General features: G+C 45.8%; 1 protein-coding gene across 1 annotated transcript; it reads left to right on the top strand.

The window, feature by feature from the left end:
• Nucleotides 1-68,963: 68,963 nt before the first annotated feature.
• On the top strand, nucleotides 68,964-142,679 carry SLC45A4 (solute carrier family 45 member 4). Its single transcript, XM_068396524.1, has 8 exons — nucleotides 68,964-69,104; nucleotides 103,003-103,622; nucleotides 133,226-133,414; nucleotides 137,280-137,459; nucleotides 137,566-138,641; nucleotides 138,734-138,833; nucleotides 140,423-140,634; nucleotides 141,476-142,679. The coding sequence occupies exons 2-8, from the start codon at nucleotides 103,379-103,381 to the stop codon at nucleotides 141,836-141,838; spliced, it is 2,364 nt and encodes a 787-aa protein (XP_068252625.1). The 5' UTR covers nucleotides 68,964-69,104; nucleotides 103,003-103,378; the 3' UTR covers nucleotides 141,839-142,679.
• The last annotated feature ends 1,500 nt before the right edge of the window (nucleotides 142,680-144,179 follow it).

Raw genomic sequence — 144,179 nt, 5'->3', positions numbered from 1 at the left:
CTGCACAGAGGCATAGGTGTGCAGAGCCCCACGGAGCAAGAATGAGCGGCAATGAAGAGTGTGTGTTTGCAGTTATAATTGAGTGATGGAAAAACAGGGCAAGGAGCCTGGCAAAGAGAGCTGCAGGCAGGGAAGTCCTCTTATCTGTCACAGGCAGCAGGAACCTGCGGGCTGTTAAACACACCAGCAAATTCCTGCTATGTGATGCAAATAAGAGATCACCCAAATCCCAATCCAGCACCCACTAGCAGCCAGGAAGGATTTCACTGGAGGGTTCTGAGACTGTTCTGGGCTATTTCTGGAAGTCTTTCTCACTTGCAGGTCCAGCAGTGTGGTGCAGGTCGTGACTTTGCAAGTAAAAGCACTCTTCATCCCCTGCCCTGGGGTCTGGGAAAGCTGAGCACCCGGCTGAACGCCTAAGGACACGAAAACCCTGAGAAACATTGAAAACAAATGCACCATAAATCCAAAAGAGACAAGTCTGTGCAATGATGTGCTCATGCGTGTGTGCATGTGAAGAGAGAAAGAAACGCATCAACGTGGCTGGGGAGAGGATGTGCAGATCTCTACCATGAGGGTACAAACCCTGAAAAGACAGGGAGACAAGAGAGAGACCACAGGTACAGCAGGGAGGTGTGGGGTGAAAGTGAGAGGGAAACTGAGGCATGATCTCTGCATGCAGTTTATAGTGAGAGATGTCAGGAGCTTATCTACACCACACCCAAGAGTCACCCCAAGGGGTCTGTGGAGTTTCCCCTTTCTGTGAGCCATGTTTATGATGGGAGAACAGCTGGCAGCGTGGGCATGACCAGTCAACGTGAGCAGATCAAAAACACAAGACAACTTTTGCGGGATTAGCCATTTAATGCAAACCCAAAGGGGCAATGTGTGCCTGCAGCCCAGAAGGCCAACTGTATCCTGGGCTGCATCAAAAGCATCGTGGCCAGCAGGTCGAGGGAGGGGATTCTGCCCCTCTAGTCCGCTCTCGTGAGACCCCACCTGCTGTACTGCATCCAGCTCTGGGCCCCCCAACATAAGAAGGACATGGAGTTGTTGGAGTGAGTCCAGAGGAGGGCACGAAGATGATGAGCGGGCTGGAGCACCTCTGCTGTGAAGAGAGGCTGAGAGAGTTGGGCTTGTTCAGCCTGGAGAAGAGAAGGCTCTGGGGAGACCCTCTATCACCTTCCAGTACCTGAAGGGGCTACAGGGAAGTGGGAGAGGGAATTTTTACAAGGGCAAGGAGTGACAGGACGAGGGGGAATGGTTTTAAACTGAAAGAGGGGAGATTTAGATTAGATCTTAGGAAGAAATTCTGTCCTGTGAGGATGGTGAGACACTGGCCCAGGTTGCCCAGAGAAGCTGTGGCTGCCCCCTCCCTGGCAGTGTTCAAGGCCAGGTTGGATGAGGCTTTGAACAACCTGGTCTAGAGAAAGGTGTCCCTGCCCATGGCAGGGGGGTTGGCACTGGATGATCTTTAAGGTCCCTTCCAACCCAAACCATTCTATGATTCTATGATATATCTGTGTGGGGAAGGGCACAGGGCCATGGCCATGGCAGGCACACAGTGAGATGAAGGGCCCACGCTAGGCAGGCAGGTCATGCCTAAAGGCTTGATTTTATTTTTGAACTTCACTCCCAGCCCTCTCAGTCTGTTCAATTCCTCACGAGCTTTGCTCTGCCTTTATACTTGTGTTACAGCCATTCTCCTCTCATCCACCCTTACTCACACCAGTGCACACAGTATCAGTGAACTGCAATCCAGCCCTTCCTGCACAGAGGTGGGATCCTAAAGCTGGGATACTCCAGCAAGCCCAAGGCTGCTCTGCACCCATAAGTTCGATGTCATGTCGGCTGACATCAGCTTCATACAGAGCAACTGGCTGGGAATCCCCGGCCTTGGCTTCCTTCCCGCAGCAGCATCTGGCATGCCAGCAGCCACAGGGGAACTGTCACAGGAGTTGTCCCCCGGCATTCCCTTCCCAGGCTTTCAGGAGCAGCTCAGAGCAGCTCCATGCCAATTTTACTATGTTTAAGTAACCTTCCCAAGGCCACCTAGAAGACATTGCTCCATCCAGGTGGCTGGTATCCTTGGGTTGCAGGAATTTTTCCATTTTCCCGCATCTCTTTGCTTCCCACGGGAACAGAATGCCCGGATAATGAGACGCTGCATGGCATTGTTTGCTCACATGAGCAGTACTGTTACATATACTGTTCAGGGAGATTTTATAAACACACACAGCAGGTTTAAAGTTGGGTTTGTTTTTTTTATTTAAATTAAACACTTGCATATAACAAAATGCCAAACTTCTTGAAAACCAGCAATAAATCAGCAGACTTAAACCAGGTCAAGGAATCGTAATTTTGTTCCTTAGAAACTTTTTTTTTAGTTTTGCAACCTGGCACAGGGTGGGAAGAGGGAGGTTTGCTGAATTTCCCCAAGCGACTTCACTGACCCACCATTACCTCTGCATTGCACTGATGCAAGGTAGGGAAGATCTACTTTCACCATCCTTTTCTACAGCTTTTTCGGATACTCTGCAGCAGAATGATTTCAGCAAACAGCAAAGTCCGTGCCAGTGGTTTGAGAGCTCTGTTGCTGCCAGCCAAGCAAATGACCAAACCAACCACTGCCCTCTGCTGAACACAGCCCGAAATCCCTGTGGAGATCCCAAGGGTCCATAAAATTATGGTTGAAATTCTGTTTTGCTGGGACGATGGGGAAAACCCAAACTCCTCCTTATCTTAAGGCGTGAATTTCTCCTTCAGGTCAGCTGTCAAAATCCTGTATTTTGTGCCTTCCATGTCACATCCCTACTACACCATTGCATCTCTACAGTACATTTAAGTATGCATTGCCACACAAGGCTGCTATTTTGTGCTAACCATCGAGCACGCTTTGTATTTATGTCTGGCTGCTCCACCAGCCACCTTGGTTAAGGATTTTGGCAAATGTTTAAGAAAGAGAGTACAGTTTCTCATGAGAATTATCACAGGAATACATCCAAATAGGCAAAGACATGGCGAATGTATTACATTTGAAGGGAATCACCCACAGAAATCAATTTCTAAGGGACCTTGCGGAGTCTCCATCAGAAGAAAACAAGCCTCCTCAAAGGAACACCAACATCCAGCCATGGGCAGGAGGTGAAGCCTCTAGCTCCTGTTTGGTTGAAGGCCAGACTAGGTAATTACACATCTCCTTCAACTTCAGAATATTAATCGCTATCTTGACTAGCACAGTTTGGGCTTCTTAGTTTCCCTCACTGGGAGAGCCTGAGGAGCTTTGAGGACTACCTCATGCACACTTTGGTGTGCTGGGCCCCACAGAAATGCCTGGTGGGGTCTCCTGGCCCTGAGCTCCAGCCCACTGCTGCCAACAGACAGCAGATCTTGTGTGTGGCCCAGGACAGTAAGGATTTCTTGTCCGCCTCAGAGCTTGTCGTACACCTGTCCCCAAATCTCTGAGGGCCAGTCACCAGTGCCTGCAGTGTAGCCCCTACTCCAGGTCCTCTGGCCCTGGAGCTTCGCTCCCATGAGATGGCTGGAGGTGGGCCCTGGTGCTGCTTTTAGCTGCAGATGAACAAAAAACTGTGTCAGAGCTCACAACGAAGTATCTTTAGGGCAGCACCTGAGGAAGGAATTGATGTTGGCCCTTGTTTGGGAGCAGGAGCGGTGGCAGAGAGCTGCACGTCCTCCCGTGTGGCTCCTCAGCACCCTCGGTCAGGACCCCAAACACGGGCTGGATCATTCTCCCTCCTCATTCTCCTCAGCGCTTGCCTGAGCTTCAAGCTCAGATCTGTTGGAGCGAGGCCAGAGGAGGGCCACGAAGATGATCAGAGGGCTGGAGCACCTCTGCTGTGAAGACAGGCTGAGAGAGTTGGGGCTGTTCAGCCTGGAGAAGAGAAGGCTCCAGGGAGACCTTCTAGCAGCCTTCCAGTACCTGAAGGGGCTACAGGAAAGCGGGAGAGGGACTTTTTACAAGGGCATGTAGTGATAGGACGAGGGGGAATGGTTTTAAACTAAAAGAGGGGAGATTTAGATCAGATGTGAGGAATAAATTCTTTCCTGTGAGGGTGGTGAGACACTGGCCCAGGTTGCCCAGAGAAGCTGTGGCTGCCCCCTCCCTGGCAGTGTTCAAGGCCAGGTTGGATGGGGCTTGGAGCAACCTGGTCTAGTGGAAGGTGTCCCTGCCTGTGGCAGGGGGTTTGGAACTAGATGATCTTTAAGGTCCCTTCCAACCCAAACCATTCTGTGATTGTGTGATACGATTTCTGGCTCCGCCGCGGGGCCTCACTGGGTTGAAGGTGTAATGTGGGCGGCCACCCTGTGACCCGGGCGCCGCGGGTGAGGCTGAGGGGAGAAGGGAGAGAGGAGAAGGGAGAGACAGGGGAGAAGGGAGAGAGGGGAGAAGGGAGAGAGGAGATGGGAGGGGAGAGAGGGGCGAGGCGCTACCGCCCGCCATGGCCGCCCCGCGCACCGCGGCTGCCGCTAGATGGCGCTCCGGGAAAGGCTGATGGCCGCCATGACCCACCGGCTCGGGGCGGCGGGGCCGGTGGAGCTCAGCGTCCCCTCAGTGACAGGACCCCCGGCCCCTCGGTGGCGAGGCTCAGACCTCGTCCCCTCAGAGGCTGGACCCCCGCTCCGTGCCCTTCATGACAGGGCGCAGGGTATTGGAGCTTTTCGAGCGCTGCTCCAGCTGCTTGCGGCCTGGAGCGGGGCCGGGCAAGGCACTGACTGCCCTGGGCGAGGGGAACACCACCAGGACCATGGCCTTAGTAAAGGAGCTGGGCTCAGCAATGGAGGGAGCCCAAAGATTGCTCCAGGCACCCCCTCCTTCCCCTAGTCCATGAGGTGAGGAGAGGGGACAGAATCACAGAATCAACCTGATTGGAAGAGACCTCTGGGATCATCGAGTCCAACCGTTGCCCTGACACCACCATGTCAACTAGACCATGGCACTAAGTGCCATGTCCAGTCTTTTCTTAAACACATCCAGAGATGGTGACTCCACCACCTCCCTGGGCAGCCCATTGCAATGTCTAATGACCCTTTCTGAGAAGAAATGCTTCCTAATGTCCAACCTGAACCTCCCCTGGCGAAGCTTGAGGCCATGTCCTCTTGTCCTATCGCTAGTTGCCTGGGAGAAGAGACCGACTCCCACTCCACTATTCCTCTCTTTCGCCTAGTCTGGCACGTAACGTAGCTGAGGTTTGGCCCCATTCGCTCGGCTGCTCTGGGCACTGAGCTGCTCAAACGCTCCCAAAGCTGGCAGCAGCCAGGCACGGGACAAGGTCATGGCTGGAGATTGTCTTTGGATGGTGCTGTGCAGGGGCAGCTCCTCTAGCTAAGCATGGGGAAGGCAGTGTGCCCAGGTGGCCAAGAAGGCCAACAGCATCCTGGCTTGTATCAGAAATAGTGTGGCCAGCAGGACAAGGGCAGGGATCGTCCCCCTGTACTCGGCACTGGTGAGGTTGCACGTCAAATCCTGTGTTCATTTTTGGGCCTCTCACTGCAAGAAAGACATTGAGGTGCTGGAGCGAGTCCAAAGAAGGGCAACGAAGCTGGTGAAGGGTCTGGAGAACAAGTCTGATGAGGAGCGGCTGAGGGAACTGGGGTTGTTTAGTCTGGAGAAAAGGAGGCTGAGGGGAGAATTTATTGCTGTATACAACTACCTGAAAGGAGGCTGTAGCGAGGTGGCTGTTAGTCTCTTCTCCCAGGTATCAAGTGATAGGAGGGGAGGAAACAGCCTCAAGTTTTGCCAGGGGAGGTTTAGATTGGATATCAGGAACAATTTCTTCACTGAAAGGGTTGTCAAGAATTGGAACAGGCTGCCCAGGGAAGTGGTGGAGTCACCATCCCTGGAGGTATTTAAAAGATGAGTAGATGTGGTGCTTAGGGACATGGTTTAGTGGTGGGCTTGGTAGTGTTAGGTTATCAGTTGGACTTCATGATCTTAAAGGTCCTTTCCAACCAAAACGATTCTATGATTCTATATCAGCCTGCTATAGACCCTGATTGTCTTTGGGTGGTGCTGGCATCTTTACAAGAAGGGTTCCTCTGTTCTTGCCTTGGGATACTGTTGCAGAGATGACCCTGGGATACTCCTGGGATAACCTTTCCCACTACAAGTCCTTCCTCTCTACACTGTAGCCCAGTTCAGTCTAAATGGCCACTTTCATCCTGCAGTTACACTGCCTGTGTCTTGATTTATTTGCCAGGCTGTATTCAGTGTCCTAGTGTACTGGTCTGCAGCTCATCCACCCCAGGGACAACTGGTCCAAGCCCAGGCCTCCAAATGAACTGCAGTTAGTATCTGGCCTAGCTGAACTGCTGGATCCAGGACTTGGAAATGCTCTGGGTCAGTCATATCACAGACAGCATGTATGGGAATGCTTCAGCTCCAGTACAAACCTGCAGAGTTACACACTGCAATAGACTAACAGTTTCCTGTCAAACTGTGTTTTATTTGTCATCTTCTCGGATTGCTAGTAAATCAGAGTGGAAAAAAAAGCTATGACTTATCCCTTCCATTCTGAAACACAAAGTGCTCCTGGTTAGGCAATGCCTGCATCAGGAATTTCCTTTGGGTTACCAAGTCACTACGGAAGGAAAAGGTCCTGATGGAAATAAGTCACCACACATCAATCCTGTGAGCCACTTACTTTGGAGTGCAGAGCTCCAGACCAGACCACCATGGTCACCTTATGCGTTTTCCCCAGGCATTAGCTGCACGTCTGAAAGAGCCCCCAAGAAGCCCTGTTCAGAGTCTTGCTCGACCACCACCCTCCATGTGAATCCCAAGCACTTCGCAGTCAAGGAGATACTTGAAATACAAAGGACTTAAAAGGTTCCAAGGACAATGTGCCATTGCAAAAAGGCAGGAGACAGCAAGTGTGTTGCCAAGGTCATGAGTCCATGTCAAATGATGTCACCCACCCTCTGCATTACAGAGAAGGAAGGACCCAGCCCAGTTCCTCTCTGACGTTAGGTCTAACTCTGGGATAAATTTTGGGTGTGTGGGTGAGATGGGCACTCGAAACATTTCGTTCTCCTTCTAAAAGCACAAGTAGAGTGCTTGCCCCTCCACCTCTGCCTACAGGATGGCACCTCTCCTGTGCAATCCTTTCCTCAACTTTACCTGTTGCACACTGAAACAGTTTTGATGCCTTTCACAGAGTCACAGAATCAATCAGGTTGGAAGAGACCTCTGGGATCATCGAGTCCAACTGTTGCCCTGACACCACCATGTCAACTAGACCATGGCACTAAGTGCCATGTCCAGTCTTTTCTTAAACACATCCAGAGATGGTGACTCCACCACCTCGCTGGGCAGCCCATTGCAATGTCTAATGACCCTTTCTGAGAAGAAATGCTTCCTAATGTCCAACCTGAACCTCCCCTGGCGAAGCTTGAGGCTGTGTCCTCTTGTCCTATCGCTGGTTGCCCGGGAGAAGAGGCCAACTCCCACTTCACTACAACCTCCCTTCAGGTAGTTGTAGACTGCAATAAACCTTTCTTTGGAAAGGTTTCCTAAAATGTCTCTGAGACTTAGAAATACTATTCTCCTTCCCAAGCTGAAGATGCCCATGTCCAGTTGATTCCCATTTGATCCTCCATTAGTACTATCTTTTAACTTAAATACCTCTTTTGCCCCAACATATGTAACATAAATGCCTTTTTTTTGCCCCCAAACCTATTTTGCTTTGCTTACAAAGAGCATCTGTCAGCCTTGGTTGACTAAGTGATCCATGTGCCCTTCTCACAAAATACATCCCCCCTTTCTCTGACCATCCAAAGGACAGTCTGAACTCCCTGAGACGCTGCAGCTCTCTGGAGACCGACTTGTAACCCCCAATGCTTAATTCCTCCTTGGTTTTACTTAGACACAGAAACTTTAATGGCTCAAAACGCAGCAAGGGAGCCAATATTTCTATTATCTCCCTTCTATCCCTCATTGCACATACCTTTCTCCGTGACACATAGCTTGCTGCAAGGCCATGAGGCATCCATATGCTGGGAACATTTTTTGACGTTCCTTTCCTAATCCATTTGAACCCTAACAATTTGACAGGTCAGGCAGACCTAACAGGTTTTGCTACCAGCTGGCGGAGCAGAACGAATAGCTCATCCCCTTTTAAGCAAGACCCAAAGGACTAGGAGGCCATCACAGCCTCCAGCCCTGTGAAATGCACAATTCGATGATCCACTCGGGGACACAATCACCAGTAATCCTGGAGCCTTCCCTCTAATTCACACTCAAGCTGACAGGGCACGTAACCTGCCTGTGACTCATCTTGTTCTCGGGCAAACTGCCACAAGGGAAGAACATTCAAAATGGCCCACAATGACTCTCCACTGCTTCACTCCAAGCAAAACAGGAGAAGGAGCAGCAGCTGCAGAGCCTGTTTGAAAACACGGAGCCACGATGAAATGGTGACGCAGCAATTCGCACAAGCCCACAACAGAGCAAGGCTCTGACATAAGCAGCCTCTTTTACAACCCAGCCTACAGAGGCGGGAAGCTCGCCTGGCTGGTGGTTTGATGTGCTTCTGAGTGACAAGCCAATGCACCAAAATGTGGTGACGCATCACAGTCAGCAACAGTTGCGCGCAGCAGCCAGGCAGCTCCAGAAACTGCCCTCTTCCCCCTTTTCCCTTCTAACAAAGCAGTGCTGTATCCCATGGGCTGCTGCTATTTCAGAGGCAGGAGAGTCCCCAGCCTTGCAAATGAAATGTAGACTCCATGGAAGAAGCGCAGTTGAGTGACTACATCTGGCTAAATATACATATGCAGAAATGATACCACAGTGTGCAGAAATGAGCACACTTTAAATTCACTCCTTTGGGTAGCCCAGTTCAACTTGCAAAGACGTCTCTGCAGAGATGAGCTCCCCAATAACTGCTCTGTGCTACTTCTTTGTTACACATCACAGTCTTCTTTGCACTTTAGTTTAGTCTGGTTTTGGAAGTTCTGCAAACCCCAGCAGGAGGGATTAACCTGGCTAGTAGGGTGCTATCTACATTGTAGCTGGAGATTATTTCAACATAAGCATTGACTGCATCTACTCTTCCCTGCATTTGCTAACATAGGATCTACCTAATCCTCTTCCCAGTCATGCCCATCTGGTGAGCTGAGCCTAACCCTTTAGATCTGAGTTGATACCAAAGTCACAGTATGGGAGGACAGAGAGACATGTGTGGCAGGGCAAATACAGTTACACTCATCCGGGGCAGGAGTGTTAGGTAGACAGGGTGGTCCCCTGAGGCTATGGGTTTGTTGCCAAGTCTCAGGCCATAGCGGTTGACAAGAGAAGGAGAGTGCTAACAGCTCAGACAGCAATAGCGTAGGACATCCTAGCTCAGACTTTGTTCACTCTTAGCCCATCATTTGTACACACAGAAATGGGGTGGGAGGGGGTCCTCCTTGGCTCCCAGAGAAGGCAGCACCCAAGTCAACCTCATCAGCAGAGGATGACCCCAGCCAAAGACAAGGAAGAGGAAAAGGTACTAGTGGCTTTTGTGAAGAGGCCCAGGTGCATCCCAAATAATCTTAGAATCATAGAACCATAGAATGATTTGGGTTGGAAGGGACCTTAAAGATCACCTAGTTCCAACCCCCTGCCATGGGCAGGGACACCCTTTCCACTAGACCAGGTTGCTCAAAGCCTCATCCAACCTGGCCTTGAACACTACCAGCGAGGGGGCAGCCACAGCTTCTCTGGGCAACGTGGGCCAGTGTCTCACCATCCTCACAGTCAAGAATTTCTTCCTAAGATCTAATATAAATCTCCCCTCTTTCAGTTTAAAACCATTCCCCCTCATCCTGTCACTCCAGGCCCTTGTAAAAAGTCCCTCTCCAGCTTTCCTGCAGGCCCCTTTCAGGTACTGGAAGGTTCTAGAAGGTCTCCCCAGAGCCTTCTCTTCTCCAGGCTGAACAGCCTCAACTCTCTCAGCCTGTCTTCATAGCAGAGGTGCTCCAGCCATCTGACCATCTTCATGGCCCTCTTCTGGACATGCTCCAACAACTCCATGTCCTTCTTTTGTTCGGGGCCCCAGAGCTGGATGCAGCACTGCAGGTGGGGTCTCACGAGAGCGGAGCAGAGGGGCAGAATCCCCTCCCTCGACCTGCTGGCCACGATGCTTTTGATGCAGCCCAGGATATGGTTGGCCTTCTGGGCTGCAAGCGCACATTGCCAGCTCATGTTGAGCTTCTCAGCAACTATGACCCCCAAGTCCTTCTCCTCAGGGCTGTTCTCAATCCATTCTCTGCCCAGCCTGTATTTGTGCTTGGGATTGCCCCAACCCAAGTGCAGGACAGTACAGGAGCTGCATGTTGATGGTGCAGGAACCAGCAAAGCTTGGCTGTGTTGCATGTAGATCACTACCAAAACAGAGAACATGATGGATGTCTTCAGGAGGGCTATCAAGCACGTGAAGGGAAGCTCCAGTAAGATGAAAGGAGCTACTGTATTTTTTTAAGTGCAAATTACACCTCTGCTTGTACGTATAGATCAGATTTCCCATGGATTGGAAAGTTTGCATTCTCAGGAACATCCAATCAGATCTGTATCTCCATAAAAGCCTCATCTTCCTTAAACCAAACAAGTGCTTCATCATTTGAAGGAAGCCTTTTTGCTCTCAAGACACTAACTTCTCAGAAATCCCCCGAGCTGAGGCAATTTGCTTGGAGAGTTGACTCTTCTGCTGCAGTACAGGCAGCCACTGTGTTTCAGCTGACATTCTGGTCCTGTGAGAAGGCTCAAGTCTGCCCAAGGTTATAACCAATAAGTGAAATTAGCAGTGGCTTCATCTCAGTTAACCTCAAATTGCCTACATCTACACAGACGTGCCTTGAAGCAATTGAACTCGAGCTTCCTGCTTTCTGTTTCCACAGTAAATTGCTGAGGAGTGTTTCTGACAGCCTTTTAAAGTTCAAATGGTCAAAATATGTAGGTACGATATTTATAGACTACTAAGGCTATAGGAATAAAAATAAGAGTCTGCTACTTTGCCACAAAGCTCAGATTCAGTCTACGTTCAATCATGCTGTTTGCAAGCCCCTCCGCACACAGCACAAGACCTTATCTGTGCGTAGAGATTGTATTCACATGTGACATGTGGTCACTGTAGTGAAGCTTTACAATACTTGCAAATTGTCCCCTCCACCCGCACCATTCCCAGCATTTTGAGGCACAGAGGTCACTGGGGCTGCATTCCTGGATCTAGCTTCAGCCACTGAGTCCCATTGCCTTCCCCATTAGGAGAAACAGGCAGATGGAAAAATCAGTGGTGCTCTGGAGAACCTGGGAGTTTGGCTCCCAGCAACCAGGAGCAGGGCAGGAGCTGGCGATGCGGTGTGTTTATACAAACTTTGTTCCTGGGATTGTCCCACATTGCACCATGATGTTGAGGAGAGCCTGATGACCCATGTGGGCTGCTGTATCAGATCTCAAACACTGACATTTTCAAAGACCTTGAGTTTTATGCAGATCAACACAATGGTTGGTTGAACTTGATGATCTTAAAGGTCCTTTCCAACCAAAATAATTCTGTGATTCTAAGGTATTTTTTGGTGCTTGAGAGTGAGTTGGACTCTATGGGGAGCATACCCATTGCATTAGCAGGTGGAAACGCCACTCAAAGTTGCACAGCTTGACCCAGCAGTAGGTCTGCAGAGGCAGCTAAGACTAGCCAAAGCACAGAATAATTCTTGCTCTGTGCTGCAAAGGATGGAGGTCTGCTGAAGGTCACTCGATCACTAGAGTTTGCTCTGTGGACTTTTCCCTCATTAAAGCAAAACGAGGTCTCTAAGTGACTGCTTCCAGTGCTAATGACCATGAATTAAATCTTTGCCATTGTTGTCACTGTGGCTGTGACCAGTGTGCATTAGGAGCATCCCCTCTCAGGGGAAATGAGGAACGGAGTGAGAACCCATCCAGCAGGTCACCCATCCTTGTACTCATTACTTGACTATAATGAGGCCTTTTATGTTCCATAGGACATGAACCATTCTGTTATCATGAGCCATAAATCAGCTTGATCCAGCAATACAAACACTGGCCTGATGGTGTTTCTGGCATTGGATGCATTGGGGAGGGCAGATCATGCAAAGAAATGAATTAATGGTTAACGTTCAGGGGTTTTTTTTGTAAATAGCAATGTCAACAACTCTTTATTCTTGCAAAATATAGCTATGGGTGTATTATGGCTATATCTCTTTCCACAGTGCCCTAAAACGGGCAGCAATACTTTGCTGAGATGTGCAGATGTGCACAAGAAAACACACACAGAAAATCACAGACCTGTAATGCAGCCAGACAGGCACATGCCCTGTGCCCTCTCGTATCTCCAGGACTTTGCTTTGTTGTTCCATGTAACACTTGTTCTTCAGCCCATGAAGCTCTGCAGAAGGACAGCCTTGCTATCACCAGTGATGTGTTACAAAACTTTACAAAGTGGCAAGGCTCCTTGGGATCTGGTTAGAGGAACTCAGAGGCAGGCCAAAAGTGGAAGGTTGTTTACATGGAGAACAAGTTCTGCTGAGAGATACTAGTCTTCATTCTCCTCTTTTGGGGATAACACCCACTGCGCAAATTTGAGCAGTCCATAAAAGTAATACAAACTGAACAATGGTTGGAGGAGGTGGCAGAAATCTGGCTCAGAGGAGAGCACAGGCTGAGCTGTAGCAGATGTCTGCTCAGACACCAGCCAGACAAAATCCTCTTTTGTCTCTCCCCTTACAAAACAGCAGTCAGATCCACCTCAAGATCTTGTGGTGTTTGTGAAATACTGTGGGGTCTTGGCAAAAGACACAGTGAGATGCCTGGGATTTGCTTACCTGGTCCACGCATCTGGTGGTTGAACTGCATTTCTCAGGTCAAAAGGAGAGGCTAGGGTTTTTTTTTTTCTCAAGTGCACAAGGTCTGAAATCCCCAGTTCCCTTCATCATTTCTCTTTCTTTAGCACTTCAGAAAAATCCTCCTCTGTGCTGATTCTCATTTCCATCTGACAGACTTCACTCTTGGATCCAGGTGCTGTGTTGTGAATCAGGTACTGTCAAGGAGTAACAATCTGTCCCGTTAAAACAACGAGTCCCTTGCTTTTAAAGCAAGAATCATTGGTATTGATACATTTGTCAATAACAATATTACTGGCTGCTGGTCCCATCCCCCTTCAATCTGTCCCCTTCCCCACTGTTCTTCTGGACACACAGACACTTGCACATTGTAATGTAATGATGCTTTCCCATCTTCTAATAAATCCTCCCGCAGACAGTTAGTTACCCACATATATCATTGCAAGGTATGTTTTCTGCCTCTTTTTTCCTTTCACATCATTAAGATCTGGAACAATTTCTACATCCATCACTGCTGCTAAATTTCAGACCATCTTCCTCAGCTGTCTCTAGAGACCAGCGACTGCCACCAGCCCAGGCCCATTCCCTCAGCCTGCTGTATGGCCCCACAGCCAGGGGCAGTCCCTGTTGTTTCAAAGATGATTTCACAGCAGAGACAAAACAGGAGGATAGAAGAAAAGGACACACTCACAGAAACCTCCAGACACTCCTTTCTTTAACCTTCCCAGACCACAGCACTTATGACCAGCATAAGTGTCAGGCAGCGTCATCTGGAAGACATCTGTATTTCCAAGCCCTTCAGAAGCCCTCTGCAACATCTCCGCCTGGCTGAGCTCTCCCATCGCACCTTAGCCGGGCTACTCAGCACAGGGGAAATGCAAGTTTTGTGCCGTTACTCGTATAGGCTGCTTGTTTTACCCCTGCAAAATGAGCATGATCATGTCAGCTGAAATAATACCTGTAGGGTTTAAACCCCTGGTGCTACACCTCATGGAAACTCTGGGGCAGACTCTGACATGGTATAAATGGGTATAGCACCAGTAACGTTGTTTAAGCTCCTGTAAAGCAGGAAGGATCTGGATCCTTTGCCTCTGGTGCATCCCTGCATGTGTTGTGGCTTAATAAGCAATAGCTAAGAATAACATTTAGTCTCCCAGTCTGAGGGCTGTGCAGAATATCAAAGTATTTCACCAGGAGTGCGATAACAGGACTTCCTCTGTCCTTCACAGTCGTAAAAATGTCCTCACCTCCCACATCCAGGGAAACAGTGAAGTCACTTATCCTCTAAATTGTACTGAAGTCAACAGAAGCGGCAGAGTCCTTGTTTTACCTGATGTTCCACTTGAGAAGGAGCAATGCGAGAGAGCCTCTGTCATGGCAACTGCTCATCCCTAGCAGACGAGCTGTCTCCAGGCCTCTCCGATTACATCTTTGCCGTTATAATTCACATCCTGCACTTATTAGCGATAAGGTCAATAGGACCAAATACAATGGGAGCTGCTGAAAAACTCTGTTGTTGCACATGCTCCTGATGACACTCACTGTGCTACAGAAACCAAAAATAACTTCCTGGTCTCCCAGAGTGGCGTGGAAAATATTTCTCTGTATTTTCTGGGTTATGGATAACTTCTCTTCTTTAGGTTTATTGTGGCTATTTCTCCAGGAGAGCTGAACACAAATACCCCTTGGGGGCATGTGCCGTTTTCCTCTGCGCTCTGCAGAAGTGCTGTCACCCTGGAGATCTCCATGCCCTCCTTACAAAGGCAGAAAATCACTCTCCCCCGCTTTCTCTGGCTCCTACTTATGCATGCACAGTTTTAACTCAATATTTCTCCCTTCCTTTCTTTTTTTCCAACATCCTCAGCCTCACCATCTTACTATAGGGCTCCTAATACTTGTATGAGTGTGAGCTCTCAGTGCATGTCCATAGCAGAGAGCAGTAACATTGCTTGTGTTCTCTGTTGTTCCTCTAAATGAAGTACACACAACCCCTGTAAGTCCCAGAGGCTCTTTCCTACTTGTTTTTAGAGCAAGAGGAGAAAGTGCTCCAGGAGCTCCGTTTCTTCCCTAAGAGCAACCACTTCTGCAACCGCTAGATGCTAGCGTGCTAGACAGCATGACAGCAATGGGCCAGGAAAATGACTTCTGCTCAAGCGATCCAGATTTTTTTGTCTCTTCCTACCACTTTTCCCATATCTTCCCATGTTGTCTGTCACTGCCTTCACCTGTCTCTAGCTCTGAGTGGTGAATGCAGAGACTATCTGTCTCTATTGGTAGGGTCTGCTCTGCTTAAAAGCTCATGAATTGTCTTTGATGGTCTGCAAACTATTTGTTTTTGACATACAGTGGTAAACTCCAGAACCACAGTGAGTGTCAGAGGAGACAGGAATGAGAGTGAGCAAGAAGTGTATCCAGGGACCTTTGTGAAGGTCAAGTCCTGCAGATAAGACACCATATCATAAAAGCCATTAGCACAAATCATTTTTCTAGTGAGAATCCCTGTGCTGGTTTTGGCTGAGATGATAGAGTTAATTTTCTGCATAGTAGCTAGTATGGGTCTATGATTTGGATTTGTGATGAAAATAGTGTTGATAGTACAGAGATGTTTTTGTTACTGCTGAGCAGTGCTTACACAGAGTCAAGGCCTTTTCAGCTTCTCACTCCATCCCACCAGTGAGGAGGCTGGGGATGCACAAGAAGTTGGGAGGGGACACAGCTGGGACAGCTGACCCCAACTGACCAAAGGGATATTCCATACCATATGACATCATGCTCAGCATATAAGTCTGGGAGAAGAAGAAGGAAGGGGGGACGTTTGGAGTGATGGCATTTGTCTTCCCAAGTAACTATTACATGTGATGGAGCCCTGCTTTCCTGGAGATGGCTGAGCACCTGCCTGCCGATGGGAAGTAGTGAATGAATTCCTTGTTTTGCTTTGCTTGTGCACGCAGCTTTTGCTTTACCTGTTAAAGTCTTCATCTCAAACCACAAGTTTTCTCACTTTTACTCTTCCGATTCTCTCCCCCATCCCACTGGAGAGAGAAACAGAAGAGTAAAAGCAAGCAGCTGTGTGGTGCTTAGTTGCTGGCTGGGGTTGAACCACAACAATCCCAGTCCCTTTCCCTCCATGTATTTGAAAATACAACTCACACACATAAGGGGTGAACATAGAACCGCTATTGCAGTGACACCCAGAGACCTCAGAAGCCAGCAAGGCCCCATTGTGCTGTCGTACGGAGACACGTGGTAAATCCCTGAACCCAAGTAGGATAAACAGGCAGGGCAGAGAGGGCAGAGCAGGGACAGGCAAAATGTTCCCTTGTTGAGCAGGGGAAGAAGGGATTCAAAGCCCCTTCACTATAAATTTATTATTGCACTGGCCACAGAGAGGGATTCCTTTGCTGGGACTGATCAGTCTGGCTGACCCCCAACTCACAAAAAAGCACATGAACTTCTGTGGTTTTAAGTATGCTAAAGGCTTTGACTTTCCCTGATCCAGCTGCAAAAACCACCAACTTACTTGACAGCTACAGCTGTGGTATTGACTCATTGTCAGAGCAAACATCTGTGTCTCATCTAACATATGGTGCAGCACAAAAAAGGACCAAGTTATTCTGTAACGAAACCAACAATGACCTGCTGATCAGGCCAAGAAAAGGAAGGCTTCAAGCTGGTTTGCACTGCTCTGCTGTCTCTAGAGTACTATTAAAATGTGCAAGGATATGCAAGACCTGGAACAGGGATCACATGCCCTTTTCTGACCTCATATGCTGCATCCAAGTTAGAGATAATAAGCACTACAAGTTGTGAGCAGCCAGCTGCTTGGGAAGTAAGCTTGGATTCAGGAGGGAGGATTGAATCCTGCAGGGCAGGAGTAGGATCTCCTCTGAAAGGTAAAATTCCCAACAATCATTGTACCAAAATTTCAAGGAGTCCAGGAAGCTCTGCACACCTAATTCTGCCAGCAAGAATGTCTTCTACTTTTAACCTACCAGCAGAAATAGCAGCGACACATGTTGGATGTGTGGAGAATGGTGTGTTTGCTCTCTCAGATGGGGAAAGCAGGATGAACAGGCAGTTACCACAGACCGCTGAAGTCCTGCTCCATGTCCTTAGAGCTAAGTGACCACATGGGTCACACTAGGAAGGACTGTCTTCAAAAAGCCACTGGTGGTAGTGAGGACTCCATCTGCCCTGGGACACGGTTTGAACAATTGCACTGAGGGGTGCAATTCAGAAGGACCCTGTACACAGTCCAGCTGTTCCATGCTGGCCATGAACCTCCAGCCTCCAATATGGCTCCAGTCACACCAGCTTTGGGGGTGAGCCTGGAAACTGGACTCAGTTATGGCCCAGCTAACTGCAAAATGCCATGCTAGGGGACAGGTGAGCTACTGTGGAGTCTGGGAGCCTGGATATCATGCTAAACATGGTTATCTAGCCTTTGGGTACCTCTGGTCAGAGCCCTGGCTTTGAAGCAAGCAAGGAGGACAGCTGGGTTCAGGTCAACAATGTCACCAGAGTCAATGACTGGCATCTGTTAGGGAAAACTGAGCCCAGAAGTGTCCTGTTGTATTGTCACCAACATGTTATCTCCCAGGTCATGTCTAGCCCAACCTCCTGCTCAAACCAAGGTCTGCTATGGGACCCAGATTAGGTTGCTCAGGGCTTAACTCGTCCTGGTCTTAAAAACCTCAAAGGACAGAGACTGCACAACCTTGCCCTGTCCTGCCCATCCAGGCAAAGAGCTGATCTGGGGGTCCCACTGAACAAACCCCCACCTCCTTCCCCCATCAGCCCAGGTAATGAAGCCATGGTTAGCCCTACTCTGTTGAACATGGGAGCCACATCAACTGGATCTAAGCCTGTAACACCTCCAGGTCCAAGGAAGGCTGACATATCCCTGTGTACATAGGGAAAAGCTCCAGAGACATCAAACCATGCACAATGCTAAAAGTCCAGTGTTGAACTTGCCAAGAGTCCAGAGTTGTACTTGCTGCCTCTGCTCATTGCCAGCCTGTTCCCTGACTCACCAAGAGCTCTAACACCCTGCTTGGCTCCCTGCTTTTACAAGCAGAGGATCTACCTGCTCTTTGAGTCAGCCAGAGCCACAACACTGCAGAAGAAATGAAAGCTGCCATCCTATAGGATGTCACCTCTTGGTGGCTTGGCCTCATGATCCAGGCCTTGAGGGAAGAATAATGCAGGAGCAGAAACTCCTGCTTCAAAAGGTGCCTCCACACTGGCAGCAGAAGGATCTTGGTGGCAGTGAATCACTGCAACCTTCAAAGTGATCTGAGAAGCTGTCTCAGCTACTGCTGCTGGGAAAAGACAGCCTGGAGTAAAGGGAAACAACTTTCTCGTTGCAGTGTTGGAATCTGTGTAGGGCTGGACACTTCTGCTTTCACACACGAGTGTCACATGGTGGCTTGTGTCCTTCACTTGCAGGTCAACATGGATACACACAGGCAAAACATAGCCAAGGGTCTCCCTCAGGCAGTTGGATGGACACTGAGGGGGGAAGGAACATCTTTCCAGTGAACTGATTGATGTTCATTTCTCCAGCACTAGCAAGGCCCTATTTATGTGGGGTTCTCCAAGTGAGGAAAGCAGAAAGCTCCCCAGAGTGCTGGAGGTTGGGTTGAGTTTAGTATTGATACTCATGGCCCTGGGGAACCTAAGGACTTCCAAAAACCCAGCAGAGCATTTCAGCCTCGACTCCCAGCTGCTACTGCTGAAAACCTTGCTTTGGAGTCTTCAGCCTAGGATGTCCAAACGCCTAGCCACATGCACTGAAAGTATATTCTTAAAGTGGGAAAATGAGCCAAACATCTCAGATATCACCACGAACTCTCGAGTTCAATTTCAGATCCATTAAGGAGGGAAACAGTTCAGAAGAGTTATTCTTTGATCTAAATCAAATTTTGAGGGTTCTAATGCTCCTTTAACATCAAAATCAAGGTAAAAGAGCTTGAACAAAAAACAGAGGTCATGGAGAAATGTCCTTCCCTCCCTCCCTGCCACACAACTGCTGCCCAAAGTCTCACACAGCCTTCTTGGACCTTGCACCACTGTCTCTCCCAACACACAGCCTCTCACCTGCATCACTACAGACTCACATCCTTCCCCTCCTTAACTCCAACCCCCCATCTGCTGTCTGAATCAGCCACATAAAAGGGTATATGGTCTATGGCCACTTCTCACCCCCATGTGTTGCTTACCAATACCGACATGCAGCTGACTTCACATTAACTCCTCCTGTGGTCTTGTCCTCCATCCCAAGCCAGATCCTCTCCAAGCCTATGGCCTCCTACATTCTTCTCCTTCCTGCTCACCTCAAACCAAGACTCCAACCCTTAGCCTCTGCTCTCCACCTCCTTGACCCTGTTCTCCCTGAGTCCCTGTCCTCCTCAAGAGGTGTCTTCCCTTCATCCACCCCGTAAACCTCACCAGCTCCTTTTTCTCTCCCATGCCTTCTACATCCCCCATGGGCCAAACCATGGGTGTTTTAGAGCCAGCCCATCCCAGTGTAGGGAACCATTTGGTTTACTCCTGCTCTCTTACGGGATCAGATGTGACAGCAATGAACACCACAGAAAAGCTCTCACTAGAGGCAATATACGGAGATTGGACTTCAGATCTAATGACTGGGAACCATTTCAAGTGTTAATCATTCTTCTTTGTTGTTCTTTATCCAAGTTGAAGCTAAATCTTAATCTCCTTAATCCCACTATTTCCATGTGAAAGGTCTGTGGGCAATGTGGGAGATAAACTCATTTACTTCTCTTAGAAGTTATGTCAAGGAGCACAACGGGAAGATCACATAGGCAGGAATTTTTAGCTACAGTCCCCCAGGGTGTGAGAGCCGTGTTCTTTTATCAAACCTGATTAATTCTGCATCAGTTGGGCACATTACAGACACCATTTTCCTGAAGTCTACAGTGTATTCCGTGGGCCACAGCTGCTGCTTCTGCCACTACTTGCTATTTATGGAGCGATTGCATCTGACAAAGAGCAATGGGAGAGATTTCAGGAATGACTCAGAGGCAAAGGCAATTTCACATCTAATTTTATATCCAAGGACAGCTTTTCACTGGTTGCAGAAATATGAACGAATGAGGCTTATTCCTGCCCCAGTACCCTCTTGGGATCTTGTTGAATGTCACATCTTGATCCATGGGCACTCCATCACCCTCCAGCTTTTCTCTGCTCCAGGCACAAGGGACAATGACTATCAAGTCTTCATTGCATTTCTAGGGTTCCTCCCAGGTTGCCGACAGTGTGCTGGTTTGCATGTCCCCTTTTGTCTCCTGGAGGAGCTGCCACTGATGGGTCTTTCCATCCTGTCCTACCTTTGTGAGTCACCAGGATTTACTCACTGGCTTTTGTCTTCCAGCCTGGATGTCCTGAGACAGTGCACGTAGACGTGCTGAGATCTTGCTGATTTTCTCATCTAGGGGCCATTTACACTTGCCATTTGTGCAGCCCTTCTGCTGTTTATCCCTTCTGGTGCTTCTACACCAATCTTCATCCAGTCTCCATTCTTGCCAGTCTCAACATTTCCATTATAACTCCCCAACACACACAAAATCCCTTCTCCCGTTGACAGCATAACAACATCTTCAAAATGGGGAAAGGTGTTGCCACACAGGAATCTGCATACGCAGACAGCAGCTGAACCAACCTGGTCTGAACCTTGTTCCTTGTTCTTTCAGGCCCACAAAGAGCAAATCTAGGGCTAACACACACTCTTATGCCTCTCACCAACCAACTAAAATGTGGGAAAACACAGGGCAATGGCATTGCCTGGGAGCAGTGCTATTCAGCTACCTGGACAGGTGAAGATTTGCTGACTGCTTGATGGTAGCTTAGGAAGGCACATCCATAAATGCTCAGCAGCAAAGTACGTCCAAGACATTTCAAACACAGTCCCAGCCTCCTGTGGGAAATATTGCAGGATCAGCAAATTCAGGCCATTGCCCTTCAAATCCCTTCGCTAGGAACAGCTGTAAAGTTGTAGCCACTATGGTGTAATCAGCCAAGCGATATACCCTGAGCCAGAGTTATACATTCACATCAAGGTGTCCCTAGGGGATCGTTTCTCTTTGCTGGTAGTTCATTGGTGTGGATTTATCTCAGGGAGAGCTAAGACAACAGCAACCCTCCCTTCCTCCCCTCCAGCACCATTCAGCAGAGCACAAGCTCTCTCTGCCTCATCCTGGGGAGGTCTGTAACATGCTGTCTCCTCCTGCGGCCACATGCAGCCCTGGCATGGTATTATCTCTTCCACTCCACTAGCCTGTGTTCCCTTTGGAAACAAGTTTGGGTGTTTCACCACTAGAGATAGATGTTGTCCTCCTGTGTGCCACCTCGGAGGAGACAGCACATCCACCAGTTTCACAGCACGTAGCACCTCTGGTGCAACCTGCCAAGGTCAGCACGTGGAGCAGGGGCATGGTAAGAGCATGTTCAGGCTGGAGTGATGAATTAGCCGCAGTGAGCAACCAACCTGGCAATAACGAGTGCTCAAGCACCATCAGGGTAATGAGCATTGAGCCTGTTCCCCTTCACGTCTCGTCCTTCCTGCAGCGCTAGCCAAAGCCCATTCAGGAAGTAAAGCAGCAAGCGGCAGATGTCAGCAGAGTAGCCTGCAAGCTGCAATGTTGCCGCTTTTCTGATACAATCCCAGAGCTGGCAGAATCCCCAAACAATTAAAAATGGATCTTAAGTGCTCAGTTTCCAAAGCACCCAGGATATTAATTGCTGGTGCCTGAACACCAAGCAGGGTGGTATCTGGGTGCAGTAGTGACATGCCTGCACGTGCAGGACCCACCTGCTAATGGAGACCTAGAAAGCCCTCATCCTCCACTGTGGGAAAAGTTGCCCTGTTACCAGGTCCCTGCTAGCTCTCCACCTTTGTGTCTGCTTCTGAAAAACAATCATGGAATCATAGAATCCTTTTGGTTGGAAAGGACCTTTAAGATCATCAAGCCCAACTGTTAACCCAGCACTGCCAAGCCCACCACTAAACCATGTCCGTAAGCACCACATCTACTCATCTTCTAAATACCCCCAGGGATGGTGACTCCACCACTTCCCTGGACAGTCTGTTCTAATGCTTGATAACCCTTTCAGTGAAGAAATTTTTCCTGATATCCAATATAAACCTCCCCTGGCACAACTTGAGGCTGTTTCCCTCATCCTATCACTTGATACCTGGGAGAAGAGACCAACATCCACCTCGCTACAACCTCCTTTCAGGTAGTTGTAGAGAGCCATAAGGTCTCCCCTCAGCCTCCTTTTCTCCAGACTAAACAACCCCAGTTCCCTCAGCTGTTCCTCATCACACTTGTGATCTAGACCCTTCACCAGTTTTGTTGCCCTTCTCTGGACTCTCTCCAGCACCTCAGTGTCTTTCCTACCTCTCTTTCTATGTTCTGACCCAGGCTGAGCCTTTTCTTTGTGGCCTTTTGAAAGTAATGTGTCTCACAATGCCGAATCACTGCCCTCCAATTTCAGGAGGACTAATAGCAGAGATGATAATTAATATGATGGAGGAGTAACAGTAATTGCTAGTAGATATTAACGCCTATTTTTGCTGCCATTGTTATTAATATTAATAGTAGTATTAATTGTTGCTATTCCGCTGGCAATTAGAAGAGTAATAGTGTTACTGCTGTTATTATATGCTGTTGTCATTGACCTGTAACGCTGAAGCACCTCAGAGTGCTGGTCATGGGTGAGGACACCCCTGTTGTAGGCTTTCTATGAGCTGAGCCAGCCATGGTGGCCTGAGCCTCAAAGCACAAGCCAAGAGGCAGCTTGGGGAGATGCTGAAATTGAGATGAAGGAGGTGGGGACACAAGACGTCGGTGTCAGCACCCTGGCATGAGCGACCGGGTGCTAGCATGCAGTTCAGGGAGTCAGGAGATCCAGATGCATTCCCCGTCTCCACCACAACCCTCCCCCATGACCTCCAAGCAGGCATTTGGAAAGCCATCGGGGACAGGAGGCAGCTGCAGGTTGCAATGCTTAGTTGTAGATGTCTCCATGGGCGTTAGGTGCCTGATCTCACATTACAGCCACCAAGGAGCTAATCAGCACTGTCAGTGGAGACTAATAAGCAATTTAACTGACTGAAGGTACAGCTAACCTACTTGCCTAAACATAAGCATCACACATTATTTGAGACATTTGGATGTACCTCTGACTGAAACCCACTCAGTCGCTTCATGCCACAGTTCCCCATCACTGTGTCTAGTTGACACAGTGGTGTTAGGTCAAAGGTTGGACTCAACGATCCCAGAGGTCTCTTCCAACCTGATTGATTCTGTGATTCTGTGATCAGTTATATGGAGATATTATGGCTCACTCCTCTACAACTGTGTGTTTTGACATTGCATCCTCCATGACAAGAGGAGTCCAGAGCTCTGTGCTTGACTGATAGACACCAATTATATCACTAACAACATAAGAGTTTTGTTTTGTGGTAAAGCCATGATGCTCAGTGCCTGATTTAACTCACAGTGCTGGGCTCCTGTATGAATCTCATGTCTGGATGTAAGATCTCAAGATAAGCCAAACACTACATATATATTTTGCATATGTTTGCATACTTCAACCCATCCTGGAAGCCTACATCATCTGTGGATGAGAAGACAGTCCAGCTCCATGTGCTGACCACATCTCCAACAGTAATTCACCACCTACCAGTCAGGAACTTTGCAGAAACCAGTGTTGGTGCTGCAGGCCACCCTCTGCTCTCCAGGAGTGACACATGAGAAAAGGGACTCCTTGTCCTCCCCCCAGGTATGCAGCAGGTTGTACTAGAGACCTCCCAGGGTCCACTCCAACCTGAATTATCCTCATAGGCTCCTGCAACAAAGCATGGATGCCCCCATGTGAACATTGTGCCCACTGGTGTAGCCTCATGTCAGGAAGGGCACTTTAACGGGAAGGTTTTTGTTGATTCCAGAATAAAAGCATTTGCGCCATTTGTCCTTTGCTCACATCTCCTCTGTGCCAGGAGGCCTTGGGGACCTCTGCCCTGAGAGCAAAGCCCAGGTTGGCCTGGGCAGACCTGGCTCTGGAAAGCCTGCCGAAGTAAGGTGGCTGGGGCACACCATCACCTCAGTCCAACTCTGGGCAACAACACAGCAGGGCCAGAGCATTATCTTTGGCCCCTTTCCAGCAGGTGACTGACCTTCCTGCTTCTGAACAGGGCTTTTGCCAACAAAACACACGATCAGTATTTATTTGTGAGCCAGGCAGGTAATAGCAGCTGACCCACTGCTATTACAGTCACCTTTCCTTCATGAGGGTGACGACTTTCAGCCCTGGACTGTGGCTACACAACCAGTCTGGCTCCTCAGCCCACATTGCTTTGACTTTTTCTGCATCTAGGTCCTCCATTCACCATACCTCATAAGATGACTTCCCTTTGCCCAGCTGGTCTGCCCACACCACAGACAGACACATCTTTCCACAGGACCATAAGTGGTGTTTGAGAGGTATAAAAAACGTTGGTGATACTTGTTAGATGGAGTCCGTGATTTCCCCCTCTTGACCCAGGGCCAAGGGAAGGACTCTTTATTACTCAACACCCTGTTTAGTCATTTACATCAGGGCAAAGTCAAGGTGGGACAGACACCGTGTTCCCAGGACCTCAGTGCCTGGGGAGGTGTCACACTGCTGGGACTCCCAGCCTGCCCATCCTGTCCCTGCAGCCCTGCACCGGGCTGACCTGGGGACTGACTCCCTGAAGGCTGGGTTATTTGGAGGGGCTTTCAAACTGCTGTTAAGTCCACATCCAGCCACAGATCTCCCAGGTAATGCCACTAAGTGCTTCACACTACGTGCCTACTTGACCCACACCCAGTTCCTTGCCCTCCCCACCCAAGGAGAAATTAACTTCTTCCCACCCACAGCAATACTCCCTGTCACACCCAGGGTGCCCCGGCCGTTACCTGGTGACCTGCTAACAAACACAATCTCTGTGCCACAATGCTGACACTCTCTCTGAGCCCCGAAAGGTGCCAGTGGGCATCCTGGTCCCTCCCCCGGGGTCAGAAGCACCTCTGCACTCCCCATCCCCAGTGCCATGCATTGGGAGTGTTCCCATATCTGGTGGGTGAGCCCCTGGCCTTGTGCTCTTAGGAGAGCTTTGCAGGAGGAGAGATAGTACCTGGTGTAACAAAGAGTTAGCGTGGTGTGCAGAGCAAACACCTGATGTGTCAGAGAGCTGATACAACATTAACTCATCAGTATTTTGTGCAGAAGCAAGAACCAGCAGCAAGGCTCGATCACAGAATCACAGAATCATAGAATGGTTGGGGTTGGAAGGGACCTCTGGAGATCATCTAGTCCAACCCCCTGCCAAAGCAGGGTCACCCAGAGCACATTGCACAGGGTCATGTCCAGGTGGGTTTTGAATATCTCCAGAGAAGGAGACTCCCCACCCTCCCTGGGCAGCCTGTTCCAGTGCTCCGGAACCCTCAAAGTCAAGATGTTTTTCCTCATATTGAGATGGAACTTCCCATATTTCAATTTGTGCCCATCACCCCTGGAAGAGATCTGGGGATCTCTTTGCAACATGTACTGTGGTGCTCTTGACACAGTTCAAGGAGCTCTGTGCGTGTCATTCACTGAATCGCCCGCTCACAGCCCCAGAGCCCCGAGCACTGCAAACACTGTGGGAACAAGAGCATCTGTAAGACGTAAACAGGACGACTAAGAGAAATGTGTGTGTCACCGATGGGAGGGCCTTGTTTCCAAAGTAACTGGGTGGATCTTCAAACCACTGAGAGCAGGATTGAGAAGGACATGAAGAGGTGACCTCGTTCTTCCCTCTGCCCCAAGGCAAGATCAGGCATGTCTGAACCAGTCCTGAGAGCTCTCAGTTTAACCTGCCCTTGGAACATCCAGGTCCACATTTGTTGCCCCCAGCTCTGCCAAGTCCCTGCCTCAGTTTCCCTAACTGTAAAAGGAGGAACGACCAGAACAAGTGGATCCATTGCTGGGTTATTGGAGAAAAAGAAGTGGGGAGGGGAGCCTTTGGCTGATGGTTGATGATTTGCAGACCTGGTGAAATGCAAGAAGCAAGCATGTAGTATTGTGTACGTATGGGTGTTTATGCCCACTGATGTGAGTTTGATACAGCTACAAAATGCTGTCAGTGTCTTACGCAAGATGGTCCAGGTGTGCATACATGTGCATGTTTGTTTTTTCTTGTGCTCCTCCAAGCATAAGATGGACATTTCCCTTGCAGAGAATTCCCAGTGCAGGGACTGTGACCAGATTTCCAGGGGATACCAGCTATCTCCTTGTAACTGTAGTTTGTAGCAAGCTTTGCTTTTTTATTCTATTGGGCATGGAAAAATGTGGGAATCACAGGGCTGCACTTCCTAAAAAAGGTAACGTTTGGTAGATTGGCCCAGCATCCTACTTCAGTAAGGACAGTGGCAAGAAGATTATTATTTGTGTCCGATACTGCATAAATCTGATGCTTGTGTGAGCACTTGATTGCATGTACACTCAAAAGCGTGTCTTAAAAAGTGTAACATTTTTATGGCACTAATTGTGATACCCTCAAGCTTTGAACACTACTGCTTTGGAAGACATCCTGAGCCTCCAAAGCTGGTTAACGTGGGCCCAGGTCTCTGGTCAAGACCAAACCAACAGTTTGCCTGAATCATAGGATCACAAAATGGTTTGGGTTGGAAGGGACCTTAAAGATCATCTAGTTCCAACCCTCCTGCCATGGGCAGGGACACCTTCCACTAGACCAGGTTGCTCAAAGCCTCACCCAACCTGGCCTTGAACACTGCCAGCGAGGGGGCAGCCACAGCTTCTCTGGGCAACCTGGGCCAGTGTCTCACCATCCTCACAGTCAAGAATTTCTTCCTAAGATCGCATCTAAGTCTTCCCTCTTTCAGTTTAAAACCATTCCCCCTCATCTGTCACTCCATGCCCTTGTAAAAAGTCCCTCTCCAGCTTCCCTGTAGGCCCCCTTCAGGTACTGGAAGGTGCTAGAAGGTCTCCCTGGAGCCTTCTCTTCTGCAGGCTGAACAGCCCCAACTCTCTCAGCCTCTCTTCGTAGGAGAGGTGGTCCAGCAACTGATCATCTCCGTGGCCCCCCTCTGGACTCACTCCAACAGCTCCATGTCCTTCTTGTGTTGGGGGCCCCAGAGTTGGACGCAGTACTGCAGGTGGGGTCTCATGAGAGTGGAGTAAAGGGGCAGAATCCCCTCCCTTGACCTGCTGGCCACGCTTCTTTTGATGCAGCCCAGGATACAGTTGGCCTTCTGAGCTGCAAGCGTACATTGCCGGCTCATGTTGACCTTCTCCTCAACCATCACCCCCAGGTCCTTCTCCTCAGGGCTGCTCTCAATCTATTCTCTGCCCAGCCTGTATTTGTGCTTGGGATTGCCCCGATCCACATGCAGGACCTTGCACTTGGCCTTGTTGAACTTCATGCGGTTTGCACAGGCCCAGCTCTCAGGCCTGTCAAGGTCCCTCTGGATGGCATCCCTTCCCTACAGCGTGTCGACCACACCGCACACCTTGGTGTCGTCAGCAAACTTGCTGAGGGCTCACTCAATCCCACTGTCCATGTCGCTGACAAAGATGTTAACAGGACCGGTCCCAATACTGACCCCTGAGGAACGCCACTCGTCACTGGTGTCCACTTGGACATCGAGCTGTTGACCATAACTCTTTGAGTGCGACCATCCAACCAATTCTTTATCCACCGAGTGGTCCATCTATCAAGTGCATGTCTCTCCAATTTTAAGACAAGGATGTTGTGTGGGACATTGTCAAAGGCTTTGCACAAGTCCAATACAAGAATCAATAATTCTCAGTCATGTGCAAAATCATGCCAGCAGTTTGGGCTTGAATATTCATATTGCATCAAGGCAGGCCTCAGACAGGCTGTGTGTGCAGTAGACATCTCAGAGACCCTCACAGATGTCTACCAGCCCCTCCTGACCACTGCAGAGAGACATTGCAGGATCTACCCAGGATCTACAGGTTCTCAGTGGGCTTCCCCAGTGCCCCGTATTAAACATTATGGCTTATCCCTGTGCAAGCAACCATTTACCTTTCTTCCCACAAGCACCATTTCCTACTCAGCCATGTGAGAAACAGGGAAATGAACACCATCTCTCCAGCAGGACCTGTCAGCTTGAGCCAGTGGCTCAACAACTATGTTAGATGTAAGTAAAAGCAAGAAGATAGCCTGTTTGGAGACAGGAGGTGGTGAAGGCTACAACACAGGCTGCGGTTCGTAGAGTCCTTTGGGTGCTGGGTCTCATTCAGAGGCACAAGGCTATTTCATCTGGCTGAAATCACTATCCGATGGGCTGCACCTCCACTGGAAAACATGGGGAGCCACAAAGAAAACGAGGCTGAAAACCAGGCTTTTAAGCCCAGATGCTCTCCTGCACTGTGATAAGCATTCAAACATACATCCCAGAAATCTCCAGTGACTCAAATTTGCCAAAGGAGCAGAGAAAAAAAGCAAAGACAAGTAGGATTATTTTCTCAACTTTGGACTATAGTTTTGGCACCTGCCAGAAGACCAGAGCAAACTTAGCTGAAGTTGGCTCGCTGTCCTATACCTTATTATGTTCCTCACTTAGCTCTTAAGTCACTGCTCCAGTCCTGTGCCATTAAATCATCTCACAGCCCTCCAGGGAACGGTTAAGATTCAGGATGGCCTCTCGGCTTTACTGTGCAATTTAGCTCTGTTTAATTCCCGTTAGCTGAGAAATATGCTGAAAATGTATCTAGGAGACCAGTGATCAGCAATACAGCTTCTATTCTTGACAGATGCACAAGCCCAACCTTCCATTGATAGTAATTGCTGAAAACTAGGACCTCAGGATTTATCCAAGGCTCTTAAGAGCTTGATATCTGCTGTTCTTCCGGCATGGAAATGCTAAGTTTAAATATAAAACCTGCCTTGAAAAGTTCTGTGCAATCCAATCAGCCAGTAAATTTCTTACAGATGATAGTGCACTGATCCTGGCATAATCCAATGTTTCATAAATGTCTTAAAAGATTAAGGCATCATTTTCTGCCCAAATGACAGAGGAGATTCACATCTCTGCAGAGCAAACACTGGCAACAGTCTTGCATAAGAGCCAGCAATATTACTAAAATTCTCTGTGCTTCTTTACAAGGGCAATTGCATAATCAGAAGCCTTCATCTATCAAAAGCGATCCTTTTCATTAAACGAGATGCTCTGGTGTGAGTGCACAAGCGCACATCAAATGGGAGGAAGGGAAGGTAGCTGGATTGCATCGCTTGACAGATCAGGAAAGAGGATTTTAACTGTTTAATGACTCGTCCCTGCTTGCTATTTTCTTTTGTTCCTTTCTAGCTCCAGTTCTGGGCACAAGCTGAAACATGGGAAGTTCCATCTCCATATGAGGAGGAACTTCTTTACTTTGAGGTTGCCAGAGCACTGGAACAGGCTGCCCAGGGAAGTTATGGAATCTTCTTCTCTGGAGATATTCAAAACCTTCCTGGACACGACCCTGTGCAACGTGCTCTGCATGACCCTGCTTTGGCAGGGCGTTGGACTAGATGATCTCCAGAGGTCCCTTCCAACCCCAACCATTCTGTGATTCTAAAAGTATGTTTGAAGGAGTGCACCAAGACCCTTTGACTCATGAGTCATGGTCCCCACTGTGCTTACAGAGTGGCACACACCCCATCCTCCTTTGTGAAAGACAAGGATTGTACCTGCAAAGGGGAAGGGGTCAGAGCGAGACTCTGGCTGAAACACCAGCGAGTGCCAAACTGCCAAAGAAACCTCACCTGATGCTTGCCAAAGCTTTGCAGAACTAAGACAACATCCTGCTCAGCCAAGCTCCCTTAGGGACTAGTAGTTCTGCTGCTCCCTCTTCCAGAGGGTCCTTTAGTTCCTAGTTTATCCTAAGCTGCAATGAGATTTGCAAATTAGGGCAATTATTGCCTGAATCTTAAGGTCACTGCAGACAGGAGTGGGTGTCTGCATGTGAGCTTGTCATCTAGATTCTGTAGCACCCATGGGGAGACATTGCCTAGGATGAGATGTCCTAGTCATTCCTGTTTCTCTCAGCTGACTGTGAAGGGTGAATTGGCCACAATCTGCAACATCCCAGCTACTTCTCTGCATCAGTTCTGCAAATAGATGCAGCAATGGGCACTGTTGGCACCACCTCCTGATCAGCAGAGAGCTACAGATAACAGCTGTCTCAGGAAAAATGACATCAAGAGCCATATACGTGTCCTGAAGGACCATGTCCACTTATAAAACCATCAAATACACTAATTAACCTGATACAAAAGATCTCTCCTATGTTGCTAACAAGCGCCTCTGGGAGAACCTGGGCTCTGAGACAGTTTGCTGCCTCACAGGAAAGCCATGGGATCTCCTGCCCTCACTGGGGCTGCCCCTTGAGTTGGTGGCTCAGATTAGGACACATACATTGTCCTCAAGGAAGATATGGCCAAATTGTGCAGGGGCCCTGAGCATACCCATCTGAGTTTGGAATGGGCCTCACATCTCTGTTCTAGAGCACAAGTTGTATGAGCAGCGGCTGAGGGAACTGGGGTTGTTTAGCTTGGAGGAAAGGAGGCTGAGGGGAGGACCCTATCACTCTCTACAGCTACCTGAAGGGAGGTTGTAGCAAGGTGGGTGTTGGCCTCTTCTCCCAGGTAACAAGCGATAGGATAAGAGGAAACGGCCTCAAGTTGCACCAGGGGAGGTTTAGATTGGATATCAGAAAAAATTTCTTCACAGAAAGGGTTATCAAACATTGGAACAGGCTGCCCAGGGCAGTGGTGGAGTCACCATCCCTGGAGTTATTTAAAAGGCTTGTAGATGTGGTGCTGAGGGACATGGTTTAGTGGTGGGCTTGGCAGTGCTGGGTTAACGGTTGGACTCGATGATCTTAAAGGTCCTTTCCAAACAAAATGATTCTATGATTCTTATTGCCTTTCATGGTGCACCTGCAAGGGGAAAATAAGGGACAGAAAGGACTGGATTGAACACATGCAATCTCCTCTAAGTCAGCTGAGCAAGGGATGTAATTCACTGAAGTGCCTTCCCTCAGCAGGAGAGACCTTCCTGACTGCTGCTAATGAAGTAGCAGGAAACAGTGTTTTCCTGCTCAGACCTGGCAAGCAAACAGCCCAGAGGGGGGATTTTTGGCAGAGTTCCTCTAAGAGAGCAGAAGGCAGCATGATAATTGGATGAAGGCAAATGGGAAGCAAAGAGAAGGCGGCCGCGACAGCAAGGTCACTAGGGAGGAGGAGGTCAGAGTCTGTGAGACAGCTCAGGACAGAGCTGTGAGCTGTAAAGGGAAGGGAAGCGTGCACAAGGAGCAAGAGATGGAGCAAGGAAGAAATGGGACAGGGAAGGAGGGGCAGGAGGGGGTTATCCCCAGAGAGTTCCCCCCAGGGTTAGAACTGGAAGAGTCCTGACATAAAACACAGCTGTGACCTGCTAATGTGTCTGGGCCTCCTAAAGGGACCATGTCCCCTACAGAGCAAAACCATGAAACCAGATGGATTTTGTTCAAATCTTTATTTCTGAAAAGATCCCACCTTATACTCAGGCTGATCCTCTTGTGATCTAAAAGTCCCATGTTCTCTTTCACTGCCATTTCTCTGGCTTCAATTCGGGCCCCTTAGGTTTCAAGGCTAAAACAATGCAATGTCCCCTCACCACAACCCATCCAACCTCAATACTTTCCTCCATCAAATAAATTCCTGCCTCTGAAGCTGCAGTTGTTTCTCATGAGTGGCAAAAGGAGTTGATAGAACCAGCACAGAGACACGTACCAAGGCTGGAGGATACTGCTATGGTCCTCCCTCCTATCACCAGTATAACCCAGGCCACAATGTAGTTTGTAGCAAGCTTTGCTTTTTTATTCTACTGAGGATGGAAAAGTGCAATGGCACCATTTTGGTGCTATATCAGCTCATCCAATCCAGGCCTTACAGAGTAGGGAACTACAAGCCCAAGAAGATACAGGAGAGGACCTAGCAGACCTGAGGACCTAGCAAACCCTTGCAAATCATTCACTGCAATGGACAAGCTGTCCTTGGAGAAGTGCAACAATGAAACCGGGTTTTTAGAGAGAGATTTTGGAGATTTTTGGAGACTTCAGCTCTGGAGTAATATGTAGTGTACTCATAACATTGAATTTCCATTAGTGGAGGCACTGAAACAGACTTTTCCTCTATGCAACAACCAGTATTTGCAAAAGTGGTAGGAATTTTGATATCTACAATCTTTGGCGCTTCACCAGACCCAGCTGAAAAGGGTAAAGGATTCAAAAGTACAGAAGAGTGAAGGGGAAAAAGCACATCAAGAGAAAGCAGGGCAGTATTAGCTTTTTATCTCTAGTATATCAGAAATCAACATCCTTGGCTATTGACCGTGATATTAATTAGCTATTGCAGGATCTGGCCTTGAAAAGCTCTGAAAAGATGGCTCGGTCATTTCAGAGGTTCAAGATGGTTTTGCCACTTCCAGTTAGTATTTCCAGGAAAAGCTGGGCACACGCTGAGAAGAGGAAAGTAAACACAAGGCGATTGTCTGATTAATTTTTGACATACGTTCACGCGGGCGGTTGTGAATAGACTCGTTGAAAGTATGTTTCAAAGCCAGGCACGAGATCGGTTGCAGCAAACAAAGTTTTTGTTGGAAAGCGTTAGCACTGGAACTAAATACCTGTTGTGCTCTGCCCACGGGAAGGCTGCAGCTTATCTCCCCAGCAGCGAGAAAGCAACCCAACCCTGCCAGCAAGACAGAAAACAGCAGCGGGGATTAATCAATAGCGCTCAAAGGAGAGAAAGTGCAGGAACAAGCTGTTAATACTGTACTCAGAGGACAGACCTGCTCTAGGAAGCCACTTTGAAATACTCTAGGATGAGATTGAAAAAAAGGGCTTTTAAGATCAATTAGTCTTTGCAAATGATCCCCTGTGATCAAGTTGCCATGGGTCCCGGGGAGATAACGTAGAGGTTGTGGTGGGAACTGGGGCCACCACTCCATCCTCTGAGTCTCAGCAAGGTAAACTACTGGGACAGTAGAAATGTCAGAGCCTGCACCAGGCAGAAGAAAAAAATACAAGGAAAACTGCTGATGTTGCAGCCAAGGGGATTGAAAAGCTGAACGGATCTAAAGCAGGTCACTTCCACAGAGCTTGCAAACTGCCTTCGAATTATCTGGTCAAATGAGCGTTAGATAAGCAGAGAGGCTTTTGGGCCTTCAGGGGAATTCAGACAAGAGGGTTATTCAGCAGCTGGGTGATGACTAAAACTTTCTGAGGTAGGTGGGGGATAAATCACTGCTGCAAACCCAAGACTCAGCTGGGGCTGCGGGGCCAGCTGGGAGGGCATCTGAGGAAATCTGGGTGGCTGAGCTGGGGCAGGGGCAGGGTCTGTCCTGCCCAGCTACCACATGCCCGAGCTCTTTGACGAAGCTGTTTTCAAGAAGTTTTTTTTTGCTTGGGTTTGTTTTTCAGCCAGGTTTCCTAAGTGCCTAAGAAATCCCCTTACGCAATCACTGTGCGTGTCTGTAACTGTCCCCCTGCCCAACAATTTTTACCCCACCAACCCAGGGCTTTCAGAAGTCCAAATAAAGGTTTTTCCTACACATGCTGTGAAAATGGGTGGGTGAGGAGAGTGAGGTGCTTGGGATCAAAGGGTTTGAGCAAAGCGTGATGGGTCACAGTCCCTCTGTCCCCTCCATAACACCAGGGGAGAGAACCAGTCTCTGCAGAAAAGCTGGAGGATGCCCACCCTCAAACACACATCACATTGTGGAGATGGACAGGAGACGGAGAGCATTCCCATCTGGTGGGGACCACCTCTGCCTGCCTGCAGCCAGGGCTGGACCTGCTCTGAGACCCTGGTGAACACACTGAGGCTGTGCGCAGAGGAGGAACCTGGAGAGTACCACATCCGTGGTCTGGCACAGGACTATCAGAGGAGAGAGCATGGCTGGAGATGAAGAGGGCTGGGAGACAGGAGTCTGGCTTCTGCCAGTGCGTCACTGCAGAGCTGGGCAAGCTGCCTGTTCCCTTCTGCCTCTGGTTCTGGCAAAAGCTAGGATACAGCTCTGTCTCCACGTTGGGCTCTGAAATCCTCTGAAGGAGGCAGGGTATGTGCGTTGGCCATCACAAGCCTATCCTTGTGACCCTTGAAAAGGGAAAGTGCTCGCTTTCTCCTGCAGACAGCAGTTAGCAGGGCCATGTAAATCGGCTGCTGATGATTCAAAGAGTATCAATAAAGTTAATGAAGGACACTGAAGTCATTGCTTCCCCCTTATCTTTCCTTTCTTCTCCTTCCTGTGCTATCTGAGAACCACAGAATAATTTAGGTCAGAAAGGACCTCTGGGCCTCTCCAATCTGCTCTAAGAAGGGTTACCTTCAAAGTTTGATCAGGATCTTACCCAGATGACTTCTGAGCATCTCCAGGGGTGGAGATAGCACAGCCTCCCTGCACACCTGTCCCAGCACTTACCCATTCTCATAGTTTCCTTTGCTGTGCAGGGCACCATAACAGAAATGTTCAGACTGGTATGAATGGGGATGTTTTGTGTGGTCACACTAGAAGAAGCAAATGGCAAGGGAAGGGCTACACAAATGACACGTGCTGATGGCACCTAGTAGAACAAGTCAGCAAGATGTCAGCACATCTCCATGCACCATCTCAGGACACCCAGGATAGGAGACAAAGGCCAGTGAGTAAATCCTGGTGACTCATGGACATGGGACAGGATGGAGAGATTCAACAGATGGCATCCCTTGTCCTCCATGGCTTTGCAGGGAACCCTGGACAGATGGCTTGGATGCAAGTGGTTTAGTGCCAGACTGGTGGGTACACACTTATTGGTGCTTGTGGGCATGAAGGTCTGAATGCAATGAATGCCAGCAGGTTTTGTTTTGGTTTTGTTCTAAAATTTAACCAGCTCCTCCCCTACAAGGTCTAACATCATGCATTACTACATTGTCCCAACATCATTTCCTACAGCCACAACTTGTGTTTGTTGCCTCATCCTTTCACAACACACCTCGGAGAAGAGACTGACTGTCTTCGCTATAACCTCCCCTTAAGCAGCAGAAGACAGCAATTACATTCCCCTGAGCATCTTCTTTCCCAGGCTGGTCAAACCCATCTCCCTCAGCCTTTTCTCATATGTCTTGTGCTCTCCACTGGACCTGGTCCAGTCTGATGGTCTCTCCCTTGTACTGGGGGACCCAAAATCGAACACAGTGCTCCAAACAGAGGGGAATCATCACTTTCCTCAACCTCCTGACTACGCAAGGAACCTGCAAGGCACATACAGGAGGACACCAACTCCCATTAAATTCAGTGATAGGTGAATCAAAGTCATCTCAGAAGAACCTGATAGTCCTGCTCTCCCTCCCCGCACCATGTCTTCAGAAATCTCATCTGAGAACAAGCCGACTGATTAGGAGCAAACCTAAGAGAAATGAACAACAGAATGTTCCTGCCAGTTTGGAGGTGAAAGGGTGCTTTTAAATCATTTATAAAATATGGTTGTTTTTTTTCTTGCTCCCAAGCAGGAGCCCAGATCAGCTGTTAGTTATTTCCTCACCCTTTCAGCCTCCATTGGCAAAGTTATTCCCTGGCTGATTGAGCCTTCTTGTGGTCTAGAAGCGAGAGTAGGAGGCTGCCAAGACAGGATGTCTGGGTTCCCTTCTAAAGCCTGTCCCTGGCCTGCTCTGGGAAACACAGCTCAGCCCTGCTGCTCATGGACCACGTTGGCAGATGTCGAGGCTGAGTCTGCCCGAGCCGTGGTTTTATGCAGCATGCGTCACTGCAGCTGTGGTTTCCACTGCACTTACCATTATGGCACTGTAACGCTTCCTTGTCTGATGGAAGTGTCAGAAGATCAGTTGATGTTTGTTCAGGCGCTGGACAGATGCGTGGAGAGGGGAAAGATCCCCTGCCAGCTTCTTCCTTCTCACTGAGAAAATGTAATTCTCTCTCATGATGTTTTCCAAGCCCTGCCAGGGTCCCTGTGCTTGCCTTTGCCTCCTTCTCTCCAGTGGCCTTGCAGACCAGGTTCCAGAGCACAGCCTCTCCCCCCAGTACAGCAGGAACCTTCTCGTGGGAAAAATCAGGGCTCTTAAAAAGCCCTTCTTTCTCACACCTTGCTTTTGTGTTCCTGAGCTCCACTCTGGACAAGCTGAGAAACATCCTTGTCCCAGAAGCTGACTTGGCCATCAGCACTGGGGCATGAAAAGTGCTGCCCCCAGCTCTTGCTGCCTTCCCCCCAGCACTTGGGCTAAAGCAAGCAGCACAACGTCCCTTTGAGACAGTCTGAGGGGGGAACTGAAAGTGGTGACATGCCACCACAGACGTGACACACGCCACAGTGCCACCGCAACAGGCTGCCGCTCACTCTGTGCACGCTCTGCAAGGCACCAGCCTTTCTTCTGTGGGTGGTCAGCCAAGAGCTACACTAGTTCAAAAGCACAAAGCCAAGACTTACCTCTGGCAGGGACATCCCATTTGTTTCAGCTATGGTCCCACTGGGTTTTTTCATTCTCCACACTGAGGATTGCCTGGATTTGTGGAGCATCTCCTGATGCCCTAGAAGTCCAGTCTGAGGTGCCAGACAGTCTGCAGCTGGGCTGCTGTTGTCCCACGGGTCCCTTTTGCTGTCTGGGCACAGATCCAGGGTATAACACATGCACAGCTTGTAGGAAGTACCAGACAGACCAAGTGTGGCCAAGCTGGTCACTCATGTAGCCCCATGAGGCTGGGTATGTCAGGAGCTCTGGTTTTGTGGCCATGTCCTTTGCTAGGCAGACCTTCACTTCTCCCCACCATGTCCTCATCTTCTCCCCAGCTGACACCCCTTCATGTTTCTCTTTGCTCTAACCCTTTCTCTAGCCACAGCCTAAAGAGGGCACATGCTGCTCTTCTCTACACTGTCTCCCAAGAGACCTGTGGCCATTTTTCCAAGCCAACACCACCACGGTGGCAAACACTGTGGTTTTAATGAGCCCCATGGGCGACAGCAACTGTGAACGCCGAAAAGCAGCAGCCAAGCAGCACCACGGGTCTGCACAGCTGAACTACTATTTGAGGAATGAAGAAAGAAATCCCATTTTCTGTGACCCTGCATTTGGCCTGCTCCACTCCCTCTTCGCTGCCTGGAGCGTAGGCATTGCGATGGATTCATCCCCAGGAACGAGAGGCAGGTTAGCTCTGAACTAGCTCTGCTCTCTCACATAGCCTGGTGCCTGCAAAAATCCATATTGCTACCAGCTGAACCAGCTGATGCTGAGTGCTGAGCCCATCTCTGCAGCTCTTCTGGGTCACAGACCAGCACAGCTGTGGGCCAGGGGTGCCCCAAGAACAGAGCGGGAGCAGGGATACAAAACCAGCAGCATCGCTTCAGGAGAGCAACGCACATCTGCCTGCTTTGGGGAAAAGGGGATGAATAAATGCACTTGCTTCCAGCTAAAGGCTGACTTCAGTGAACAGCGTTTGACTTGATGCCAACCCCAGAACCAGCAGATGTTGAGGAAAAAAAAAAGTAACCCAATAACAAAAGCTCAAAGTGAAGCATTCCTGTAGTCCCAGGGGGAAGTTTCATGAGGCCTTGACCCACAGGACTTTTTTAAACCTTACCCTTTAACATAACCAAAAAGAGGGCAGCCAGGAGATAGGAATCTCAGCAGTTGAGGTGACCTTCATCCGGCCAATCTTTCAAACAGTCCTGAAACCCTTCCCACAAGGTAGCTTCTGGGATGACCCTGTTGTGAGCAGCGTCTCTCCATCCCGGAGCCTCTGCTGAGGCAAGGCTCCTGCCGTTGCCCAACTTCACAGCTTTGATAGAGCACAGCAGTATGAGGCATCAAGGAGAATCCATGCAGAATGCATCCACCTCTCATGAACAGAGAGCTGCCTCCCAGCGTCACGGCCCAAGCCCATCCACCAGGCACAGCAACACACCATGGTCACATCACTGAGTCAAGCAGTAAATCGGGCTCATGCTTTTAAGAGGAAAGGAGCTTCTGCAATGCACCATGGTGCCTGGCTACAGCTTACTAGTTAGCATGGGAGCGGTTGCCATGGCACTGTGGAGTAGGAATATTTCTGGGCTGATTAGGATTAAGCATCAGCTTTCCAAAGACCAGGCTCCCCTCAACAAGGACCTCTCTGGCGTTTCTGCCAGGCCCTGCTCTGCTTTGCCTGTGCACATCTGAGTGCCAAGGGAGCAGCTCAGGAAGGTGTCACAGAATCACAGAATGGTTGGGAGTGGAAGGGACCTCTGGAGATCATCTAGTTCAACCCCCTGCCAAAGTAGGGTCACCCAGAGCACGTTGCACAGGGTCACGTCCAGGCACGTTATGAATATCTCCAGAGAAGGAGACTCCACAACCTCCCTGGGCAGCCTGTTCTAGTGCTCTGTCACCCTCAAAGTCAAGAAGTTTTTCCTCATATTCAGGTGGAACTTTGTACCTGTTGCCCCTTGTCCTGTCATTTAGCACCACTGAGAAGAGTCTGGCCCCATCCTCTTGACACCCACTCATAAGGTATTTGTAAGCATTGATAAGATCCCCTCTCAGTCTTCTCTTCTCCAGGCTAAACAGACCCAGCTCTCTCAGCCTCTCCTTGTAAGAGAGATGCTCCAGTGCTCTGATCATCTCTGTACCCCTCTGCTGGACTCTCTCCAGTAGTTCCTTGTCTTTCTTGAACTGGGGGACCCAGAACTGCACACAGTTACTCCAGATGTGGCCTCACCAGGGCAGTGTAGAGGGCGAGGATAACCTCCCTTGATCTGCTGGCCGCACACTTCCCAATGCACCCCAGGTACCATTGGCCTTCTTGGCCCCAAGGGTCCAAATATCACAGGGGTGGGCTAAGTATAGGACCCCTGAAAGGTTTCTTGCAGGGAAACAGGTGTATTGCAGACTGAGACATTGCACATCTCCAGGTCTCCCTCCTTTCAAGCATCTCTTTTGCTCAGTGGTTTGTGGCCAGCTCAAAGTCACAATAAAGATGGCCCCCTCATCTCCATATCAAATTCTCCCCACATTTATTTCCATGTGAAGCAGAAATTTTGTAAGCAATGCTGCAGAGCGCCTCGCTCTCCATGTAATGGACCCACAAAGCTTTTCAAATGACTCTGGCTATGAAGGACCGGTGACCAGGTGCTGTTCCACAGAGTCACAGGGTTTAAGGCACATGGGATGTACAGTACTAAGCAATCTACCCTCTTGCAAAACTCAGCACTGACCACCTCTGTCAAGCCTGTAATTTCCTTGTGGGCAATGATTTTGCTGTGTCGATTTGGAGATTTCCAGCAATGGAGAACCTACTGTTCACCAGCTATCCCAGGTGGCTGGTCACAGTGGTTCACAGCCTCCACCAGTTAAAAACAGGAGGGCATCAGACTGAGTCTGGATGTATCTGGCCTCTGCCCCAGATAACTGGACGTGGCTTGGTTCTCTTAGTGTGGCTTGGAGTGTTGTTCACCCCTTTGCACCTCTTTGCATCAACCTCATCCAGGTCAGCTCCTTCGCTTCTGTACTTCATCACTGCTTTGGGCACAGCTGTGCCTGGTCATCCCCAGCGGCTAAGAAGAGCTGTGCTCTGTTCCCTGCTCTGATCCCCTTGATTTCCCTCAAGGCCATATGTTACACAAGATCTCAGATGTTCAAACAACAACAGAGCCAACCCAAGGCTGGGAAAGGCCAAACCAGCATCCTACCTCTGCCACTCAGGTTTCTCTGAAACAAATCATAGTGGGGGTGCAGGACAGACACACAGGTCCTGTGGATGCTAATATCTGGATGTATTTTTATTAGAACTCAACATCATGTGTTGTCATAGTCTCCCGCAACCCCCAGCACACACATTTTTGGTGATCCTGGTAGTGCCAACAGCCTGGGACCTCAGTTCCAGTCATCGCCCTTTCTTGCTGGCCCATGGGTAGAGGCAGGTAATCTGTCCCCCGAGCATCTCAGAGCATCTCATCCTTCCAGTGAGAGGCTGCTTGTAGCCTGGAGACAGACATTTGCATTGCATTCAGGTCCAGCGAGCAGCTTGTTCTCCCCAGGAGCATCAGGTCCCTGGGCACACTCTGGGCATCTGCAACTTCCTGTGCTGGAGGTGCATGGTTGGGGGGAAAGCCTGAATCTGACTTGTCCTCGAGTCCAAACCCCAGGCAAGCAGGTTGTTAAATCCCTGTGGTGATCCCCCACAAGGGCAAACAAATTCAAACTCCATTAAGAGCCTTTTCATGACCTCAGTGACCTACCAGTGACCTTACCCCCAGTTGCCATCTCACACACCTCCATGGCCATTTCATCTCTGCTCTGGTTCTCTCACCAATGCTATTTTCTGATGTAAGTCAAACTTCCTCCCCAGTATTCAGTGCCATCAGAGAAGCCGCTTTGCCTTTCAGACGCCAATTTCGTGGACGTCTTTGATATGGCAGCTCCTGCCAGGTGGGACACCGCAGGATCCCCAAGCAATGGAAGAGCCGCAGGGATGATCCACGTAATGCCTGAGCGGCAGCCGGTTCTCAAGAGGAGCAAGACAGGGAAAGCTCACGTGTGAGATCTGACTGGCTCATTAAAACCCCAGCTGGCTGGCACACACCCCAAGCCCAAAACACCCCAGGCCGCCCCCCTTCCACCCTCCTGATACCATCACACCCCTTTGCATTTAATTAAAAAAGGATTAAAGAAGGCTGTAAGGATGTGGGCGACGGCTGAGGTCAGGGGGTGCCTTGCAAACCTACACCAAGCCCCGCAGCTGGTGCTGGGACACTGGGCTGTCTGCTGGTGACACCAGCTTCTCCAAGACTAAGACAGGTCTAATCTGAGACCCAGGCAACTCATTTGAGCTGCTTGTCTCTTGTAGCGCTGGTCTGAAAGTAGAGCTGCAAGGCAAGGATGGGATCAGGGGTAGAGGAGCCTTCCGGGAAACAGTGCTGTTAAGTGAGCAAGCAATGGTTGTGGCATTCCTCTGAGGCCTCCGTGCTGTCCCACAAGCTTCCCAGGGCTTGTGTTTGGCTGTGTCTCCTTCCAGAGCTCACATCCTTGTCCCGTGCGAGCCACCTGCAACCATCCCAGCCCTGGCAGTGAGGTTCAGCTCAGGCAAGCAGCTCTGTCGCAACAGTGCAGACCGTTCCAGCCCGCTCCCCGTTTCCCAAAATATGAATGTTTCACCAGGGCAGAGCTCAGAGGTTTTTTCCAGCCAGGCAGATGTCACGCAGGTAGGTCCTTCTCAGATCCAGCCTCACAGAAAGCCCTGGGAACGTATCTGTGGATGAGGCACAGTGCCAAAGCGTCCCACATCTTACCTGGCTGGAGGAGCCATGGTCATAGATGGCTGGAAGTCACCTCCACACGGGAGTTAACCCTGGGATTAAAGCCTCAGTATCAGTGAGTTTCACCTTTCAGAGGGGACACTTATTCACAAGAAGGTGGAGAAAACCTTAGCTGACTCTGAGGCCATTCCTACCCTGTGCAGAGGTCTCCTTGAGCAGAGTCGGGGGCATACATGGGTAGCTTCCACATGGAGAGAAGCAGAGAGCAAAGCTCAGCAAGAAGGGTAGGGGCAAACAGAGGGACTGTGAAAGCCGGAATTTGCCAGCACAGAAACGAGGGCATGGGTGTGAAACCCACCCCTGGGTGATGGGACACACTCTGTGGTGGCAGAAGAAGAGATGTCTCAGGCTGGTGGATGGACTGCACCAATGTTCCTGTTGGGAGCCCTTGGCCTCTCAGCTTGTATCGCTGCACAGAGAACTGACCTGCAGGACACAAACTGGTCCCTCAGCAGCAGCTTAACGGCTCACTCAAGCCTATAACATGGGCCCAGTTCCTGCAGAGAGGACAGGTGAGTCCATGGCATGTAAGTGCTCCCCATTTTACCCAAATCAGTCTTATATCCCCTAAAGCATTTCAGTTCAGCCCCAAACCCACCTCTTTCAGAGTGACTTGGCCATAACAAGCCTGAAGAGAGCAAAGAAGTTCCTCTTGGACTTTTTATCTCTTTCTGTTATGAATTCATTGCCTTCCCCTTCTCCTCTTGCCTCCATAGCCTAAGAGAGACCTGCTCCCCTCCCCGCAGGCTGCTCTGCACAAGATCTGACCTCTCTTTTGGGTATTTTTAAATGCTCCCAGTCCCAGAGGCCTCAGCAATTGCTGCTGTCCCCTAACCAACCCATCGTCCTGTCACCCAGCCCAGGAAAGTTTTCTCCCTCCTTACCTTGCACTTGCCAGAGATGATAGGCTGATTCATCCACTATCTGCCCCAGGCAACCCACGCAGCCACTGATGATTGAGTTACTTAACAATTAAACAGAACCTTAAATCTTTGCAGCACTTAACATGTATTGACTAATTAATCCAAGCACCTATCTGAGGTAGGTTAGTTCAGTCTTGCATGTAGCTTCCAAACATGCCCATGGCTGCCTCGCAGGTAAAAGGCAAAGGCAGTTTTGCAGAGGTGATAGGAAGTCCACCATCGCCATTGCCCACACCTCCAAGGGACTCATGCAGCACTGCCCCTCTGCGTCGTAGGACCCGCTGGTTGTGGAGTCTCCTCCTCTTGAGACATTCAAAACCCGCCTGGATGCGTTCCTGTGTGACAAGATCTAGGTAATCCTGCTCCGGCAGGGGGATTGGACTAGATGATCTTTCGAGGTCCCTTCCAATCCCTAACATTCTGTGATTCTGTGACTTCAGAGGTCATTTGGGTCAGGGGACCATATCCCTAGCCCAGGACTCCTGCAAAGCTTAGAATCATAGAATCATTTTGATTGGAAAAGATCTTTAAGATCATCAAGTTCAACTGTTAACCGAGCACTGCCAAGCCCACCACTAAACCATGTCCCTCAGCACCACATCTACTAGTCTTTTAAATACCTCCAGGGATGGTGACTCCACAACTTCCCTGGGCAGCCTGTTCCAATGCTTGACAATCCTTTCAGTTGGCCTTGAATGGGCTTTTCTCCTGCATCTTCTCTGGTCCTACGTGGTTGCTTCATTCCCTGGCTCTCCCTCCTCTCCCACCACCAGCGGGGCACCCTGCACGTCCAACAGCTGAAGCCAACTTGCTTGGACAAGCAATGAGCTGCCTGAGGCTCTGCCAGACCTCGAACACAGGTGGGGAAGCCCTTCCCCTGGGGTCCCGCTGGTAGCCAGCCACGAGTCCTGCTGATGCAGGAGAACAAACCTGACCTTCAGGATGGTGATGGGAGAGAACAACACGCTGCCCCACTGTGTCCTGATGCAAGAGTGACCCAGGGGGAGCCAGGCTTTTCCCGCAGCCTGCCGTATCAAGCCTATTCGCAGGGCCTGTCTCAGCCACATCAAAACCCACGTCTCAGTCTCAGCTGTAAGCGGGGATCGTGCCAGGCGTGGGAGGCAGGGAACCCGCCCCCCACGTGGATGAGCTGCACAGGAGCTGTGTGCACATGAACTGCCTGGGGAGATGCAGGGATGTACCCAAGATTACGCAGAGAGTCCGTGGCAGAAGTCAGTACCTAGGTGGGTCCCAGGCCTGGGATTCAGGAGAGGGAAAGGGAGGAGGTTTGCCATAGCTAAAGCTATGGGTAGAGACTTGGAGAGCTGAGCTGGGTTCCCAACCCCATGAGTCTTGGGGCCTGATCCCAAGCAAATCATCTAACTTTTCCCTTTTTATCCACCCAAGCAGTGACTTTTCACCCAGCCAAGACTAAAGGAAAATGCCACGTCCTTGTGCCACACAGGTTCCCAACTGTTAGCTGAGGCCAAGGCAGCCATTAAAACTCCTGGCCATGCCATGGTCCTCTGGCACCACAGAGTACAGGATCCCCCCAGCACAAGGACAGAGACCCCAGGGGTACATGATGATATTTAACTCCCTGCCACCAAAAAGGTTTCAGCCCATCTGAGTCCTCCGAGCAGCTCATGCCCTTTCCCTGCCTCCCTATCACCCCAGGGCTTCAGCGCAGTGACAACCCCCCTCCTCCTCAAGAAGCAGGTGATGAGGCTTGAGAAATGCTTGATGGGAAGGACCTGGCAGCAGAAAGGCACTCTGTCGACCTGGGGAGTCGCAAAGCAGCCAGCCAGAAGAGAGCTTAATCTGAACAACCTTGCCCAGAAAAGCCAGGACCAGCAGAGTCAGGATCTGCTCAAACCATGTGGTGTCTGTAACAGCAAGGCACCAGCTGGAGTCAAAAAGCATCAGCGTGCATGTTGTAAAGGCATCTCTGCTGCTCGGGATGGTACTCTTCGTGTGCCCTCCATCTCGTGCTGCTGAGGACGGGGTTCCTGCCGACCCTGTGGAGATACCATTTGCTTGCTTTTTAACAGGCATCTAACACCACAAAGGGGGAAACTTCCCCTCCCTGTGAAACCCACCCCAGAAAATCCTGAGGTTGTAAAGCAGAGGAACTTGTAGACCAACACTTTACCTCTGGGTCATAAACCATCACAGGTATTAGGAAGGAATTTTTATATTTTGTTTCCTTGCCTGAATACGTGCTGATCTCATTCATCTTGGGAAAAGCACGGGCTGTTCTCATCCAGGCTATACCTGGCAAGCTGCATACGCTGTGACAGAGGGAGCGAACTTCCGAGCAAGCTCTGCAGTGGCTGCTGACGGGCTGCGTGTGGTTTATTTCTCGAGCGAGAGGCCGGCTTCTTCACCTGGCATTCTTGAGAGAGATGAAGGGTAAGTCAGCAAATCAGCTTCATGCACTGCAAACATCCTCTGCTTTCAGCCATGGCAGAATTAGCTCAGGTCAGGATTTGCTGGTAGCTGGGTGAGAAATGTCTGCAGGGCTTTCTCCCCCCCCAACACACCTCCCCTGGAAGGAGAAAGCGAATGTTTTTAACGTGCTGCGCAGAGGCAGGTTGCAGGAGCTGTGGTACCCGGCACGGCTCAGCAAGCACTGCCGGGGAAATCAACGGGGAACGTTCCTGATGCTATTTTAAACATTGGCAGAAAACGCTAGCTAGCAACACCGAATTCAACGGGGCTGCTCGGAGCCACGAGCAGCGACAGCGGCACGAGCTGCCCACCCGAATACCGGGGACCCCCCACGCGTGGGCTGCTCGCTCGGTCACTCCGTTCGTTGATGTATTTGCTACCGACAGCGTCGCTTCGACATGTCAGCTGGTGAGCCGGCCCCTGGATGCCTCGGTGTCACGCAGGCACCTCCGTTTGAGCCCCGGGGAGAGTGGCTTAGATCCACTGGCCGTGGTTTGGAGTGAATCGCAGCTCAGGTGTCTCAAAGGGATCCGCGCTGCCGCAACGTGAGTGCCCCGCGCCCGCCAGCGCGGGTGGAAGGTGCATGTCTTGTCTCCAAGGGGGGATGCAGCTCTTGCCTGGGGGCTGCCGAAAGACACCCCCATGCTGCTGGCTCGCTCTGGAGCCTCTTGCCTTGCTCGCCCTGGAGATGATGGAAAGAGGGCATGTTGCGGGGTTGCTGGTGGGTGCTGCTAAAGGCAGGATGTGAGATTAAAGGCGATAGCTGAGAATAAAGATACTGCAGCAACTTCTAGCTTAAGAATAATGAATATTGCAGGTCTGGCTACTGCAGGAAATGTTCCCTTTGTCAGTCGTGCTGTTTGGAGCGAGAAGAGCAATTACGCGGATGCTGCTGCGGCTCGTTTTGGTCGGGTTAATTTGGGAAGAGGATGTTTGCTGGCAGCTAAAGGAGGCAGCCTGGGAGAGTGGTTAAGAGGCAGAATTACCAGACCTGGCTGGTGTTTGGAAATAGTATGATAATCTCAAGGCAGGGGAACGTGGTGTGGTATGATTTACCTTCTGAGATGGTCAGGAGGGGAGAGACCTTAGCTTAGAGGGCTCCTTTTGTATTAATTTAAAAAAAAAAATATATATTTTCAAAGACAGAGCCTGTTTTGCAAAGCCCAGACACGACAATGATGGGCATTGCTGAAACCAGCTGTCTTGCCTGCTATCTGAATGCCAGGCCTTTCCAGAAACGCTGTGTGTGCAAGCAAAACAGCTCAGTCGCAGGGGAGTTTTTTAACACCTTGGTTTCATGTGTGGGTGCATATGTATGTCTGTGTTCGGGGGGAGGAGGCGTGAACTGCTCCTTGTACCCCAAGTCTGACTTTGCAGCCACGGTGTTGCTGTGGCTGTGACGATGGGTATTACGCAGGGCTGTGCTTTTAATAGGAGAGCCCGGCTGGGTTTAACGTGATGATCATTCCTGTTGCTTTTCAGTGCTCACCGTCTCAGGCAACTCATTGATTTTTAGTGCTTGTTTCTCAAAAGCTGGTGTCAAATGCCCAGTGCTACCACGGGACCTCCTGCGTGGATGCAGCAAGGGCGTGAGGTCTGAGCTGATACGCAGCTCCAGCTGGGGTGACGTAGCACAGATGCCAAGGAGGGCAAGTTGGTGGTGTTGATTTGGACAGACTGGAGATCAGAAAGGAAGGAAAACAGCAGCGAATCCTTCCGGAGAGGAGGTGACCGGGGATCAAAAGGGAGAGATGGCATTTGTGTGTGCTGGGATGGTTCCTGGGACGTGGAGGGGGCAAGAGGTATATAAGTACCTCTTTCGGCACTGGTGAGGCCACATCTTGAATACTGTGTTCAGTTTTGGGCCCCTCACTACAAGAAACACATCAAGGTGCTGGAGAGAGTCCAAAGAAGGGCAACAAAGCTGGTGAAGGGTCTGGAGAACAAGTCCGATGAGGAGTGGCTGAGGGAACTGTTTAGTCTGGAGAAAAAGAGGCTGAGGGGAGACCTTATTGCTGTCTACAACTACCTGAAAGGAGGTTGTAGCGAGGCAGGTGTTGGTCTCTTCTCCCAGGTAACAAGTGATAAGCCGAGAGGAAACAGCCTCAAGTTGTGCCAGGGAGGTTTAGATTAAGTATCAGGAACAATTTCTTCATGGAAGGGGTTGTCAAGCATTGGAACAGTGATGGAGTCACCATCCCTGGAGGTATTTAAAAGGCATGTAGATGTGGTGCTGAGGGACATGGTTTAGTGGCGGGCTTGGCAGTGCTGGGTTAACGGTTGGACTCGATGATCTTAAAGGTCCTTTCCAACCAAAATGATTCTGTGATTCTGTGATTCTAAGTATACACACACGGGCATGTGACTGCAGGGACTGCTCCCCACGCTAACTCATCACTGTCTGCTCACCAGCGACCGCACAAAGCCACAAATGAGCAATTTCACACGCTTGCAAGAAAAGGGACTTTTGCTCGTTCCCTACTTTATTAAACTTCACATTGCAAACTCTGCTTTAGCTCTTCTTCCAGAAGGAGAAGAGCAGCAGCTGTGAAGGCTGTTTTTTTAAAAGCAGTAGTACAAGGAACCTAAAGGACAACCTGCCTCCTGCATAACTTTACTCTGTTCTAAATTCCCAGTTGCTGCTTCAGGACTGCTGATAACCAAACGATTCAGCAGTGTAAGGGCACTTCTTCTGCAGAAGTAGCAGTCTGCCATGGATTGCTACTTCATTTTCTTTCAGTACAGTTTTTGCTCTAAATTTATAGTCTGTATCATTTTGCTTAACGCTGTTGAGGACAAAGGGCCCTCTGTACTGAGCAACCATATTAAAACACGCCTATTAACCCTCACCCTGTGAAACCACAGGGGCTGTGCTGCAGGCTTTGGTGGCAGTTGTGTTGATGTTTCTAGTCTCGAAGATTACAGGAACCGAGCATAGAACAACGTCGTCATTGTCGGAAAGGCTGGAGGTCTGGTGGTAGGAGGTGGTGCATAAGGAAAGGCTTGCAGATCTCTGGCTTGCAGGAGATCATCCAGTTGCGTTCTCCTAAGGTGGTAAAGGAGACTGAGGGCTGTCCCTCCACAGCTTGTTGATAGTTTGTCAAGCAAGGGTTGGAAGGAGGATCCAGCTAACAACTGAGCATTCATGTCATTTCTTTCCTCCAGCACCTAACGCTGATTCATAATCTGGATCTCCAGGTATCCCTTCATCTATCTCTGAAGCATGGTCACTGCTTCACCTGGCAGGGGTTGGAAACCTAGTTATGATCTGCTGTTGAAGGGGGTGTAGCATTTTAGCCTCCCCACCTTCCCACCACGGAGGGACTAAGCACTGCTAACAAACTGACCTTGGCTGAGCTGCTCTCCTAGGCTGACAACCACAGTGTGCCTCTCTGCCATGAAGTCATGGGTCAGTGCAAGCAGCTCTGAGAAGATGGATCCAGACCCAAAACTAGATGAGAGCAAAGATCTCCAACATCCCAGAGCAAGAGGGTTTAGATCACATGCAAAGCAAACACCCTGCTAGTGGCTGCACACATACGCTGAAGCAACCACGTAGCCCACAGCTCCAATACAAAAACACTGACCTGAACAGCAGCCAGATCATTTTTTATGAGAATGCACCGTTCTTGAGCAATTTTTCCAGCACATCCCACGCAAACAGGTTTTCCTTGAACACAGCAGCATCTACCATCTCATGCCAGCTTTTTTTTTTTTCTAATTGGAAGGGGTGAGAGGGCTCTCACGTATCACTTAGTGTGTATATGCTGGTGAGCAGAAAGTCTGAGGACCAAAATCCAGCAGTAAACCAGTGCAAGTTTCACTGACCCCATTTCATGTGACCTGTTCTGCCAAAGTCAGACAAGATCTCACCTTTCTGCAGAAGTCTGAGGCCTTTGGCTTGGCATGTATACGCCGGTCTAATAACATGTCGTTCCTCTTCTCACCACCGCAACATCCTTCCCAGGAAGGGCACATTGACTCTTCCCAGTTTACCTGTAGTGGGTTGCACTGCAGAAGTGGCATCGATCCTCCAACACTGGCACTAGCTATACGTGTCCATGATATTTTGCTAAATTAGCTAAATTCTGGGTGGTAAAAAAGGGAAGTGGAGGGAAAATGGATGGTGTGTGTGAAGTCATGGGTAAAGCTGACATCCCACACGTTTCTGGCCCGACGTAGCCTGTGTCCTCTCTGACCTGAAGTTTGAGATACTGTGAAAACAAGGAATTTTTAAGCCCTTATTTGGCCCAGTTTATCAACTTCTACTGCACAACTGTACCTCAGGGTAGCCAAGATCACAGAATCACAGAATCGCTGGGGTTGGAAGGGACCTCTGGAGATCATCTAGTCCAACCCCCTGATAAAGCAGGGTCACCCAGAGCACATTGCATGGGATCGCATCCAGGCAGGTTTTGAACATCTCCAGAGAAGGAGACTCCAGACCCTCCCTGGGCAGCCTGTGCCAGTGCTCTGGCACCCTCATAGTAAAGAAGTTTTTCCTCATATTCAGATGGAACTTCACATGTTTCAGTTTGTGCCCATTGCCTCTTGTCCTGTCATTGGGCACCACTGAGAAGAGTCTGGCCCCATCCTCTTGACAGCCGCCCCTAAGGTATTTATAAGCATTGTGTCACAGTTTAAAGCTGGGCTAGCTATTAACCAGGTGGCAGATGCTCTCTGTTAACCCTCTCCCCCCCTAAGGGAAAGGGAAAAGGGAGAGAGACTTATGGGTTGGAAAGTTAAAACAGTTTTAATAAACTATAATAATGAAAAAGAGTATAATAACAATAATAATAGAAATAACCAAATATATACAAAAATGTACAAAACCAAGATCAAGAGCTTGGAAATCCTCCTCAGGCAGAGTTGCTCCCCCCAGTACAGGCAGAGGGGAAAAGGCAGTACCTCCGCCTAGCACAGGCAGAGGGGAAAATGTAGTAGCTCTCCCCAGCACGGGCAGAGGGGAAAATGCAGTAGCTCCCCCCAGCACGGGCAGAGGGGAAAATGCAGTAGCTCCCCCCAGCACGGGCAGAGGGGAAAATGCAATAGCTCTCCCTGCCATCACACCTGCAGGCTTTTAACTGGAAAATTGGCAAAGCTGGTACCAATCAGTGGGAGACAGGAGGGCCCCTCCCTCCTGGGCCCCACCTCCAGGAGGCAGTGGGTTAGTGATAAATAGGAAAGTGAGAATGACGTGTGTGGGATGGAATACCTCGTTGGTCAATCTTGGGTCACCTGCCCTGTCTGCTCCCCCCTGCAGCTGCGACCCCCCTTTGGCTCTTCACTCGTAAGCAGTGAGGAATTTAGCAGTGACCTTGGTTTCTCTAAGGCTAATTGGCCTGGTTTGGGCCAAACCAGGACACATTGATATGATCCCCCCTCAGTCTTCTCTTCTGGACACCATTGGCCTTCTTGGCCCCCAGGGCATATTGTTGACTCATGGTGAACTTGCTGATGTGTCACCAGATGATACATTAATTGTACTTCTTGGTTAGTGGTGAGTGATGGACACGTACTATTTGTTCCTAATTAAGAGACCAAAATGGCCCAAGACATTGACAACTGCTAATGTATTCGGCAGTTCTTGTCTGAACATCCTGGGCATCTGAATGTCCCCCTCAGTGAGCTGCATTAGGCTGCAGAGCAGCCTGCTGTCAGGAAGCTTTGGCAGTAACGGCGGAGAGGCTGGGTGCTCTTGGCATCCATTTTGACAAGTCTATTGTGCAGATGGGTTCTCAGAGCCGCGCTGGGTACCAAGGAGAACAGTGGCCTCTTCTGTGACTGGGCAAGAGCTGTGGCTCTCTACACGTTGTGCAGTATCCGCTTCAGCCTCCGGTGCAAAGCCCAGTGACCAACGGAGCCAGGACCACGTTGCCTCTTTGTATGAAGTCTGGGCAGACACATCCAGGTCACTCGCTCCAGACAGCATTCACGACCGGCGTTTTTGCCATCTTGTTGCCCAGAGGGGAGCTCAGAGCCTTGGCAGGAGCCTTGCCTCTGTCTCCAGGGTCTCTGGGCTGCGCTGCCTTCTGGAGCATGGCCGGAGCGTGTGGCAGCTCAGGCACTTGGGAAGAGGCCACCATGTCCTGCTTGGATGTGACATGCCTCACACCACAGTGCCTTTTGGGTTCATTTAGGCACACAGCTCATTCTTCACTGGCTGAAGGGAGGTCCAAGAACAGGATTTAGCTGTAGCTCACCCTCCCCTTCCTTCTCCTCCTCAATCCTGTAGGAGGAATAAATGCAAAAGAGAATGAAGGTCATCCATGGCCAAGGCAAATCCACGCTAACCTCTCTCTGGAGCCTTGGTGGGGTCCAGCATTCAAGCTCTGGGAAGTCTTGGGAAAAGGATAATTGAGCAGGAAAGGCCAGATTTTGGTAGCTGTGAAAAGGAAAGGCACGCTTTACCCATGCCATAGAGGGAAAGGTGAGGGTTTCCCACTGCTCCCAGGCTTTGGACACTAAGGTACACGGGTTGGCAGTCTGGAAGACGAAAGACTGTGCCACACTCCTTGTCAGGCTAACAGGGAGGGACCGCACTGGAGAAAACACAATGGCTCAAGGATGACTTTCACACTCATGGGGCAGCTCACTTCTGTGCATACCCCTCCTGTGCTTGCTCCCATGGCATTTTTAGTAGATGCCTTTGTATGAATTTGAGAGGGAAAGAAAATCTGTCTGATAGTCCATTCTTCTAGCAGATCTTCCCTTTTGTTTCTGAGGCCAGTTGACCATCTCAAAAAAGATCTTTCTCTGCCATCCCAGAGAGAGAACTGAAAGTGCAGGACCAGCTGTAAAAGATGAACATGCTGCAAGCAAACCCGACACTCTCTGCAACATCCGAGAGACAGGAAACTTCATTTGCTTTGTTTCTACACAACTGATCAATTGAAACCAATCAATGAAACACCGCAGGTTGGTGTGTTCCTGCCTCCACCCTGCGGGCTCGTGGTGCCACCTGATCTGAACAGCCGGTGGGAGGTAGCACACAGGCTAACACAAACACACTCTCCTCCAGTGAGATCCCAAGACCTACTGCAGACTTGTTTTGGCTCTCAGCAAGGAAAGGCCAGTTCAAAGCAATCATCCTGGCTGACGGGACATTCCATGGACATCTAACTATTATCTAAAGCTCAGCCTGGTTAAAATAGAGTTTGATATCCCTTTCCTCCTAAGCCTTTTCCCTAAATCTTCTAACAACACAGTGGACACCACAATGCAGACACAGCTCCAGGCTGCCACCTCACACCTCTCATTCCAGGTCCATGCATTTGGGCTGCAGCTAAACCTTGTGGATTTTTTCAAGCCCAGCTTCTCCAGCCCTGCAGATAAATATCCCGCGTACCTCTTCCTTCCTCTGTTACTGAAGAACCTTCCATGGGCTCTGATCATGCTTCACTCTTACCCATTCAGGATACTACCGTGGAGATTTTTCTCCTAACCTCTCTCTTTTGTCTTGCTTCCCAGTCTGTATCCCTCCACTGGCTCCTCTCTTCACGTAACATCAAACTCAGGTCTTCACTCTCAAAGCCCTGTGACTTCTCTGACTATGGCCATTCCCAACAACAACCAGCCCATGATGGCAACCTCTGTGTCCAATCTCCTTGTACCTTCTACCACGTGTCTTTGTAAGGGCTCCTCAGAAGCATCCACAAATCAACCCCATGACAGCCCCTCCCAGTCCCTGATAGAAACTCATCTTTGCCCCCAGTACAATGCTCAGGTTGCCACACAACACACTGGCAAACATCGCTTTCATTCTCTGTGTTCCCCTGTTTGGCTGAGCCCACCCATTCTCCTATGTCTCAATCTTGGAACGGTAAACGTGAGGGTTTGTTGCATAGCACACCTTAGCCCAGCTGCAGCTCCTCGTCCTATGGCAACAGAACCCAGGAATAATAATAGCAAGGTGGTGACTCATTAAAACCAATAACCTCAATAATTAGGCTTACTTACCTTTTCCAATTGTATAAACAACTGAAAAAAAAAAAGATCTCAAGCTTTTCCAATCTTTTTTACTTTTCCTGTTTCTCACACAGAAATCGTCAGTATTGGGCACTTGTCTCAGTCAAATTTCCTCTCTACACAACAGTAGTTTCATAGAGTGAGGTGAAATGTTTGCTTTGCCCATATTCTGTTAGTACTAAAGACTCCCCAGCACCTCTTTGCTTCTGAGCAAGGAGGAGCCCAGCTGCAGCCCTGCCTTGGTGCTGACACTGTTCCAGCTGCCATCGCTATAGGAAAAAAAAACCACAAAGGCAGAACTGTCCAAGCTTCGAGTTCCTGAAAAATCTGTTTAAATCAGCAAGGATAGAGTCTGGATGCAAATTTCTCTCCAGATCTGATGCTCAGTGGGTGCATCTCTGCCATCCACCACTGCAGTCAGCTGCTGCTCGTTGAAGTTGAACCCTCTTCTCTGCTATCCCTGCTACATGCCTCTCTGTAAATAACACTTCCCTGCCCATTGCCTCTTGTCAGAGGCAGAGACAGAGGCATGGACCAAGACAAGAGCCCATGGGATTAAGAGAGGGTGTTGCTCAATTGGGGAAGAGTTTGAAAGAGGCCCAGTGGAAAAGGACCTGGGGGTGTTCTGTGATTCTGTGTTGATCGATAACCGGCCGAACATGAGCCAGCAGTGTGCCCAGGTGGCCAAGAAAGCCACCAGCATCCTGGCTTGTATCAGAAACAGTGTGGCCAGCAGGACTAGGGAAGTGATCATCCCTTTGTACTCGGCACTGGTGAGTCCTCACCTTGAATACTGTGTTCAGTTCTGAGCCCCTCACTACAAGAGAGACATTGAGGTGCTGGAGTGAGTCCAGAGAAGGGCAATGAAGCTGGTGAAGGGTCTAGAGGGTATGTCCTATGAGGAGTAGTTGAGGGAACTGGGATTGTTTAGCCTGGAGAAAAGGAGACTCAGGGGAGACCTTATGGCTGTCTACAACTACCTGAAAGGAGGTTGTAGCAAGGTGAGAGTCAGGCTCTTCTCCCAGGCAACTAGCGACAGGACTAAAGGACGTAGCCTCAAGCTGTGCCAGGGGAGGTTCAGGTTAGATATTGGGAAAAATTTCTTCACAGAAAGGGTTATTAGGCATTGGAATGGGCTACCCAGGGAGGTGGTGGAGTCTCCATCCCTGGAGATGTTTAAGAAAAGACTGGATGTGGCATTTAGTGCCATGGTCTAGCTGACAGGGTGGTGTCAGTGCAATGGTTGGACTTGATGATCCCAGAGGTCTCTTCCAACCTGGCTGATTCTGTGATTCTGTGTTTGTAGGACAAGGAGCCATCAGAAGTAGGAGAGCACATGGGAGAAAGCACCTGGGGGACAGATGGGCACGTAGCCTGGGGGCAAGTGGGACAAAGAGACTGGGACAAGGTAGCTGGTGAGATAAGGAGGAGTCTTGATGGAAGAGGGTGAAACAGAGAAGACAAGGAGCCAGGGAGGAGGATATGAGAGAACTGGACTGAAAAGGGGACAAAGGGACCAAACTGGGAAGAGAGGTGGGCATCAGATCCTTAAGCAGAGCCTCCCGCTCCACTCCCCTTCTCTGTCGTTATCCCTGCACTTTGGGCACACCAGGACCTTGTGTTCGACTTTGTCTTTTTTTAATTGCAGAAGATCTCAGCACCCTGCAGCTCCCAGGCAGAATGGCAGCAGGAGTGGCCAGCCCCCCTGGAAATGGCTGCTTAGACTCCAGCAGGGCAAATGCCCTGATGCCAGCATTGGGGAAGCCTTAGTGTAGACAAGACCTCAAGAACTTGACCTCCAGGCTGTCAAACCTGCCCCATAGCCCTCACCCCCAAAAAAACCCCAATGAGTACAATAATATGGTGTTAAAAATGGAAAGTGCTTATGGAGAGAGATCAGCTTGTTTAGTTATGCAGTTTTATGTCTTGGAGTTCCTTTTGATGTAAAAGTGTGAAATTACACATTTATTGCAAGATTCAAATGTAGCCATGGCAACGTGATTATCAAGCAGTTGCATATGGAAGTGTAAATCCATACAGGTTTCTGGTTGGCGAGATTAAACTGCCAAGAGACAGGGCTCATTGTACACCAAGCCCAGGCCCTCCATGTCCAAAAGGAATCAGCTCTGGCTTCTGTGCCTGGGAAAATTTCATTTCTTTGCATCCAAATTGTCTCTATTCAACTGGGCTGACCACCAAGCAGATGCAGAAGGGCAGCTAAACAAGCTGGTACCCTCAGCAGAGATGCAGCATCGTGCACCTCCCTGCACACTGCTGCACGGTGCAACGCTGTCTTCAAGGCTGGTTTAGGCTGCACCTCAAATACTGTGTTCAGTTTTGGGCCCCTCACTACAGGAAAGACGTTGAGGTGCTGCAGCGAGTCCAGAGAAGGGCAACGAAGCTGGTGAAGGGTCTAGAGCACAAGTCTGATGAGGAGCAGCTGAGGGAACTGGGTTTGTTTAGTCTGGAGAAAAGGACGCTCAGGGGAGACCTTATTGCTGTCTACAAGTACCTGAAAGGAGGCTGTAGCGAGGTGGGTGTTGGTCTCTTCTCCCAGGCAACAAATGATAGAAAGAGAGGAAACAGCCTCAAGTTGTGCTAGGGGAGGTTTAGATTGAATATCAGGAAAAATTTCTTCACAGAAAGGGTTATCAAGCATTGGAACAGGCTGCCCAGGGAAGTGGTGGAGTCATCATCCCTGGAGGTATTTAAAAGCCATGTAGATGTGGTGCTTAGGGACATGGTTTATTGGTGGACTTGGTAGTGTTAGGTTAATGGTTGGACTCGATGATCCTAAAGGTCCTTTCCAACCAAAACAATTCTATGATTAAACAAAGTCCTTTGCTCAGCCTTGCAAGGGACAAGGAGAGTTCAGCCAGGAGCCGTGTCTCCGGAGAGTGGGTTTAAGTTACACTTGGAGCAATCGTCAGGCTGTATTCATAGATTTACCGTGGAAGAAAACAGGCTGGGCAGCCAATGGCACCGTGCTCAGAGCAGCCAGGGCATTCCCCCACCCACAGTGCACTCATGTAACAGCGATCTGGTGACATCCGAAGAGGGGACAAGCAAAGCTGGCATGCGTAGTGTCTGCAAGTAGGAAAAGGCTGCGCTCTTACAGCCTCAAAACCATGACCTTGCTGGCTATTCCTTGGAAACAGGGCCCGTCAGTTTTCCATAGCCACCAGTCACAGGCTGAGCCATGGGATTGCAGCCAAGGAAAGTCTGTCAGAGTCTTCTGCCTTCTCCCCTGGACATGAGGCAGGCTCCAAAACCTCACGTAGCAGTGTTTGCACCTAGACTGTGCTCAGCTCAGAGTCCTGTTGTGTCCGGGCTGAGGATATCATCAGGTGGACTGTGAAACAACCGCAAAGCTGTTATTAAAAGAAAAAGGAAAAAAAAAAAAAAGGAACATGCACCCCAGCACGGAAACAGGCCAGTGGGGAGGAAATAAAAGTTTCAAACAGACATGCAAAGTTTGGCTGAACGTGGCTGTAAATGAAAACAGAGTAGTGAAAGTGCACAAGTTCATCCGTGTTTTGCTTTTTTTTCCAGAGACTTGAGGTGACTCTTTCCCTGAGAAACACAAAAGTAAGGCACAGTCCTCCAGCAGGCACCCGAGAGGTATCACAGCCCTGAGGTTTGGGTACCTGAGGCAGGAGCCCTGGCAGCCCTCTGTAATCAGCAGAAAAGCAGTTTATCTCCACGACAACGTGGTGGGCAGCTGACGGACACCTAAAACATCTGGTGGCAATGCCCCCGAGCTGTCATACAGGAATCCACGGGATGGCTTCCTCGGCAGGATGTTCCTATAGTTAATTAACCTCTGATCTTTATTTCCAGTGGGAATATCTCTTGTTTCTTTCTTCAGCAAATAGCTCTTGGAGCACTTTCCCTAATACACTAGACATCCTGCTCAAGCCTGGCACCTTCTTCTGCCACAGGTATTTCTTGGGACCAATCAAATCCCTTTTAACCTTCCCTCCTGCAAGAAAAACATAAAGGAGCTCCACCATGCTCTTGTTTCTAAACCTTGCCAGTATGTGAAGTCCCAGATCAGCCATCCTCCTCAGTTTCTTTCTCTTCATTGTGAGGTTTTATAGCAGAACCTCTTTACTTTTTTTCAGAGACTATTTTAAATAGTAGCGTTTCACGGGAAATTTTTGGCTTGAATAAAATATAGGTTCTCGTCACTAAAGACAGCCCTGTCTCAGTAAACATGAGGCTTTTGATTTTAAAAGTGACAAATATTGTTTCTTAATTTAAAAAAAACATTAATTTATTAATTAGAAAATTAATAAAAACTATTGCTGTGCTAATTGCTATTACCCAAACAATTTTCACATCAGCTCCTGCCTGTGGCCACGCAGATATGGGTCGTTCTGCATACAGACTTGCCATTGCAGGCTGCAGCAGATTAAATATCTGATTTTCGGTTAGCCACGAATTATCACTAAAATAAAGGCACCACAGCCCTGCCGTTAACGCTGCCTGATGCAAAGCCCAGACTCCTGTTACATGGCAGTGCCAGTGTGTTGCCGAGCTGTCCAAACCATGATGCCGTGGCATCTGCTCCCCAAACTTGGTCTCTGCTACTTGTGAAAATGGACCAAACCCTTCTAAGAGGGGAGGCGAAGCTGCTGCCTGCATCTCCTCATTCCCCTCACTGCCCTTTGTAGTCCTTTGATCTCGGTAACTGGAGAATACTAACGGGAGCACTAGAGTCTGAAGTGGCTCAAAGCCATTTTCTTTATTGCTGGATTAGTGCTGGGAGGGTATGAAATCTGCCGGCACTCGGCTCGGAGCAAGTCAAGAGCTTTCTGCTTCTCGCAGACGTGAGTGTGCTAAGGACCGGCCTGCCTCGCTACAGCACAGCTAACTGCTTTTATGAATGGAGTTAAAAACAACAGATGCTGTGAAGCTGTTGCTAAGAAGTTTTTTTTTTCTGGTGTCCTGACTGCTCCGGCCAACATAAGCCACAGCACTGCCCTGAAATCAAGGAAGTGGGCAGGAAAAGAAAAGCACAGGTTCCCTATCTGTTCTCAGCCTGTATTTAGTTGAGCAATTATACAACTCCAGATCTGCGATTGTTCTTGGCAAGGTTTATTCACCTCATGGGAGACTTCTGGAATAACACCATGCTATTGTAGGGAGTGTCAATCACCAGGTGAACGTGCCCTCCAGATCTGATTTAAAAAAAAAAAAAAAATAGTAAGTAATTGTTTCTTTACAGTTTGGTCTTTGCCTTTTAATGACTCACATTTCTACCTTGTCAGCTTTCAACACAGGCCCTGCCCTCCCTCCCAGTACTACAATCCTCCCAGATCTCACCCACTGTGCCAGGTCACCCAGGGTGAAATCATGAAAGATGAGAATCCATTTTGCTGGCGCCCTGTCCAGGTGTTCTGTTTACGGGGGCTGCTTTTAGGGGCTGCAGAGACTACGGGCACGGCAGTCAGAAGGCATAAAAAAACGAGGTGCAAGCCTGCCTCTAATGCTTTCAAACAGAGGTCTGTCTGTGGGTCATTAGTTGGACAAATCCAGATGCATTTTCATGGAGACGGCAACAGACTCTGATCCCCGGCACTGCTCCTGTGCCAAGTGTCGCGTTCCTGTTCCAGGCTCCTGCGGTGCAAAAGTGGTCTTCAAAATCAAAATGGAGAAAGTGTAAACGTTCATAAAACTAATTCTTTAGTTTTAATCTCAGTGAAATATGCACCATTTTTAGAGGGATTTTTTTGTGTAACTTGTCCCCCTTCATTCCTCTCTGAAAAAATGGTTTCAACTTGAGGCAAGGAGCAATTACAGAAAATTTCAGGCTGAATGGTTAAAGCCAACTTGTAAAGTAACTGGAAACATGGTAGAAAGGAAAGTGTTTGGCAACGTGGGATGAAAGGTGCTATGTAAGTGGAGAATTCTTTTTTATTGCAAGCTCTCCTCTCTCTGATATGTTAATTGTTTTGCCTAATCCCTTGACAGTTCATTTATTTTTTTGTCCAATTGCAGGCTGTTGAGTGCAGATAAAATTTCAGGCTATTATGGGAACACCCTAGAAGTTTGTATAAAAGGAAACTCTCTGTTTCCTGTATCATCCTTCTGGGGATCTTGAAAGAGTTCACAAAAGCCACTTAAGCAAACTTTCCTTGCTGGATAACGGAAGGAAAGGAAACTGTGAACAAGCAAACAACACTCAATTCCATGAGACAAGAGATACTCAGAGGTCATTAGAGAGAAAGTAAAGTCAATGAATGCAACACACACACACACGCAGAGAAACTACCTTGTGCTCTAAAAATAATGAGAATTTCTGCACCTGCGCACTATTTCTGGTCTATAAAAAGGTAAACCATGCAAACCACCCCTGAGACAGGTGGTAGAATATCTGTCCCCGCGATGCGTGAAATCTTTTTGAAGTTTTTGGCGGTTCAAATATTTATCGTGGGCTGAGTTGGAAATGCTCATGGATCAGCTGAACAACTTCACTTTCTTCCTGTCATTAACAGCACGGTTGCCAGAGGTCTGCTCCAACCAGCTCTGTATTTTTTGTCACGTCTCTATTGAAAGCAAAGGTCTGAACAGCTGTAAGTGTTCCTGGGGCTGGCTTCAAGCGCAGAATTCAGACAGAATTCAGAGAGCTGGAGCAAAACACAGCATCAGGTGTGCAAATGCAGCCTCTGCCTCCAAGCCCTGGAAATATTGAGGACTCCAGTTTCTAGGCTTGTCCCTGTCTCTGAATTTCACACCAGTTTTCTAAGGATGTGAGGTAGGTCGAGCAGCATGCCCCCTTTCCTGACAACTTTTAAATGTCTTGGCTTCAGCTGCATTTCAGAAGGAGATCAAAATCACAGAGAGGATGAAATGCTGCAAGTTTTTTAAAATAAGTGCTTAGAGGAGGAGGTTTGCAAGTGGCTCACCTGGAATATGGATTTTGTGGTATTTGATATGAGTAAATCCACTCAGTAGAGAGACCTTGTATCTGCTTAAACCACAGGAAAACATCTGATTGAAGTTTGCAGTCAACAGCAAGGCATAGACCTGTAGGAAGAAATCATTTGGGGGAACACTTCATTAGCAGTAAGCAGAGCAGGGCAGGGGGAAAGGAGTGAAAAAGCAGCGGTACAGCAGCCATCTCTCATTCCTGGGAAGTGAAGTTCAAAGCAAGCCAGAAGGATGACATGAAGCTGACATCCCCTATGAAACACACTCACCCCTCTCAGAAGAGGAAGAGTTTCTGCAGCAGGGTGATTGAAGATCAATACGAAAGAACCAGGCCATCTGACAGGTCATTTTCAGGACTATCTATCAGGAGAAAACAATCTAAATTTCATCTCAGTTCAGTTCGGTGCTCCATAGTCCCTGAATACTGCTCTGAACTTCTCCAGCTACAGTCCAACCCCAGCCTCACCAGACCACACTGAGAGGTTGTGGGGAACAGTGTTGCTCATCAGGGGTCAAAAAATAAACCCTAAAGGCAACATCATGGGCTTGCTGGGCATCTCAGAAGGGAGGTGAAAGACAGAGTGAACTATGGAGCCAGCGCCAGCAGGTCTCCAGTTCGGGTCTGATAGATGATAAGAAAAAATGAGAGGTGGCTGGTGCCTGTTCTGTACCTGTTGTATTGTTAAAAAGAGGATTTCTGTCTCCAAGGGCACTGACTGGCAATTTTTGAAAGGCATTTAAGAAAATAACAATTGTGAAAACATTTTTTCTGGCAGAATCTGCAACATATGCTTCTGGTCTGATCAAAACCACTAACGGGGAAAAAAATCAGACCGAGGAAAATACATGAAACTTTTGCCAGCTGTAAAAAAAAAATATTTTGTTCAAATTTGGAGCAATCCATTCAGGCCAGTTCTCTTTTAATCGGGACTGGGGAGGGTCTTTTTTTGGCAGAAATACAACAGATTACTTGACAGGAAAAATCCAAACTCCTCAAAAACATTTCTCCTGGTCTCTTCTCAGAGTTATCTGCAGCAACAGTGTTTCCCTGGGGAACTTGTTAAGCCTCCCAAATAACCTCATTGCTAGGAACTTTCTCTCTCTCAGTTTATTAACTTCTTCATCTTAATCCGTAACCTCATCTGCTCTCGAGGTTGTAAATAATCTCCATTCAAATAGCCACCTTCTGAGGTTCTGTTGTCTTTCTGTGCTCTGGCCCAGGCGAGTGGTAAGACGTCCTTACGGAGAGCACCTGTCTGCACCCAGCAGAAATGCATCGCCAGTCCAGAGAAATGGGCTGAGACTCATTCAAGGAGAAAGGATCTTTATTCCTGTTCTGACATATTCAGAAAACATTCCCTGCTGTGTTTGATTCACTTATAATAGGAGAAAAAAAAAAACAGTAATACAAAACTTTTGGTCCTACCGATGCAGCCCTGGGTCTTCGAGGTACTTAAGTTAGGAGCTTTGTCACCAGGCACCCCTTATAAATAAGGAAAGCAGCTGCTGAACTGATAGGATTGTCCAAGAAGAGCAGCAGGAAAGCACATCTCTATTACCTTCCCGGTGTCTTTGCTGTTGGCACAGTGTTCACACACAGAGCTCTACAAAGGAGCAGTTGCCACCTCCGGGTCCCCCTCCCACAGGTTGTGTCGTAGCCCTGGGAAGTGTTTGAGGAAGATGATGAAATTGCTTGAGAAGGAACTCGAAAGTGCAGATGTTTTTATAGGGGTCAGAAGTGAGAACTAGAGGGTGGCTTACCCTGGGAGAGACAATATTATATGAAAGGGCCTGACCATTATCTGCCAGCCTCCACAAGCTGAAACAAGGTTTGGGACTGTCATATGAGTCAATGTGTGTGGTTTATGCAGCAGAAAACTATTCCTTTTTTTATAGAATCATAGAATAATTTTGGTTGGAAAGGACCTTTAAGATCAAGTCCAACCATTAACCTAACACTGCCAAGCCCACCACTAAACCATGTCCCTAAGCACCACATCTACACATCTTTTAAATACCTCCAGGGGTGGTGACTCCACCACTTCCCTGGGCAGCCTGTTCCAATGCTTGACAACCCTTTTGGTGAAAAATTTTTTCCTGATATCCAATCTAAACCTCCCCTGGCGAGTCCAAGGAAGGGTAACGAAGCTGGTGAAGGATCTAGAGTACAAGTCTCATGAGGAGTGACTGAGGGAACTGGGGTTGTTTAGTCTGGAGAAAAGGAGGCTGAGGGGAGACCTTATCACTCTCTACAACTACCTGAAAGGAGGTTGTAGCGAGGCGAGTGTTAGTCTCTTCTCCCAGGTAACAAGTGAGAGGATTATGTAGGGTTTACCACCAAATCATCTAGATGAACTGACTCATCCTGAGCGTGTACAATCAGCAGATGAAAATGAAAGGAACAGTCTCTCCTCTTGGGAGAAACTGGCTTTTAAATCATTTTAGCCATGAAGTGAAACTAGACTGCAAGAACAGCAGTGTGCAGTATCCACACTGTGCTTCAGGTAGAGGGACTTCCCCAAATAAAACACTGCATCAAAATTAATGACTGGGGTGATATTCAGTTCTAGGAAAAGGGAAAACTTGTTGAACACAACTGTTTTGAGTTAATTCCAAAACTCGTGAATTTGTCACTTTTCACCCAACTTTTAGGGGGGGAAGTGATTAAAATAACCCTAAAAAAAAATCTCAGTATTTTGCTGGGGATTTTAATTTCCACTCCAATCAACTTTGGACTTTGGAAATGCATTTTAGTTTTTCCTCAAAGTTTGAAATTACTTTCACATGAAACACTTTGGGGTCTGCAGTTGTGTGGTTGTGTTTGGAAATTCAAGCAATTACATAAAAAGTATTCACCTAATTCGTTTCAGTTTCTCGGTCACAACTACAACAACAGTCTGCTCGGGGTTATTCTTGAAACTTGGGTTGCTTAAGTCATTTAAATAGATTTCTATTTCAGAAACAAAACGAGAGCCAACAATTTCACAATTAAAACCTCGAGGGCTACAAAACTTGGCTTCACCTAAGACTCTTAACATTGTTTTTATTATCTTAATCACTAAGTTCTTTACATACTAATTTTCCATCCCATTGCCAACCAGTGCCAATCCAACTCACTTTTCCATCACCCAGGTGAGTGTTACTCATGTTTTCAGGGGAATGTAAAAAAACCCTGAATATAGTCAGCACAACAGCGTCTATTTTTGCGGCTGCTCGTGGACTTCTGCTAACACTGAGTCATCGCTGCAGAAGTCACTAGCTCAGGTGTAGCTCCTTCTGAGTTGTTTCCTAGGCTTTTCCAAAAATACAGACAACACTGCTGGGTTTTGCAGATGCAGTTCTCGTGACACAGGGCTAAACAATTTGCAATCCTGTCTATGCTGGGACCCAGAATATTGCAAACACCAATTAGGTATGTGACTGATTAGGCAAGATGAGATAAATCACAACACGTGGTTGTAACAGGCCTTAGCAGAGCAAAGAGTAAAGCGAGTCCTCCAGGAAGGCAATACAGGCTTCAGGTCCCACCTGGGTGATCAAAACAGACGTGCCCAATAGCACCTGCACAGCTTAAATCCAGCTGTAGCTAAAAGGCTGCAAAACAAGAAGGCAGCGTGAATAGGGATAAACGCTCAGTTAACCAAAAGTCACCTTTTAGTGTCTAGAGCTATAGACTAAGCATTTGTGTTGTGACCAGATAAAATACGATATATCATTCTGCACTGAACTAGACCAACTGGCTATCATCTATAAATTAATCCATGAAACGTTGTGTTGTTATGAGCAAGCATTAAGGAATGAAGATCTCTCAGGTGAAACTTGAGTAAAGTTGGCTTTCTAGCAGGCTGCAGGAGGCTGTACAGCCAGAAAAACAACTGGCCTTTTTTTCTGGATTCACCAGTGTAAACTGGCGATAATACTGGCCAGCTTTCACCAGGGTAAGGCTAATGTGATTGAAGTCACTCGAAAATCATCTCAGACTTAAAACAGCCTCCTGTATCTCAGGTGTTGGTTCAGGGTTTTGGTTCATTGCAAATACAATGTACTCGGCACTGGTGAGGCCACACCTCGAATACTGTGTTCAGTTTTGGGCCCCTCACTACAAGAAAGACATTGAGGTGCTGCAGCGAGTCTAGAGAAGGGCAACAAAGCTGGTGAAGGGTCTGGAGAACAAGTCTTATGAGGAGCGGCTGAGGGTACTGGGTTGTTTAGCCTGGAGAAAAGGAGGCTGAGGGGAGACCTTATTGCTGTATACAAATACCTGAAAGGAGGTTGTAGCGAGGAGGGTCTCTTCTCCCAAGTAACAAGCGATAGAACAAGAGGAAATGGCCTCAAGTTGCACCAGGGGAGGTTTAGATTGGATATCAGGAACAATTTCTTCACTGAAAGGATTATCAAGCATTGGAACAGGCTGCCCAGGGAAGTGGTGGAGTCACCATCCCTGAAGGAATTTAAAAGACGGGTAGATTTGGTGCTGAGGGACATGGTTTAGTGGTGGGCTTGGCAGTGCTGGTTAACGTTGGACTTGATGATCTTAAAGGTCCTTTCCAACAAAAACGATTCTATGATTCTATGAAAATGTACCCATTTTTCAGTTTGGCTTTGAGCAAAAATAGAGAGACCAAAGTACAAATATCCCTGTGCAGCAACGGAAACCTCATAAGCATCGTAGTCATGGTTTAATATGAGGCAGCTCGGAAGGAAAACTGACTAATCTCTGCTCATTGCCCAAGCAAAGAGAAACAGAAAGAGTAAATAGCACTAAAAAAGTGAGAGGTTCTGGTCTCTCTGTTGCAAGGGAAGAAGTGACTGAACTGAACAAGCCCTGCAGTTCTCAAATGCTGCCTAGCAGCATTTTAACTGCTCTCGGCGCTTCAGTGAGGACTGAAAGCCGCTGTTCTTGAAGGCCTGTCAAGTCATCCCTTGTCAACTATAAACAGCACTGGAGCTTAACTCCTCGCAGTTTTATTGTGAAGATAATTACAGACCACATAAATTCGAGAGGCAGGCTAATTTTTGCAGCTGTTAATACCACGTTTTAGCTGTGCAAACCAGGAAAATAATGATGGGAAACTCTCATTCTTCAAGGCATGAACTCACAATGAGACCTCACAAGTGGCAGCAGCAGCAGACACATCTTATAGCCTGTATCAACATCTTGCCAACATAACTGCTATCAGCTTGAGTCTCCACCATCAGCCGTTTGTTTTCCATATGGGGATGGCGTGGAAAGGTATAGCTACTGCTTTTACTCCAGGTTTCATCCCAGGGGAAAGGCAGAGACCCTACACCTGAACTGCCCTGTTGACATTGCTCTAGGGTGACATGAGCCAACCGGCTCCAGATGGGTAAACGTTGGGCAGGAAACAGGGCAAAGGACTGGGTCATGCTCTATATCTGCAGGTCCTGTCTGAAGCTATTTGGCTCTCAGAATTCAATTTTGGCTACCACAGGCAACCTGAATTGACCAGCAAATCTGCCTGTCTGGGTCCCAGTCACAAACTCACACGTAGTATCCTGCTGTCCATGGCTTGTCTGCATCCAGACAAAATATCTTCGGTTGGGTTGCGGAGAGTCTACAGCCCTCATCTGACAGGCAGAAACCAGAAGCATCCCAATGCTTTTAGGGGGAAAGGGAAAAAAAAGCATCAGGGGAAAAGGGCCATTTTACACAGCCATTAAAGTTCCAGCTTGATGACAGCATATATTGGGGGAGGGTGGGAAGAAGGATAAACAGCAGTTTCAAGCCCAGAGCATGGGTTTCCCATCAGATATTTCACTCTCTGTCAGAGATACCCTAGAGATAAGTTACACGCCAAATGTGTAAAAGTTGAGACTCATTTTTCATGTTCTGTTTACAAGTGTCCTGGCTTGGAGACTCACCTGGGCTTCTGGATGCTCAGATTTGCTTCAAGTCTGGCCTCAGGCTTCCCAAACCCATGGCCACTCCCCATTAGGAGACACCTCTATGAGTTGGCTCTGTCAAACGTCATTAAGTCTGAAAGCAAGTCAAAACAATCCTGTGGGTTTTTGTCCATCCAGATGAAGAATTACCTTTTTTTTTTTTTTTAAAGTCACAGCTTTCAAAGGATTTAGGAGCAGCAGCGGTCTCATGAGGTTTGGATAATCTAGGAATCCCTGTGTTTCATACAAAGCAATTCACACTAGATCTGAATGCTGGCAAACAGTCAGCTAAATCCATTATCGCATGATAATGCTCAAACATTTCATTAATTCCTCACCAGCTGTCCTCTGCTCCCTCACCCCTTTCATCATACAAACATTTCTTTAAGCGTCTGAGGGAGGAGAGAGGGAGGATCAGACGCAGCCTCGTAAAATTCCTTCACCCGCTTTGCCGGCGGCATGTTATTTCTTTTGACACGCATGTATCGGGGGTGTTGTTTGTTTGGCTTGGCTAGATGGTAAATTTTCATAACAATTTTGTAAGCCAAGTACCTGTGAAATGGAGTAGAGAGAACTCACAGCAGCTTGTTGATGGTCCTGCTGTCTGGTTAATTAACATATCTCATTAAATAGGGAAGACCCCTTGCTCTAATTTCTATGCCAAAACAGAGGGCAGGGCTTTTAGAGCAGGATATTGCTCTTCAGTGTTCAGAGGTCCCATAGATACATATATTTTTTTGAAGTCCTTGGGTGCTGCATGCAAATAAACCCGTGGAAGGACGGATAAGTGAGAGATCCGTACCTTGGGGGTTTCTCCAACTACACGACTCACAAAATGGAAACATGTATAATAAGAGTCATACAGAGATTTTAAGGTGACTTCTGGATGCTTTCTTTAGAGAAAGCTCCCGCTGAAGCGCCTCAACTCGCTACTCATTGCCTAGGGTCACACCGAGGAATGGCACTCACAAACACCACCCTGACCCACTAAAGGTAGACCCTCACAACCTCCAGGAAGGAGCGCATGTCTCCAACCTCGCTCTCAACCACAGTTTAGGGGTTTTTCTCCCAGCCCCACAAACATCAGCCCCTCTCCCGGGCAAACGTAGCACACGTCTGGACAACACATCAGTCTCTTGACTGACACTCACTTCTCTCCTGCCAAGACTTAAGGATGCGTTTATTTATTATGGGTTAAATATTTGGAGCTGAGTAAGAACCTCAGAGGGAAAAGGTGGGTCTGCTTCCTTGGATTATTTTTTTTCACCCCCTCACTCTCATTATAAAAAATCAGATTTTTTTGAACTAAAATGTTTGTTTTATGGAAAATTACCCTTTCTGACTGTAGACTCAGCTAAGGGCTGACAACAACTCTCAAGCAAAAATCACATGAGGAAATAGAATGGAGAAATATCTGGACACGTCTGGACATGTCTGGACATTGCTGGAAGGGGTCAAAAAAGTCAGGGCGAGGTGAGGATCGTGCTTCGCCACAACGGCAGGCAACAAAAGGACCAAAAAAAGTATTTTTTTCAGGTATTTTGAAGGGAAGTGCCAATATATCAGGTAGCCAAAGCTGCCACAAATTTATGGGTAACAAGAAGCACATTTTAGAAGTTGTAACTACACTCACATCTTGACAACCCTACGTAGTGATTTCAGTTGTGTTAGGGTCTCTCATAATTTCTACTAAAGCCTTTTCTCTTACCATGAGTCATTAGACTTTTCTACTACTATAAATATAGGTATATTTTGTTTCTTCTGTGGAATAAACTTTAATGTTCTGTTAAGCTCTACTACATACATTCAGTTATGAAATAATGGATGTTGTTTTACTGTCAAGAGTAGGTGTTACACTGGGCTGTCATCGGCTTTATCTTTACTACGTGGCTAATCAAGAGAATTATTTGGCCATATTTTTCCAAAAAGCTAACAATGTCGTTATTGATATTTATAAATATCAGTAGTATGTCAAAATAAACCATCATTCTTTGAACAGATTTTGGGAATCCTCACCAGAGGATGGTTAATTTAGGGAGTTGTGGATGATTGTGGTCATGCACGCTTTTCAGTCCTTGGTCTGAATCAGCCTAAAAATAAATACATATTGATAAGAGCATTCTAGAATAAAAGATTAATGTCATATTTTTTTTTGTTTGTTTTTTTAGGGCTTGCAATGACAGTGTTTTTGTTAGACTCAAGACTCATAATGCTTTTTAATAGTGCATAGATGTGTACAGTTCTTCCATTTTGCCTTCTGTGGTTTTCCTTTTTCTTAAGTCTGGTATGCTTCGTGGTTTATTTATTCATGAGCTGCAGAGAAAGAAGTTCCCAATAAAAAAAAAATTGTTTTGGAATATATACTTAACGGCATGTCAAGAAACAAAAAACAATTACACTTATGCAACATAACGTGCATTTTTACATGCCACTCACACGCTACTTTATGCATCCCCGGTTTATGTAAGTAATGAAAATTAAATATTACGCTACCCTGCCCAATGCAGTCAGCACAATTAAGGCTAGGAGACCTAAGTAATTGGGAATAAAAAACCACACGCCTGTGCTAAAAAATTATGGTCTTTTATGGCATGTTTGCAGGGGGTGTTTACAATGTGGCAGTACTATGGTTGCAATCAGGACTTAAGCGTTTTAATCTCCTGGAGGTTGCTATACGTTATCTATTGAGGGTTGTATACGTGACGAATGCTAATTGCGTGCTGAATGCTAATTGCACCCTTGCACAGAGCAGGCGATGGCTACCTGGAACAGCACACCCCATTAAAGCGCTAGGCTGGATGTGTGGAGAGGAGGTTCACGGCCTCCGCCAGGTGTGGCAAGGTGGGGAGGCAGGATGGCACCTTGCGTGTAGCCAAACCTGAGGAAAACGTGTTATTTTTCCTCACGATGAAGGAAAATTTTGACAATTTTGGGCTGATGTGTTTGCGGTAGGGAAGGGTGTCGACTCCAGCGCTTCCCAAGTCGTTAGTTTGGAGTTGCACTTGGCACAACTGTTGGGACAGGGCAGAGGGGCTCCGCGCCATGTCGCCACCGAGTTTCTGTGGAAAACGCGCTCTGCCTCGGTGGGGGCTGAGCGGGCGGGCGGCCCCCAACCGCCCTCAGGTCGCCGCTCTGCGACTTAACGGGCCAAGAACTCCCCTTCGGCCCCGGGACAGGTGCCGGCGGGCACCGCTCGTCCTTGGGCTCGTCCAAGGGCCCCTCCTTGTCCCCCCCCCCCCGGCAGCGGGAACGACCGTTACACCTGACCCGCCCGCGCTGCCGCCCGCCGCCGCTCCCCTCAGGTGGGCGCGCGCCCCCCGCCCCTGCGGGGAAGCCTCGGCGCCCCTGTAGCCCGCCCGCCTGTCGCCATAGCAACGCCCCCCGCCCGCGGCCACCTCCCCCCCCTCCCCCCTCTGGCCACGCCCCCTCGCTGCATATTCATGACCCCCGGCGCGGGGAGGGGGCGGAAGCGGAAGCGGGAGACGGTTTCCGAGGAGCCCGGTATAAAGCGGCCGCTGGTGCCTGGTGCTGCCGCCGCGCTCGTGCCGCCGTGAGGGAACGCGCCCCTCCCTCCTCCTTCCCCCCCACCCTCCCCGCCGGCTGCCGCGGCCGCCTCCCGGCACCGCCGCCTCCCCCGCCGCACGGAGCAGGTCCCGGGTGCAGGGGGAGACCCGGGGGCAGGTAAGGGGGGCGGCGGGCGAGGGGACTCGGGAGGGGCGGTTGGACCTCGGGGCGGGGGGTGGCTGAGCTGTGAGGAGGGGGGTGTGGGGTGAGGGAGAGGAGGAGGTGAAGGTGAGGAAGGGTTTGGGTGAGGGAGAGGAGGAGGTGAAGGTGAGGAAGGGCTTGGGGGGAGGGAGAGGAGGAGGAGGTGAAGGTGAGGAAGGGCTTGGGGGGAGGGAGAGGAGGAGGAGGTGAAGGTGAGGAAGGGCTTGGGGGGAGGGAGAGGAGGAGGAGGTGAAGGTGAGGAAGGGCTTGGGGGGAGGGAGAGGAGGAGGAGGTGAAGGTGAGGAAGGGCTTGGGGGGAGGGAGAGGAGGAGGAGGTGAAGGTGAGGAAGGGCTTGGGGGGAGGGAGAGGAGGAGGAGGTGAAGGTGAGGAAGGGCTTGGGGGGAGGGAGAGGAGGAGGAGGAGGTGAAGGTGAGGAAGGGCTTGGGGGGAGGGAGAGGAGGAGGAGGAGGTGAAGGTGAGGAAGGGCTTGGGGGGAGGGAGAGGAGGAGGAGGAGGAGGTGAAGGTGAGGAAGGGCTTGGGGGGAGGGAGAGGAGGAGGAGGAGGAGGTGAAGGTGAGGAAGGGCTTGGGGGGAGGGAGAGGAGGAGGAGGAGGAGGTGAAGGTGAGGAAGGGCTTGGGGGGGAGGGAGAGGAGGAGGAGGAGGAGGTGAAGGTGAGGAAGGGCTTGGGGGGAGGGAGAGGAGGAGGAGGAGGAGGTGAAGGTGAGGAAGGGCTTGGGGGGAGGGAGAGGAGGAGGAGGAGGAGGTGAAGGTGAGGAAGGGCTGGGGGGGAGGGAGAGGAGGAGGAGGAGGAGGTGAAGGTGAGGAAGGGCTTGGGGGGAGGGAGAGGAGGAGGAGGAGGAGGTGAAGGTGAGGAAGGGCTGGGGGGGAGGGAGAGGAGGAGGAGGAGGAGGTGAAGGTGAGGAAGGGCTTGGGGGGAGGGAGAGGAGGAGGAGGAGGAGGTGAAGGTGAGGAAGGGCTTGGGGGGAGGGAGAGGAGGAGGAGGAGGAGGTGAAGGTGAGGAAGGGCTTGGGGGGAGGGAGAGGAGGAGGAGGAGGTGAAGGTGAGGAAGGGCTTGGGGGGAGGGAGAGGAGGAGGAGGAGGTGAAGGTGAGGAAGGGCTTGGGGGGAGGGAGAGGAGGAGGAGGAGGTGAAGGTGAGGAAGGGCTTGGGGGGAGGGAGAGGAGGAGGAGGAGGTGAAGGTGAGGAAGGGCTTGGGGGGAGGGAGAGGAGGAGGAGGAGGTGAAGGTGAGGAAGGGCTTGGGGGGAGTGATGAGGGGCTGGTGAAGGTAAGGGAGACAAGGGGCTGTGGAAGTTGAGGAAGGGTTTGGGGTGAGGGAGAGAAGGGGCTGTGGAAGTTGAGAAAGGGTTTGGGGTGAGGGAGATGAGTTGAAGGTGTGGGAGAGGAGGGGCAGGTGAAGGTGGGGAAGTGTTTGGGGAGAGGGAGAGGAGGGGCTGGTGAAGGTGAAGTGTTTGGGGAGAGGGAGACAGGCTGATGAGGGTGAGGAAGGGTTTGGGGTGAGGGAGAGGAGTTGAAAGCGAGGAAGGGTTTGGGGGGAGTGTGATGAGGGGCTGGTGAGGGAGATGGGCTGGTGAGGAAGGGTTTGGGGTGAGGGAGATGAGTTGAAGGTGGGGGAGATGAGGGGCTGGTGAGGAAGGGTTTGGGGTGAGGGAGATGAGTTGAAGGTGGGGGAGATGAGGGGCTGGTGAGGAAGGGTTTGGGGTGGGGGAGATGAGGGGCTGGTGAGGAAGGGTTTGGGGTGAAGGAGATGAGGGGCTGGTGAGGAAGGGTTTGGGGTGAAGGAGATGAGGGGCTGGTGAGGAAGGGTTTGGGGTGAAGGAGATGAGGGGCTGGTGAGGAAGGGTTTGGGGTGAAGGAGATGAGGGGCTGGTGAGGAAGGGTTTGAAGAGTTGTGGGTGGGACTGAGGGTAAGGAGAGGCTGAGAAGACTTTGGGTGAAGGAGTTATGGTTCTGGAGAGGTGAAAAAGGGATGGGAAGCTTTGGGAGGAGGGAAATGTGAGGGTGCAGAGGGAGGAGAAAAGGGATGAGAAATGATGACAGTGAGATGAGGGAGATGCGGGGCTGCAGAGGTGGAAGTTGGAAAGGGTTGAGCTCTATGGTGAGTGATTGGGCTGAAGGAGATGTGGGGCTGCAGAGGTTGGGAAGGGATGAAGAATGAATGGTAGGATGAGTAAAGTGGGGTCAGAGAGGCTTGACTGGGGTGTCTGGGGCGGTAAGTCCTAATGAGGTAAAGATGGGATCAGAAAGTCCTAATGAGGTGAAGATGGGATCCCAACCCTTCACCTTTGGGATTATGTTGGGTGGTGAGTATTGTGGAAGAGGACTTGACAAAGGGACCACAGATGAAAATTAGTGTAGCTTTTCAGACTATTAAGCTTCACTAGTCTGCTATTTGAATAATTCCACACTTAACCTGTAACCTGATCTCAATGCTTTACCATAAAACAGTTGGGTCTCACCCCACCTAGTCTGATATGATGGTGAGTACTGGCAGAAGAAATTACTTAGCACTTAACTCTTAAATGTCCTGTGAAAGCTGCAGTTTTCCTTAAGATCATGTTATCAGTGATTTGAAGCTCTAAGATACCCTAATTCAGCACCTTTAGCAGGTGCAGAAACTGTGTTTGATGTTGAAAAATACTCTCCCTGTGGGGCAGTTCTCTGTTGTAGTGACTGGCCTCTGGTATTCTCTATGTATAGAGGAAAAAAACAAGGGGGGGGAAAACATCTAGCCAAGGCTCTGACTTCACCCTGGGTGTAGTGAGTGAATCAATGTTGCTAGAGCTTGGCTAACACAGCAAGTTACATATGGGAAAGGACAGGAAAGATGTTGCAGGATGTTGAATGTTGAACAGGGGAGGTGGTTTCTCCTTCGGGAAAGGAGACATATTATGAGAAGTGGACCTACAGGGATGGGCAGCGCTGTAAGTGCAGAGCACAGACAGGTAACTGCAGCATTATGAGGGTTCGTGACAAGAAATGGCACCGTCACAGCAAGTGTCCTTACTGCTCTGTAAAAACTGCTCCAGTAGGATCTGCATCGTGTTCCACTGCCTCTATCAGACAGTGCTACTAAAATATTTAAGGAAATATGGCTTGAGGTTAAAGAACGAACGAGCTGGTGAATACTTGGTTTCCCTCTAGAAGTCAGGCTTTTTCGTAAGTATCTGGCAGAAGTGGTTGCTGATGTGATTGCACTGACATAGCTTGCGTACACCTTCTTCCCCCACACCAGTATTGCAAAAGATAAGGTCCTCCTCGCTTGGTTTGTTTAATGATTATACTGGATTGATGAAATGTTTAACAGGCCTAATTTTTCCCTTCCTAAATAATGAAAGGGGCTTCAGATAAGAGATTAAGGTATTTAGTTGACACACTGGCTATTAATGCTTCCAGAGGTACTTTTTACTGTAAGTTTGACAACGTGACACTACCTTAAACTCAAACTGCATCCAGTAGTCCAAAGGCATCCAAAACCATCCATGAGTTCCCATGTCTGTCAAAGGTAGTGGCAGCTGCTGTCTTGGAAGTGAGAGCTTCATTCCTGTATTAATGAGATTAAATTGGGTATTTAAGGGTGTTTTCATGACAAAATAACAATTTCCATGATGTAATGGATGGGATCAGTGGAACAACTTCTATTTTAGTTAGCTGTTTGTAATATCAGAGGCCAGTTTACATGGGTTGGCTCATGCCTCTGAGCAAGTAAATGATAGCAGTTCTTGCACTCAATTATGTATGACTGAGGCATCTCCACCAAAATTGAAAACGTATGGTTCTATAGATAACCCTCTTGCATAATGTGTGTTAACTCCTGCAGGAACCTGCTGCTCTGGGGGTTTGAGAAAGGAACGAGCAGTATCTGCTGATGTGATCTTGTTTGGATGCTATGGGGACTGCTTGCAATTGAAAGCAGTCCTCTCCCTCAAAGCTGAAATGTCTTAGCAATTCAGTTTCTTTTAAATACACTTGTATTGTACTGCCTTAAGCTGACAAAGGAGGATGTCTTCTGCTGGAGGTGTCCTTCACTAGAGGTGAGGGGGTGGTTACACTGACATAGCTGGTGAACTTGCTGCTCCTTCTGTGTCATGTTACAACAAAATTCATTAAGTGCAACTTAGTTCATGTGCCTTTTGGGTGAGGCAATGCAAGTGCAATGTTTACGTGGCTTCCAATGAAGCATGGTGTAACTGACTGAAACAATACACAGGCTTGTCTGTCTAAATACATGTGGCCTAAACTTTTCAAACTGAAACAAGTGTGTAGCCTGTTTGAGGAGCTTTCTGAAGCAACTGCCTTCATCCTGCCATGTGGAAATACAGGCTCTGAGGAGCCTGGAGAAAGCAGGCTGAATTTGGACCCATCTCACAAGGCTGTGCCCTCAGAGGTTAATTACCTTTAAACTCAGTCCAGTCCTGGATTCACTGGCAGCTAGAAAGTTGGGTCTAGGTAATTTAATATTGCTCCATTTGTGTGTTAAGGCTGGAATGAGTGGACTCTGCCTCTATCCCTGTATAAACTTGTTTTAGAAATGATCCATCTAAAACCTATGAGAATACTACCATTGGATGGTACCTGCAGTGTGTTTCAGCAGTGAAACTGCATCTAACATTCAAAAAACCTTCTTGAAGTCAAAATGTGTTGCCAACTGAGTAGCTTAGAAAAGATGTGTAAGCTTTGGGAGATGTCTTATAAATGCCTAGGTGGGAAGCCAATGGCTGAAATGACCTACTAGCTGCTAGGTGATGCCTGCAGTTGTGAATACAGTTGCATGTGACACTTCTGTACTTCCAGCGGATGCTGATTTAAGCAATGAACAGTTTCTTTACATACTAGTGTTTGATCTTGTCTAGCTTCATCTGTAAAACCTGCCTGTGATGTACTGCAGTTGTTCTTAGATGAACACCTCATGACTTCAAGCTTCAATTCCTAGAGTAGGTAAGCCAGTTTCACCCATGGTATGTGGGCACCTCTCCTTGCGTGTTATCCAAAAGCAGTGAAATCCTTTCACACAGCCCATCACAGAAGCTGCAGCTGGCAGTCTGCACCTCTGCTGTTACTCCTAACAGTAGAAGCCACCCCAAAATACTTGCATCAAATGATTGAGCAGTGTGTGTTGAGCAACAGTGCACACGCGATGGTGTCATGCTTGAGATAAAAACAAGCTTCACTTGCTCTTCAGACCAACTTTAAGGTGACGGTTAGTGTGACAGCATGCTGAACAGAGCTACTCGAGTTGAAATGGGGCTTTCCAGTTGACCTGCCAGGAGAGCTGCTGTGGAAGTGATGAGGCTGGCATGTGATAGAGGGGGAACCTTTAGCAGCTTGAGAGTAACTGGGAACATGAAGAACTGTTTGTGCTGCACTTTAGTTTTGCAAGCGTCACTCCCATGACCTTTACCTGTAATACTTGCAGGATCCCACGCTGTGACCCGTTCCAGCTATAGGTGTAAGATTAATCAAAACTACACTGACAATGGCATAGCCTTGTGTTCAGTTGTTGCCATTAGCAAAGGCTTAACCGATCTGATAATTATTCCATTAGAGCTCCTGCTCCTTCCACTTGCAAGCACATTGTCAGCCTTACTAAACAGCTTCCATTCAACAGTGTGGTTAACTCGGGGAATACAGAATGCAATGATTGTCACTTGGCTTAATATACCAGCGCTAAACTGGTATGAATTCTTGAAACAATACTTTTCCTAAGCAGAGCATTACTCCTGCCTAGTAGCTGCTTTAACGAGTCCAATAAACTTTATAGGGGAGCTGTGTATTTAAGCTGCCATACGGAAGCAGAAAACACAAATGATTCTGGCAAATTCAGTTGCCAGAAAGCTGAAGCAGAATGCCTGCTGCCAGGGTGAGTGACACCATGTGTGTAGCTTGACAGATAGCTGGTGTTTCAGTGTGAGAGTCACCTTCCAGATGGGAGATCCTGGACAGCCCAGAAACCAAGCCTGGAAGCAGACACTGTTAAGCTGTGGAGCTCTGTGCTGTGAACTAAAGACTTTACGTGCACTCGGTAAGCTGCTGCTGGTCAGGTGACTGTTTTACAGTCAGCAGCTTATCAGTTACCCACACATCTTGCATTTGGGTCACAGCCCTACTCTGAGTAACCACCCAAAACTTCCACTAGTAAAGGATATTATATCTTCCAGCTGGGACTGTGAGAGTCTCTTGAATCCAAGCACGGAATAATTATTGCTATCCTCAATAAACTGGTTCTGCTTCTGTATCACAATTCACTCCTCCAAGTGGAATAAGATACTCTGCATGAAAAAGAGCTGAGTTCATACTATTAAATCTAGACCTCTGATACGGTTGCCGGAGACTGAATTTGCTTCAAGCTAAAAGCTGAACTTTAGGCATCTCAGCAATGGATTCAGAGCACTGCAGTGTCTGAGTCACTGAGAGGTTTGTGTGCTGTGAACTGCCATCTTAGGGAAACTGGCACACAGTAGCTTAACTAAAGCCCCTTAGTGCTGGTATTTCCAACAAGTGCTGTGAAGTCATTTAGACTGCAACTGGCATACTGCATTATAACAACTCGGGGGAAGCAGCCAGGTTTTCTCATCAAACTTGCTCTTGGCAAGGGGCTCTGGCAAGCATGAGGACACAAGGCTTTCAGTGGGTAGTGATTTGGTTTGGTTTAGGAGCTGCTTTGCACTTTGGTTTGGCTCTTGCTGGCACATAGTCTGCTAGAATGTGAATCTTGATATATAAGTGATGGGAAGTTGGTCTCCACAACATGGACAACTAATAAAACTCTTAAAACCCAGTTACAGCTGGGGAAGACCTGCTTCCCAGGACTCTTGTCTATGAAGGGTATAGGCTATTAAACTAGTCTCTTTAGCTTTAAGACAGCTGGCTGGCTTGACACTTTAGGCTTGACTAGCAGTGTTTTGCGGTGTTATATGAAGACTGACTAATCTGGGGGCCTGACATGCTCTGGGAGTGCGTTGAGACCTACTTTCCTTGCAAGATTGAAATTGTCAGTCAATAGCTGCTACTCATGTAGCAAGGCATAAAAGGGTAGGAGGTAAACAAAACTAAGCCCTAAGGAATAGACTGGAGATGCTTTTAAAAATCTTAGCAAGGTGTAAATAGCAGTAGGAAAGTATTACCAGTGACTTGTTTTGCTAAACTATATCTGAAGTGGATTTTATCAATGTTCTGGGGAGAACAAGACTGGTGCTCTTAGCAGAGCAGAGAGAGAACCTAGTTTCCTCATCTTGTTTTAAATGAGAGCTCTAATGTTTTTGTTACTGAAATTGAAACCCGTGTTATGCTGACCCTGCATATTTTCTGTCCTCTGCTGGCTGGCCTGGACTACTTCTGCATGCAGTATAGCTCATTTATTTTGGAGACTTGAAAACAAGCCATTATCACCCTTCGGTGCCAGATAAATAAATGATCTAACTGGGGGCTGAACTCAAAGTGCTCTTTTACAAAAGCACAACTGCATATCACGCTTATCGTCTTCATTCTGTCCTTGAATATATGATCAGTCTTCCTGGACCATGTTCAGAAACCAGTGGCTTAACCCAACGAGCGATGACTACAGAACAGTCAAGATTTTTGTGCCACTTAATTTCCTATCATCACTTAATATGCAGCAAGCAGTCTTCCAGAATACACTTAATCTGAGTGCTGTTTAACCTACAACTTGGTTATCAGTCATGTGGGAGTACAAATAGGAGGAACAGGAATCAACTATGAAAATAGTCTCGATGCTGGATCTTTGCTTCCAGGTAACAAGAGCTTCAGGGTTTTATAGTGGTGTTTTTTGTTGTTTTTTTTTTTTGTGGGGAGGGAGAAGGCATGCATGCAGGGTAAAAATACTTCTCTTTTACAAGGGGAATATCTGAACAAGTACACTGGCCTGTGCAGTCTGGCTCTGGCTACTCCCAGAGGAGTGATTTGACAGTCTGAACTATTGCTCCTTAGAGTAATGTGGCTGGCCAGCTAACTCCCAAGAGTTCAAAAAATAACCCAAAACAAATGCACAACTTGATTTAACACTAACATCCAGTGCACGTCCTGTTTGCTGTCTGAAATGTATCTGGGGGAATCAGCTCATGATGTGGGTTTGTTCTTCTTGGCTCTTGTTCTGCTCCTAACTTTGGTGTAGAACAGGAAAAGGCTTACACTTCTCAGTGCAGGAGTTACCCTGATTGTTTCCAACATCATAGCATTTGTGTGGCTCTGGGTGCTATTCACACTGGTTGTCACAGCCTAAAAGTCAAAACATTTAGCTCCTTCAGCTGAAAAGGGGAGTGACTTGACAGTTATCTGTACCCTTCGTGTTCCTACAGTTATTGCTGGCCTTACAGTTGGAGCTTTTTCTGCTGCTTTGCTTTCAAAACGCCTTTTGAATTCGTCATCTTCCAGGTATGGTCTGTTCAAAACTCTCAATATGCAGCTGCACAGTAGTAGATCTCAGTCTACTGGAGAAATGGCATTGAACCAGATAACACGTGTCCTCTTCTAGATGGTCACTCTGGGATAGTTTGTGTGATAATTCAGGAGATGCCATTTGAAAATAAGCCTTTTGACCCTATATACTAGTGGGATCTCTAATTTTCTTTGTATGCATATGAGCTGGATTGGAGTGCTAGATAAAAGTATATCTACCATGGTCTTTCAACTACGTAGTAGTTCCCAGTTAAGCTGTGTATAAAAGGGTTTGTGTTCCTATCCAGTGAATCTTGTCCTAGCATCTTCCATAGATGCCTATTCATCTAGTGGGCTTGATATTAAATTGTTAGTAAATCTTTTACTAGTTAGGAACAGTAGGATATATTTGTGAGCAAGTAATAGTCTTCGGTGTGATGACTTAAGATAGAGCCTTAGTACTTTGTCTCAGGGTATTCTTAGCTTGTTCATGGCTAGATCTAATTAATATCACTTTGTCTATGTGAAAACTAATGTCTCTCAGAGGTATTCAGTATAAACTTGACTCTGTGCTCAATAACTGCAAACTATTATGTTATCAGACTACAAACTTCCAGCTCATTCCAGCAGCCCAACACTGCCCAGTATTTCCCTGAGCTGCACTAGGCAGCTTTCTCTTCCTCATTAACTATGCTCCTAAATTAACGCTCTTTCCAAGAGATCAGTTCCAGTTCTGTGTTAAGGCTGGTTACTGAATAACTGGTTGTGATGAATGCCTAAATTTATCATTGGTGCAATAATAGCTACACTGTTCCCTGAACTTCAGCCTCCTTCAGAAGCTTTTGGTCAACAGACTCGCTGTCTGGGTGGCTTTGTAAGGAGGCTGTGTAGGTATTTCTAAATATCTCACTTGGAGGATCCTTCAGTGAACCTGACAACAAGTTCCCTTGATTGTGGATCACAACCTCATTCTGCCTACTTGGAATTTAATAATTGATGTGTCCTTGATGGCATTCCCCATCACGTTTTAGGGGCTTTTCCACTGACAAAGCCACAGGCTGGTAAGTGGCCCATGGTCAAACGTTCCTACTAGACAAAGCTTTAAGTCCCTACGTAGCAATTGCTGTATTAAGACAAAATATACACCACAGCTTAGAAAAGACAGATTCTTTAAGTAGGGAATAAGACTTCAGCATTACATGCAGAAATTGCTGCATTCCAAATGATTTGGAGAACTTGCCTCTAGGAAATGGGATAAGAAAGCTGCTGCACTTTGGTGCTTCAGGTATTCTCAGTACAATTGCTTTGTATTTGAAAAAAATAGTTGAACTAGAGAGATGTTCTAGGAGAGTTGTTGGTAATAGTTCCTCAAGCTTTGATACTAAGGGTATACTGCCTGATAAGGGCAGAGTCTAATGTTAATGGGGTTAAATACTTGTTTATAACATCTCTACCATGCAATATACTGTCCATCTTGCATCTAAATTAGTGTGGTCAGGGTGAAAGTACTGTGCAAATGAAAGCAATACTTTGTTTATCCCCAATAGGAGCATTCAGTTCACTAATATTGCATCTGCCTGTACCTTGGAAAATGAGTGGAAGCCTGCCAGTGGCAAATATTAAGTAAAAATGAATTCCTTGTTTTTGCTTCAATGACTGTCCAGCATCCTTTCTAATTCTTGCCTGGTGTGGTTATGCTAGTGCTGTTATAATGCTTCATTTTCTTGCTCACTGTTGACGTAGGGATTAAATAACTTCTTTAAATTGTCTGGGTAATAGTGATACCTTTTCAAATAATAAGAATACTGGCCAATCCTTGGCTTTCACTGAAGAAATTTTTAAAATATTGGAATAGATTGAGAACAAACCAGGAAGCCAAGGCTGGAAATATCTTGGCTCCATTGATAAAGCAAGCAAAAGCCCAGAACTTTCCTTCATTGCTTTGTTAGCCTCTCAGGACATAATGTAGCTCTGTAAGTTGTTTGATGTGAGCAGCTAAGACTAAAGCTACACAAATGTTTTTGCATCTGAAAGGGTATAGGCTTGTAATAGTGTTGTCATCCTTCCAACCTTGTAGGAGAGAATGAAAATATAGAAGGCTTACATGACCAATGAATACATCTCAAATTGTTTATATCTGGGCTTGTTGTTTAGTGGTAGATCTGCATTCCACAGACTTCTAAATAGAAGGTTAGGCACGGATTTAAACTGCAGATTGTGCAGGGAAAGCCTGAAAATCTGGGTAGCTTTTCTCATCAGTTAAGTGCACAGTTTCACTCACAGCATCTGTGGGGAGGATGTATCCAAAGTGACAGACAAGTGTCACTGTTCATGATCTAGCAGGATTTGGAGGATGGCTTTCAGTGTATAACTGCCAACACTTCTGAAATCACCTTAATCGCAGCAAATGGCAGTCACACCTGCTTCTCATGGTAGGAAGTGTTTAAAGAAAGTATGAGAAGGGACATAACATGTTCAGTTTATTTTCGGTCCAGCAAAGACTCTGGGATCAGGCCACTCAAGATCCTACCCAGATGGCTGGGTCTGTTACGCCATGTGTGTCCTAAAGTAAACTAGAGTCTGCTTTGATTGCATGATTTTCTTCAGTAGGCATTAACATTTCATACTGAACCTGGGAAACTTGTGTCTGTGCTAATTTCAGTTCCATGTTTTCAAGGCTGATAACACGTTATTTGCAGAGTTTTGCACTCCATGCCAGTGAAGGTTTAAGCCTGACTGAAGCTTATTTTTACAGGACAAGTATTCTTTCATCAGGGAAAATACAGGATATAGTTGCACATTTTATCGTCATCCTGTTTCTCCAGACTTCATGTATAATAAGGGGTGAGCAAGGGCATACTAAGTCCTCAAAGGAAGGTGAGCTGCGAAAGTTTTCCTAGCCAAAACTTTTTTGGGTTATCTGCAGTCAGTGCAAACTGCAGAGTGTGTAAGTAGGAAGAACTTTACAGACACCACATGAATTCTTTTCCTGCAGGATTTATTTTTTCCCAGTAAATCAGTAATTCGTTATCCCTTAACCATCTACCCCAATTAACTTAAACTCACTGCAACTTGATTGAAAACCAGAATGCGAGGTAAGGTAATAATGTGTCACATCATGGCTGTTTTAATGTGGAACTTAAATTTCTAAGTTGCATTATTTAAAAATAAAGGTTTAAAACAAAATGGAAGTGACCTTTTGAACAATGGCTGTTTTGCTATATGGTGATCTGTGCTTCTACAGGAGAAGTTCATGGGCCAAAAGTCTGCCCATTTATTTTGCAGAAATATTTTTATAGAAGAAATACATCAAACTTAGAAATTTGCTATGGAAGAACAAAAACTTAAAGTTCTTAGAGGATAATAAATACATTTCACTTAAATGAGGTAACAGGGATGTGGTGCCCCTGTTTTGTCTATTAAATCTTGACTGCTACACGAAGCAACATTAAGATATTTCAGGTCTTATTTAGGCTCTTAAAACCTGAAACATTTAAGTAGATGTTATCCTTAACTGCTCATTGCTTTAATCAAATTTTATTCTTCCCAAAAATCTGGCAGGTGATGTTTCAAACAGTAAACACTTTAGTTTATTGCATAAGCCGGTACTGTAATTGGAAAAGTAAAATGACTAAGCACAGCGTTCTCAGTAAAGCTGCCAAAAATAATGTACAGCCCAGAAGGGTGAGCTACACTTTTCATTAAAATAAGCTTCAACAACCATGAAATTTTTCACCCTAAGGGCTTCCTCACTCTGACAAGTGACTAAAATGTAAAATGTCAAATACCTCCATGTGTTGACCAGTAACTTGCATCAGCTTTAAGATCTTTGTTGGTCAAGTACTAAATGTACTTTCTTGTTTACATGCTACAAGAACAGCATGTTCCTCAGCTTCCTGTGCTGAAGGTGCAAAACTACACATGCAGCACACGTAAGTGTGCATTTGTGCTACTTGGCAGCAGGGCAATTGTGTGTCTGCTCACAACTGGAAGATGCAAGAATTGCAGGGAGCAACCTCAGCTTGTAGAGCCATGAGAAAGTTATCGATGAGTGTTGCAAGGAAGGAGTGAACCTGCTTTTTGTCTTTCTCATGATGGATAAGAACACTTCTGTTACTGACAGCATGTAGAGAATATGCTATAATCCTGGTTACAACTTGGGCCAATCATTACTTTTCTGATGGAGAGATCAGTTCATGTTGTCCTTTCAACAGCTTTTACATTTGAAGCCTACTGTCAAGCCTTTGTTTAAATAAGTAGAATCATCTCATGCCCTTCAGACTTATGTCTTCTGGCTCTTGTCCTTTCTATTATTTCCTCCCCTGGCTTTTTCTAGTTGGCTCAATCTGTTTACATACAGCATGCTTTGGTCACTGAAGTGTTCGGGTTGAATGTTGTGCTTGATGAGGAATCATTAGACATGTGAGGTGATCCTCACCTCTAGTGCAACAGTAGGACAAAAGTAAGAATATCTGCTTTCAACAGGATACTGACTTGGGTTCTGCTTCTCTGCTATAAGCCACAGGTCTTCCTGAAAAATGTGTAATCCCTTTTCTAGTTAACCTGCTAGCAGGAGCAGTGTTTGAATAAATATTTGCTGGGTTTTTAATTTTTATTTCATCGTCCTTTGCAGTCCTTACAGATCTCTGTTCAGTAAGCCCACGGTTCAATAAGCCACACGGTCTCCCACAGCATCCTCGCAGCTAAACTGAGGAAGTGTGGTCTGGATGATCGGGTAGTGAGGTGGATTGTGAACTGGCTGAAGGAAAGAAGCCAGAGAGTGGTGGTCAATGGGACAGAGTCCAGTTGGAGGCCTGTGTCTGGCGGAGTCCCTCAAGGGTTGGTACTGGGACCAGTACTATTCAATATACTCATTAATGACTTGGATGAGGGAATAGAGTGCACTGTCAGCAAGTTCGCTGATGACACAAAACTGGGAGGAGTGGCTGATGTGCCGGAAGGCTGCGCAGCCATTCAGAGAGACCTGGACAGGCTGGAGAGTTGGGCGGGGAGAAACTTAATGAAATATAACAAGGGCAAGTGTAGAGTCCTGCATCTGGGTAAGAACAACCCCATGTATGAGTACAAGTTGGGGGCAGACCTGTTGGAGAGCAGCGGAGGGGAAAGGGACCTGGGGCTCCTAGTGGACAGCAGGATGACCATGAGCCAGCAGTGTGCCCTTGTGGCCAAGAAGGCCAATGGCATCCTGGGGTGTATTAGAAGGGGTGTGGTTAGCAGGTCAAGAGAGGTTCTCCTCCCCCTCTACTCTGCCCTGGTGAGGCCGCATCTGGAATATTGTGTCCAGTTCTGGGCCCCTCAGTTCAAGAAGGACAGGGAACTGCTAGAGAGAGTCCAGCGCAGAGCCACGAAGATGATTAAGGGAGTGGAACATCTCCCTTATGAGGAGAGGCTGGGGGAGCTGGGTCTCTTTAGCTTAGAGAAGAGGAGACTGAGGGGTGACCTCATTAATGTTTATAAATATGTAAAGGGCAAGTGTCATGAGGATGGAGCCAGGCTCTTCTCAGTGACATCCCTTGACAGGACAAGGGGCAATGGGTGCAAGCTGGAACACAGGAGGTTCCACTTAAATTTGAGGAAAAACCTCTTTACGGTGAGGGTAACCGAACAGTGGAACAGGCTGCCCGGAGGGGTTGTGGAGTCTCCTTCTCTGGAGACATTCAAAACCCGCCTGGACGCGTTCCTGTTTGATATGGTCTAGGTAATCCTGCTCCGGCAGGGGATTGGACTAGATGATCTTTTGAGGTCCCTTCCAATCCCTAACATTCTGTGATTCTGTGATTCTGTGATTCTGTGATTCTGTGATTCTGTGATTCTGTGATTCTGTGATTCTGTGATTCTGTGATTCTGTGATTCTGTGATTCTGTGATTCTGTGATTCTGTGATTCTGTGATTCTGTGATTCTGTGATTCTGTGATTCTGTGATTCTGTGATTCTGTGATTCTGTGATTCTGTGATTCCTACTCTCAGTGCATGAGCTGATGATGCTTCTGAATCAACATTAGAAAGCTCCTGAAACCCTACTTACAAATACTATTTAGGAGTCAGCTACTCTTCGTAGCAAACATTGTGGAAGCTGTTGTAATGTTCCCTAAGTCCATCTGAGTGGCCTACCTGCTTCTGTGGTGGTTTCATCTAAGGTTGCCAGAGCCTTAATATAGGGATGCATAGCACCTACTACTGCTTACTAATAAGACCTGTGAAATCCTACGTACTGCTATTTTATTAAAACATCATGTGTTTCAGAGTAGGATTTTTCCTGGAAGACTTCTTGAGTGACAAAATTCAGGCAATTCCAGTTGTCTAAATTGATTCTGCAAGTCTCTAGCAGAAACCAGAGAAGGTCTATAACAAGCCATTCAATATGCCAAAGAGCTTGCAACAGCCTTATTAGAAATTCTAAGCAAAATTAATGTCACCACAGTCTGACCTGGCTAACTCTGCCAGTTGCTCAAAGCCTCATTCACCTGATATTTTTGATTTGCCTGCTCTTAACAGCCATACACTTTAAGCAGGTGTAACACTTCAAATACTCAGGACTAATATGTGTATCACTATATCAAGTTCACAACTTTTTGTCTGCTCTTCAAGGACTTAGCCAAGTGCATGGTAAAGTTGTTCCTTAACCTGAATGACAACTCTGTTAATTCCAACAAACTCTTACCTATAAACACTTTGCAAACAGTGAGGGAACCGGCCCAAAACAGTGAAATAATTCAGGGACAAATGTGCTATCCCTTATCGACTCTGTGTGTTATAAACGGATTTAGCTAGTTCTGATGTTAGAGAATGGAATCCTGTGAGTGTTAATATCTTCATGGGAACTGGGTTGGAAGCCAAGCCACTATCTTGTACCAGAATAAACTGATAAGAGAAAGTATTCAGTTCGAAGTAGAGCAGTTCTTTAAAGAAATAGCCTGGAGACCTGAAACTTTTGAAAAGATGAGGTTAGGTAATTTTATGCAGTATTCATTCAAGTACTTGACTTCGGTTTTGCAACTTCAACTCATCCCTTTGTTGTAGGAATTGTGACTGTCCTGTTTTCCCTCACAGATGTCTGTTATTTCCTCTGCACCACAGAAATAAAGCATCCCTTTCTGAAATTTATCTAGTCAAAAACACGTAACAGCTTCAACCAAGGTGTATGTGTGCTGACCTCGTACTTTATCTGACCTCTGCATGTGATTAGTGATGCTCCTTGCTTGGGTTGCTGCTGTGGGCAGTTGTCATCATCTCCTGGAAACTGAATACCAAGTCAGTTTTGAAAATGGAGAAATTAGTATATTATAGCAAGTAGAAGCCACCAAGAGTTGATCAGGAGTGACAGATCAGGGAGCTGGAAAGGTAACATCTAGAATACTGTAAGGTCAGGCTCAGCTTTCCAGAGGAGGAGTGAGAAGACTCTGTACCCATTATACTTTTAGGATCAGGGAACAGAAAGCAATGAAAGCGTAAAGCAAAGAGCTGAATGCCCTAGCCTGTTCTCAACAGCTTCTGCTGAACCACAACGAACATTAAATCAGAGCAAAGAGTAGAGGCTAAAAGTCTTGTACCAGTATTTATTCTACCATCCAAGCAGAGCAGCAAGAGGTGAAGCCAGACTGAATATGAGTGGAGCAAGATGAGGAAAAGTCAGTGGTGCAACCACAAACTTTAAGCAGCATAATAAAGGTGTGTGGATGACAGAATATGAATGGAGAGCTATTTAACTGTCTTCATGAAGCCCACACTATTGCTATGTGTTATTACTCACATTTGCTATGTGTTATTACTCAAGAATGGTCTAATAGTTTAGAGCAGGCTCCTGTCAAACTGTTGAGATGCATAAGCAGGTAGGTTCAGTGCATTAAAGGCAGCATTCATTGATCAGCTCTCAATTTGGTCAGTTCTTCTTCTGATATGTTCTGTGAACAGCCATATGGCCCCTGAGATAGGAGGTCCCTTAATGTTAGGTGCACATTAGACTAATCTTAAAGACTTCTCTGAGCAAGACATTGCTGTTGCTGTTTATCCTCAAATCAAGACTCAACAAATTTCACTTGCTGCTCTCCAAGCTGTAGTTGGTATGTGTTTTTAAAAATGTAAAGGAGATACTCAGAAGTCTTCATCTATATTCACTTGACCAGTTCTGAGGTCCTGAATTGAAGTTATAGCTGTTGTTTACATTGAAAGTATACTCAGACTATGGAGTCTCTTTTATTTTCCTTCCTGGGAAGATGGTTTACACTAACTGCATGTGTGTTTTGGTGCCTCTTTAAACAATAAAGGCACAAACCCAAACCTATTTTGTCAGGTGTTCAGGTTGCTGCTTCTTTTCCTATCTCCCAACTGAATTTCCCACTTGGCTTGAGACTTCAGGATCTCTCCAGGGTAATAGAATGAGAACAATTATTGCTTGTTCTCTACTGAGCGCGCTTCTAAGTAGAGGATCTGATGCCTTTCTGAGGGTATTAGATGCTTAGTAGGATAACTCAAGCTGTTGTGCTTGAGTATCATGCTATTCCGTGCACTGAAATTCTGGTGTTTCCCTCATTATCCTGCTCTTCTCATATGCTGCTTTCAGCGCCTGCAAGTAGTAAAGCAACTCTACCTACCTACAGAAATCCCTGTGATACTATCTGACCACAAATTCATTCTGCCTCTGAGAATGATCTCAAAAGGTGCTCTAGCTGGTATGCAATTAGCTGTGCATAAAGAAACAACCACTAGATTAGCTTTGTTTTCTAAACAATCAATCATGCTTGCATAGGCTGAACTTTTCACTACCTTGTTTATTATGCAGCAGCCCTGCATCTAGAGTATGACTCAAGTGCAATCACTTTGAATCTTTCAACTAAATTCATGTTGGATATGATTTGTTGACTTTTTAAGTAAAGAAACTCTCCTCCCACTAGAAAAAGCCTGCCTAGTCCGGTAGAAACTATTGCAAAATATTTTGTCCTTATGAACATTGAAAAGATGCTTTAGTGTGTAAGATTGATTCACTGAGGGTGTTTTAGGTCATTTAAGGCTGCATATCTGATAGTAACCTCCCACAGAAAATGCTTGTGAGAGACTAGATGCTTTTCAAACAGCATTTGCTCAGGGTTTTTTTTTGGGGGGGGGGGGGTGAGGGGGGTAATAGTTTGCAAGGCCAACCAATATTCAAGCTAGTTAAATATAGGTTAGCATCTCTATTGCCTGCCTGGCCTGGTTGTGGTAGCCCCTGCTGGCTTGTAACATAGTTATAGTGCAGCTGATGAAACCATTATGCTGATTCCTCTTAACCACTCTGGCCCTGGAAAATGTCTCTCTGGAGATTTAAAGGGGCACAAGATCGATGCTCTAGATCATATGATAATGCTTACAGTTGTGTGGATGAGATGTACCCAGAGTGTACCCTCAGCAAGTTTGCTGATGACCAAAAACTGGGAGGAGTGGCTGATACACCAGAAGGCTGTGCTGCCATTCAGCAAGACCTGGACAGCCTGGAGAGCTGGCAAAGAGGAACCTCATGAAGTTCAACAAAGGCAAGTGTAGGGTCCTGCATCTGGGGAGGAATAACCCCATGCACCAGTACAGGCTGGGGGTTGACCTGATGGAGAGCAGCTCTGCAGAGAAGGACCTGGGAGTCCTGGTGGACAAGAAGTTCCCCATGAGCCAGCAATGTGCCCTTGGGGCCAAGAAGGCCAATGATGTCCTGGGGTGCATTAGGAAGAATGTGGCCAGCAGGTCCAGGGAGGTTATCCTCCCCTCTACACAGCCCTAGTGAGGCCACATCTGGAGTAACTGTGTGCAGTTCTGGGCCCCCCTGTTCAAGAAAGACAAAGAATTACCGGAGAGAGTCCAGCGAAGGGATGCAGAGATGATCAGAGGACTGGAGCATCTCTCCTATGAGAAGAGGCTGAGGGAGCTGGGTCTGTTTAGCCTGGAGAAGAGAAGACTGAGGGGGGATCTTACCAATGCTTACAAATACCTTAGGGGCGGGTGTCAAGAGGATGGGGCCAGACTCTTCTCAGTGGTGCCCAGTGACAGGACAAGGGTCAATGGGCACAAACTGAAACATGGGAAGTTCCATTTGAATATGAGGAAAAACGTCTTGACTTTGAGGGTGCCAGAGCACTGGAACAGGCTGCCCAGGGAGGCTGTGGAGTCTCCTTATCTGGAGATATTCAAAACCTGCCTGGACACGACACGACCCTGTGCAATGTGCTCTGGGTGAACCTTCTTTGGCAGGGGGTTGGACTAGATGATCTCCAGAGGTCCCTTCCAACCCCAGCCGTTCTGTGATTCTGTGTGAGATCTGCCTCCATATCACTGTGCTTTGACCCTAAAGGATTTCTTATGTAAAACGTCCCTTGGAAGGACGGCAGCTGTATATTTTGCAGCAAGTGTACAAGAAAAGCTGATGGACTGACAAAGCCTGATCACATTGCCTGAACGTGACAGGACTAATATTAGACCGTGAGATGTGTTCACTTTCATTTTCACCTGCCAAAGGTGGCTGTCATTCGTAAGAACTGCTGTAGTGATTGCCCTGAGACGACAGCAGACTGTAAAAGCGCTTCAGCTTTGGTACGGAACTGCTGCAGGTCTCCTCCCGCAGTGGTGCAGATGTATGCTGTTGAAGTGGCATGGATGCTGGAGCCTGTGCATCCTATAAGAGGAGAGTGGCTGACAGTCATTCCCAAATTAGGTAAAAATGCCAAATTCTGACAAGCCTTTGCCAAGTGTTTCATAGTTCTACAAAGTCACGAATGGAAGAGGTCTGCGTCCTCAAAATATTTCCCCGCCAGCAGGTCTTTTATGTATCGAGTCCAACTGCCAAGCACTTGTAGCCTCTTATTATTTTAGTGTGCGTGTCAGTAAATATCTTATCCTGCCAGTTCTAACAGGGTTACAGCTTGGCAAAACACATTACTCAAATAGCATTCGTACATAGTCCAACATCAAAATATGTCCTGATCAAGCTGCTCTTGCATGTGACCACCAGCTTTCTACAGGGCTGCCTATAAACCAGCTGTCTAAATCATATTACATGTGCTAAAATTTTCTAAAACAGATGGGTTTGTAAATACGCTGTATTGGCCAAAGTGGTGTCTGCTCATTACCTGTATTTCTTTCTCTTAGAAGGTGTAAATTTTAAATGGTATGTTTCACCTACTTTGCTTATTGTGGAAGTTCTTACTATATTCTTCCTAAATGCTCTAGAAATGGTCTGAAATGAGTGTGGTGATGCAACCCTTCTAAGCACCGATGTAGCCATATTATTGGCCAAAGAGTATTTCTCTGGTATTCTTAAAATTTATTAATTTTATTAATTATTGGTGTTAAGAGGGGATTCTTAATTCTGGTTCTTTATCTTGTACCTTACTTAAAATATACGGGATATGCATCACTGCTAGGTCAGTTCAAATGTTTATTTAAATAATTGAGAAAGTAAATCAAATGGCTATACTTCATGGCAATGAATAGAAACATGTCTGTCATGCTGGTATTTCACAGAATCAATCAGGTTGGAAGAGACCTCAGGGATCATCGAGTCCAACTGTTGCCCTGACACCATCATGGCAACTAGACCATGGCACTAAGTGCCATGTCTAGTCTTTTCTTAAACACATCCAGAGATGGTGACTCCACCACCTCCCTGGGCAGCCCATTCCAATGTCTAATGACCCTTTCTGAAAAGAAATTCTTCCTAATGTCCAACCTGAACCTTCCCTGGCAAAGCTTGAGGCTGTGTCCTCTTGTCCTATCGCTAGTTGCCTGGGAGAAGAGGCCGACTCCCACTTCACCACAACCTCCCTTCAGGTAGTTGTAGACTGCAATAAGGTCACCTCTGAGCCTCCTCTTCTCCAGGCTAAACAACCCCAGCTCCATTTGGGATAGTCTGGAGCAGGGATCTGCTCAAGTGCTCTAGCTGTACATTTTACACAGTGTGCTTTCTCAAAGCTTGTTTGTCATCACTTGTGTTTCAAAAGGGAGGCACCGAAGATGTTTACCAGAGGTGCTGCACCCTAAAGCTGCTGCTCTAACCTATGGCTGTTTCCTCCATTCGCACCACCTAATGCATCGCAGGCTTGAGAAGCTGCTATTTTACTGCATGCTTTGCGGCGTGGTTGGATTAGAAGGAGGCAGGGCTCCTTGGGTGCCAGGGAGGAAGTAAGTAAGAAATAAAAGTTTAGAGATAAACATCTTTATTCCTTTCTTTCAATACCGTAGCAGTCAGCTCCATTTAACACCTCATCAGGGGATGTTAGAATATTTTGCTTGGCTCGGGTGGAGGGAAACTATGTGAAGCTGGAGTGGGGAAGAGGCGGAAGGGAAGGGATCCCTCCTTTACGCTGACAAGAGACAGTTTCCAGCAATCGTGCTGAATCAGTGCAGGCTCAGACTGCAGGTGAGGCTGTAAATGGTTGCTTACTACCAAGCTATCACAGTGGTGATGTACCAGTTGATCTGTGAGTCCACTCAAAGAAGGCAAGATGAGAATATTTAGTGCAAGATGATATAACCAGTTATATATAGTTGTTTACAAACCCTTCGGAGAATCTGAAATGTGAGAAACCCCCTTTTGGTTTTCCTCTGAGGGAGTAATTATTTCCTCAGAGTTAGTAAAACCCAGCCAAAACCTAACTTCTCCATCTTTGTCAGAGGGTGAACAAAATTCTATGGATGCTTTCAAAAGCTTACTTTAACAGAGTTTTCTGCGGTTCAATGATGGTAATGCATTTAGGGACTGGTAATTGGAGATAATTCCAATGAATTAGACTTTGCAGACGTTAGTGATATGCTAGAGGAAGTCAGCTTGTGAAGATCTATGCTGTGCTCTTCTTTTTGTCTTGATCTATTGAATAGCTTCTGTAATTGTCTAATACATATTCTGGCAGTATTTGGATTTCTTAAGCATTTACAGCCTGAAGAAACCAGCCTGAGAATTTTCAGAGCAATGAATATAATTAGTTCAAATGCCAATACATGAAAATGAAGTCTTGCGCTCTTCATCTTGGGTACGGTAACATCTGCAAGGACTACCTAACTTTGCACGTAAAGACTGAGTAATCGATCCTGGCTTGATTATTTTTTATGGATGAATATTCGTGCAAAACACTAGTCTCAAGTTATTATAGAAAGTATTGCTTGTTCTTGAGAGTAATTTGCAAATGGTTGCACTGGTGTACTTCATTTCCCATATAGTGCAATCAGGAGGACAGCCTTGGTGAAAGAACTTGCAAAAAAAATGCTAGTGGCAATGATGTACTGATACTTGGGATTATTCTTGCACCACCAGCCCCACTAGGTCAGATATTGTCCTTCCTTCTGCAGGAGCTAAGATTGTTCCAGTTAATCCACTTGGTAATGTATTAAAATGTTCCCTGATGATAGCCTTAATTTTATTTTCCTCTGTTGTCCCACTTCATTGAGACAGAGGGAATTAATCCATTTAATTCTGATGGGAGATAACTCTCATGTTCAACATGTTTTAAAAACTTGAGGATCTTTTAGTAGGGCATGCCTAAGCTGGGCTGTACTTAGCTGGTGCCAGACTGAAGTTTGCCTGTGCCTATCTGACTAAATCAGAGGATTTTCTTAGTGAAAGTTATTTGCAGCAGTGTCAGACAGTAACAGCATATTTGCACGCTGGCCTGAGTGATCTCCATCCCCATGAGTTTTCGAGTTCTATGTGCTTGTGTGGTGTCTAGATTGTTATTTTTTTGGTTTTGAAAGTACTTAGCTGTTAGTGCTTGCTGTCTTGCCCTTAACCTGTATCTAATTTTGGGGGTAGAACTTGCTACTTGGAGAGCCAGCTGTCACGAATAAGGCATGCCTGTGTCTTTGCTGTAGTGTGAAACTGCTTCTTAGTGCCTGTTTTGCCAGCATCACTGGTACTGTTACGTTTTCCACTAGCTGGAAAGTCTTCTCTTGCTATTTATGGCCATACCACCTTAGCTGTTTACTTGTTTAATGTATCTGTATTAATAAACATGAGGGTAACGGGAGCATATATGAAGTTTTTTACCTAGCAGTGGAACAAAAAATAACCTTAATCAGATAATGCTGCCTCCCTGGTTTAAGAAAATGAAGTGTTTCCTACTAAAGCAGCAGTAGCAGTGATTTAACAATGTCATCTGATCTAATATTAGTAACAGCCTGTGCCTTTAGGGAGCAGTATAATATCCAATCCACTGAATAAAGTCTGTCTCACATTAAATGCTGGATCCCTTTTAAAAAGATGGCTTCCCAGAATTGTTTCAGTAATTTCATAAAGAACCATGGTTTCCTACGTCTTTTTCCCAGTAATATAATCAGGCTGGGGATATTACATTGCCCCCCAAAATATAAAGAATGAGGAAATAGTGCTGTCTTACAAAGACATTCTCCCCGATGTCATGAGGACCTTCATCTCTCCACCTTACGTCTTGAGCTTTCTGTTCCTCCCGGCGCATCTGGGCAGGAAAAAGCCCATCAGGGGAGTTTGTCATACACAACATGCCATCTGTGACTGCATCGCCACGTCTTCCAGCATGAGCCAAAATCCTACTCTTGGTCATTTTCCAAGTAAGCTGGAAGGGAGTGGAAAAAGGGTCCCAAGAAAGCAAGGGGGCTTCTAGTCAAGGCCATGCTTTATGGAAAGAAGTAGGCAGGAGACCCTATGGAAGATTTAATATTGGCAGGGCTGGAGTTGGAAGCCTGTTTATGTCAGGTTTTAATAATTTCAGGAATTTTGTATACATACCAAGGAAAGGGTGCAACACGTCTTCATTAACCCTTTCAAAATGAAGCGGCACATACTCTTGCTCTTATATTTTGGAGAGGATTGTTGTTTGGATGTTTTTATGGATTTGTTGGGGCAGTTGAGGATGTCAGATGTTCAGCCTTAATAGCAGGAGAGCTGCCAGAATAATTTACTTCTCTTAGATGAGTATATTTTTCAAAAGTTATGCCCCAGCTTAAACAACAGCAAGGCAGAGGTTGTAAAAGACGTCGACTGGATTACAGTGTGTGAAGAGTCCTGAGGGCAGGCAAAAGTTTGCGTTGCAAGAAGTGGAAAAAATGCTGCTTCTCCATGTGAGGTGGATTGCTCCATATCGTCTGCATTCGTAACGTGCTGCAGAATGATTTCCCTACTCCCAGACCTTGCTTTGGTGGCCTAAATTGTGTAGTAGCCTCAAAAGCAGGTCACGATGCAAAAGCACTGGGCTGATTCCAGTGGCTGCTTTTTTTTTTCTTTTTTAAAATATCAAGTTTCTAGATGAACTTGTTAAAAATCTCATCTAAGCCTTCACTCAGTGTAAGTCGTAGGGTTGCTTAGGCATGGTATCCTTGTAGAACAAGCTGGTTTTATGCTGTTGTGTTTCAGTGCCTTTGATTATCTGAATGATGAATTAAATGTTAGGACATGTCAAATGTGGTTCTTTATTGCACCCAGTTAGCCTTAACCTTTTTCCTTTGGCAGGCTTTTAGTGGTTCAGAACAGGTTAGTCCAGTTTAATGTAAGACTATTTTAAAATTAGAGGTTAACTTTCCTCTCCGGATCTGGAGTAATGTTGCTCACATATAGGACTGTTGTTAAGTAATATGTGGTATAGTTGCATTTTTAAAAAAATTATTCCTGAACCAGTATATTTTTTCCCCTCTGATAGGGTTAATACAGTTCTGTTTTTAGAAAGCAGTAGCTAAAAATCTTTCTGTGTTTGCATTGAACTATGTGAGAAGTCTTAATGGGAATTTAAACAACTACCTGCCTGTAATTGCTGCCTTTTTGAACCAAAGGCCTCATGACTCACGTGATGGTGCTTCTAGAAAGTCACAAGATATTTTGAGTCTAAACTTTTATGAAGGAATAACATAATCTGACCACGGAAGGATAAAGTCCCTTTGCTAAACTTCAAGTAAAGTAGTTGCATGTATTTGTCCAGCTGGGCCAAAAACTCCAGGTATGTTTTCTAGATGCTTTTCTTCCTACTGCAGTGGCTGAACACTTGAGTCTTGATATGGGCCAAAGAAACTTCCCCTGTGGCCAGTTCTGTTACTATAAACAGCTGCTAATAATTAGCAACAGAGCTGCAAAACAACTGGGGAGAAAATAGCTGCCTGTTGGCTAAGCAAGTGGTATTCCTCCTTGCATCTGGCAAGTACGAGGAGGCAGAATACACGATAGTTCTCACAGCATGACTGGAGGTTGTTCTGCCTTCTGAAAAGGACACATCTTGAGCTGGGCAGGTGAGTCAGCTCTTTGACCTTGTATCCGCAAGGATCCACAGACAATTTATTTTTTCTAGGTGACCTGCACTTTCACACTGGCTTTGGGTATTGCTGCCCAGAGTAATACTTGTAGTTGCCCCTGTTCCTCCCTTCCCCCATTATGTTGGTATGGATCTGTGCAGCTGTGCAATCAGATAAAACCAACCTGAATTTATAAAGGATTTTTTTTTGTGGTTTTTATCAGCTTAGTTTTCAACCTAGATCAGTTACGCTGTCTAGTTCACTACTTAGACAATTATGTAGCTGTGCAGGAAGAGGTGGGAGTAAGGAACCTGGGGCAAAGAAAAGGAAGAACAGAGTGCTGCTTTTAGAGGAAGTACTTGTTTATGACAGTTTAAAACGATTGAGAAACCTGTAGTGTGAGCAGTCTGCTTCCTGTGCAAGCAACTGCTTGTAAAACAAGTGCTTAGAGATACTGTTTAGTGGTGGGCTTGGCAGTGCTGGGTTAATGGTTGGACTCGATCTTAAAGGTCCTTTCCAACTAAAACGATTCTATGATTCTAAAACTATCCTTGCGAGCAAAACAGGCTGTCCTAGCAAAAGTATAGTTTGCTGTCACCATTTCAAGCTGCGATCAGCTTTGTATTGCAGGGAGTATCTCTCTGGTTTCAGCTGCTGCTACCTCTGTGGTGGACGCTACTGTGCCTATGGCAGATCTGTAGAACAAACTTAATCATGGGGGAGTAATCTGTACAAAATTGGTTGGATCGGCATCTTACGGAATTGGTTTTAACATATGTTGAGAATCAACAAATTTTTGTGAGGTGGTGTAGCCACACTTGCAGAGGGATGAAGGTCAGCCTTGCCTTTAAGAGCTGCTCTTTCACAGCAACGTGCTATTTGTCTATTGGTGTGGTGGAGCACCAAAGGATTTGAACTCAAAACATTAGTAATTATCCTTGGACAAATGCCATTTTACTCTCAAAGGCACAAGTCCAAACGATGTATCATTTTGCAAGCCAGCCAGATGCTGAAGCAGAACCCAGCGTCCATTTTGCATTTAATTGTAGAAGGAATAATAAGGGATGTTTGTCTGCAATGTAGGGGTAAAAGTGTTCAGCCAAACATTGATTTAGTCTGAGGAAAAGCCACACAAACTCAGAATGACTTTCTTTCCAATGCTAATATTAAAACTATACTTAAATCAGTCTAGATAACTTTTCAAGAGGTGGTCAGATTACTTGAAAACCTTACCATAAACCAACTTGGCAGAGAAGTTAAGACTTCGACAAATAAATAGAATGACTGGGCAATTACAGACTTGCCAGCCTAACATGATTCACAGGTCAAACAGTGTGGTTACTAGCGTGTGTGTCTGTGGGATGTACTCACGGAAGCATTGAAGGAGAGTGAAGTGTAAGACACTGGGAGCAAAAAAGTCTTGTCCTATTAGACTGGCAGCTTCTGGACTCTTACACTTTTTTTCCAGTCAAACATTTGAATATTTCATTAAGTAGAAGTACACTTACCTTGGTTTTTTGTTGTTTATGGTTTTCTCGATGTGTCATGCAGAATGTCACATTAGGGTTTGTTAGGGATCCAGTGATGACAGTGACCAAAATCATTAAAGCCTAGTTAAATTCTGTAACAGTTGGTTCTTAGCTATTTTCCCTTAGTGGTAAACAATGAAAAGGCATCTGTATGCAATGATGGCTCAAGGTGTCTCTTCTTCCTTTCAGTGTCAAGAAGGTGGAATTCTTTTAAAGTGTAGAGTCTTTCTTTGAGCTAGAGTATTTCCTACATCACCAGAAAACAGTTCCTGTGGAGCAGAACTGAATGCAGCTCATCACTACTGTTCGAGGAGGCTTTGATCAATCTGTATACTTGCATGTAAAAGAAAGTAATGATAATGGAAGATGCAGATCTTGAAGACAAGAGATGGCTAGATAAGTGATTAGAAGTTAATGCAATAAACTTTAAAGACCAGGATGAGAGAAGGGGGTAGTTTGCCTCTGCTCAATCCCCCCCTTGTTCCCTTAGATAGTGTTTGGACAGAACTGTTTCCATCCTTTTCAGTTTGTTCATTCCAGTTTTTCTTAGGCGGTGCTTATTTTTCCCTTCAGGATTTAGGATCTTGTAACTAGTGCACACCTACCCTCTTGAAATGAATCATTTCTTACACCAATAAATATCTTAAGGATTGCCTAATAGCTTCAGAGGAAGAAAGCCCTCCTGAAGAGCTGAAATTTTCTCATGGAATCCAGTTGGGTACATTTAACTGTTATCTACTTGCTAGGCTTTATTACTGCTTAATAAAGTATGTGTGTGATTACCTGAAACTTGCTGCGTACTCCATAGCTTAATTAAAGTCATATGCTTGTTGACATAGTTGCATAAAGATGTAGTTGCTTGTGGAACGGTACATTCCCGTTCCTTGTTAGCAAGAGATATCTGGAAACATGCATTAAAAATAGTTCATTCTTAAAAGATTTGGGCAGGATCACTGTTAACCCCATTTATTTTGGGATTGATGGGTGTACTGCCAGTCTTCTGACCTCCAGGTGATGGTATCACAAATGCAAAAAAAACTGCTTGTCAACCTCTAAGTCCTAAACTTACAAAATGTGCTAAGAAGTGTGATACATGTCATTTGCCTGAGGCATTGTGTTGCATAAGTGTCTAAGGCTAAGTGTTGGGTCCTGCACTTGGGGCACAACAACCCCATGCACCACAACAGGATTGGGGAAGAGTGGCTGGAAAGGTGCCTGGTGGAAAAGGACCTGGGGGTGTTGGTTGACAGCCAGCTGGATACCAGCCAGCAGTGTGCCCAGGTGGCCAAGAAGGTCAACAGCATCCTGGCTTGTATCATCGATAGTGCAGCCAGCAGGGCAAGGGAAGTGACCGTCCCTCTGTAGTCGGCACTGGTGAGGCTACACCTTGAATACTGTGTCCACTTTGGGGCCCCTCACTACAAGAAAGACATCGAGGTGCTGGAGAGAGTCCAGAGAAGGGCAACAAAGCTGGTGAAGGGTCTGGAGAACAAGTCTGATGAGAAGCGGCTGAGGGAACTGGGGTTGTTTAGTCTAGAGAAAAGGAGGCTGAGGGGAGACCTTATTGCTCTCTACAAGTACCTGAAAGGAGGTTGTAGCGAGGAGGGTATTAGTCTCTTCTCCCAGGTAACAAGCGATAGAACAAGAGGAAACAGCCTCAAGTTGTGCCAGGGGAGGTTTAGATTGGATATCAGGGACAATTTCTTCATGGAAAGGGTTGTCAAGCATTGGAACAGTCTGCCCAGGGAGGTGGTGGAGCCACCATCCCTGGAGGTATTTAAAAGCCATGTAGATGTGGTGCTTAGGGACATGGGTTAGTGGTGGACTTGGTAGTGCTGGGTTAATGGTTGGACTGGATCTCAAAGGTCCTTTCCAACCAAAACGATTCTATGATTCTATAATAGTCTACCGTGAGCTGCTTTTGCACCTCTAGCATCTTAGTGCTTGCTAGGGAAAAGAAAACTGCTGAATCTTGTGGCTACAAATATGACCTATATTAACTCTTCTTCTTTGGAAAACTCTAAAGAAAGGCAGTAATTTTCCTCTGGTTCTTTGATGATTCATGTGCTTTGTCTGTGAACGCTACCTGTTTGAGGCACAGGATTATTGTGATATAGCCTTGTCAATCCTGTAATATTTTGTGCTTCACATAGTCATATTATGACTTATGCCTAGACGGTATTTAGTAAAAGTATAACAGATAAGATTACAAGCAATTTGAGCAGCTTTTATAAAATTTTAATTACAGATTACTTTTCAGAGTATATTACTTGACTGTTTTGTTGAAATATTAACTACCACTTTATAGGTTTTATCAGTGTTGCAATGTGGCCAAAGGTCAAAGTAAAACATGTGCTAGTACAATCAGTTCCCTCCTCCCATATACACTTTGCAAGATCAGGAATATTTCTGTCTCTAACCTCCTCTTCATACCCAACCTCTGTACAACGCCCGACATGAACCCTGTTCTGTGGCTCAAATTCTTCATTCTACTTCCTGATTCTTTGTTAGTCATGAAAATGCCTTTTAAAACTTCATGGAAAGTATAGTGAGAGTTCATGGCAGAATGGGGGATGTGGTCTCAACTTCTCATGTGCCAGTTTACATTTTTAAATTATTTTGTTTAGCTGCTACAGAATCACAGAATTGTCTTAGTTAGAAAGGACCTTTAAGATCATCGAGTCCAATCGTTAACCTAACACTACCAAGTCAACCACTACACCATGTCCCTAAGCACCACATCTACATGGCTTTTAAATACCTCCAGGGATGGTGACTCCACCACTTCCCTGGGCAGCCTGTTCCAGTGCTTGATAAATAACCCTTTCCATGAAGAAATTTTTCCTAATGTCCAATCTAAACCTCCCCTGGTGCAACTTGAGGCCATTTCCTCTCATCCTCTCACTTGTTACCTGGGAGAAGAGACCAACACCTGCCTCGCTACAACCTCCTTTCAGGTAGTTGTAGACAGCAATAAGGTCTCCCCTCAGCCGCCTTTTCTCTAGACTAAACAGCCCCAGTTCCCTCAGCCGCTCCTCCTAAGACTTGTTCTCCAGACCCTTCACCAGCTTTGTTGACCTTCTCTGGACTCTCTCCAGCACCTTGATGTCTTTCTTGTAGTGAGGGGCCCCAAAGTGGACACAGTATTCAAGGTGCAGCCTCACCAGTGCCGAGTACAGAGGGAGGGTCACTTCCCTTGCCCTGCTGGCCACACTAGTGCTGATACAAGCCAGGATGCTGGTGGCCTTCTTGGCCACCTGGGCACACTGCTGGCTCATATTCAGCCAACCATTGACCAACACCCCCAGGTCCTTTTCTGCCAGGCACCTTTCCAGCCACTGTTCCCCAATCCTGTAGCAGTGCATGGGGTTGTTGTGCCCCAAGTGCAGGACCTGATACTTGGCCTTGTTGAATCTCATACAGTTGGCCTCAGCCCATCAGTCCAGCCTGTCCAGATCCCTCTGCAGAGCCATCCTACCCTCCAGGAGATCAACACTCCCGCCCAACTTAGTGTCATCTGTGAGCTTACTGAGGGTGCACTTGATCCCCTAGTCCAGATCATCGATAAAGATATTAAAGAGAACGGGCCCCAACACTGAGCCTTGGGGAACACCACTTGTGACTGGCCGCCAGCTGGATTTAACTCCATTCACCACAACTCTTTGGGCCCGGCCATCCAGCCAGTTTTTTACCCAGCGAAGTGTACGCCCATCCAAGCCATGAGCAGCCAGTTTCTCCAGGAGAATGCTGTGGGAGACTGTGTCAAAGGCTTTACTAAAGTCCAGGTAGACAACATCCCCAGCCTTTCCCTCATCTAGTAAGCGGGTCATCTTGTCATAGAAGGAGATCAGGTTAGTCAAGCAGGACCTGCCTTTCATAAACCTGCCTTTCATCCTATGTGGCTGGACGGTCAGAAAGGTGCAGCTGGAAGGGAAGCTGTCTTTCTGAAACCTTTTGCCACCATGCCTCGCGACATCTGTTTGAGGAAGGGATGCCTGCTCTCTTAGTACCTAGGCTGCTTGAACGACAGCTAAAACGTGAGCCTAATTCATTACTTCTTAATGATAGTAATAAAGCTGGCCTATTTCTTAGGTGGACTCCATGCAATAAAGCCTTTGAACCGCATGAGTAAAAGTGGACCTCATTGTTAATTACCATGGATATTCAATACTACCATTTAAAAAAAATATTGTCAATTAAGGTTTGGTTCTACTAGCCAACAAAGATGAAAAAAAATATTTGTGCTACATGCAGACATGGGAGCCATGCCCTCTTTGGTATTTTAATCCAGCTTCTCTTTAGATGCCATTTACTTTGGAGTTCTTTGCTGCATAAAAGCTTTTGTAATACTCACTTCCAGCAGGTAAAGGAATTTGTCTCCCTTTTCGATAAGGAAGAATGCTTCTATTCAAACTTGCCAAATTCAAAATGAACTTGGAAAAAGCAGCAGCAGAATCTGGATTGATCTAAAATGAGTATGAACAGAACCTAGCAGGACTTAGGAAAGAACTGGAAGACCTTTCTGAGAGGGTCTTGTTATTCTCTGGCTCTTGTGTTAGACGTGCACTTGGAGTCAGATCAAAGTGCTGCAGGAAGACTAGCGTTACGCTTACCACAAAATTGGCATAATGGAACAGTAATTCTCTCTTCCTTTAGATAAAACCTGCCCATTGTGCCTCTTGTTTTTGCACTTGAATACTGTAATTGCTTTTTCTGGCGTGTTTGAAATAAACTGTTCTTCTTATCTGTGTCAATTACAGCTTCAAAGTCTACCCCCATCTATCATCCATTATTCCTGTCTCTTAAATTATGTGATCGCTCCCCATGATCTTCCACTTCAAGAATAACTTTTTCAGTCATCCCTTAAGAGTCTCACCCAAATGGGCTAAATCTCAAATACCCTCTTTTCACAGAATCACAGAATCAATCAGGTTGGAAGAGACTTCTGGGATCATCGAGTCCAACCATTGCCCTGACACCACCATGGCAACTAGACCATGGCACTAAGTGCCATGTCCAGTCTTTTCTTAAACACATCCAGAGATGGTGACTCCACCACCTCCCTGGGCAGCCCATTCCAATGTCTAATGACCCTTGCTGAGAAGAAATTCTTCCTAATGTCCAACCTGAACCTTCCCTGGTAAAGCTTGAGGCTATGTCCTCTTGTCCTATCGCTAGTTGCCTGGGAGAAGAGGCCGACTCCCACTTCACCACAACCTCCCTTCAGGTAGTTGTAGACTGCAATAAGGTCACCTCTGAGCCTCCTCTTCTCCAGGCTAAACAACCCCAGCTCCCTCAGCCACTCCTGTTAGGTCAGACCCTCCAGACCCTTCACCAGCTTCGTCGCCCTCCTCTGGACTCGCTCCAACACCTCAACATCTTTCCTGAAGTGGGGGGCTTTTGTCCTGCCTCTTTATCCTTTCCAGTGACAAACACTCCCAGCCTGGTGTCATCCTGCTTGCGTACGCAGGCTGCCCCAGCGCATCATAAAACATTGTGGTGTGATGAACTGCCTCCCTCCCCGTGCCTCATTCTGCTACCCTGTAATTGCACATTAAATGAGGTGTTTAGGGAAATTAAGTCCTTCATAGTGACAGGAGTGGAAATTAAACATAAGAAAAAGCTACAGACTTTAAAGCCATCTTGTACAGGAGTGTTATCCATGACCCTTAGTCTTTAATACAACACACATGTTCTGAGGGATTTCTGAGTAATAAGAGCTGATAAAGTAAACTTTTAAATTCTACTGAATGCAATTTTGCCTGAGTCTGCCAACAATTAAACATTTTATTACTAGTCTGCAATTAAAATAATTGCTTCTACTCTGGAACGTGTATTTTTTAGGTTTTACTCACCCAGAACTTGTGTTATGAAAAGTGGATGTGTGTTTTTCTAATCCACACAGTGCTTAACTTTATATTTATGATAAACTAATAGCCGTTCAAGGAGTGAGTTGAAACCTCAGACACTAAGGCTGGGGAAGAGAATCGCATCCCTTCCCTTCCTGATTAACTACTGGAAGGAGGCAAATAAAATCTGCCGCATGAGGGAGCTCAGCAAATCCAAACCCGGACTGGTGGAAAGAAAAACCTTTATAAAAACAAGGTGCTTATTAAGAGCTTGATGAAGTACCTGTCTGTGCCATAATTCAGTAACCCTAGGCACCACATCTCAACTCCTCCTGTTAATTCTGAGTGGGTGGAGAAATGCTTTCTTGAGTCCTTTTTGTTCTGAGAGATTTAATGCTTATAGATTAAAACTTGGAACTTAAAACTCAGCTTATAGTACTTGTGTTCCATAAGTTATTTTAACTTCTCTCATGTGATTTAAAGGTTTGACTAGCTCAAAAGCAAATTATGGTATTAAGTTGTTATTGAGGTGATCAAGTCTGAGAGCTCCAGTAATCTTGGGAGCACAGAATCAACCAGGTTGGAACAGACCTCTGGGATCATCAAGTCCAACTGTTGCCCTGACACCACCCTGTCAACTAGACCATGGCACTAAGTGCCATCTCCAGTCTTTGCTTAAACACATCCAGAGATGGTGACTCCACCACCTCCCTGGGCAGCCCCTTCCAATGTCTAATAACCCTTTCTGAAAAGAAATTCTTCCTACTGTCCAACCTGAACCTGAGCAGAAAAAGCCCAGACCAAAAAGAATGGAAGAACAAAACACACGCAGTAAACCCGCTGAGGGTGTATCTCAAGGAGGGTGTCAGCAGGAGGGAGTGCTCAAGATGCTGTTCCTGTGCTGCACTTTTAGTAGAACAGTGTGTCGAGTCACACTGAAACAGAGTTGGTGTTGTGATGTGCTTTAAATCCCAAACGTGTCATCTTAAGGCTCGTTTTTAGATTCACCGCTTAATGATCTGGTTTATGCTCTAGCCCACAAAGAGTGCTTAAACACGCTTTGATTGACATGGTACAGTATGTACCTGTGCTTAGGCTTTGTGGCACGAAAGACGGGGAAATACAGGAGAAGCTTGTCTTACCTGGTTGGATTATATTTTAATAATTTCAATGTATGGTGAAAGATATTGTACCGTTCTACCTTGACGGACTTCAGAAGCCTCGTAGGGTGTGGGAGTAAGATGCTCCGGTCTTGTGTGCAGAAAGTGAAGATGGATGCATATGCTGTGTATATCTTCATTAGCAGTTTAAATATTTAAATATCAATCCTCAATTATATTCCTAATGGCTTGATTTTGCTCATGTTTGCTTGAGGAGTATCTTTGTTACAAGATGGTGTGATGGTTACTGCAAAGTAACTGGCAACTTCCAAAAGTCTAACCGGAGATGTCTGTGTGGCCAGTGAGTACATGGTAATCGATGAATCATCTTCCTGGCATAGTGCTGGAATATCCTACGTTGTTCTGAAGTGGAACCTGCATTAAATTTCCCAGAATTTTAGCCTTGTGCTCACTGTTCTGTGGATCTCGGACAAATACGCTGATTTATTCTTCTGTGGCTTCATGTAGGACCACAAACTGGAGGAACTTATGAGTACAGTTAAGCATCATTTCAGTATGAGGAGTAACTGCATTTCAATGGAAAGTCCAGGGGTAGGAGGGAATGTGGAATAAAAGACCCTACACTAGGCAAGGACAATGGAAAGCCTTAAGCAGGAAATAGGGCATATGGTTAAGGGGGGGGCACAATATCCTGAAAAATGCTATTGAAATTTTTAAATGCTTGCTTTTTGTTGCAGATTAATCAGCCACTCGATGGGGATTAACAGTGGAGCACCTCTTTGTGTCGCCTTTCCACCTCTCTGTAGCAAGAATAACAACTTCAGTACTTCTTCAATAATAATTATGAAACTGGTATTAACTGAATGGCAATTATGGATTTTTAACTCTAACTCACAGTAAACCAGCAAGCCATATGTTGAAATTCCTACCAAATAGCTTTTCGTTCTTAATGTCTCATATCTATACAATAAGTTGCAAGATACCTGTTTGCGCAAGAGGAATATAAGCATTACTTGCCTGAGGAACAGAAGCTGAAAGAGAAGACACCCTAACTTGTTCGTGGAGTTATGGTAGTATTATTTATATAGATACAACAAATATATATATATTTTTATGGTAATGAAAATGGCTCCCCAGAATGCTGACTCGGAATCTATGCAAGTTCAAGATCTACCTGTGGCACAGCTTCAGAAACCAGAAAACAAGGAGAATGAAAGTAGGGAGGAGACCATTAGTGAAGGATCCATAGATCGGATACCGATACGCCTGTGGGTGATGCACGGTGCAGTAATGTTTGGCAGGGAATTTTGTTATGCCATGGAGACAGCTTTGGTAACACCCGTATTGCTGCAAATTGGTAAGTAGTTCTCATTTCTGTTAATTGAAACTTTATGTATCTTTTTTGCATTGATGGGAACTGGGGTCTGCCAACAAGGTAAAAAGGTTTTTGTTGTTTGGTTATTGGCTGTTCCACAGATTGAGTTGTGTGACCATGTTTAAGTGGGGAGGATTTCTATATGCATTCATCTTCTGTCTAATATTACTTCCCTCTGTAAAAATTTTAACCTGATTTGAAGTTTTGAGTTCCCATATAAAGCTAGCAACCTCAAAAGCTTCTAAAATTCTTTATTAAAAGTGTCCTAGAAACTAGAAACAACATTAGACTATAAAGGATTGCAATGAAGCTTTTTTTTATTTATGGAGAAATGCTTCAGGTTACAGTAGTTTAAACAGTCAGATAAATTGGCTTTTCCAACTACTAGTGAAATATTGCACTTATTTCAAACCACTGGTGAGTCTTGTTTTATGTGATTAATCTGTCTAGTTTATAACACGTGCATAATTGTGAATAAACCGTGATACCAATAGATTTAGATAATAATGGGGGGGTAATAGGGATTAAAATGGGAGTAGACAGTATTAAATTTCATGGTAAGTACTGTAATTAGGTTTCCAATTAACTGCTTACAGTATTAGCAATATCTGGCATTACCTTTATCAAATCCAGAAAATCATGTTCTCTGTCAGATATCAGAAAATATTACATGAAACTGAATGGAAGTACCAGACTGAGCACGCTTCCATAAGTGAATAAACCAAGGATGTGTGTGCACCGTGTAAGTGTGTATATAATATATGCACATTATATATTTGGTAATGTTTGCTTTGGCTTATACAAGTTGTGCCTTACAGCATGCTCAGCTGTGGCCAAACGGAAACACTCAACCAACTCTCTAAAATAAATTTCATTGAATAGAATTTACTACATTGTTTAAAAATTTCAAGGTTAGCAGCTCAAATAAAACGCCTGTATTTTTATATTTGGTGTGACAAAAGGGCATAAGAGATTGAACTTGTGAGCGTGCAATGTACAGATCCTGTTATGCAGTCTTCCTGCAGTTAAAACTGTGTTTTCATATGAAATTACTAGTTGGTTTGTTTTGAACCAACAGAGGGGTCAATAATCAGTGCAATTAGTGCACTGAGTGCAAAAGAGTGCCATGAGAGATGCTGATGGGTTATGCCTCGAGTTTTCCTGAAAATTTTCGTTTTCAGAGCTCATCAAATGTCCTTTTTGGATCTATTCATGGCATAGTTAAAATAGATTATAAGTATTACCCAAACAGGAGCTTTCTGATCAACCTGACCTGCTGAATAAAGCACATGCAATTCACCTAGGAATGTTTATAATGTCCATAACTTGTTTTGAGGTGTTGTCTTCTGGATAAATTGAGATTTAGAGACTTAATTCATTTGTACTAGCAGCTTTGGTTCAATTACTGTCTACCATGAATGCAAAAACTTACATGGAGAAGACCCCCAGTTTTGTACGAGACCTGTACTTTTTTGTTCGCTTACTTGTTTGCGCTGGCACTTGGATGTTTAAAATGTATATCTGGCTAAGCTGACTTTACCTTACTATAGACTAAGGTCAGACAGTATAAATAAACCTTCCTCTTAATTACTGACCAGTCTACTAGTTTATATTTCTTTTGTGCGCTCTTTGTGGCAGATCTGTTTCCTCCAGATAATTGAGAAATATCTCTTCCCTTCCTTCCCTAACCCCAGTGATCAAAATAACACTGGGGTTTGGGGGAAGGGTAGAAAAGAGCTCTCACTTGGAGAAAAGCTGGCACATCAACCAAGCGATGCAAAAGGCTGTGGGGATGTAATGATGGTGTTCCAGGCCATAGAGATAAGAAATGGAGGTAGCTGGTTACAAATGTTAGCATTTTGGGAACTAATTGAAGTCTTTAGTGCTCTGGCTCATGTTCCCTCAGCAGGGGAATAACAATGTTGGATTCACTGAAGGGTTAAGTTATTCACGGGTGACTTATCTAGCCTGTTTGGTAATTACCTCTTACATGGTTCTGTTTACCTTTATCAACCTCAACATCTGTCTGCCTCACCATATGCTATATTTATTCCTCACCGGAGGGGGTTACATATAGCTGTCGAACTGCTGTAATATTCCCTTTGCTTCTTGTTTTGGTAAAAGCAACATTCAGTTGTTTTCTGTGAGATTAAATTGGCTCGAGAAACTATTTTTGAGAAGTGGCACCTGGGGAAGTGTGGTGACTCAACCTACTAACGTTGCTTATAATAAATTGAAGAACCAGAAACCTTTTGGGTCTGCAGAAAAGACTCTTCCTTACAGATGTATGTTGAATATTAACAATGAAGCTTTACGGTGTGTGCTTGTGTTCTATATCTCAGAGAAAACTTTGGTCACTGAAATCATCTGAGATTCTTATCGGATACCACCATTAAAACCTTAGGCACGTTAGTATGATGGTGCACACTTTCTGCTTGCAGGTGTGTGGCTTTCCTAGCTGTTAGTGTACCCTGGATCAGAGGTGCAGTTATGGATGTGGCAGATGAACGACCTGTCCTATTTGTTCTGTAAGCCACGAGGTTTCAGCAACTGAAGGAGCCAGTCCTTTGGATAGTCCCTTTCCAATTCAACACTGGCTGAATTCTCGATGTGTTTAGATTTCCTGAAGTTTTGAATTCTTAACAAAAGAACTAAAGGCAGCAGTGAGAGCTGCTTGGGTTGATGGATACTGTGAATTGGAAAGGTCTGGAAGGGTCCAAGTTGCTGTATCCCTACTGAAATAAGTTCTGATTTGTGACTTTAATCTCTGTCTTTATTGCCATGCTTAGATTGGTGTTACGTTGCCTTGACAGAAATGCAGCTACAAATCTATAACAGCCTTGTAGTCATAACTGGGCTTTAGTAAGTTAGCAAAAAGAACAAGCCAAATAGATATTACGCATTTTTTTTTAATTCTAACTTGCTCTTTGATTTCTTACTATCTGCATCTTAAGAATTCAAAATGAAGCAGCTAATTTGTTTGGAAGAATTCAGAGGATATAAAAATGTGCCAAACATGAGAAGTGGCAGGCTGACTCCAGATGAAATTATATTAGTTGACACTTTTCACAAGTTTTGATCTCTAGAAATCTTCATCAACCTTTTTTAGAGACCCGATCAGTCAGCAGTTCCTCCCAGCCAGCGTTAAAACTCTACTAGAAAATAAACTGTCAGTGCCTTCAGCACTCTAGGTTTACTTGTTCATCAGTCCAAGGTTTTTGAGCAACTGATTTTATATTATTCTTGAGTATGTTCTGTGCATTAACACTATTGTTTGCTTCCCCTGTCACATTTCAGCCCCGTGTTATAAACTCCATAGGAGCAGGATGAGGTCTTTGTCTTCTGAAACATCTGGTACTTAATGCTGCTTATCTGTGAGAGGGAATTAAAATCCCTGCTATTGTTCATAAATGACAGTGTATTTTCTTCCTTCATTACACTTGGCTTCTAAGGATTAAATCTCTAAAGCTACTTCCTGTTCATAACAGTTCATAGAAAATTTGGATACATTTTAAAAATTATTTTGCAGAGGATTTTGAGTGAATAAAAGTGAGGAGAAACTGATGACTGGTATGGTATAAACTTAGAGAAACTGTTAGCTTTTTGAAGAAACATGTTTAATGAAATCACAATACGTGGCTTCTGTTAACAACACGTTAAACCATTATTAAATAACATAATTTGGTAATTTCAGATGATTTCAGTTGTAATTCAAGCACAATTTGGGTTGTAATGCAACCAGTAAATCCATTTTAGTTCTTCTGAAAGGTGGGATCCATGTGCCTGTTTCATTAGGACTACGGAAGAAAAAGATCTGTATTCTGTGACTGAGGGTGGCTGCTGCTTTCAGCATGAGAAACTTGCTGTCTGACGAATGACTAGGGGTAGCTGTAAACATGAAGTTTCACATTTTATATTTAATATGATAAAAGCTTTGCCAAGCCTTTACTGTTGCTTCAAAGGCTCTTTCTGATGCTATTGAGTGTTTTATGAATAATTAATAGGCACAGAAGTGACTGTCAGCACCAGAACTGTTCCTCGTTTGCCTGCATAAATTAAATATATTACACTAGTGCTTTTAAAAATAAACTATGTACATTTACATAAGGAAGAATAGGAACAGTTTACATGTGCTGCTTACCTTTATAATGTCGCTTAAATTTAGGGATGTTTCTCTGGTACCATATAGGAATAGCCTTGATTTTTATATATTTCGTATCTTAGTGCCTATCTGTGATAGCATTACTTTATTTTGCTGTGAGAGTTAATGGCCTCTTGTAGTAAACATTAGCTAGTCGAGCATTAGATATTGAAATTGATTGTTTTAAGCTTAACCCTGAGCATGGTGTTCCTTTTAGGCAATAACACTAAGAAATAACATTTCTGGAAACTGCTTATTTCAGTGCTAATTAATAGATTTTAATAAAGAGAAAGGCTGAGCTTAGCAGAGCAGAATAACATAAGTTATTTCTGTTTGGAAAAGAAATTATTTCTCTCATATGCTTTCGAATCAGCAAAATACTGTAATTGCTTATGTCTCACACAAGACATGAGATACATTTTCTATGTCTCATACATGTAGAAAAGCTCTTCGGGGGTTTGGGCTGTCATTTCTCAGTTAAAGCATTTAGATGGTGTCTTAGAGAAAAGAAAATATCTAACATTCAAAATTCTTCCAGCCTAAAGCTTAGCAGACCACATTTAAAGGGTCTTGAAATCTAGTTCATGTGAAATTGCCAGTATGGAAAAAGTGTGTTAAGCAATAATTCAAACTGCTGATCTTGAGAAATCTCAAAGTGGTGGCTGAGAAGTCGTTATGCTGAAGAGATTTAACGTTATGGAGTGAAATTTTAGTATGAAGTAGTGAATCTCCTCATTGAAATTTAGTGTTGATACCTGTCCAAGAAGAATGCATGTAGGTAAAGAGGAGATTATGGAGATGTATTTAGAAACCGAGCATGAAATGTTACAGATAAGTTAGCTTTTAGGTACGTTTCTTCAAAGGAATTAAGGTTTCAGTTGCTGACTCAATTCAGCGTGGAAGGGGATAGTCTTCCTAAGGCTAAGCCTGAGATCAAAGGAAATCTAAAAACCTTAAAGATCTGGTGGGGAGAAGGGAACAAAGGGATTGGATGAGCTTTTAGGGGCTGCCTATAATTCAAGTGAAAAAGGGCTGCCTGGCTGGAGGAACTCAGGCAGACAAGGAAGCTCTTCAACATAAAGCAGCACTGACTCTACTTCAGCTCAGCTCAAGTAGTTGAGTTTATTCCTCATCTCTGCCAGAGGTTACATTTATGTTAAGGTTCTATGTATTTATAACTGTCCTTCTACAAAGCTGCATCTTACCATTTGAGCTGTGACTTACCTGACCTTGTCTTACCAGGAAGAAACTGTTTGAGTTGCTGTAACCTGCTCTTTGATTCTCCAAGTTAAATTCTTATACAATCCAGCTGCATCTGGGTTCCCAGGCATAGCACCATTTGATGCTGAGAGTGAATTGCAGGATCCGAAATTTTCTCCTTGGAAGAGTTAATGGCTTGAGAGCTGACCTGTCCCAAGAGGGGACTGTAAGATGGCTAAGCTAAGGACAAGAATTGAATTTACAGTGGATCCAGAAAACCTAGAATCATAAACACTTAATTAAATACATTTTTCAGCCTTAGCTTTGAAGTTAGTCTTTAAGATCGTGTAAAGTTTGCATTCAGATCTCAAGTGGTGGAATGTATAAAACTGCAAATATAGCACCTGAGGCACATGTTAATTGCCCTATAAAACCTCCCCACGCATCATTTTTTACTTATTGTCTAATTTTATGCCCACCAAGGGGTTGTGTAAGACTAATTTTACTGTACTTTTTCTTAACCAACAAGCAAGTCAGTGAGGCTTTCGTATCATGTATCGCTAGTCTCTTACATAAAATATCTTTTGACCTCAAATCAACAGCAGCATGGTTTTTGAACACATGTAGTCTGTGGTGGAAGGTTTAGTTAAGGATACATTTAAGACACTTTTAAAAGAAAGGTGCCATGCAACTATTAAGATTTTTAATCCTGAGGGCAGTCGGAGCCCATGCTTTATTTTCATATCAAGGCAAACGCCACGCGGGCTGGCAGTTGTGCAATAACTGTTCCTTACGGAGCTTTTTTTATCTCAATGTTCTGTTTTTCTTTAAGTAACGCTGAATCTGGCCTTCAGAGGCACAGCTGATAACACATGGCAGATTTTTCAGCTGGGGTAACATGAGGATTCATGCTGGCTCTAGGATTGTACAGACTGTGTGACTTTGGGTGAATAGCCTTACTAGGAAAGGGAAGTTGAGTGCAAAGGAATTTGGAGGCTTCTCCCATAGCATGAAACGTTTCCTATTACTTAGCTGTAGGTAACGTTTTGTTCCCCTTTTTTTTTTTTTTGCTGAATAAGGTCTGTCAAAGAAGCTGCTTCTAAAATCAGTCTCGTACTTGCTCTGGTGCTGTTTTGTTCCCATTCCAAATCTTTAACAAAAGTCTGTGATCTTTTAATTGTGTACTGTGGGAATGTTAATACTTTTTTTTTCCCCTAGCATAGAGTGTTCGCAGTAAAAATTGCATATGAGAACACTGCTTTGCATCCTCAGAAGTTTTCCTTTTGAGAGCTTGTGTGATACAAGGTTAGTGTGAGTGACCATGTATGATACTGACAGGTCTGAGAACTGTGGACCGATAGAAAAAGCACACTGCAAGACAAAACAAACTGTATAAAAATGCGAACTGTCAGCCTTTCTATAAGGATGGAGGTTTAAAAGCAATTTTTAATTTTGTTGTCATCTGTTCTTCAAATCCATTTTTTTTTTTTCTGCAGAGATAGTCATTTTAGTCTGTGATTTGTGGAAAGAGCTTGAGGCCTCCGAAAATAATCCCTCCCTAAGAAGGAAATGGACATCTCTACCCTTATGTAGATGCTTCTTTCTACCAGTAAATCTTTCCTGTCCAGCATGCTGCCTCCTTTTTATCTTGAGTAGCCAAGATTTGAGAGGCTAAACTTTTTTGAATGACTTAGGAGTACTTTGACATCTCTGTTCCCTTCCTTTCCCAAATCTCTTGTTCTCTCCTGCCCCAAGGAGATCTAGTAAAGCAGCAGAAATAACGACCAGTTAATAACGCTGCTACAGGCTGATAGTGCTGAGCTGGTTGTGGGACTATATTTAACTATAAGCAGATGTTTTTTGTTGTTTTTAATTTGAATATCAGCCAACAGTTTTAAAATTTTCTTTCAGTCTATTGTAAATGTGCTTTTTACTTCTTTTTCACATTGGGTCACTGAATTGTCTTGCAATTCTTCCCATGTACACGTATTGGACCTGCCTTGTTGCTATAGCCAAGACAAGCCCATAGGTTTTCTTCTGCTTTCAAGGGCAGATCTGGAGTAGAAAGGGACACGCATAAGACTCAAGGAACTGCAGGATCACTGTATTTTTAGTGCTCCCTTATAAAGATTTCCAGTGGGTAGTGGGAAAAGATAGATCAAGTAGGAGGCAGACTTTGCCCTCCTGACAATGTGCGAAAATTGGGTGGTTTTAAACACGCACCTTTACGCAACCTCTTTCCTAGCCTAAACCCTTCCTCTTAATCTGCTTTCCACCCACATACGCTCTCAGCCAAATTTACAAAGCCCATATCTTTTTATACTTCTGTCTAAACACCCTCTAGGAGAGCAAGTTGTCAGGTGACCCTGAGAACATATGTGCACGCACAGCGGCCGTTGGAGTTTCAGTTTTCTGTTCAGAATTTGAGTTTGACCCTTACCTCTGACCGAGAGGTAATTTTGCCATAGTGATAACAGATGAAACACGATAGTGCTTCCATGCTCTTTATTACAAAGTAATTGCTACCAGGGCAATTTTCCAGCAGGTAATTGCTTGGTTTTTACTGTAAAAAGAAACCTTTCAGCTCTTTGGATGGGTTTCTGGTGGCGGAGACTTACAGATGCAGAACCGAGATTTGGGGTGCCCGGCTTTTGAAACTTGCAACGCCGAGGCTCAAATCGATGGGTTTCTATTGAATGTGGATTGTGAAACAGGTTATGAAAAGGGAATGGCTGAGAACTCCTTAATGAACAGGAGTCTTATTTTTCAAGGAAATAAAATTAAGGCCCCTTTTGAAATGAAAAGCACGTCAACAGGTTGTTGCCAAATCACGTAATGCTTTAATAAAGCTTGCTTCAAGAGGATTGTCAAAGCTGCAGCCCCTTAAGCTCTATTCTCCTCTGAGTCTCCTGTGTGCTTGTTGCAACAGTATTTCTGTTGTGATGCACCCTCTGGGACTCCATTTTAATCATCCTTTTTTAACCAAACAACAGTTGAGAAGGTTTCAGATATGTTTCCTGCAGGCTATTTTGCAAGAAATTATTGGAAAAGTTTTGAGCTGCTGATTCAGTTTGATGATAAAATTTAATACAAGTCCACTTACCAGGGAAAAAACCGGTCATAGCTTTTATTTACATTGGTTTGGATAAATCCCCAATAGCAAATGTCACTTCATAAACATATTCCTCCTTCTGAAGTCTTGAGTAACAGTGGGTACAAAGCAGCACAGATGCAGATTTTTCCATAAACAGATAAACCCAGCAATATACTGCATTAACATTTGGTGATCTTCAGTTGGAGCCTCATGGTGGATTTTTTTCAGTGTAGTAGATACAGAGCGAGTAAACTGAATATGACCTGTTTTTCTACAGCAATAAATTAGATTTAAAAGGGTTTCATCAGACAAGCATGCGTAACTTGGCCACAATCAGAATGACCTGAAAGCCTAAAGTCTGCAAAGAAGAATAGGATGAGTAGGTAGTGAAGGGGAGGGAAAGACTTGTAGCTGAGGGTAGTGATGGGCTGAAGTGTTGAGCAAGTACTGCTAGAGCTGGTAGGTGATTCCACTTGTGCTTTGAAACTGAGAAGAGACTCAAGTCCTTTATTGTCACTCCTCATTTGAGGAAAAACGTGTAATCCACGTTCCCAGTGCTGGGAAGGATGTCTAGCAAACAAGGTTTCCCCCTTCCAGTTGCTGTCTTGGGAAACTGTTCCGCTTTGTGTAAAACGGCGTAAAAGTTCATGAAGGCAGATCATCTAAATAACTCTGCTGTCACTGTTGCATCTGCTTCAGCTGTCCGTATTTAAATTGAATCTCTTTGTAAAGTAGGTGTTTTATGAAGTTGTTTCAGCCTTGAAACATCCCATATCCATGTGGCGTTCTGAAACGTGAAGATTGGATGCAAATACATTCTTGAGATGGGGTAAACAGAAGGATTTGAGTGTGAATTTCTATTATAACTTGGGGATGGTGTTATGCTGCTCTACATCAAGGTTAGTTGCTATCTCATGGGACTGTGAGGACAGAGCTGATGTTTTGCATAGACACAGGTACTGGGCAGCTGGACCCACTCAGACACTCCTGCACGTGACCCCACCAACATTTTGCATAGCAGCTGGAGGGAGACTTTGGAGAAAGATGAGTTTAGAGCTGGAGACCGGCGGTTGAATGCTGAAATCACAACTTCATCGTCTACCTCCAGATTACTAAGTAAAATGCATTTTAGTGAAGCAATCGTTCTGCAAATAGAGACTGAATTACCTGGAAGCCAGAACTGGGGCCATGTAACATCAAAACGTAGACCTTACTGTAATAGGCAGTCTTTAGAAACAGCTTCCACGCTCAACTCAAGAAGCCTTAACACACTTCCAGGGCGAGACTGCTTTTCCCCACAGCAATGCTCATAGAACGGTGAATGGAAAGGATCAGTCCCTACAGTGGCCTGGTTCTGTCCTCGGTATCAGTTTGGTCTTTGGCAAGTGTCCCACCATGAGGCAGGGCAATTTCTCTTCACATGCCGATAAATTTTGTATAGCTTCTGTTCAGATCATCTTAACCTTGAATTTCTGTCCTCATCTGGATCCCGATTTATGTTCTTTGGCTCAAGTGATAAGCTGAGCTGGATCATTTTCTACGTGTTCTCATGTATAGACTGTTTACAAACACGAACTTCCTCCTTTTATCACTTGTGCTGCTCTGTAAACAATGGCCTTTCAATAATTCAGTCTATCAGAAGTGAGCCGCCCCCCTTCCCCCCCTCAGGATAATTTGCAAATTCCAAAAATATCTGTCTCTAAATGAGCTCTTGATCTGGAAGTTTTTAATACCTCTTACAAACGTTGTATCTGGACGCTTCTGGAAATTAAAGCATTTATTTGGAGAATGGAGATCAGGTTCACACACTTCAGAGTTCATGTAGGTGGCAGGAAAATTAAAATTAAAAATTTTTTTGATGCTCTAGAAGAAATCTTCACAAATCTAAACCCAACAAAATGCCTCAGGTATTCAGATAAATGACTGTTTACCGGGGTAGATTCGTTGTAGTGGATACGGTTGCAGCATTCACTGCGTTTCCCTCGCCTGATTTGGAAAGTCAGGCATAGTGTCCTACCAAGCCAGACATTTTCTGGCAAGGAAGAGTCATTACTGGCATACCTGCTGTCTTACATGGACTACATCAGGTGACTTAAAAATGATTGTTTATCGTACTCTGATGTAAATTAGACAATTTATGTAGAGATGGGATGCCGCTGCAGCCTCGGAAACATCTGATTTGGTGTTTTGGTCCAAGCTACAACAGAAATGAAGAACAGATGCACTGTGCTCCACTCCTCCTTTCTCCCCTTGTCATTATTCTGTAAAACTTTACAAAAATAGGTTTCTGGTGTCAGTTTAGCAAATCTGTAGTGGTTCTGCATTATAGCCACCTTTCTAGAAAACCTGCTTACTCAAAGGGTTTGGGTTTTTTTTCACTAAGGGAATATATTCCTAATATTAATGCCTTTGCCACATAAATGGAATTAGGCTAAATGAGAGCAGAAGGAAAGCTTGTCATCTGACGTGAAAATTGACTTTAACATTTTTTTCTTTCCTTTTTGGTTCAACAAATAGCAGTGTGCAAGAAACACAGTCATCGCTAGCGACCTGCGGTGGGCACCAGTGTTGACACCCCTTCCCTGGTGATTTGCTGGGTCCCCCAGACACAGACATGCTGTGTAATGGTGGAGCAGCTGAAGAAGTGCGTGGGGGAGCTTTCAGGATATTTGGGGATGGAATGAGAAAATAAGATGATGTAATCATAATAAGCCAGTCTAGGGAAGTGATCGTCCCTCTGTACTCGACACTGGTGAGGCCGCACCTTGAATACTGTGTGCAGTTCTGGGCCCCACACTTCAAGAAAGATGTTGAGGTGTTGGAGCGAGTCCAGAGGAGGGCGACCAAGCTGGGGAAGAGTCTGGAGGGTCTGACCTATGAGGAGCGGCTGAGGGAGCTGGGGGTGTTTAGCCTGGAGGAAGAGAAGGCTCAGAGGTGACCTTATTGCAGTCTACAACTACCTGAAGGGAGGTTGTAGTGAAGTGGGAGTCGGCCTCTTCTCCCAGGCAACTAGCGATAGGACAAGAGGACACAGCCTCAAGGTTTACCAGGGGAGGTTCAGGTTGGACATTAGGAAGAATTTCTTCTCAGCAAGGGTCATTAGCCATTGGAAGGGGCTGCCCAGGGAGGTGGTGGAGTCACCATCTCTGGATGTGTTTAAGAGAAGACTGGACATGGCACTTAGTGCCATGGTCTAGTTGACACGGTGGTGTCAGGGCAATGGTTGGACTCGATGATCCCAGAGGTCTCTTCCAGCCTGATTGATTCTGTGATTCTGTAATCAGTTAAAAAGCTGAATGTGGCTCTTTCTCTGTAATTTAATTAAGGAGCAGTCTTAACAAGTGCTCCCTCCTTCTCTGAGGTAGTCAAAGTCATGGGTCATAAATATTGTAGCAGGGACTCCATCGGTTTGGACAGCAGTCAGCGTGTGCGAGAGGTTACGGAGATAAATGAAGGGGAAGGTTGTTTTTCTCCACTATGGCAAATGTGTTTAAAATAAGTTTTCAAATGTTTTTAAGATGTAACCTTCAGGAGAGAGGTTTGGTACAACTTTCTGTCAGATACAAAAGGATTGCAAATTCAATCTTGAAAACAATTTAGGTTTCAATCTTAAAAATTATTTATTTTGCTTTGTTGGATGACTGAATAATGCTGTATTGCTATCTACACCTGTGACTCTCATATGTAACTCGCTCCATTCTTTCATAAGGTCAAATGACAAGAAAAAGGTTACAAGCAGAGCAATGTGAAGTAAAACTGCTTTACACAGTATGCTAAAAATACTTGTCTGGTTGTTTGGAAAAGAGTTCTGTTCTACTTTGTCCCCATGAGGGCCTAATTCTCACAATTTGCACACTTGGAAAGGAAATGTTTGCTGCCTTACTTGCTGGTGTGCTCTGCTTGTTTAACATCAGATTTTATTGGTAAATTTATCCTTCCGTACATAGCCTCGCTGCTTGTGAAGCATAACACGTGCAAGTAAAGATTGCATATAAAAGCGTCTGTGCTGAGAAGTCTTTTTCATCTTGTGCGATTACATTTTATTCCAAACGATCAATTCCAGTTATTTGGTGCAAAGTGACCCCATGGATCTCACAACCCTTCATGTAGAAATGCAAGTAGTATAATTTTTGAACAGCTCAGTGAGGGTGGGGGACCCACTCCTCCGTGACACAGTAAGCTCGTTATTTGGGGTGCTGGCTGTGACTTGGGGGTTAAGGGCTGCTCTAGTTACCAGAATTTTCTGTGTGTGCAACTTTGTGGTATGACCCTGCAAGCTCAAAATACTAAGATAAAGATTTTTATATAGCTGGAGTTTAGAAGACTTTAATGTGAAAGCAGCTCTGCTTTTAAATCTCTCCAGTGTGCGTGTAGAACGTGTTTCATGTAAGTTAATGTTCAAGCCAAAACATACAACTTTATAGAAGAAGGTGTGTAGGAAAGTTTGAGGCAGGCTACATAAACACCAACACTGTCTTTTTTAATCAGGCCCTGGAATTTCATCTGAGAGGATGCTTTTCTATAGTGCTTTACCCACAAGGCAAGCAGCTGGTGTCATGAATAGCTATAGAAGACAACCACACACAGAATCACACAGAATCAACCAGGTTGGAAGAGACCTCTGGGATCATCGAGTCCAACCATTGCCCTGACACCACCACGTCAACTAGACCATGGCACTGAGTGCCATGTCCAGGCTTTTCTTAAACACATCCAGAGATGGTGACTCCACCACCTCCCTGGGGAGCCTGTTTCAATGTCTAATGACCCCTTCTGAGAAGAAATTCTTCGTAATGTCCAACCTGAACCTTCCCTGGCGAAGTCTGAGGCTGTGTCCTCTTGTCCTACCGCTAGTTGCCTGGGAGAAGAGGCCGACTCCCACTCCACTACAACCTCCCTTCAGGTGGTTGTAGACTGCAATAAGGTCACCTCTGAGCCTCCTCTTCTCCAGGCTAAACAACCCCAGCTCCCTCAGCTGCTGCTCGTAGGTCATACCACTTTTTTTTGGGTGGCGTGGGACCCTCAGGTGATTAAAATTCTCTGTATGATAGTCCTGTTACCAGCATTCGTATGTCTAGAGGTTGTTAAAACAACTGGTGAACTGCAGTGTTTTTCCTGGAGCAATGGTCTATGTGGAAAGCCCTGCCTGCAAACCACAACCTGCAGTTCATTTGCTGAAGCAAATAGGAAAAGCACTAATAGGATTTGGGTTTCGCTTGATATAGCCACATGAGGAATTAACCTCAATAAAGGCAACTGCGCAGAGGAATGCAGTTGCTCTATAGGAGCTTAGTATGGGTTATTTTAAAAATTCCTCTCATTTTTTTAAGTATACAATGAATAATGAGTTAGAAGAATCAGTGTGATTATTTATGTATAATTCAGCAACACTTTTAAAATAGAAAATAATTTACAAGTGAATGCAGTGTTATTGTTCTTTGCTGACTTTCAGCTGGTAGGGCTTCCCAGTAGCACAGTTGTGACAAAAATGATCACAGGCAGAGTGTTTGTTCCTATCATAAACAAACCTATAGTCCTAAAGGCTTTAGAAAGGCCTGAAGGTTGATTTTGCAGTGTAGTAACAATTAACAATACACTTTTTGTAAGCCTGTTATGGGAATGGTGGCTTTTTGGGAGGCTTTGAGTATTGAAAAGGGGAGTAAAGCACTTTGGGACTGCATGACATGAATGGCCTAAGGAGTATAGGTAGGATCAATTCAGCTTTTTTCCCCTCTAATTTGGGCATTTCTAGCTGGAAAAAATGCCATTTAGAATATGAAGTTTATATGAGGTACCTATAATGTTTATTAGCTCTTACATTTTTTCGTGTTAGATCAGCTAGGGTAATTATAGAAGGAGCTGCCTGCACCATTTACTGACCCTTAAAAGGACTATGCAAATGTGATCCCAGCTGAAATGTAAAGATCCACTGTCTGGTCAGTAATCCCTGGGCAGATGAAGGTTCTCAGGTGGTATCTGCAGGGTTACACAGGCCAAAAAACACCTTCTTGAGTTACTGTTTTCACATGGCTTCCAAGCACGTAGTCAAGCCTAAAAACTGGGGAAGAGGAGGATGATTTTTATCAATGGGCAAAATTTCTTCCCCGAAAGGGTTGTCAGGCATTGGAACAGGCTGCCCAGGGAAGTGGTGGAGTCACCGTGCCTGGAGGTATTTAAAAGACGAGTAGATGTTGTGCTTAGGGACCTGGTTTAGTGGTGGACTTGGTAGTGCTGGGTTAATGGTTGGACTCGATGATCTTAAAGGTCCTTTCCAACCAAAATGATTCTGTCATTCTAAGCTCCTTGTGTTTTGTGCTGTACACTTACTGGATTTTATAATACACGCAACATGAGGCTGGAAGTGAACTGTTTTCTTTGCTGCTTGCAATTCAAGGGCACGAATGTTGTGCTGACTGTACTCTGCTTGCTCAACAAAAAAAAAATACTTTTTTGGCTACCTTCAAGTCTGTTTGCCTTCCTTTTTCAAGTTCTGTTCCTGGATACACTCACCAGATGCCATGCTGGGCTAAGTTATACGCCAGTCACTTGTTTGGCAGTGTTGAACCAGATCCTTTGTGGTTTTCCTAGGGCTTGAGGGTTGGTGGGGTAGAACAGACGCATCAGGAGTAAACTTCTGCGGTTTAATGGGAGTTTAATATCTAGGTGATGCCTTCTAGCCTAGTGTTTCCTTTGCTAAAATGGTATTTTAAAAGTCTTCACCTTGAGTGAGTCTCATAAAATTTGGGATGTCGTAGCCATGCTCTTCATCTTGCCCTCGCTTAGTTATGGTCATCATGCTTCTACCTTCCCTTGAGGTCTGGTTGGAGCAGTGCAGAAAGGTCGCCAAAGCTTCCCTTAGGCACAAAATCCTTACAGCGCAGAGCAGCGCAGGACCAGAGCACCCAAGCAAGGGCTCAGGCTGCACCTACAGCTGCCTTGTGATGCTGCTGGGCAGCCCCTTCCCAGCTCTGAGCAGCCCCCTATTGAGTCAGTCCCCATTAAGCAAGTATGATTTTAATTGAGAACTTGTTCTTAAGAAGAACAGAAAAGTTGTTCGTTAACCAGATTTTTTTAGGGGGGTGGGAGAGGGTCAGTGCAGTCTGGGTTGGACACCCAGAGTTAACAGTTCAGGTGTGGCTCTACTTGGAGGGGAAAATAGGTGATAAGACCAGTTTTTGGTTAGGATTTGGTTCAGCAGTGTAAGTAGACGGTTATATTCCAGGGTATTAATACGTTAATCACCACGACAAAAGCTCCACTGTTGATTAACAGAACAGGCTTGCGAGTTGGTGCTGACAGATTTTCTATTGTATATGTCAGAGTCTCTTGAGTTTGGGAATTTTAAAGCGGGTTTGAGCCGAAGTGCCTTTGTTTATAAATTTGCCAATATTCTAGAAGTGGTGACGAAAAACCCTATTGAGCTTTGGATAAACTGGGATGCTGCGTATCTTCGGGCGACACATGTCACTGTAATTGATGTCTAATCTTGCAGCGAGCCGGAGCGGTGAAGTGCTGCAGCGTTACGTAAAGCGCGCGGAGTCGAAGTGGGGCATCACGTACCGCAGATGCATTTTAATTACACCCCGTAAAGGCGAGGGAAGGGTTAGCGTGGCAAAACAACGTATTGATTGCTGCGTTCGTGTATGTGTCTGCATACATCGAGACGCTTGTGTGTGATGGGAAATGGATGGTAGCGCCGTTGCGTGTGACCTTTGAGTCCTTCTGTATCTGCAGCTTGCTTTGCTGGCCTGCGACAGGAGACAGCATTTGCAGCCTGGGAATAAATACACCGCTGTGGTGAAGTTAGCCTTGGGTGGTTATACTGATATATATATATATATATATAGCTGAATACAACCTGCCTTTCTCTGGGACCGTGAAGGAAGTTCTCAGCTTTTTATTTGATGTAAACAGCTTTCTTATATCCCTGAAACTGCTCTTTGGTGGAGGTTAAAAGGAATTTTTTTTTATTACTGCTCGTTCAGCACACTGGAAGTTGCATCAGATTTAATCTATATTCAATTTCAGCTCGTTAAGCGCTGTGATGCAAATTTCTTGTTAATGTCAAAGTGATATATTTCTGAATATTGGCTAATAAGCGACAGAGGAAGAAAAGTTAAAAACAAGTTTCCCAAGAGCCAAAAAGGACAGCACAGCTAATCTAGAAAACTCCAGTGCGTCGGTTTCGGCAGTCGACAGGAGCTCTTGGCACTGTTGCGTTTTCTTGCCCTCTCTGGAGCTTAATTACCTGCTGCAGCGTGGAGAAAGCTTGTTTGGCACTCTGGGTGTTTGCGTATAAAAGGTTTAGTTTCTGGCTTAAGTAAACCTGGCACTTTTCACTGGTCTGAATGTACCCTGGTATAAATAAATACTGCAGTTTTGGTAAGGATGTAATTCTGTGCAACCTGTAGGAATTGCTAAACATTTTTACTGTAGTAAAAAAATCTAACAGCAGCAATTGGCTCTTTGGTCTTTCCCTGAGCAGGGCATGTCATATGCATTGCCTTTGATTCCTCCTCTTCAGCAGCAGCAGGAGTAGCTGTTATTGGCATATACGTCTGTTAGCGATTGCTTCATGTCTTGGGTAAGGAAGTAGAAAACTGGATTGTTATAAGGGCAGTAAGCTGGAAATAATCTTCGACCTGAATTACTATAGGTTACTCCTGTGGAAGTAGGTTAGTAGGAGGGTTAGAAACTTTAAAATAAATAATTAAAGCTTTAAAAGCTTTACTTGACAGCGTTTGTGGTCACGCTGAAAGGAAAACCATTTTTGCCTGCCTGCAGATCAGGGCATGTGGTCTTCCATGCCTCAGACTTCAGCTTTCTCAGGCTTTTGCTTCCCCTCTCCCCCTTCCACACGTACCTTTGGCTCACTTCTCTTGACATATGCTTCTCTTTCCTGACACAGCACCATAAAACTGGGTTATAAACTAGAAATTGTCAGGGAAGCCGCATAAACCTTTCTACAACTTTGGCAGAATGGCAGTACAGCAGCAGAGCTTAATGAAACACTGATGACTCCCACGGTTGCCAAATATGAGAAGGGGAGGACAGTTGTAGGAGGTTGAGAAGCAATAATTGAGCCGAGACAGAAAATGGGAAAACTGGATGATGAAATCCTTTAAGAGGCCTGTCACTTATTTCCTTAATTCCATTTCAAAAGCTCTTGCTGTACTGGAAGGCAGAATAGCTTTGCCAGAAGGGGATGTTACTCTTCTACAACTTAAAAACACCTCCAGGACTCTGTACGTGAAACACCGCACTGATGTTTCTGTACTGAAGCTGTTGAAGAGCAAGAGCATTGTTTTATTACCAGTTTAGTAGTTGTTCTTTCAAAATGGGTGGCTCTAGTCTAGTTGTAGGCATGGCGTGTAATAGTTGTGATAGTTTCCACATTTTTGGAAGTTGTTTCTGCTGTAGAAGTGTGACTTGTTTGCATCTGACTACGAAGGAAATTTAAAATTTGAAAAACAAGTTTTAAGGAAATGTTGGATAATTTTTCCAGTATCTCTAACCTAATTTCATCCTTTTAATATTCCTATTAATTATTTGTTCATATATCATAGAATCATAGAATGTTAGGGGTTGGAAGGGACCTCTGGAGATCATCAAGTCCAACCTCCCTGCCAGAGCAGGACCAATCTAGGGCAGGTTACACAGGAACACATCCAGATGGGGCTTGAAAGTCTCCAGAGAAGGAGACTCCACAACCTCTCTGGGGAGCCTGTTCCCGTGCTCTGTAACCCTTACGGTAAAGAAGTTCTTCCTCTTGTTGAGGTTGAACTTCCTGTGCTCTAGCTTGCATCCATATCTCAAATCTAGATCCAGCTTTCATATATACTCTTGTCCTTAAGACAGGGAGTGAGTAAAGCAGAAACGTAGGTGCATTTTAAAGGCATTAATCTGCTGTAAAAGTTCTGGATGCCACAGCGATGCAGGTAGCAGATCCCCATCCTGGAAGAGGAAGACAGACAGTGCTCCAGGCCTCTCCTCTGTGAGTGCCTCTTTGCTCCCATGGATTTTTTTAAGGCCAGATTGGATGAGGCTTTGAGCAACCTGGTCTAGTGGAAGGTGTCCCTGCCTGTGGCAGGGGGGTTGGAACTGGATGATCTTTGAGGTCCCTTCCAACCCAAACCATTCTGTGATTTTCCCCGGTGCATTCAGGGTGAGCTGCAGCTGACTTTTGCTGGTAGCTTTGGAAAGAATTTTCTGCATTTTGCCCTTGGGTATCAGTCCTTCGAAGTATTTTTATGTCCTTGTAATATTCCTATTAATTATTTGTTCTCTTGATTATCACTCCCCTCAGTGCTAATAACCCCATCCAAATGGAGGAATCGTGCTTTATCCCTCCCCTCTCCTGTCCCACAACTGGTTCCTCGTTTGCGCTGGAGAGGCAGCTCTGTCCTCGCGTTGTATCATCTGGAGCAGTAACAGACCAGTCGAGTGAGGCCGAGAGCCCAGCACTCCCAGCTGTTGTGCAAACATCCCTGCTGACAAGAGCTAAGCAGGAGGGGGAAGGTGAAAGACTTCTTGCAACTGGGTGATAGTTTGTGGTCCAGAAAAGTATGTTCAGATTGCAGAGTGCACGTACTCCTGCCTAGAAGATGTATATAACGTGCTGACAGCTTGGGAATGTTGCAGGCTAAGCAGAAGAGCTCTTATTTGACAGGCACAAGAAGAATTTCAGGATGTGAATTTTACCAGTGGGAAGATTTAAGCCAGTGTTGGTATTGCTCCTATTTTATGTGGTGTTTATTGCAATCGGTCATTTCTGAGACACTGAGCGAATAAAGATGCCCGACAACTTGATAGGCTATCATTTTATGTAGAGAGCTAGCTGCAATTAAAAACCTCGTGGTACCGATTTTGTTCTGAGTTCTTCCACCTGCGTGCTTGCAACCAAAAGGATCACACATACTGGTCAGTATAATTTTCCTCCAGTATTGTTCTGCAATTTGCAGCTTGTTAAGAGTGGCTTCTGAGCAAGCGCTTTGCTTGAGCAAAGTGTTGTCTTACCATAGAATCACAGAATGGTTTGGGTTGGAAGAGACCTTAAAGACCATCTAGTTCCAACCCCCTGCCATGGGCAGGGACACCTTCCACTAGACCAGGTTGCTCCAAGCCCCATCCAACCTGGCCTTGAACACTGCCAGGGAGGGGGCAGCCACAGCTTCTCTAGGCAACCTGGGCCAGTGTCTCACCACCCTCGCAGGAAAGAATTTCTTCCAAAGACCTAATCTAAATCTACTCTCTTTCAGTTTAAAACCGTTATCATACAGGCTGGGCAGGTGTAATTTGATAAAGAGCAAAATTTTCACATAAAAATGAAGTCTGACATTGGGCTTCATTTCTTCTCACACCAGCAGCCGTAAGATACTGAGCATCAGAGGCACAAACTAGAGGCTGTCTCTTCTCATATGATATCAGACTGTGATATCAAGTAGTGCTTAAAATTATTTCCTTCTTAAAAGCATGTACTCCCACATTTGGAAGCTGCTCAAATCATGGTAATGGGCACCAGGAGAAATTACTGTGCTTTTTCATATCCCTTCCTGGTTGGTCAGAGTTCCTATTTCAATCCAGAAAGTTAGAAGGTGGTTTCTCATGGGTGCAATAAACTCGACGTACAAGTGGTGGTTGTACTGCAAGAGTGCTCAGACCACCAGTCAAGTCTATTCCAGTGCTTTGGTTCAACATATATTGGCTCAGGTTTGGGTTTTTTGGCAGCTCAGAGTCCCACACGAGCTCTAAAGCCACTGGAAGTCCTAAAATCTGAGGGGAGATAGCAAGAAGCAAAAGGATTTGTGATTGAAGCTTCATGGTGATACAGTTGTCAAAACAGGCAAGCAGCTTGTTTGCAGTTTCTCTGGGGGACCCAAATGTGTGGCAACTGTAATTTTTTTTTAAGTATAAGGTAGTGGCTATTGGGGTGCATTTATTAAATGATTGCAGCTGCATTCTGAACTCCCTGTTCCTCATATAGACACTCCCAAGCTAAAATGCTCGAGTTTGCGGTGGTTTCTATGATTCTGTTGTAACAAGATGAAAAGCAGATACTGGGGTTCTAACTTTTTCACAGCTTTTTGACAGGTTTTGCTTGCTACGCTCCTTAAATATACAGCCTAAACAAAGCAGATTGTATAAGCAATGCATTTTAAACAGATCAGTGTAAAATATTTTCAGGCACTATTCTATACAGGGATGATATTTCAGAATACAAGGTATTTGCAGGGCATGACAGCTTCTTCTGTTAGCTCAGAAATTTGTATGGTGTTTACTTTAAGAGTTTAAACAAGTCTCTAGGTGATGATTTCTGACAAATGAAAATAGGAGCTTAGCATCCTATTCCCATATCAGATCTTATTGTTAAGCTTATAAAGAACTATTTTTCCCCCAACAGAACTTATCAAAAAAGAGGTTTTGAATAGAAACTGCTGCATGCGACTTAATCTTTCTTCCATGTAAGTCGTGACCTCACGCAGCCCTTAGACTGGTGGTGACACAGTGAGCATTTCCTGTGAACCGTGAGCACTGCTGGTCCCACTATTGTTGGGCACTTTTTTTTTGTCTGGGAAAAAACAAACCCTTATTTACTAGAAGCCAGTGTCCTGTTTGTTTGTAGCTGGCTGGGAAATGCCATATTACAAGGGTCTCAGTGGCAGTCGTCGCTGCTAACAGAAGCTGTTGTTGTGTTTTGCTCTTTTTCTCACTGATTTGTATGAGACTTCTGAGTCTGCCTTGTGACTTGCTCCAGATTCAGTTCACGGCACAAATACTAACCTTGTTTATCCAATATGTTTTTTCCTTCCTCGGTGTTTCCTCAGATTAGCTGTCAGTAAAAGGCTAAATAATAATTCTCCAGTTATTTGGAGAATGGATTGAGAGCAGCCCTGAGGAGAATGACTTGGGGGGTGATGGTTGACGAGAAGCTCACCTGCAGTGCTGCGTCCAGCTCTGGGGCCCCCAACATAAGAAGGACATGGAGTTGCTGGAGCAAGTCCAGAGGAGGGCCACAAAGATGGTCAGGGGGCTGGAGCACCTCTGCTATGAAGACAGGCTGAGAGAGTTGGGGCTGTTCAGCCTGGAGAAGAGAAGGCTCCAGGGAGACCTTCTAGCAGCCTTCCAGTACCTGAAGGGGCTACAGGAAAGTGGGAGAGGGACTTTTTACAAGGGCATGTAATGATAGGATGAGGGGGAATGGTTTTAAACTGAAAGAGGGGAGATTTAGATCAAATATTAAGAAGAAATTCTTGACTGTGAAGGTGGTGGAAGGAGGTTGTAGTGAGGAGGGTGTCAGTCTCTTCTCCCAGGTAACAAGCGATAGAACGAGAGGAAATGGCCTCAAGTTGCACCAGGGGAGGTTTAGATTGGATATCAGGAACAATTTCTTCACTGAAAGGGTGATCAATCATTGCAAGAGGCTGCCCAGGGAAGTGGTAGTGTCACCATCCCTGGAGGAATTTAAAAGATGGGTAGATGTGGTGCTTAGGGACATGGTTTAGTGGTGGACTTGGTAGTGCTGGGCTAACGTTAGACTTGATGATCTTAAAGGTCCTTTCCAACCAAGACAATTCTGTGGTGAGACACTGGCCCAGGTTGCCCAGAGAAGCTGTGGCTGCCCCCTCCCTGGCAGTGTTCAAGGCCAGATTGGATGGGGCTTGGAGCAGCCTGGTCTAGTGGAAGGTGTCCCTGCCCATGGCAGGGGGTTGGAACTAGATGGTCTTTAAGGTCTGTTCCAACCCAGACCCTTCTATGATTCTATGATTATTCCTCCCCCAAGAGGCCACCAGGTTACTTTTCCAAGTTGGCGGATGGTGGTTCACTGTTAAGAGCTGCTACCTGGCAAGGCAAGCATGGCAGTGGAAAATTACAGACAAAATAAAAGAACAGCATTAAGCTGCTAATGGGATGCAGCTGCTTTGGCCTTTGAGTCTGCACTTGAGTCTCAGCAGCCTTTGGTAAAGGCATTTGCTGCGTGATACTTCTCTTGGCCATATGAAATCAGTCCCAGCCTAGCTGTAGCCTGTTCCAGGTGGATATACCAGCTCTCAGCGGTTGGGATGTTTTACACTTGGCTGTAAGACGTTGTGGTGAGGCAGTCATAGGGACGACAAGCTTGCTGTGCGCTACTGCCTGGAAATCTAGTCAAAGCCGTCATCCGTACATCTGTTCTGCACATCAGAGACTGGATGCTGCAGGGCTGCTCGCCAGGCCCATCACCGTAGCCAAGTTTATTTAAAATACACGCTGCATCCGAGTCCTTGCCATTAGATGGGGGTATCGGAAGGAACTGCTTGGTGTCAAAATATTCCCTTTATCTCTTCATTTCTGATCTTTGTCTCCATGTCCTGGCTTGGATGCCTTCTTAGCTGTCTTCCCGTTTTAAAATATGGTCAAGTTGTGTAGGTATAGCAGCATATAAATACAGAGAAAGGAACCATTAGGCTATGTAATTGTCTTCTTTGACTGCCTGGTGCTCTTAACAGACAAAATTTCTATAAAGTTTTGTTACTGGAGCTCATTCTTTTTGTGAGGCAGCAAACATCTGGAAGGCTTGTATTTTATATATATACACACACACATATATACACACTCTCTCTTAAGTATTTGAATTACGGGCTGCCCAGGGAGGTGGTGGAGTCACCATCTCTGGATGTGTTTAAGAAAAGAGTGGACATGGCACTTAGTGCCATGGTCAAGTTGACATGATGGTATCAGGGCAATGGTTGGACTCGATGATCCCAGAGGGCTCTTCCAACCTGATTGATTGATTCTGTGAATTTGCAGTCTTATTTATTTTGCTTCTACTGCCAAATCATGCACGCCAACCTAAATATGCATATCATGTATGCAGACATTCAAGATACTAAAACCAGAACAGCCTCTTTTAAGGGAAAAATGTATTTTGGGGTTTGAGTTCTCCTCGTCTGTCTGGAACTTTCTCTATTATATGAAAATGTCTAGCACTAAAGCAAACCTGTTGAAATTATGAAGGTCCTGTAGGCTCTGCCAGTATGAAGCATGAATTTTAAGAACAACATCTACAAGGTATGTTTTAAAGTCTTGCCTCATGGGACATTGGAGGTAGTGCTCAGTGCCTCAGAAAGCTCTTTCCTGGAAGACCCATGGTAGAACATGGCCATGAGCTTTACAGAATTCTGACTGTCCAGCAACAGTGCTGAGTGCAGACATCAGAGGTGACAACTAAATCTGTACAGAGAGAAGACTCTTCTAGGCACCGGAACTGTTGTCTCACAGAGTTTTGGTTCACTGGGTAGACTACAGCTTATCAATAACACATCTCAACTTTAAGATATAGAAAGCAAACGCAAAAGGAGCTTTGGGTAACTAACTTTACTACTCATTGCTAAAATGATTGCTCTGTTTGCCTGCCCATACGTTGTTCAGGTGAGGAGTCTGCTGTCCATCAGACAGGTTCAGGAGGGAATTCTCCCACCAGCAAATTAATTTTTCCTGTGCTGTTTTATTTTAGCTTGCATGTGCACCAGCTTCCCACCGGGAATCTTCTCTAACTCCACTCAGTAGTTTTCCACTTGAGTAACCAACTAAATCATAGAATCGTTTTGGTTGGAAAGGACCTTTAAGATCATCAAGCCCAACCATTAACCCAGCACTGCCAAGTCCACCACTAAACCATGTCCCTAAGCACCACATCTACTCATCTTCTAAATACCTCCAGGGATGGTGACTCCACCACTTCCCTGGGCAGCCTGTTCCACTGCTTGATAACCCTTTGGGGGAAGAAATTGTTCCTGATATCCAATCTAAACCTTCCCTGGCACAACTTGAGACTGTTTCCTCTCGTCTGTCACTTGTTGCCTGAGAGAAGAGATTAACACGCGCCTCGCTACAACCTCCTTTCAGGTAGTTGTAGAGAGCAATGAGGTCTCCCCTCAGTCTCCTTTTCTCCAGACTAAACAACCCCAGTTCCCTCAGCTGCTCCTCATAAGACTTGTGCTCCAGACCCTTCACCACCTTCGTTGCCCTTCTTTAGACTTGCAATTCTAATTCTAACTCTAAATTCTAATGTGATGATATCGCTGTTTACTTACTTATGACAAAGAAAGTCGTACACTTAAGAAATTATAATCCTTTTGAATTCAGCATAACTGTATATAAAACACAGGTGATGATGTTATAAACTGCTAGCTTACACTTGGAATGCAATTTATAAGAGCCCTGTCACTTAGGTTACGGAGGTAGTCCTATGGCATGACTTCTCCAGCAAGAGAAAAAGCAGATTGTGCTTATGTTGGTGGTTCCTACCATTATACAATCTGTGGGAATGGCTTGTGTTTTACTTGAAAGTTATCCCTTTCCTGTTTACTTGGAGGAGCACTGAAAGCTTTTCAGAAATTCTTCCATTTTTCTTGGCATGGGGCTATTAGTTCTTGTATAGATTTTTATCGTGGCCTCTTTTACTAAAGACAGATACTTCGGCTGCTAAAGAGTAGTTCAATAAAAAAAACTCCAAGTGGTTTGTCTAAAGAAGGATCTCCAAACATAATGTTCTTGGTTTTTTAAGTGTCCTTTTTACCCTTCCATAAAAGCTACATCCCTAGCTCCATTCTGAAGTCATTGAAGTTCATGTATTTTGCAAAGTAAGCCATTTTCAGTGTAAATATTTGGATTTAGACTTTTATTTGTAATACTTAGATGTTAGGAAGATCACCCTTTTCAATCAGGGAAAAGAAAGCCTTCTCAAGAAAGCATTTTAATCTCACTCCTCTGACTCATACATTGAAAGATAAGACTCCCTAATTGTAGGCATGTAACAGAGGTTGGGTAAAAAACCTTTTTTCCTTTCTTTCACTGGCCTGTAAAATCAAACCAGAATGCAGGCCTTAATCTGATTTTCAGTTATTGAATGCAAAGTTGACCTTGAAAGTACTGAAGTCAAAGTAATGCTGGCAGTAAAAATCACTGGGTTTTGATAATCTTAGGGCATTTTTATGACAGTTGGTTAACTGTGGCTGTAACGCATAAAAACCCTCTATCTTTCCAATTTAGAAATGTGCAGTTTTTACAGTTGATGGAAAAATATTTGTAAACAGGTTTTAATTCTCTGCAAAAGTCACTTTGAATCATCGTTTCGAATGGATTAAGTGTTTCCAGAGCTTTTTTTGGTTAAAATTTGTATACATCACAGAGAAGTGCCGTTGTAGACTGGAGACAGCCAAAGTGGTGGCCACAAGGACAGAGGGACGTGAGCTGTGCAAGCCCACAGTGACCCTGGATACACACTCCTATCGCTTGTCTACGCTATACTAGCGTGTCCTCGTTGTTTCTCCTCATAGTCTCCATTAAAACAAGGTGGTTGTCTCAATGCACGTCAGAATATTGAAAGAGAGTCTCTTAATTGTGTCCATTTTACTTAACATCTATCTGTTTAAGGTTGTTTATTCATGTAAGATAGGATGGTGCTTGTAACGCTGGTAACGGAGCCCTTCCTACCCTTCATCCTCTGCGTTTGTTTAAAGCAACTGAATGATTTACTGCAAAACCTTCCCAACGACTCTCAAGTGTTTACTGATGGATGAGCTCGACTGAGATGTCCCAGCTCATAATTCACAAGTCACAACATAATTCAGAAAAGAAACTTCTGTTCTCAACGTACAGCCCTCTTGCAGTGATATGACATCAAATTATTTCAGATGTTGGTGATCACTACAATAAAGAGCAATGACAGTGGTTAAGCTGTAGCTTCTAACTTTGTTTAAAACGGACTTTCTGCAGTGACTTGGCGTCGCTCAGTAGTAACCTCTGATGCATAACTGCTGCTCAACGGGATGGCTCTGCGGAGGCGAAATGGGATGAGTATTTACACTTTGCCATTTCTTCCGTGTCCTGCAGAAAAATCATTCACCCTGAATGAATCGTAACCTGCCTACGATTTACTTTTGCGTGCCTTGAACTAAATGTTTCCTCTTTCCCATCATTAATTTTTTTTAAGCAGACCCCCTGCCCCATCTGTATGCCAGCTCAGGTGTTGATAAGCGTTAGTGTCCTAGAGGAGGTGAGGTGCCAGTTAAACACACCATGCCTGAACCTGCTTGCTTGGGGAGGCTGTTGAACTCAGTGAAGTTAAAATGTATGTTCAAACCACAGAGAGATGTAGGTTTTCTCTGCACTTTTATTTGGATTGCTTCCTGACTTGCAGCTATGATTAGGATAGTGCTCATTAAGAGAAGCTGGGTGGTGCAACTGCGGGTTGGGATCTGGAGGAACGGTGGTTTCCTGAACAAGAGCTTTAAACCTAATATGCCCCCACCAACCAATCCTAGTGTTTCCTGCTAAGTGTATCTCAGCTAAAACTTCCGTGTCAGCTCAGACGTCACCAAGCAGTTGGAAAAGCTAAGCAAGAGGCAGTGATTTGAACCGTGATGTGAACAAGGTGCCATCTGCACAAACACAGCCCTTTCCTAGAGATCTAAAACCTACCGCAAAAGGAGTCAATAGTTACTTGGTAAGTATTGAACCATAAAGATGATGAGAGGGCTGGAGCACCTCATCTATGAAGACCAGGCTGAGAGAGTTGGGGCTGTTCAGCCTGGAGAAGAGAAGGCTCCAGGGAGACCTTCTAGCAGCCTTCCAGTACCCGAAGGGGCTACAGGAAAGCAGGAGAGGGACTTTTTACAAGAGCGTGTAGTGACAGGATGAGGGGTAATGGTTTTAAACTGAAAGAGAGGAGAGTTAGATTAGATATTAGGAAGAAATTCTTTCCTGTGAGGGTGGTGAGACACTGGACCGGGCTGCCCAGAGAAGTTGTGACTGCCCCCTCCCTGGCAGTGTTTAAGGCCAGGTTGGATGGGGCTTTGAGCAGCCTGGTCTAGTGGAAGGTGTCCCTGCCCATGGCAGGGGGGTTGGAACTAGATGATCTTTAAGGTCCCTTCCAACCCAAACCATTCTATGATTCTAAGTGCCGCTATGGAGTATTGGCCTCCAGTACAGCTGCCTGTGGCAAGGAAAGATGGCTAAACCATGACACTATCCCCATCCCGCATGGGCAGGGTGCTCAGGGCACGTTTGGTCCAAAAGCGCAGGTCTATTGGTTCAGAAAAGGCAAGTCTCTTCTAATAACTGTGCTCATCAAGGCAGATGTCACTGTTTGTTTGTTAGCCGAAGCTGAGTCAAATCACATAGACCTTGGCCTCAGACCTGGATTTTGAATCCTGATGATGAAATTGTGTGTTTATGTCAAAATACAGCTTATTTTCCTATAATACAATTTCTGCATCACTGTAGAGTGTGTCGCAGTCTTGGGAAAACGTGGTTTATCTCATGGAAGAAGTCAGCATCGTTAGTCAGGATTTGATGGCACTTTAAACAGTAGATGATTAGACTTACAAATTTGCAGCATAGGCTATTTTGGGCAGGGATTGGTAGAATCCTGCTTGGTCCTGGATGCCTCAGCACGTTGAATGGGGAGCATGAGGTACAGGTTGATCTCGCCAGCAAAGGTCAAATACTACTCACACTCATGATTTGTGGTTTTGAATAATAAACGGTTTTCCTTCCTAGGGCAAAGACACTGAGTTTTCAGTCTTGGCATCAGTTGGACTGCAAGAAAATGATTGTTTTGTTCTTAATGCCTTGCTAGGAAACATGTCGAAGTGGTTACCTGCCCTGTGCTGATCAGCTGAGAGGGAGACAGATCTCAAAGGACCTGAGTGTAGCTGTTCTTCTGGGCCAGCATGCCATCTGCAGGCCATTGCTCTCCATGCTGGAGAGGTGTAAAGCAGGGCTTTGGGGGTTTCTTTCCTTCTCCAGAAATTATTATTTGTAACAAGTTGTGGGGCTTTTTTTCTCTAGGTAAATATTACATAATAAATCCCATTTGTTTCCATTTGATCCTATGAATAGGCACCTCAGTTCTGAAAAAAAAAAGCCAGGATACTAGAGAGAAGCAAGCCTCCTTAGATTTCTCTAGAGATTAAGGAATAATTGCTTTTTCTTTGTTCAATAAAATTGTCCGTTGTTCAATTTTATAAGTAAACATTTTTGTGCTTAGAAATGGGACATTTCATATACTTAGAAATACTTTAGGGGCAGGTGTCAAGAGGATGGGGCCAGACTCTTCTCAGTGGTGCCCAGTGACAGGACAAGGGGCAACGGGCACAAACTGAAACATGGGAAGTTCCATCTAAATATAAGAAAAAACTTCTTGACTTTGAGGGTGCCAGAGCACTGGAACAGGCTGCCCAGGGAGGCTGTGGAGTCTCCTTCTCTGGAGATATTCAAAACCTGCCTGGACGTGACCCTGTGCAAAGTGCTCTGGGTGACCCTGCTTTGGCAGGGGGTTGGACTAGATGATCTCCGGAGGTCCCTTCTAACCCCAACTGTTCTGTGATTCTGTGATATTACAGTCAAATTCTGTCCATCATTCTCAGACCATTAAATCTTTAATAACTCTTTATGGTGGTGCTCTTTGATGAACAGTACCACTATTATGTTCACCTCATGTTTAATGTTAAAACTTTCGCTGAGAAGGGGATATGTGTATATGACAACCAGGGAGTTTTCCAAGCATCTCAAAGATCTTTGTTTTTATAGTCCACAAATGGGTAGAGGATGCAACAAAGAGGCCGTCCCCACCAACTCCCGTCAAAAAAAAACTCGTCATGCTCAGCACAATCACAGAATCACAGAATCAACCAGGTTGGAAGAGCCCTCTGGGATCATCGAGTCCAACCGTTGCCCTAACACCACCCTGTCAACTAGACCATGGCACTAAGTGCCATGTCCAGTCTTTTCTTAAACACATCCAGAGATGGTGACTCCAGCAAAAGTGTGATTTTTTTGGACAGCAGTAACTAATCTAGACTAGTGATTCCACTCTTAGATATATATTTTTTTTTTTTTTAACTTTTATTTCAGTAGCTTAAATATACCTGTCATTACCTTCTTATTGCCTAGGTATTACAAAGGTATAAGATCTGTGCTTTCCTTAGCTGTTTGTTTAACCATTGATACGAAATCTTAACCGAGTTGTTCATCTGGGAGGGAATTCACTGCAGGTAAATTACTGGTCAATTTACAGTTTTCAAAGGTATAACAAAACTTCATGTATAAAGTGAAACGTTTGGTGTGTACCACGTAACCTTTCAATCATTTTTGTCTTTGTTTTAGGTCTTCCTGAACAATACTACAGCCTCACCTGGTTCCTTAGCCCTATCCTGGGCTTGATCTTCACTCCGCTTATAGGTTCGGCCAGTGACCGCTGCACGCTGAGCTGGGGCCGCCGGCGGCCTTTTATTCTTGCTCTCTGCATTGGTGTCCTCTTTGGAGTTGCACTTTTCCTTAATGGCTCTGTTATAGGTAAATAACGAGGATACACCTGCGTGTATCTCCTGCTGATGTATCTGCTTTAAGATTTTTATGTAGGAAGTAAAGATAATGATATGCAGTTGATTTAACTTAACATTTAGTGTAAAAGTCAGTAGAAATCTCTGCAACTCTGCATTTGAGCTGTCCATCTTGCATGTTTTTATTCTTATTCGAAGGTTACAGTGCTGTGCTAAGTACTGTGCAATCATAGCTGTAACTGGTAATACGGTGTTACTAATACAATGGTTACCAGTGTAATGTTTGCAGTTGCTGAGACGAATTTGGTCGATCCTTGACATGGGAAAATTGTAGCAACCTGTTCACAGGGAAATGTTTCCTGTTGTGATCCATTTTCCCTTTAATGCATATCTGGCAACACATCCTGTTTCCAGCATTATTTCAAAAATTATCTTTTCACTTTTTCTTGTGCTTTTCTTAGACCTGGTATTGAAAAAGTCCAGAACACAGTTAATATTTGTTTATCAAAAACTATGTGGGAAAATAATTTTTCCTGAGCCCCCATCAAAGCTGGTAAAAATAGTTTCCCTTGAACATAGTTTACTACCGAACTTAATCTACAATCTGCAATCTACAATCTCTTTGTAAATTTAGTGTAGGAGAGGTGACAGCAAGTACATTTGGGGAAATGTTTACATCATGGTTGTACTGATGCAAATGAAAGGAACTTAGCACCTAATAATATCCTCTTGGCTCTCTTTTTTTTGGGTTAGATGCAGCTCTATTGTGAAAAAGTTCTACTAATTGAGGGAAATGAGTGGAACATTACCTTGGCTCAGCATGTTAGCTTTTTAAACCCAGACTGGGGTGCCATATGATGGGTTTCAATTTTCTGCAAACTGCAGTGGACAAACTGTTCAGATGAATGACCTTTAACTTATGCTTTTTTAATTTACCCAAGCAATAAATAATTAATTATTGGAATTGCTATCATATGGCATCAATTGCACTTTGTTGTTGTGTCTCCGAGGCTTATTCCTTCTCCTCCAAGACTTATTCCTTCTCCTCCAGATGTATGCAAGGTGTTAGACTGCAGCCCTCTTACAAGATAAGCTCTTACTTCCACACAGTGGTTTAGGCCAGTAGCCATTGATAGTGGCAAGCAAACCTCATATGGAGTTCATAGGCTTATTTTGAAGTATCTCACCTTCTAATAAATCAGCACAAAATACTGTCTTCGATTTTTGTCATAATTCTTTGTTGCACAGTGATACAGTCTGTTGCGTAGCTTTCTAGAAAACCCGTGCTTTCCAGATACTCCAGTGGTACTTTTGTGCAACGAAACTTCTTTAAAACACAGAGGTGGTTTCAATGCACCCCAAAAGTGAGCTGTATGCTTTAGGCATCCGTTCCTGGGATGTGGTTGTGGTAGATTTTGAACGAAAACCCTCTTCTGAAAAGCACTTTAAACACTGCTGTGCCTCTCCCAAGGGAGCCTGGAGCGAACCGAACTGAAGTGAGAGCTGTTCCATGGTCTTCCCTAGACCTGTTCCATACTAGAAGATAGAGATTTGCCACTAACATTCAATTGACATCAGCGTAAGACAGCACTTGAGCTACTATGTAGAGCAGATGCACAGTGTGGTAAAGCAATGTTAGTGTCTCTTTAATTGAACTTTTTGCGTTGGTGGCTTGTGTCACTTTTCAGAGAGAAAAGGCACCGCTTACCAGTCTCCCACAGACGGAGGTGTCTAGCGGTTTGCAGGAAAAGGCCTCAATATGTAACCAGATTTTCTTCTAGATGGACCCTGTGTGCTTTCGTTGTCTGTCTTCTTCCCATTTTATGTTCACACTTTCCTGTCGTTAGTCTCCAGTAACTTGAAATCCTAATTTCAATTTGGGGCTACAGGAGATGCTGCAAAAACTGAGGTGGTCATCATACCATACCCTTTTTCATAACCTGGCCTCTAGCAATAGGAGTCATCGGGAGGGGAATAAGGAGCACAAGAGCATGCTAAAGGGAGAGCATGAGAGGAACCTCATGAAGTTCAACAAAGGCAAGTGCAGGGTCCTGCACCTAGGGAGGAATAACCCCATGCACCAGTACAGGCTGGGGGTTGACCTGCTGGAAAGGAGCTCTGCAGAGAAGGACCTGGGAGTCCTGGTGGACAAGCAGTTCCCCATGAGCCAACAATGTGCCCCTGGGGCCAAGAAGGCCAATGGTGTCCTGGGGTGCATTAGGAAGAGTGTGGCCAGCAGGTCGAGGGAGGTTCTCCTCCCCCCTACACAGCCCTGGTGAGGCCACACCTGGTGTACCTGTGTGCAGTTCTGGGCCCCCCAGTTCAAGAAAGACAAGGAACTACTGGAGAGAGTCCAGTGGAGGGGTACAAAGGTGATCAGAGGACTGGAGCATCTCTCTTATGAGGAGAGGCTGAGGGAGCTGGGTCTGTTTAGCCTGAAGAAGAGCAGACTGAGGGGGGATCTTATCAATGCTTACAAATACTTTAGGGGTGGGTGTCAAGAGGATGGGGCCAGACTCTTCTCAGTGGTGCCCAGTGACAGGACAAGGGGCAATGGGCACAAACTAAAACATGGGAAGTTCCGTCTGAACGTGAGGAAAGACTTCTTGACTTTGAGGGTGCCAGAACACTGGAACAGGCTGCCCAGGGAGGATGTGGAGTCTCCTTCTCTGGAGATATTCAAAACCTGCCTGGACGCAACCCTTTGCAATGTGCTCTAGGGAAACCTGCTTTGGCAGGGAGTTGGACTGGATGATCTCCAGAGGTCCCTTCCAACCCCAACCAGGCTGGGATTCTGTGTAAAAAAGAGGTCTCCAATCCTAATAATAATATGACCATGTCCCAGGAGAACAGCTGTGTGTAGATCTTAATTCAACTCTTGTTGTCTCCGCTGTACACACTCTTCAGGTTTCCAACAAATCTAAAGCACTGACACCGCTGGTGTTTTCTGCTGTAAGGTTCAGCCGAGCGTGGAACATGTACAAACTTCTTTATCATTCAGAAGACTTGTTATAAATGAGGACTGAATATGCAGGAATCATAGCACTTGAGATTTAGATGATTTTTGGTGGCTTAGCCAGTTCATCTCTTTCCACAGTCATTTTCATCAGTTGCACTAATGGTTTTATCAGAATCTTGCATGTGTAATGTTTAAATCTCTCTGATTCAAGTAATTCATGCTTTTGTCAATGGCTCATTTAATGAAAAGTTCTCCAGCTGTATACTAACGCTACCTTCCTACTGTGTAGACAAAAAGCATTTCATCCCATGCTATCAACAGAAGCTGACTGATGCTTTTTGCAATGCAAAATACCTTCATGTTTCTTCATCCTTAAAAGTTTTGCTTATAAAAGTGATCTAGAAAATAGGAATGTTTAAGAAAAGCAAAGAGAGAGGTGAGGCGGTTAAATTTCACTTTATCCTGTCGTGCTGCGGCCGTGACGTGTTAGGCACCGTGTCAGGAATGCTGTCCGCAGTGCAGTTACCCGTGTTTGTAACTGATGGATCTGAGGTATGACAATTTAGGTTTGGATGCTCTCCTCTCTCACCATGGCTGTCTTTTATAAAAACAGCCTTCAGCATGTGAAGGAAAATACAAGCGAGGAACGTGAAATAGTACCTAATGCTCTCAAAGGTTTGAGATACTTTAAACATAACATTTTGAAAAATAAATGTCAGTCCGAAAAATTTTAAAACATAATATTCTGTCCCAGACCTTCCATGAAGCTGTGCCAAAGAGTTGAAATTGCAGTTTTAATCTGTAAAGGAATGTTTCCAGTGAGTGTGTTGGCCACCTTTCTCTTAAGGATTTAAACTTGCTCTTAATATTTTTCCCTTTTTGAATGACATGCTCAGATTCCTCTTCCGTTTTTCCTCAGGTCTGGCTATTGGTGATGTCCCAGACAAGCAGCCCATTGGTATAGTTCTCACGGTGCTTGGTGTTGTGGTGTTGGACTTTTGCGCTGATGCAACAGAAGGGCCAATTCGGGCCTACTTGTTGGATGTGGTGGACAGTGAAGAACAAGACATGGCCCTTAACATCCATGCGTTTTCAGCTGGTATGGAGTTAGTTGATATGTTTTTGGCAGCTGTCAAGTCTTCCTGATGACCAAGTTGTGACTGAATTGATTTTTCCTGAACTCACTTGTTTTTTCTCTTCCACAGGTCTTGGAGGAGCAATCGGTTATATGTTAGGAGGGCTGGACTGGACACAGACCTTCTTGGGTAGTATTTTTAAATCTCAAGAGCAAGTCCTTTTCTTCTTTGCAGCCATTATTTTCTCTGTCTCCGTTGCTCTCCACCTTTTTAGCATTGAAGAAGAGCAATATAACCCTCAGCAGGACAGGACTGATGATGAAGGAGACACACTTTCCAGTGTCAAATTCAGTGGTAGTCTCCCCCCTGTGAATCGACTGAACATAATTAGTGAGGAAGAGCCGTATGGAGCCTCTATGTTCCATGATGAGGTTCAGTCAGAGCATGATCTCAATATGGAGTTCCTTGAGGTGAACATTGTAAGAAGTAAGAGTGACTCAGTTCTGCACATGCCCGATGCTACGTTGGAAATTGAATCGGAGCTGCTTTTTCTGCATGACATCGAACCCTCAATTTTTCAGGATGCTTCATATCCAAACACTCCCCACAACACAAGCCAAGAGATCATAAAGTCCAAACTCAACCACCTGTCTGTTTTCCTCAGGGACAATGAGAAAGAGGAAGAAATGTTGCTTGATAATCGCTTAAATGAAGATAAAGTCCCAAACATGAATGGCTCCCTACCAAAAGAGTTCCTCAATGGACACGCTAGAATAGGCATGAAGCAATCTAGTACGTCAAACTCCATGCGACGGCGGAGGCACATGTTCTACCGTCAGCCATCTTACACCTTCTCGTACTATGGCAAAATAGGCTCTCACCGCTACCGCTTTCGTCGGGCCAATGCCATCGTCTTGATAAAGTCCTCACGCAGCATGAATGATATCTACGACATGCAGAAGCGGCAGCGACAGCGGTACAGACACAGGAATCAGAGCGGCACCACAAATTCAAGTGGAGACACTGAGAGCGAAGAGGGGGAAACTGAAACCACTGTCAGACTCTTGTGGTTGTCGATGCTAAAGATGCCAAAGGAACTGCTGAGACTGTGTGTCTGTCACCTCTTAACTTGGTTTTCGATCATTGCTGAAGCTGTGTTCTATACAGATTTCATGGGACAGGTCATCTTTCAGGGCGATCCAAAGGTAAGAGACCAGTTACCATTGGCAGACCTGCTTATAGTTACTCATTTCTGAGATGTGCTCGTTGTAAGAAAACAGTTTTGTGTTTGTTGTAGGCCCCTTCTAATTCAACTGAGTTACACGCCTATAATGCTGGAGTTCAGATGGGCTGCTGGGGACTGGTGATTTATGCTGCTACTGCTGCCGTTTGTTCAGGTAAGAGGCTCTGCATGATCAGGCTGGGGGAAGAGTGGTTAGAAAGTGGCCCGGCAGAAAGAGACCTGGGGGTGCTGATCGACAGCCGGCTAAACATGAGCCAGCAGTGTGCCCAGGTGGCCAAGAAGGCCAATGGCATCCTGGTCTCTATTAGGAATAGTGTAGCCAGCCGGTCTAGGGAAGTGATCGTCCCTCTGTACTCGGCACTGGTGAGGCCGCACCTTGAGTACTGTGTCCAGTTGTGGGCCCAGCGCTTCAAGAAAGATGTTGAGGTGTTGGAGCGAGTCCAGAGGAGGGTGACCAAGCTGGTGAAGGGTCTGGAGGGTCTGTCCTACAAGGAACGGCTGAGGGAGCTGGGGTTGTTTAGCCTGGAGAAGAGGAGGCTCAGAGGTGACCTTATTGCAGTCTACAACTACCTGAAGGGAGGTTGTAGTGGAGTGGGAGTTGGCCTCTTCTCCCGGGCAACTAGCGATAGGACAAGAGGACATAGCCTCAAGGTTCACCAGGGGAGGTTCAGGTTAGATATTAGGAAGCATTTCTTCTCAGCAAGGGTCATTAGACATTGGAATGGGCTGCCCAGGGAGGTGGTGGAGTCACCATCTCTGGATGTGTTTACGAAAAGACTAGTGCCATGGTCTAGTTGAGATGGTGGTGTCAGGGCAACGGTTGGACTCGATGATCCCAGAGGTCTCTTTCAACCTGATTGATTCTGTGATTCTGTGATATTGAATGGCATTTAGCTACTCATTAGGAAACTAAAATTGTGCTTCTTAGAAAATTCAGGCATATGTGAGAGGGTGTTTGCAAAGACTGCTTATAAAAACAAAATTATGTATTTTCTGGAAGTCTTTCGTGCTCTCTAATAACAGATAAACCAACTACAGACAATTTAGGCTCGGAATACAGACTCTGGAATTAAGAGCTTTTGCCAAACTTCAATTCATAGAATCATCGAATCACAGAATGGTTTGGGTTGGAAGGGACCTTAAAGATCATGTAGTTCCAACCCCCTGCCACGGGCACGGACACCTTCCACTAGACCAGGTTGCTCAAAGCCCCATCCAACCTGGCCTTGAACACTGCCAGGGAGGGGGCAGCCACAGCTTCTCTGGGCAACCTGGGCCAGTGAACAGTTCTCCCTTTTGCAGAACGTGTGCAGGCACGAACTGAAATGTGAACATCAAATTATCTGATCACTTTGTCTAGCAAATGGTGCTCGCGTTAGAAACAGCATCTCCTCTGTGCTCAGAGTGTACCTGTATTGATCGAGTTAATAAATAGGTAAAATTAATGAATGGACTCAGTGGACCATGATATATTTGAGTCTCAAAGCATTTTGTTCTGCTTCAGACTTGTAAGATGGTTTCCTCAGACTTGTAAGATGGTTTAGGCAAGTCTCTGAGCTCATTTGCTCCCCAGTTTCTGAAGCAGCAATATGTCCTTTTCCCAACGAGGGCTGAGTATGCTGCTAAGACAAGCTAAATATGCCATGAGCGTCTGAGTCCTAACCAGCGTATCGAGCTGTGGCGGCCATGTCAAAAACTTCACCAAGTAAACTGATATTGATGTTTTCTTCTTGATCTCTGCAGCCTTGTTGCAGAAATATTTGGACAACTATGACCTTAGTATAAAAGTGATCTACATCCTGGGCACGCTGGGTTTTTCCCTTGGCACTGCAGTGATGGCTATGTTCCCCAACGTGTACGTCACCATGATAATGATCAGCACTATGGGAATAGTCTCTATGAGTATCTCCTACTGCCCCTATGCGCTTTTGGGACAATACCATGAAATCAAACAGGTACGTGGAATATTTTGAGTCTTTTAATCAAGGCAGAGCATTCACATTTCTGTGAAGATCACAGTGGCAAAAGGAATTTATTAAATCCTGTTATTTGACATACCTGATCTGTTGGGATGCGTGCCAAAGCACATAGTCCTTGATAGTAAATAGCAAGAGCTGCCACTTACATCACATGATATTAGCCTCAAGTTGGCTCAGTGGGGTCATGATTGCTTTACCCTGTGCTGAGGTGTAAAAGGATTTGGGTGCATATGGTAGATCCAGAGAGATTAAATAATTATTGGAGTATTTATTCTGTAGTTGTTACTACTGTTTCTGATGTGTTAAGTTAGCGTTACTCAGGTTCTTCGCAGTCTTAGATGTTGAGGTGAGTTTGGAAATGCAGCTATATGTCTGGGGAGGCATGAGGCAAACTATGCTGGAAGCAAGGACAGATTTACTTTCCACTTTTTAGCACTGTTCCATTTGGATTCCAAATTTCAGGAGGGTCATTTATTTTAACATATTTCTGCATTAGGATTTGGAGGGAGATTCCTTTTTATAATCATAAAAATAATTTCCACCAACTGTTTCATGTACATTTGTTGTACAAAACCTAATCTTGGAGCCAGTTCCTCCTAGGAGTGCCCCAGTAAATATCTGCCTCTTGGTGTAAGATGAAGAGGCCGTTGGTAAGTAGATAAGGAGGGTGTTGCTCTGAACTTGTATAGTCTGTGTGATGCACAAGGATGGTGTAAGGTTGACCACGTGGCTGGGAAATTCGAGGAAAACTCTAGTGTTTAAATATTTGATTTCATCTGTTGTTTCACCTCCTAACACGTTTCTTGTCTTTTTCCAGTACATTCACCACAGCCCCGGGAACTCAAAGCGAGGGTTTGGCATAGACTGCGCTATTCTGTCCTGTCAGGTTTACATCTCCCAGATCCTCGTGGCCTCTGCGCTTGGTGGTGTGGTGGACGCAGTTGGCACAGTCAGAGTCATTCCCATGGTGGCTTCGGTGGGATCCTTCCTGGGTTTTTTGACAGCTACCTTCTTGGTGATTTACCCCGAAGTCAATGAAGAGCCAAAGGAAGAACAGAAAGGACTAGGTCCTCCAGAGACAAGCGAGGGCAACGGCACGAGTGCGGAGAAGCCGACGGTGCTGAAGCTCACGCGCAAAGGAGCTGCCGTGTCGGAGCTGGAGAGCGAGTCAGCCGTGTGAGGCCGTCGCTTGTCATTCACCCACATTCCAGGGAGGACAGGTGCAGGATCGAGAACTTGTTATTTCTCCCCAGGAAAAACAAATTAGGATCTTCACTACTTGTAGCTAAAATTGCAGAAGAAAAGGCAGTTTCATGCAAAAGTGTAAATGAAATTCTGTAGTCCTTAATATAGGTTTGAACAGGTAGCTATGATGCTAATTGCTTTCTCTACAACTTAGAAATGTCATTTCTGAACACTTTTTTATTAAAGATACATTTAGATTTTGAATAAGTTTTATTAATCTGCATGAGACTCACAGTGTATACAATTAGCAGTTAGAAAAATTTAAGTTTTCGGCTATTTTAAACTAACTGAAAATGGAAGCTATCTTGACTATAGTCTCTTGCTATTTTTTTTGTCTGAACATTTCAGATTTCACTAGTGTAACAGCCGAATCAAATGCTTAGACATCTTGATCAGGTTTTTTCTTAAGCATGATATTGTTGGTCTGACAGCTACAGTTCTTTAACGTTAATTTTAGACTTCATGTTTTTATTAGTGCAATTACTACAGGATATAGTTTTATTTACAACTACTTTCCAGAAAAACAAAAGCAATTACTGCGGTTTCTGAGAAACTGCTGTGAATCCTTTTAGTCAAACTGTTCGACAACTACTCCCACGTCTGCTGCTTGTCAGGAGAGGGTGACACTGGGTGCGTGATGTGAACTGTAGATGGAAGGAGCAGCAACTGGGAGAGGTGACCAGCACTGACAGGTTTTTATCCCAAGTGCTGAATTTTATGAATGTCGTTGGAATACGCTGTGACAATTTTTAGCCGGGAGTTTTGCGTGCTGGTGACCTCAGGGGGTGGGGAGGGGCGGGGGGGTTCTTGGCATTTAAACCTAATCATCTCTGGATGAAGCTGCCGTGGAGAAAGGGCGTCTCTGGGGTCAGCTTCGTGGGAGGGGGCATGCGGATTATCTCTCGTAGGGAAAGGAAGGGGTTGATTAATTGCACTTTTTATGATCCTTTAACCTCCTGGCTGGGAACGCAGCAGCCGAGGGAAAGGCGCGGTGTCAGTACAATAAGGCCAACCGAAGGCCTACCTCTGTCATGGCATAGGCTGGATGTGTAAAAATCTGTGTCAGAAACAGTTTTTAGGCCTTAAAATTCAATCCACTAGCATGTGTTGCTGTTCCAGTCCCTGCGTTGGAGGAGTTGTAGGCTGGAGCTCTTGGGAGCTGCTGTACCAACGTCGTAGGTACTGTACCAACGTGTACAGTAGGTAGCTGCTGTACCAACGTGTTGTAGGCTGGAGCTCTTCGGAGCTGCTGTACCAACATTGCCAGCGCAACCTCCGTGCCCCCTTCCTTGATTCAGGACATAGCTGCAGTGCAAAGACATTTTTCTGTGAAGAGCTTGAAAGAGTTGTGCTAATCTGATTTAACATGGCCTTTGGATCGCTAGCGGCGTGCCCCGGTCCACGGGCAGCCAAAGCTTGGAGATCCAGCAGCCATTTAAAGCAACTTTAGAAACCAAACTCGCGTTTTGTCATCTTATAAGAAGTGTTTGTGATGCTATTTACTCATTTCTGCATGGACCTCCGGGCTGCCGTCAACCCGTGTGCTAAACAAACCGCAGCTCCTCGTAAGATTTCTGCTGCCTCAGACTTCTCGTACTACAGTACTTTAAAATGCATGTGTCAATCATGCTGCAATATAGTCATTCACAAGAAGAAATATATATTTGAAAAGGAAAAGCAGTTTTTAAATAAATTACTTGAATTGTCGATGTATTTAAGAAATGTATGTTTTGGTATATTTGAAATTAATACACAGTTTTGGCCAGCGTCAGTGACGAATTCCTGGTGGCCTACGTGGGTGTCTTAGCTGAAGGCTTTCAGTCAGTGCCCGTGTCCTGTGCTAACCAGGGTGACAACGTTGGTTTTAGGCTGGTGAAATCACCAAGCAGTAAAGTACACATCATCGCACAGGACTTAGGGTTTGGGTTTTTTTCCCAAGTGTCTTGAGAAAGTCTTTTTGTTTTTTTTCTTTAAGGTAAATATTTTTTTATTTAGAACACATACTGTGAACTGTGTTCAGACAGGGGAGTGATACTACTGAAGAATATGAGACCTTATTGAAGAAATCTGTTGCGAGAAATACTTTTAACTGAACTTCTGCCGTGAATTTTATCATCTCAATTACATTTAATATATTCTGGTGATATTCATATATAACAGAGATGAGTTGTATTTCACCCTATAACTGGCATTCATGTAACATATACACTGAGTCAGGCATTTTAAAGTGGCTTTAATATTTTCTTTTTAAAGCTCCTTGAAGATTCTGCTTTTGG

The sequence above is a fragment of the Nyctibius grandis genome, chromosome 3 (genome assembly GCF_013368605.1).
Source record: "Nyctibius grandis isolate bNycGra1 chromosome 3, bNycGra1.pri, whole genome shotgun sequence".
NCBI classification, from domain to species: Eukaryota; Metazoa; Chordata; class Aves; order Nyctibiiformes; family Nyctibiidae; genus Nyctibius; species Nyctibius grandis.
This window is presented reverse-complemented; position numbering and strand designations above follow the sequence as displayed.

Coding starts and splice junctions, on each gene's coding strand:
- SLC45A4 (XM_068396524.1), top strand. CDS start 103,379: ATGGTAATGAAAATGGCTCCCCAGAATGCTGACTCGGAATCTATGCAA. Junction 133,415..137,279: donor CCTTAATGGCTCTGTTATAG/GTAAATAACGAG, acceptor GTTTTTCCTCAG/GTCTGGCTATTGGTGATGTC. Junction 138,834..140,422: donor TACTGCTGCCGTTTGTTCAG/GTAAGAGGCTCT, acceptor TGATCTCTGCAG/CCTTGTTGCAGAAATATTTG.